A 105,765-nucleotide genomic window follows, 5' to 3' on the forward strand; every position below is an offset into this window, starting at 1 on the left:
ACATTAAAAAAATTTTTTTGAAAAATAGACTTTGCAGTATACCTGTAATTCAATTTGGGGAACTCTGGAGAGCATCTCAATCTCCCTGTAAAAGAGCTAAAATTGTAATGAGAAGCCAACATAACCATGGAACAGAAGTGATATCATGTTAAGCTGCTGTGGACAAAGAAAAATGATCAGGTTTCAAATATGAGGCCCAAACCAAATGTTTCAAGGGCTGACCTAAATTGCAAAGATTAATTTACATAAAGGCTACTCTGTGGCCTGCTCAGGCGGAGAAGGTACAAGGATTTATTCAGTGATTTTCCCAAGTACTGCTGGAGAGATGTGCTAGGATGTGTATGTGTATGTGTATATATATCTCCTTGACAATCAAAAGTAAACTTTCAGGCATCCTAGCTGTTTAATGATTTAGAAGTACTACTCCTTTCTTGAGTTTGGTGTGGTTAGGTCCCACTTAAGCCTAGTCCTAAACTTTGTTGAATGTGAACAGGAATAGCACCAATGGCTAAAAATTGTATTATCACTGTGATTTTAATTCTTAATAGTAATGAGATTTTTTTTCCCCACGTTTTTATTTATTTTTTGGGGACAGAGAGAGACAGAGCATGAACGGGGGAGGGGCAGAGAGAGAGGGAGACACAGAATCCGAAACAGGCTCCAGGCTCCGAGCTATCAGCCCAGAGCCTGACGCGGGGCTCGAACTCACAGACCGCGAGATCGTGACCTGGCTGAAGTCGGACGCCTAACCGACTGCGCCACCCAGGTGCCCCTAATGAGATTTTTTTTAAATGGCTGAGAGTCTGAATATACAAATGGACAATGACCAGACCATATATGCCAATAGAACTCTGACTCAAACCCCTGCAGCAACCAGTCTTAGAAACCAAATAACAACCTCTGCGGCAATAGACCCCGAATGGTCAAGACTTGGTCAGTAACTGCCAGTTTCCCTAATGTTTGTCCCTATTTCCAATTAAGAACCAACCAGAGAAAACCAAGTATGCTTTCCAAACCAATCACATTGGATGCCCTCGAGATTCCAGCTAGCTTGCTTCCCTCTCCCCCATGCCAACAACCTCCAATCAGAGCACACCTGAAGTCTTCCCCTTTTTTCACTGTATAGCTTTCCCCCCTCTCTTGCCTTTGAGTCTCTACCAAATGCGTGTGATGGTGACTGACTCCTTTGCTATATATGTAAGCTCTGAATAAATACCCTTTGCTTGTTCTTATTTGGATTGTTTTCATTTATTTCCACATGGCTAAACCATATTTTTAATTTTTACACACAAATGAATCAAAATGACAGAACAGTACAGTAGATGTTTTCCCTGGCAGCTAGAGGGCAACATCTAATAACTTATGATACCAACCCCCACGGCAGTCCCTAAAGTAACTGCTGTTGTGGCAAGGAGATCAGAAACACAAATTATAAAATTTATATTTTTTTATTTATATTCTTTTTGATAATAATTACCTTTCCTTTTTATGACATTACATATCTATATTAGATAACAACTATATATCCGTATCACGTTTAACTGGAAAACAGCGTTGTTTTTCTATTTCTTAACAGTTCATGATTTTTCGAAGAAGGAATATAATTAGTTTAATACTAGGCAATTTATTAACTTATCCAAGATAACTACCATCTGGACTTGCTGGTTTAGATTTATTATAATTATCAATATATTCCATTACATTACTTTGCTTCTTGCACAGACTGATGAGATCATTCAATTTTTAACTCTTCCCCAGTTAAAGTTTTAAACTCTAATATTGCTCTAGGCTATTGTAGTTTTTACAAACAGAGGATATAGTTGACACTTGAACAACATGGGGGCTAGGGAAACCAACCCCTTGCACAGTTGAAAATCCATGCATATCTTCTGACCACCCCCCCACCAAACTTAACTCCTAATAGCCTACTGTTGGTCAGAAGCCTAACCAAAAATATCAAAAGTCAGACAACACGTATTTTGTATGTTCTATGTATTATATAATGTATTCTTACAATAAAGTAAGCTAGGGAGAAAGTATTAAAATCCTAAGAAAGAAAATACACTGGGGTGCCTGTGTGGCTCAGTTAAGCATCTGACTTCGGCTCAGGTCATGATCTCCTGGTTCGGCTCAGGTCATGATCTCCTGGTTCATGGGTTCGAGCCCGCATATGACTCTGTGCTGACAGCTCAGAGCCTGGAGCCTGCTTCAGATTCTGTGTCTCCTTCTCTCTCTGCCCCTCCCCCACTCACACTCTATCTCTGTCTCTCTCTCAAAAATAAACATTAAAAAAAGAAAGAAAATACACTGACAGTACTCTACTGTATCGAAAGAAATCTACATACCTACATATAAGTAGACCCAGTCAGCTTAAATCCATGTTGTTGAAGGGTCAACTGTACTTGAAAGTTGCTTAGAGAGTAGATCTTAAATGTTCTCATCACAGAAAAAATGTTAACTATGTGATGGGATGAAGATGTTAGCTAATATGATGGTGGTGATCATTGTGCAATATAAAAGTGTATCAAATGTTGTACACCTTAAATATGCACAATGCTTTATGTCAATATCTCAAGCTGGAAAAAAGGGAATATTACTTTTCTTCTTTTATTTTAATATTAGTACAATGTCTTGAATATATATTTCCCTCTTTTAAAAATTTTTTAAATATTTATTTTTGAGAGAGAGAGAGAGACAGAGTGTGAGCAAGAGAGGAGCAGAGAGAGAGGGAGACACAGAATCCGAAGCAGACTCCAGGCTCTGAGCTGTCAGCACAGAGCCTGATGTGGGGCTGGAACTCACGAACCAGGAGATCATGACCTGAGCCAAAGTCAGACTGTGCCACCCAGGCGCCCCAATGTATTTCCCTCTTTTGGTACCAACGCAAAAATATCTCGGCTGCCCTACTGCATAAAAATGTGAACATCATGTTGTTTGCTTTCTGCATGTGTAGTTTTTTACCACTTAATTCTAAAATGATGCATATTTCACCTCCAAAGGCCAATATCTTCTACCCCTAAACGCCTAATGTGTGTATACACACACATTTTAATTCAGCAAATGATTATCATATGGTTCATTATCATACCATGTGACAATCATTATTAATACAGCAATTAATGTTTGCTCCATCATCTATCATGCACAAGACATTCTGCTAAAGGAGGTGGAGGGGTGAGTAAAACAGTTCTACTCTTAAGGAACTGTTGCTAATGGTAGAAAACTACAAGAATTTAATACAAATTAAGACATGCCAGAAACACTACAACAAAGGTATAAATAAACACTAGATTCAAAGAAGGTAAAACTTTCATCTTGTTAGAGAGATCGTTGAAAATGACTGGTGGAAAGAAACTCAGGATTAGCTGGATTTGATGGGATTTGGTATAGCAAGGGAGAGGGGAAGTGGGAAAAAGCAGAGGGGAAATTTAGGAAACCGTAAGGAGTCTAGTTTGGCTGGAACAAAGTGTATAGAGTGGAATAGTGAGAGAGATTGCTAGAAAGTTAGGACCATTAGGAGATCCTGAGTTCAGCTACATTTTTAATAGGAAGCAACATAATTGGAGCCACATTTCAGTACAAATTACCTGGCAATGGCTATTTAGGACAGATTTAGATGGGGAGGAAGTAAAAGCAAAGAGACCTGTTAGGACGCATTTACAGAAAGTAGGTAAGCTGTGATTAGGACCTGAACCAAGCAAGCTCCACCTTCCCGCAGAAATGAGAATACCAGAGGGAAATAATTGGTAGCACACCACTGTTCAAACCAGGACTCACCATCATGGCTCTACTGCTCCTTCCACTCCTCTGGCTCCACTGTCCATGATGAGGGAGCCAGGAGGGCAGAGCCATTGGGCAAGTAAGTACAGACGGCCAAGGCAAAGACCCAGGTACTAACAAGGTGTTCTAAGTCATCCCATAAAACAGTGCACTCTTGCAATCCAGCTAAAATATTTTAATTAGCAACTCTGAGTAATAACTATTACCTAAATTTATTATACATGCATTTTTAAAGTTAAGTCAAGGAACATTTCCCCTATCTGGCAATGTCACATTACATCAACGTGAAATACATAAAAGTGAAATGAACTTTTTCAAAGGAGACCCAAAATCACCATAAATGAGTCTTTGGTGCCCCCTTGTGGAATGTTTAGTGTGAGCTTTGAAGTAAGTTACCTTCCACACAGAAACAGTAGTGGGTTATTTCCATCTTTTAAGACATTTAAAGTACTTTCTATATAGGCTACATTATTTTTAAGAGACACAACTTAAAGTAAGGCCATATAGGGGTGCCTAAGTGGTTCAGTCAGTTAAGCGTCCGACTTGATTCCAGCTCAGATCGTGATCTCACTGTTCACGGGTTGGAGCCCACATCAGGCTGTTCACTGAAGGTGCAGAGCCTGCTTGGGATTCTCTCTCTGCCTCTCTCTCTCTCTCTCTCTCTGCCCCTCCCCTGCGTGCATGCACTCTTTGTCACTCAAAAATAAACAAACATTAAAAAGTAACTTGAGGGGCGCCTGGGTGGCGCAGTCGGTTAAGTGTCCGACTTCAGCCAGGTCACGATCTCGCGGTCCGTGAGTTCGAGCCCCGCGTCAGGCTCTGGGCTGATGGCTCAGAGCCTGGAGCCTGTTTCGGATTCTGTGTCTCCCTCTCTCTCTGCCCCTCCCCCGTTCATGCTCTGTCTCTCTCTGTCCCAAAAATAAATAAACGTTGAAAAAAAAAAATTAAAAAAAAAAAAAAAGTAACTTGAACTAAGGCCATATAAATAACCTAATTCAAACAAGAAACATAAAAGATCATATGTTGAAAATGTTCAGTACATTTTTGTCCTAAATTTACCATTTGTGTGTGTGTGTGTGTGTGAATCATAAATTAAGAAAAAGTAATGGAAAAACTTAGCTTTATACGGGGCTAGGTAAGTACCAAAACTGTTTTCTCAATAGCACTTCTACCCTCAACTTTATTTATTAAAGTATTTAAATAGCTGGAATAATTCTTAACATCCATATTTATGCCCATACAAATGTTAGTGCAAAATGATCAGATAACTCTTAAAATGTTGTTTCTCCTTATATCACTTACCATAAGTTTCTGACCATTTGTTTTCCAAACCAGGGGATCAGAAATAAGAAAGTCCTCTCTTTACTGGAAATAGGTAGAAGCCAAAAAGAAAAATAATATTCCTGTCCATTGGCTAACAACGCTGTCGAGGGGGCAGACCATTGTGGGAAAAGATTGTTTCCTATCCTAAATCAGTAGAAGGTAAAGTATTTGTTGGTTTTCCCCAGATTTAACATGCATTTTTCCCTTATGTCCTTATTAAGCAGAAAAAAAATTAAAAATAAAGTGCCATTTTTAATCATCTATCTTGTTTTGCAATCTTTTGGGGAACACAGAATAGACCTATCAATAATTATTTGGTGAAATTTTGTTACTTTCACTCAATAATCAAAATGTGTAAGAATGTAGTAATTACTGGAATGTGTTAATACTTATTTTCATGCCTTGTGTCTTTAGGTTGCAAAGACCTTAGACTGGAACAGTAGCCTTTCTCTGGAACTGAGTTCTCAGATAATAGTATATTCACGTGGTTCATTTAGTTTTCCAAATTATAAAGTTGCAAGGAACTACCAAGATAAGGAACTACTTCATTCAGGCAGAGTTGTTTTTAAATTAGAATTTTTCCCCCAACATGCCAATAGACTTTTCTCTCTTTTTAAGCTTATTTATTAGTAAATAAATATTTATTATTTTATATAGAGAGGGAGAGAGAGAATTCCAAGCAGGTTCAGCGCTGCCAGAGCAGAGCCCAATATGTGGCTTGAACTCATGAACCATGAGATCATGACCTGAGCTGAAACCAAGAGCCAGGCACTTAACCGACTGAGCCACCGAGGTGCCACTAGATGTTTCTTTAATGGCAAAACAATCTTCCTTTTAAGACATGGTAATTATATGCATATTGAATTTATCACCGGGATCCTGCAAAGAGTTTTGTCACGTAAAAGTGACAGACTCCCTCTGGTGGAATCTCCACTTGTTGCCTGTGTGATCTTAGATTATTCAACCTACTTCTTGGTTTACCTGATATATATAAAAACATAAGATAATAACTGCCTTACAGAGTCACTGTGAAGAGTAAATGAATTAACACATGTAAGGGATTTAGAACCGTCCCTATACGTAGTAAATGCTCAATTTAGGATTGAATTTTTTTTTCCAAGCAGACATCTTTTACAAGCAAGTTAGAGGTTGACTTTATAGTTTCATTCAGCATAATGCTAATGATATCAAGATCATATATTCTATCCTCATAAATGGTATCTTGTCTTATTCTATTCATATGTAGCCAAATGTGTAGCTATACAAATTAGTACAACACTTTTAAAGAGTTTCAACAGTGATTTCATCGTACACCATTTATTTTCATTTCTCTCACTTATAGATAGAAGAAATGGGTTCAGAACCAATAAGTGACTTGCAGAAGGGCACAGCTAGTAAGTAGTCCAGGATATCCACTCAGGCTTTTTGACTCCTAACCTAGCACTCCTATTACATTGTAAGAAAAGTAGCTTCAAAAAATGAGTAAACCAAACAAATCCACTGATTACATGTTTGAAGCTACTTAAGAAATCATTTAGATCCCACTTTTTTGTATAATGAAGCATTAATCACTAAGGTCAAATATTAAGAGATTACCAGATCATTAGGATAGAGTTGTAATGATTTGCTCGATAAAAGTTACGAGTGGCACTAAAAAAAATCTACTCGTTCAATAAATATTTATGGAGCACCTTCTACTTGCCTGGCACTAGGCAAGGTCCTAGGGCTGTAATAGTATTTAAATCAAACATGATATAGTCCAGGTCTTCACAGAGTTTATAATCTGATGCAGAAAGAAAATTAAACAAATAGTTTGAATAAAGTAATCTAAGTACCATCCTATACACAGGAAGTACAGGATGCTATGGCAGACACCGTAGGGTAACTGCTCCAGTGGGTTACTGTGATACCTAATAATTTACAATAATTAGGGTGGTGGTGATTATTTTTTGGATAGTTAGAGCCTTTGTTTAATAAAGTTATTCAGGAATACTACATGATTTTCTTCCACTTAACCTACCCTTTAACCTCATTACAAATATAAAACCTACCAATAAAAAGCTTATCTTTTGAATTCCTACCCTGATCTTTTTTTTCTTAAGAATTGTTATTACAAGATCATTAAAATATGTGGTACTAAGCCCTTACACTATTTTCCTCATAACTACTTGACCATGATACTCAAATCCCAATTGAAACCAGAGATATAAAAAAATGTGAAACTTCATTGCTAACAGTACCTGTAGTAGACAAAAATACATGTAGATTATTGATTTCTAAAACTAAATGTGGTAAAATCTGTGTTTTCAAAAGCAGAGTAAGATAAAATATTACACTTCAATAGACTGGGCAGCCACAAGACCACAAAGGTGATCCCATGGAGAGGGCAATGTAATTGCAACACATAAGACAACTACAAAGTGCTTCCTAATGGACAGGAACTAGGATTCCAGATTCTTACACTGCACTACTTACAATTTCAAGGATAAAGAGGCAAAAGAAATGCTTATCCTTCCTTTTTCATTTTCTGTGATATAATAAAAATCAGTAAGATATGGGGAAATAAGCTTTTAAAATTATATAGAATAGAAAATCTTGCATTTCAGCTTTTAAAAACATATCATAAAATTGGAACTGTGTTTTTTAAGGCTTAAGAAGTCACTTCTGAAAAAAAAAGGGGGGGGGGGATGGGGGGTTACTTCTGGAATGGCATTTAAGCTAGGAAGAAATCCAGAGCATAAAATAGCAAAAATGTTCATATGACAGAAGATATGATTCGATCTGAGCCACAGAAAGAGAGGTCAAAGACAGATTAAATCAGAGTCATCTTTTATTAAAAGAATCAAGACTGGGAATAAGTTTCCTAAACACAAAGAAAATTCAATGAGGTGAATTAAATGATGTTAATAAGTATATTGATCCTGATGTGGAAGATATCTCAGGAAATTACATAGACACTGAAAACTAAACTTGATTCACATCAGTCAGAAAATGTGATATAAAATTCATGGACTGTGTAACTTATTAAAGACAAGTGACAATTTACTTATATTTAGCCTCCAAACATTCTTTGTGGAATTAGAAGGGTTATAGATGAAATTTAATATTTAGAAGTTAATTTTTTTAGTGAGTTAAACAAATTAAAATGTAGAACAGATTTTTGCAAATATCTCTCTTTCTAATTCACACTTTAAAATCGCCTTATTAAAATAATGCGTAAGAAGAGCTCCATTTTACATCTCTGTGTAGAGTGTGTACACAGACATATACACACATCAGTTACCTAAAGACAAAGAAACTGTGACACTATACTCAAATTTTCCCCTCGTTTTAGTAATTTGTTCAACAACAGAACTTACCTCTTTCTTGTTGCTATTCTACAAATGGAACATCCCACCTCAAACCATTTTTGGAAAGAGGTACATTATAAACAATTTAGTAAATCTGATTATTAAAAAAACCCAATCTTGTCCAACTAGTCTGAATTTGTCACAATACTAATACCCAGCCTAGATAAAACAAGTGGAATCTGTGATCATAGTTCTGGAATTTTTACGTTTATTTTTATTTACTTGGAGAGATAGAGAGCAAGCAGGGGAGGGACAGAGACAGGGAGACAGAATCCCAGGCAGGATCCATGCTGTCAAGCTCAGGGCCCGATGTGGGGCTTAAACTCACGACCCGAACTGTGAGATCATGACCTAAGCCAAAGTCAAGAGTTGGACACTTAACAGACTGAGCTACCCAAGCACCCTTATGGTTCTGGAATTTTAGAAAATACTTATGTGAGATGCATGACTTTACTAAGATTCTCATTGTGAATAATCACATGTCTAGTAATTTACTTTTCATGTCTTCTTAGAAATCAATATGAAGTAAATTTTCTTTAACCAGAAGTCTGCTCAAATATGACACTAAATTGAAAGATGGAAATTATTGAGTGAATTCAATAGAACTTCTGAAAACGTTTTATTTATATTTCATTTCAGATACTCATTTTCCAAATCTATAAGGCCATCTGTCTCAAGTTCAAAATTTGTAATATTATTTGGAAAACTATTTTTAAAAAGTGATCGAAGAACATTTCAACACATGGTGATGAAATGCACAATTTTTAAAGGTTACATGAAACAGTTAAATACATACATAAGATAACATTAAAAATTCTTTATTTAAAAACACTGTTATTAAAATGGGTAAATATGACACAGTAAAACACTTTAAAGAAAACAGACATGGATTATGATATATACAAAATAGGAAATAAATCATCATCTGTCATTAATGGGAAAATTTGCATACTTTCAAAATATTCATAATTTTAAGTCAGACAAAACGTTGTTTAGAGGGAATGCTTCTTTTATATTTAAAGTCTCTTTAAAGGCGTTTTAAATTCCGCTTACTCTGGGCACTTCCTGGAAGAGCATCTTTTCTATTTCTTGGCTTTGCTGCTCCTCTGCTACATTCTTCAGACCCATGATAAGCACACAAACATAACACACAAAAGTCAAAACCACAGGCTGTGCGGCTACAGAGTCCCCTTTTCTTATATGGCTGGTACTTAGCAGGGGATTGGCACCTCGGGCAAGGTTTTAATGCTTCATCAATAAAAAGTGTTTTGGCAACCTGCAGTGAAAACATACACACTAAATCTTCCAGTTTCATATAGAGAAACACTTTATGTCAAACTCTGAGTATTTATTTCTAATAATTTATGATAAATACTCACCTTAACATATTCTTCCTGTTTACTACTTAAGTGAGTAACAGAAGAGCTTGCTATAGGTGTCAAAACTTCTCCCCAAGGAGAACGTGTTGAAACTTGTTCTTTCTGAAAACCTGGTATCCTAGCCTGAGCTTGTACAGATCTTAAAGCTGATCGATTTGAAAGATGGAGCCTAGTGGCAGCGTCCTCAACATTTAATAGAGCCCCCTGCGGCAAAAGATGAGAGGGGTCAATACGGTAATATCAAAAGTTCCAGAACAGTTTTCTGATGCACATGTATTTAAATGTTGAAAGTGGTTTCACACTAAATTCCACAAGAATTTTCTCCCTAAGCTTTCCCTTTTGGAAAATTTTTTCTCTCTCATCTAACATTTAAATGTCAAAGAAGTATAAATGAACAAAATTAAAACAATAAATGTTAGCTTTAAGTTTGCAAGATTGGTTATTTTTCTCTTTAAGGCATGGGTTGGCAAACTTTTCCTGAAAAGGGCCAGATGGTATATATTTTACATTTTGCAGGCCAGATAGTCACAGCTACTCAACTGCCATTTTAGCAAAAACAGCTGTAGAGATATGTAAATGAAAGAGCAAGGCTATGTTCCAATGCAACTGACTTTAAAAGCAGAAGTGACAGACAGGATTTGGCCCACAGACTGGCGTTTGCCAACCCTTGTTTTAAGGCAAGGTTTAAGAAGAGGTGAATCTTTTTCAAGTTTGCCACGGGATATCATGGAATTCTCTGAAGGTTTCTTACCTTAGCCACACATCAGAAAAATAATGGGCGTGGTTAGACCATGAAATCCCATTGGCTTGGCTAGTTTTTACATGTAAATACTGGAGTCATTTTTACACTTACATTTTAAACAAGGAGGAAAAAAGGTACCTCTTATCTGAACCGGATTTCCATATTACTTCAATATTCAGCCAAGAAATATTTTCAGTAAGCCTTCTATTTTGTGAAGGTTGATAACTGGCATTCTTAACCAATTATCAAAATACAATGTGAAGCTCCTCGTGTGTCTAACTAAAATTGTGTTTCTTCTCCCTTAATTGTCTCCCTTTCTCACAATTGGCTCCTAACAGTGAGAAGAGTGAAAATATGAGACATTATAGTAGGACAAGTATAGGAAATAAGGTTAGCTGATCATGAAAAATTCCGTGATTAAGTTTAACAACATATACATAAGTGTGAAGGATAAATATTCATCTTCTGAAATTAAAATGAATACAACTGAACTTTTTCAAGGACTCGATGCATCTCTTTATAGTACATTTGTATAAATAATTTGCAGCCTAGGCCACAAGCACACAACACTGGAGCACACCAAAATTCTGACAAATTTTGATGCAGTTGGTAAACACAGTGTGCATAAATTAAAAAAAATGAGAGAGATACATTGTTGAAACACATTTCAGCCACAGATTAAACATTCATTTATTTAATAAATATTTCTAGAACTCCTAAAGGTACCAAGTGAATAAAACAGTGTAACTCCTGTCCTCCTCGAGTTAAAATGTGTGCTGCCATCTCGGAACAAAAGGAGGCAAAGCAGTAAACAAAGGCACATGTTTGTGAATGCCAAAATTTTTCAAACATAGTCACATCATGTTGCCAGAAAATATTTAAATGTGAGAGTGAAGTCACCATGTGGTTGTTCATTTCCATGATTATAAAAGAACAGTGAGGAATACAGTAAACTAAGAAATGCGATGGAAAAGGTGTGGTATCCCAATTCTTATGCTCATTCTTATGGCTGCAAAGCAAAGAGATAGAATTGTGATCTTAATACACACAGCTGGTGTGTGCCTTCCAATTTTCACACATAAGGAGCTTTCAGAGATATTACACAAGTATGAGGAAAACCATTAAACAACTTTGTTTTACAATGTTTCTTTTTGGGTTAACGATACACATTAGGATAGCTCAAGTGGAAAGCAACTAGTCCATATCAGAACAGGAGTGCAAAGTGCACCGGGAAGAATGTTTCTAGGGACAAGAAGGAACAGGAAGAATACCTGATTTGTTTGGACTTACACAGAGGAGATTTCCAGTTCTGGTGGATAATAGGAGATGAATCAGGGATCTGTATAGAGAAACACTAAGCAAAACAAAAGAAAGAAACTGGGCAATTATTAACTCTGGAAAAAAAAAGTTATATAGGAAAAAAGGTGTATTCATAGTGTACTGCATGTTACAGCTGTCAATAACTCATAATAATCTCGACACATTCTTCATAATGTCAGCACCTAATTCTGACCAACTCCCACATGATGGTGTGGTTACAATGGTGAGACAGGAGAAAGGAATTCAGAGAGACAGGTGGGTGGGTAGGTAGGGGTAGTGGCGGTGAGAAGTTAGAGAACAAACACTCTCTCTAAAAAGTCAAGAAATAGCAGTAAAGGTGTGCTATTTAGAAATGTGGAGGTAAATCTCAGGAGGAACAACTGAAGAGTTGGAGGTAAGTGACTTGGGCACAAGAATCAAGAGTGAGAAGGGATAGGCAGGAGAATGTGTTTTGACCTAAGCTTCACAGTCCAATTGGACTTTTTAGACCACGTACTTGTTTTACTCTGAAAAAAAAATTAAAAAGCAAACGAAAATAAGAAAAAAGTTCAAGTAAGGAAAAAAAAAGTATAGTCTTTGAGAAACACAGTTAGAAAAGAAAAGTGGTGGCCAGGATATAAAGACAGAATATTTTATCTAGAATTACCTGAAGTGTTGCAAAACACAAGCAGGTTTCTTTCCCTGTAGGATGTACAATGTAAATGGAGCTAACAGGTTAATATTATTAGGTGTTTGCTTAAAAACTGTTTTTTTAAGTAGGTCCTCAGCATATAGAGCAGCACTCTAATAAGATAAGAAGAAGGCAATTAATAATTTCACTATTATAAGCTCCCAGGATCAGAAGGCAGCAGTAAGTAGCCAGGGGCTGTGAATAAGTTGTAAGGCAATATCATAGGTAAGAAAGTAAAACTTTTCTTCAAAGTCAAATAGAAAGTCAATGTTTAAGTTAACCCAGTCCCTAGTATTTCATTGCTATGAGAAACCCACCAATCTGTGTCTAGGTGTTTATATCTGTTTGTACCATGCTTCATCTCAAGTATTGTGTTTTGTCAAATTAGAGATTTACATTATTTACGTTACCTAATGAAATAATAATTTATTAAATACTTTTTACTAGAACAAGAATAAGAGCATGAACTCACAGTTTCTTTCAGTAATGATGGGTAGGAAAAGGTTAAAAGTTGTGTATATAATACATATGGGTGCCAGAGTCATCAGATGCATTACATAAAGTTGTGTCCACAGGAAAAATTAGTCAGCTTCTACAGGACTTTTTCTGTACCCTCAAAGCTGGTCCTCAAATCTTCAAGAAAATACAAGCTTATGATACTTTACCAGTCCTAATCTGCCATGCTGACTCACCTCCAGGCCTTCCTGGATGCTAAACTCTCAGCTGAAACACTCTTCCCTGTCTTCACCTGGCTAACCACTCATTGGTCCTTCAGGTCTCAGTTGAGTTGCACTTTTTCTGAAAAGCCTTCTGTTGATTCTCAAGCATCAAATACTCCGTTTAAATGTTCCAACAGAGGGGCGCCTGGGTGGCTCAGTCAGTTGGGCGTAGGACTTCTGCTCAGGTCATGATTTCATGGTTCATGGGTTTGAGCCCCTCGTCGGGCTCTGTGCTGACAGCTCAGAGCCTGGAGCCTGCTTCGGATTCTGTGTCTCCCTCTCTCTGCCCCTCCCCTGCTCGTGCTTTGTCTCTCAAAAATAAATAAGCGTTAAAAAAAAAAAAGTTTTTTTAATGTTCCAATAGAACTAATTCTGGCCTTCCTCTAACACACCCGTATTGTAATCACCTGTTTACTTGTAACACCCACAGGGCATCAGCTCCAAGAGAGCAGAGATCATTTCAAAAAGGTTCACAATTGTAATCTGGGCAATTGGCACAATAATAGCCACTCAAAAGGCTAAATAGAAAATGCTATAAGGATATCTAATTATGAATAAGACCCAACATAGCACCGGTATTCAAACACTGCACACACACCCAAACAACATAATCCCACAAGACGCTCTTGATGTTAGGTTATCTACTCCACTTATGGACTGGAAGGAAATGGAGTTGGGGAAAAGTAAAACATTAATGAGTGAATGTTTGGTAAATGGAAAAAGTTAAAAGATAGCAGGAAAACCAAATTAGGCTGTCCAGCAATATGAGATTATTATTTTCACAAATCCATTTGAGAAAAGTATTATATACGTTACCTCAGAATCTGTTTTCAGTTGTGAGATGTAAAATTTCCTCCTCCGATTTGCGTTTTTATCTTGAACAATAATTTCACGCCAATTTCTGCTTACTTTCCAAACACTATAACATAAAGGTCAGTTTTATATTGTATATATTCCACAAAATTAACTTTTTTTTTTTTTGCCAATGGCAATAAGAAAAACTTAAAGATTCTGGACAATAAATTTAAACCTAAATATTTACATTAAAAATATGATTTGATCTACATTGTTGTTTCATATTATTTCACCATATGAAAGAATTCCTATTAAAACATTAAATATATGCCAGCATTATATCAATAAATTATCTTATAAATGGTTAACAGAAAAACATAGTTTCGTATAAGACCAATATGAGCCCACTGAGAGACTGATTAAGAGGATTTAACTTCAAATGTGACCCAACAATAAAAAAATTAGAACACAACATGCAGAAAATGATTATCATCTATACAGTCCAAGAGGTTTTTTTTATCTGTTTCTCCTATTAAATCTATAGGAGGAAATCTACCATTGTTGATTAAACTTAGCAAATCTATCATTGTTGATTAAACAAACATAAGAACTATCAATAATTCATTAGAAGTAGTAGATGCCAAATGACGATTATTATGATGGCTAGCACTCCAAAGTTCCTATTTTATAAACCAAAGTTTATGAAAATGAAGCAGCTAAAGAAAAAAACCCTCAACGTACATCCAGTGATTGCCTATTTGTCAATAACTTTGGCTATACTAATTATTAAAGAAAAATAATCTTTCAAGTGTTACTCTGCTCTTTTTTTACTACTCTAACCTAAATCACTCAAAGGGAGTAAGACCAGACAGCTAAAAAAAAAAAAAAAAAAGTCCCTTGTTGTTACAGAGGTAATAAGTACTTGAGTTGTTAAGCTGGCGTACTTCCCAGCTGTCATGGCCACTTCAGTTGCCTTGCCTCTCCCCAAGCCAATACATGGGTCTTATATCAGATTAAGGAGAGAGAAAGGCAGATAGACCCCTATTAATGGGGAAGAAATGAACTATATAATTGGATATTTGCCCGTTATTTCAACTGACCATAATCTCTCACATTACCAAGAATAAACACTACTAACATTATACATGCATTCTACAGTACAAATACTATAAATCTGAAGGGGTGGGGAGAAGAGGTAATTATTAAAATATGATTGAATATCAACTACTCCCACAAATGAGCACCCAAAAGTATTACTCAATTTTTAACTGGTCTATATCCAAATACTCCAGCATATAAAAATAAAATTCCTGTATTTCAGCCATCCCTTTGATTTTATTAAACAACTATCCCATTTGAACATTTTTTTAAAGGCACATACATACAGGTGCACTAATCTGTTTATTATCCTACTTGCGTTACACCAAGTACGTTCCTGACCAAGTCTATTTAGAAAGGCCTTAAACCTTAATGTGAGTTTGTGGGACACTGTTGGATTAGAAATCAGAGGGCTCAGTTATAGACCTAGATATATTCCTATGTCCTTGAATGACTGCTGGCAGATCACTTAACTTCTCTGGAACTCAGTTTCCTCATCTGAAAAATATGTGACTAGACTAGATGTTTAATGACTAGACTTCCATCTATGAAATTCTATGATTTTCTATAATAGCCTACAATTAATTTGTGGAGGAAAGGTGAAGAAGGGTTCAAATAGAGGTAGTGGCCATAAAAACAGCAAGGATTCTATGAACCAAACTTTTGATATATCCCTATGGAAAAACAAGTTTACAAACTCTCCCACATGTCCTCCCCCAACTGCCACTTGCAGAAGTCCTGTTCCACAAGGCTTCCCTCCTTCCGGCCATGGCATTCCCAAGGGTCTCGTCTTCTGATAGTCCTGCAGCTCCCCAAAATTACCAGTATGAACACAGTCTCACTTTAGTCTTTGTAACCCTAGTTCCCACCCTTAATAATCCTAAATGTCTGTTTCTCTTTAATTATGTAGCAGCATTTAACATACTGAAATTTCTGTTAGCACAAATTCTTGTTTCTAATTCCTTGAAATTTTCAAAAGCAATTACCTTCCATGGCACTGTTGGCAATGAAAATGAACTAATCCGTATTCCCTTGGTCTCTACAAAAACTAAGCCCTAAAATGAGAGCTAACCGTCATTTTGTATTCTAGAACTTAGATTCAATAACTAAATGGTATCCTTTGTATGTTGCCCTTTCTTAGTCAACATGACATTTTACACTATTTCTGACCCAGTGTCCTAACATTAATCCAATTTGCAATCTGAAAACAGGATGTGGACTATTAAATCATCAAATAACTTTCATGGAATAAAGCTTGCCAGTCTTGAAAATTTAAAGTTCGACTTTTAGAAACTCTCTTCCCAAATGACAGTGCCATGAACCTTACCCAGAAGACTATATTGACGCATCTGAAACAGGATTTAAAAAAATTTTTTAATGTTTATTTATTTTTGAGACAGAGAGAGACAGAGCATGAAAGGGGGAGGGTCAGAGAGAGGGAGACACAGAATCTAAAGCAGACTCCAGGCTCTGAGCTGTCAGCACAGAGCCTGACACGGGGCTCAAACTCACAGACTGTGAGATCATGACCTGAGCCGAAGCCAGATGCTTAACCGACTGAGCCACCCAGGCGTCCCTGAAATAGGATTTTAAACAGAAGGAACCTATGTTACTAAGCTCTAGTAATATAGTAACTTTAGGGAAGTTCACTAAACCACCTTTGATAAAGTGTGAGACAACCAAAGAGAGAGATAATAAAACAAATAAAAAACAGGACAACTGTTCAACTCATAGAAAAGCTTTCCAATTAAAAAGAGTGATAAGAAGGAAGTTTTATTTCAGAAAAAAAAAATTATTTCTTACCTGAATAGGCTTTCTGCAGTCAAGGAATCTAAAACCATAGCAAGAATATGCTTTAAATTTCTATATTTTAATTCTGTTAAGACGTCCAGTTTCTCTATACCCATTTTCTTGCCAATCAGTCCTGTAAGTACACACTGTAGCACGGCTATTTGCCCCCCATCCCTTTCTTCTAAGAATTCATGTGCACCATTCTGCTGGAATCTTTTTCTTTTGTTTCTCATGAAGAGCTCGTGCACTAACTGCAAGGCTGGGGTCTTTGATAAATTCTTAAAGCTTAACATCTTAGTGTCACTGCTCAGCTGACTCTCTGAGTGGTCTGAGGCAGCTGCTGGTGTTGTTTTAGAGTCAGAGTGGTCAGTCTGCTTTTCCCCTTCTGTCTCAGATTGTGAGCCATGCTCCTCCAGGGTGGACAATCTTCTCAGCCTTCTAAGATGCCTTGACTTTTTTATGGTGCTCCCCACCCTGACAGTTCCCTTATGTTTCTGAAGTTCTTGAAAAGAACCCTCCTGGTCAGAGAGGGAATCTTCTGATTTTTCCAAGCAAAGTGAGTTAAAACCACTGTCTTCAGGTGTTGAAATATTGCCCCTCACTTTAGTTGAAGGGGAGAGCCTTTGACTTGCATTAAATTTAATGTTTGCTACAAGATTACTTATTGGAGTCACACGTATGTCCTCATCTGTCCCACAAGTTGTTCCACTAACAGAGGAGCCCAGAGGTTTGGGATATGTATTCTCATCATTAACAAACAGACTGCTATCACTAAGGTCATATGTGATAGAGTCTCTAAAACTATTGCCCTGAATCGGAGATAGACATTCAACTTCAAACAGGCTACAGTCATCTTTGGAATCATCAACCGTGGAAGTCTTCTGTTGAGAAAAATTAAGTCTCAATTTTTGACTGCTAGAGGTTGCTTCTTCTGTCTTCAAAGTACTAGTAACTAAAGGACTAAAACTGTTTTGCCGTGGAAGACCTGAAACATGGCTTGGAATATTTTTTTCTAAGTTGAGGACTTGGTTCATACTACTTTCTAGAGAACTATTTTGTGATTCAAAGTCCCCTGTTAGAAGAGAGAAAGATATGTCCAACCTTCTGCGCTGCAAAAATTTTTTCCCACTGAGTTTAGGAGTTTCACAAAGTTCGGGGCTTTTCTCCTTTTCCTTCCTAGAAAAGACACCTCTCTTTTTTTGAGTTGGAGATTCTAAAGGATGAGTCAAGCCCAGATCTGAAGTTTCAGGATGTTCATGGATTAATGGTGGGCCTTTTCCTTTCTTTCCAAATAATTCTTTACCTGTATTCTCATCGTTGCAAGGCTGTAACAACTCATTGTAGCCACTGTCTTGAAATGAAGATGTGGAACAGTAGCTTCTGAAGCTGGAATATGTGAAATTGACAGGAGAGTCCACCTCATTTTCTGCTCCAGGGCAAGTCTGACCTAAATGTCTCTCTGACATCTTCAAAAGCTCTGTTTCTACAGAGGAAAACAAATGTTATTCTTCCTTTGAAATGAGGAGTTTGGCAGCTTACACCAAAATACATTTGTTAGGACTATAGATAATAATAGAAAATGCTATGGCAATAAAAAAAAGTTACTTTAAAAAACAAATCTACTCTAATATATACTCAAGTGTATCTTACTTAAGCCAACTTTTAACATCCTAAAAACCAAAACTTTTGGGTTATACATATTCACGGATTACTTGATAAGCTTAGTCTAAGCACCACGCACAAATATTTTCTTGAACTACACTTGAGAAAAAAAATCTGACGGCATCATTTTTAGATAACCTCATGATATTAACAGCATTGATGTGCATAATTATAGTTTTAATATTTTAGCTATTTCTCTTGGCCTGTATCTAGTCAGTTGGATATTTCCCTTCAAAATTCTGGGTTATAAGTAAAGCTGCTTAAGCAAACTATATGCTAATTTTTAAACACGTCTCTGGAAAGGTGTCAAATGAGTGCTGTCACTAGATTTAACTGCAATTTGGCTAAGCAACTCCAGGATAATGTTATTCATACTTGTAACATAGGCCTGTCACAGAAATCCAGTCCCCATGACTGCTCTCAACGTCTGAATTTCCAGACTCACTACTTTGAAAAGACTTCCTGGCTTATTGATAAATTACTAATACATTCTTCTTGAGCTAACTAAAATGAACCAGTGCCACAAAGACATAGGGCCATTACAAACTTGGCATGTTATGCTTATTCATGTGTCATTTTGTAAATATTTTGAGACATAACATCCACTTGCAGGCCTGATTTCACAGATAACAGACAACTATTTATGGGAAATGCACCCTTTATAATATTCTTGAAATTGCAAGGACAGAATTCAAGTAAATTACTTAATAAGTTACTCAGTAATTATATTTGTAAGAAACAACACAAGGAAATACTCTATTCCTTAATACTCTATTCCTTTTTAAACAGTATTATCACATCCCTTCTTTTTATAAACTCAAATCTTAACCCAGAGGGCACTAAGGGAAGAAAATCATCACAGTTTCTGGTATTTTTCCAGATTATTCAAAGGACACTAAGAAAACTGTCATTCTTTTAAAGTTTTCTCGAGACCAAATGCATGGGTTTTCTCTATTAAAAGATCCTAGGAAGAAAAATTTTAGTTGACTACAATGGGAAAGGAATATATTTATGCCTAGGTTACACCAGTTAAGTATACAAGTGAATGAGTTCTTAAAAACAACAAATCACTACTCCAACCACAAAACAAAACAGTTTCTTTATGGTAAAATGATCACTGGAAGATTATTACTGGGCAAAGTATCTATGTGTTTTTCAACCTTTTAAACTTACATTCAATTTTGGTAAATTTGATACATGTTCTCTTCCCATCTAGATCCCCTCAGATCATGAGAATGGCTGCTATCTTCTGTACGTGCTTACCAGCCAAGATCATCAAACTTTGCTTTCTATAATTTGTATTATATTTTCAAACAAAATATTAAGTTAATGACATATAATGAGCTACCAAATTACACCTCTACCCATGAATATTTCCCCCTGAGAATCATTCTATTAAGTTAAAATTAGGTCGCAAAATCCTTCTAAAAAGAGCAAATGTAACAATTCGACGTCACCACTAGGTGTCTCACAGTGCTAGAATCTGGGAAACCGAGGCAAATTGTTAGAAACAAAATGGGGATGCAGATATAATCCTCTCCCCCCACCAACCATAGGCCACTTGATACAAACACACACACACACACACACACACACACACACACACACACACATATATAAATCTAATTTCTTCTGTTCATCTATACATTCGAAGTTGCCTCCAATGTGCTTTTTTTCTCTGCTGTCATCATGCTCATCTTTCCATTTTCCCAAGATGTTGGTCTTAAGCAAAACTTGGCTATTCAAAACTTAATTTTTAAATCTTTTAAACAGACATGCAGAATTATGAAATTCCCATTGACATATTTAATTTTACCGACTCAACAGTTCACTGATTAATCAAATGAGCCTCCTTAATACTCATGTTTAAAAAATTGTTAAAGCTCATTTATTTATTTTGAGAGAGAGAAAGTGAGAGAGAGAGAGAGAGAGAGAGAGAGAGAGAGAGAGAGAAAGTGAGCCGTCAGGGAACGGGCAGAGAGAGGGAGGGAGAGAATCCCAAGTAGGTTCTGTGCTGTCAGCACAGAGCCCAATGCAGGGCTCGATCTCATGACGATCCGTGAGATTATGACCTGAGCCAAAGTCAAGAGTCAGAATCTTAACCAACTGAGCCACGGAGGCACCCTCTTTGAATGTTGAGAACATTTATCTCTACAGTGCTCTCAAGAAAGAAAAAATTGGCAAGGATGGGGAGAAAAGGGAACCTTCATGAACTGTTGGTGGGAATGCAAATTGGTTCAGGTACTATGGAAAACAGTATGGAGGTTCCTTAAAAATTAAAGATAGAACTATCAAACGATCTAGTAATTCCGCTTCTGGATATTTATCCAAAGAAAATGAAAACACTAATTTGAAAAGATGTATGCACCCCATGCTCATTGCAGCATTATTTACAATAGCCAAGATATGGAAGCAACCTAAGCGTCCATCAATAGATGAACTAATAAAAATAAGGTACATATATGCAATAAAATATTACTCTGCCATAAAAAAAAAACTCTTGCCATTTGTGACAACATGGAAGGACTCATAGGGTATTACGCTAAGAAGAATGAGTCAGACAAAAACAAATACCATATGATTTCACTTATATGTGGAATCTAAGAAACAAAACAAATTAACAAACAAAACAGAAACAGACTCATAGAGAACAAACTTGTGGTTGCCAGAGGCGATGAGGGTAGGGGGTGGTCTAAATACGTGAAGGGGATTAAGAGGTACAAACTTCTACAGCGACATGCAGAAGAATGAACCTGGACCACTTTCTTACACCATACACAAAAATAAACTCAAAATGGATGAAAGACCTAAATGTAAGACAGGAAGCCATCAAAATCCTCCAGGAGAAAGCAGGCAAAAACCTCTTTGATCTTGGTGGCAGCAACTTCTTACTCAACATGTTTCCGGAGGCAAGGGAAACAAAAGCGAAATTTATTTTGATGGGACCTCATCAAAATAAAAACCTTCTGCACAGCAAAGGAAACAATCAACAAAACCAAAAGGCAACCGACAGAATGGGAGAAGATATTTGCAAATGATATGTCAGAGAAAGGGTTAGTATCCAAAATCTATAAAGAACTTATCAAACTCAACACCCAAAAAACAAATAATCCAGTGAAGAAATAGGCAAAAGACTCGAATAGACACTTCTCCAAAGAAGACATCCAGATCGGTAACCGACACATGAAAAAATGCTCAACATCACTCATCATCAGGGAAATACAAATCAAAACCACAATGAAATATCACCTTACACTTGTCAGAATGGCTAACATTAACAACTCAGGCAACAACAGATGTTGGCGAGGATGCAGAGAAAGAGGATCTCTTTTGCATTGTTGGTGGCAATGCAAGCTGGTGCAGCCACTCTGTCAAACAGTATGGAGGTTCCTCAAAAAACCAAAAATAGAACTACCCTACGAGCCAGCAGTTGCACTACTAGGCATTTATCCGTGGGATACAGGTGTGCTGTTTCCAAGGGACACATACACCCCCATGTTTATAGCAGCACTATCAACAATAGCTAAAGTATGGAAAGAGCCCAAATGCCCACTGATGGGTGAATGGATAAAGATGTGGTATACATATACAATGGAGTACTACTCGGCAATCAAAAAGAATGAAATCTTGCCATTTGCAACTACGTGGATGGAACTGGAGGGTATTATGCTAAGCGAAATTAGTCAGAGAAAGACAAAAATCATGACTTCACTCATATGAGGACTTGAAGAGACAACACATGAACATAAAGGAAGGGAAACAAAAATAATATAAAAACAGGGAGGGGGACAAAACAGAAGAGACTCATAAATATGGAGAACGAACTGAGGGTTACTGGAGGGGTTGTGGGAGGGGGATGGGCTAAATGGGTAAGAGGCACTAAGGAATCTACTCCTGAAATCATTGTTGCACTATATGCTAACCAATTTGGATGTAAATTTTAAAAAATAAAAAAAAAATTAAAAAAAAAGAGGTACAAACTTCTAGTTGTAAAATAAGTCATGGGACTGTAATATATGCCATAGGGAATATAGTGAATAATGCTGCAGCAACTGTTTATAATGACAGATAATAAATGGACCTATCAAGGTGATCACTTTGTAATATATAAAAATATAGAATCATTGTGTTGTACACCTGACACTAATATTGTATGTCAATTATAATTCAATTGTTAAGAACACTTGTTAGAGAATGAAATACTACTTAACTATATAAAAAACGAATTTTCTTCATTTGTTAAATTGGAAAATCTTACCATCAGTAAATCTTGAGCTCTTAGATGTCAGTTATGAGGGCTTCCAAACAAGAAAATCTTTCACTCTGCCTTTAAAATTCATGCCAAAGTAATACCACTTAAAGAGAAACGTGCAGCAGCACGTGGCTGCTAAAATCGTAAAGGTACATAAAGCACACGCTGCAGGGATTATTTCTAACATATGAAAAGGCCTAAATCACTTAGAATTTCCTCCAGCTTTCCAAATAATAGTAATTTCAATATCCTGGTTTTCTCCAGCTAGTCTCGGAACTGAGGAATCTTCCCCAAATCGGGTTTTTGAAAATGCAGTGTAAGCCGCAGCGCTGTCATTGACTTCCCCAAGGTGCTATCGGCGGGTGGGTGGTTAACGGTCTCACCAGGGCGTCCTTTGGCCCGGCTCCTCCCTCCCCGACCTTCCCAAGGCCAGGCTGGCGGCGGCCCGGGGTCGCCTCGGTTCCGCCGCCACGGCTCAGGGCCCAGAACGCCACCGAGAGGCCGAGGGCGGGTGGGCGTCACCAGGAGCGGAGCGAGCGGGCAAGAGGCCGGCTTCGGGGCCCCTCTCTAGTCCCAGCACCTAGAAAGCAAAGTGGGCCCCGGGCCGGCGGACGACCAGAGGCCCGCTAGCGGGCACACACCTGGGCCCCCCACTCCCGCCCACCTGGAGACCGAGGCGCGCCCGCACCGACCGGGCCGCGGGGCCAGGCGGGAGGGGAGACAGGCAGCCGCCGCTGGGTGCGTCAGGCAGGAGCCGCCGCCTCGCCCCCAGGGATGCCCGGCTATGGCAACCCCCACGCCACGTTCGCGTGGGGCCGCCGAGATTCCCTCCTTCAGTTTGAACTGCCCGCCCTGAGTAACCGCTACGCGCCGCCGCGCCGCCCCGCCTCGCCCCGCGCCGCCCCTTCCTCCAGCTCCGCGACGCCCCCGCCGGCCGCCCGGCGATCCGCAGGCTCAGGTCCGGCTTCTCCCAGAGGAGTCTTCCTTTTCCCACCCTTCCACCCCCACCACAAGCGCAGCCGGGCTTTCTAACTTCATGGTCTCTGTCTCTCCCCATTCTCACTTTGGGAAGCATTGTGTATCCAAGCTACTAGGTCCTGCAGTGAGATGCCAATAAAAATAATGTAGGTGAGCGTTTGCTTGACAATGTTTCCGAGATAATCAGGTATAAAAAGCAGGTTACAAAGCAAATGACACCTTTTAGAAGTATGGATACACACAGGATATAAATATACACAGGATGAGGTCGGAACGGTATGACTTTACAGTATCTCTACACGGGATTATGCTTGATTATGCTAGACGGATGTTTTATATTACTCATTGGGCACCTATTCTATGCCAGGCTCCATCCTTCTGCTCTTGGCAGCTTCATACTAGTCTCCTTTATCTGGCTGTTTTTCCCTCTGCCTTTTCCCTACATGAGGCATCCTACCTCAGCATTTTATTGGGGGGGGGGGGGGCTTTACCATTATGTGCTTACATAATTCTCATGCAGAGTTTCACCCATTACTTTTAAGCCAGTAATAGCAGCTACCACCACTCTCCTCCAACTGGACATTTCTGTATCTGGATGCCCTTTAGCCATCCCAAATGGAACATATCCAAAGTCAAACTCACTAACACCTATTAAGCTCTGCTCTATGTGCCAAGCACTGGGCTAGGTACTGGGAAAGCAAAGATGAGTACACCACAGTTACTGGCCTTAAGGGGTTCACAAGTGCTGTAAGGGAGGAACAGTAGTAGTACTAAGGAAAGAGGACCAACTAACCCTAAGGAAGAAGAGGGGGTGGAACTAACTTTATAAAGACCATGACTTTGGGATGGATTTTGAAGCACAAGTGGCAATTTAAAAGTCAGACAACAGGTGATTGCAATCTCAAAACAAAATGTACAAGAGCAGGAAAATTGAAACAGTTGGGAAAACTATAGTTTGTTATAGCTAGAAACTAAGACTTATTTGAGGAAAGACCGAAGAAAATTCTTGAGAAGGGGAAGAAGCCAAGTCATGGAGAATTTTGGATGCATTTAAGAGAAGTTTATCCTCTAGGCCATGCAGAGCATTTTAGAAAGATCACTCCCACGGCAGAGTGGAGAACAGAAGGAAAAGAAGTGAGGGTGGTTGCAAGGAGACCACTTAGGAAGCTACTACATTACTCTGGAAGCCAGTGGGGCTGAAGAACCTGAATTCAGCATATTCAGTCAGCAGAATCAACTGCATGGGGTGGGGGGAGCACAGAGAACAGGTTTGGAAGAAAATAAATTGAATTTAGTATGTGGTTAGGGGACCTCGGTGGCTTAGTTGGTTAAGCATCCGACTTCAGCTCCGGTCATGATTTCACAGTTCATGGGTTTGAGCCTTGTGTCGGGCTCTGTGCCAATAGCTCAGAGCCTGGAGCCTGCTTCGAATTCTGTGTCTCCCCCTCTCTCTGCCCCTCCCCTGTTTGCACTCTGTCTCTCTCTCTCAAAAATAAACATTAAAAAAAATTTAGTATGAGGTTGTTAAGTTTGAGGTACCTGTAGGACTTAAGATAAGGAATTGATGAATTACATATGCTTCAAGATAGCACCTCTCTGAAGCTGCCCCCATACACCCAGGTAGAGTGAATAGTGCTCTCTCTAGCTCTTCAAACAAATCTCTATGACAGCCATTTTGCCTTTCTCCACACAACATTTGCAATCCTCTGCTGAATTTTCTCCATGTAGTTTATCACCTTCTAAAATACCATATTATTTACTTATCTTGTTTAATGTCTGCTCCCCACTCCTACTTTAATGTAAACAGGGCAGGGAATCTTGCCTATGGTTTTAAAAAATTCACACAGTCCCAAACACCATTTAAACGCTGCCCTTTTCTTTCTCTAGTTAATTTATTTTTTTCAGATATTACAACTGAAGAGCAGAAAAGTATATAACTCCCTTCTATCATTCAAAGAATAATCTTTACCTCCCCCCCCCACCAAAAGTGCAAAAAGGAACCGAGTTACATGTAGCTTGTCCTGACTTTACTCACATACCCCAAATATAAGTCACTCACATTTTCCTATTCTTTACCCACCACAGTCCTTGACCTTTTTGTTTCCCTTTCTGGATTGGATGTCATCCCATTTCTTACCTCAGTAGTCTAAACCCATCTATTTCCCACAAGATCTAATTCTTCTTTTGGGGACCATCCAGCAAAACATAATGAAAGACTTTTCCAATCACCAAGACATTCAAACTATGCAGGTATATTTAAAAGAATACGATCAAAGAAAATGAAAAACAGAGATTCAGGAGGAATATAGCAACTTGCATCTTCATAACCATATTACAAGGAGTTAAAAGCACTAGTATCCGAGATAACAAGACATCCACCCTCATTGGGAGAAGGCAGTACAGCGGTATCTGGCGCATATTAAGTGCTCAAGAAAAGTTAGCTGTTACCAATGATAATAGGTTCCACTGACCACGCTCCCTACTGATCCTAAAACTATCAGTTCCTGCTAATTGGAAAAGGGGTGTTGGAGTGAGAACTAGCATCTACATGGACTCTTGTTGAAATTCTGGATTTCCTTGACATCACTTGTAATTAATCTACCCTTCCATAGGGTCCCAAGACCCATTTGTGTTCTACATGTGTTGATCCATTCTGATCTCCATAGACTGTGTTATGTGCCAGCATCATCTTGATACCTCAACTGGAGAGTCAGAATCCAGGAAAGTTTGCAATGATTTGTTAAACTTTCTGGATCAATCCATTATCTTTCTCTTATGATAACAATAGTTTTATTTAATAATTCTTGTAGTAAAGCCTATTTTGACTGTTGTATTGAATTACCTTCTTCTCTTTGGTTGAGAGGAGGGATATTTTGTAAGAGAGCTAATGGTCAAAATATTTATGCTGTATGTCAGCCTGTCGGTGAAGGAAGAAGCAGGAAAATCCATTGTTTTCCTGGGAAATTAAAAAACTGGCAGCCAGGAAGACTAGGAATATGAAGTAGTTGTATCCCCTATGCTGGTCTGTAGAGGTGTAACCAGTTGGAACTCCTCAAAGCAAAAGGTGAAGCTCAAAGTTCTCAAGTTGCTGGATGGAAGACTGGAAAGCAGTATATTCTGCTTAATAACAAATCAAAGACAAAATAAATCAAAGATATTAACCTGTTTCTCTGCTGAACTATAATCGTTATTAACAACTGATCATCCCCTAGATTTTAGTTACTTCATTTTCTTCCTCCTTCTGATATAAAACGTCTGCTATGAAAGAAGCAAACGAATGTAAATGTTGTGAACCAAACTGATATTAATCCCATGATATTTTGATCTCTCGAAAAACACACCTCCACTGAGCAGATCGTCTGTTTCATCTAGGGAGGAATACATGAGATGGAAGGAAGGTCAGTAAATAGTTACTGCTACCAATATCCCTTAGTTTTAGGTAGAATTAGTTGGTGTAGCTGCCCTCATACCCACCTTTGCTTTAAAATGAGTAACAGGAGTGGGTCATGACAAAAGCCTATGAAAGTTTCGAAAAGCAAAAATGAAATTATGCGAAAGATAGGGGGCAGCTGCTTCACTGGTCCAGCACAGGTATCAATCCACTGGAAAAAACGTAATTTGAAAAGTGTTTTTCTGACATATCGGACAAAGGGCTAGTATCTAAAATCTATAAAGAGCTCACCAAACTCCACACCCAAAAAACAAATAACCCAGTGAAGAAATGGGCAGAAAACATGAATAGACCCTTCTCTAAAGAAGACATTCAGATGGCCAACAGGCACATGAAAAGATGTTCAGCGTCGCTCCTTATCAGGGAAATACAAATCAAAACCACACTCAGGTATCACCTCACGCCAGTCAGAGTGGCCAAAATGAACAAATCAGGAGACTATAGATGCTGGAGAGGATGTGGAGAAACGGGAACCCTCTTGCACTGTTGGTGGGAATGCAAATTGGTGCAGCCGCTCTGGAAAGCAGTGTGGAGGTTCCTCAGAAAATTAAAAATAGACCTACCCTATGACCCAGCAATAGCACTGCTAGGAATTTATCCAAGGGATACAGGAGCACTGATGCATAGGGCCACTTGTACCCCAATGTTCATAGCAGCACTCTCAACAATAGCCAAATTATGGAAAGAGCCTAAATGTCTATCCACTGATGAATGGATAAAGAAATTGTGGTTTATATACACAATGGAATATTACGTGGCAATGAGAAAAAATGAAATATGGCCTTTTGTAGCAACGTGGATGGAACTGGAGAGTGTGATGCTAAGTGAAATAAGCCATACAGAGAAAGACAGATACCATATGGTTTCACTCTTATGTGGATCCTGAGAAACTTAACAGGAACCCATGGGGGAGGGGAAGGAAAAAAAAAAAAAAGAGGTTAGAATGGGAGAGAGCCAAAGCATAAGAGACTGTTAAAAACTGAGAACAAACTGAGGGTTGATGGGGGGTGGGAGGGAGGAGAGGGTGGGTGATGGGTATTGAGGAGGGCACCTTTTGGGATGAGCACTGGGTGTTGTATGGAAACCAATTTGTCAATAAATTTCAGAAAAAAAAATATTAAAAAAAAAATTAAAAAAATAAAAAATAAAAAAAATAAATATGCAACTAGAAAAAAAAAAAAAGTGTTTTTCTACGTGAAAATCAGTGATGGGAGTTGTTGCCGTTGTGTACCTCTGAGTAACGGCTAACCTAGGATTCCAGGGGCACTTGGCACCTTCTTTTAACCCTCAGCCCTCCTGGAAAAGTGTTACTTTCTACTGACTTCCTTAGAGAAACAGACTTCCTCCGATTTGAGGAACTATTGGAATGCTTTGCTTTCCTTAAAAACGAAATAAACTGGGGCGAAACAAGAAAGCCGCAGAAACTAACACAAAAGTTCAAGCTTTGCCGCCTGTATGCAATCCGGGTTCTCGGCCGCGCCTGGGGCGGAAGGGGCGGAGACTCCATGTATCATATGCCAGCGCCGGAAGTTGGTTGAGACACAGCGACGAGCCGTAATCTGGTTAAAGCGCGGAGTGCGAAGCTTCGCCGCGTTACGTGCGTAGGGAATTGGCTGGTTGGAATTAAGAGGTGGGTATTTGGGTTGAAACTGGAAAGACCCTCAAGGTTAAAAAGGTCCGGTATGGAAATCGGGAGAAGCTGGAGATTGAGGAGTGAATGGTGTTAGTACTTTGGTTTCGTTCAGTTTAGTTTGGCTTTTGGGAGTTACTCTTCTTAACTTCTGTTCGCATGTTTTCTTATTGAGGGTTATAGTTTTTTGCTTTCTGCTAAAGTTTGGAAAAACAGGACTTGTGTTAAGTGGAACGCGAGCTTTGCAGTCAGATCCCAGTGTCCCTGCCTCTTAGTAGCTGAATAATCCTGCGCAAATTAACTTACAAGGCTGGGTTTCTTCATCTGAAAAGTAAGGGCAGTACCTCCTAGGATTGTTGTAAAGATTATAATGAAATAACGTGTAAAATGTTATCGTGTCCGGTTTGGGGGTAAGCGCGCAATCCATTGTGTTTTTGTTTCGTCCTTTAGCTCTACCTATACAGTTTGAAAAAGTACAGGTTAGGAATTGGGACTTTTTTAGATTTCCCTGAGAAAAAATGAGGTATGGTTGGATTTGCAAGGAGCCCCTTTGAGATATTCAATATTTGAGTCTGTGATTTGATTTCAGACTATCAATGGATACTCAGAAGGACGTTCAACCCCCAAAGCAGCAGCCAATGATATATATCTGCGGAGGTAAGGGCACTTAGATACATAAAGTGGGAGTGTTTTACTTCAGTTTTGAAATAATTACATTACACTTAGTCTTAAACGAGTCTTTAAAGTTACAAAGCAGAACACCAGCAACCCTAAAAAAACCTCTCATTAAGAGCTCATTTACTCACCAAGAAAAAGTGCAGCGCCCACTATTTTTTCTTTCCTCCTTAATATGTTGGTTGTTAAATAACAAAAGTTCAACTGAGTACATTTTAAAGATGTGATAGGCTTTATTAATCCATTCATGAATCTGGCAGCATCCTGTCTAGCAAGTAGATGAGAACTCCAAAGGGTTACAGAAAAGGAAAGGTTTGTAAAGGTAGAGAGGAGTGGAAAAATGAAAATTATTAGCGAACAATCCTGTGTTTAAGGTAAGGTCACCCTTCTAAGAGGAATGGAAAAATCAGTAAATTTCCTAGCGCTGACAAGGAAATTCCCATATTGACTGGTCAAAGGTTGCGTTTCTGCAGGGCTGAAACTGCAGTTAGGTTAGGTGTTAGGTCTTGGTTTACTGATTTGGGGCCTCAACCCAAGTGAGGCCATTTGGGGCCTGTAGTTTTCTTTTTAACATGGCCACAGCACCATACTCTTGAGATTGAGTACATTTTAGTGCTTTGGGTGAAAAATACAGTTAAGATAATTTGCTTGTCTGTAATATTTTTCCTCTAGACATTGAATAAACATGCTTTCTTTTTTAGAATGTCACACGGAAAATGAAATAAAATCCAGGGATCCAATCAGATGCAGAGAATGTGGATACAGAATAATGTACAAGAAAAGGACTAAAAGATGTATCCTTTTAACTTGTTAAATATGAAGTAGATGGAAGTGAAGAATAATGCTTGGGTTGCTAGTCAAAGACTAATTTCTGGTAAATGGTAATAGTTTTTGGTCTACTTACCAAAAAAAAAAAAAAAAGCATGATTAGGATTTTCATAATCATTTTTATTTTCATAATAATTAATTCAGATGCATATACTAAATATATACTAGATTTTGGATCTCATAAGTCTATTTTTCAGGCTTCTATATTTAACTTATTTTACTTATACTCATTTTTGAGTTTGAGTTCATGGACAAACTATACAAAGAGAAATACAAATACTATATATGAATGCTACCTTATGGAAAAAGCAAGGCTTACAAATTGGCCATAAGACTGAGAGTACATTGTTATGTGGTAACTACAAATACAATATTTTTTAAACCAGTAAGTTACCTTGCCAGCATTGCTTTAGTGTTTTTTGGTGCATTGATCTTTTGTATCATGGAAAGGGGACTAATGAAAATTGAAATCTTTTTTTGTAGTTCTTTTCTAGTTGTTATAGTAAATAGTGAGTCCGTTCTTTTGTGTATTTTATTTTATTAAAGTCATTTATTTAATCTCTACACCCAACGTGGGCCTTGAACTCACAACCTGAGATTAAGCATCACATGCTGTTCCAACTTAACCAGTTAGGCACCCCCCCTTTTTTTTAAGTTTATTTATTTAATCTATCTTTTTTGCATTTTAGATCACATAACTAGCAAATAGAAAGTGACTTTGAAGTGTTAATCTTTCACATAATTTTTAAATATGTGTTTTGTCCTTAACTCAGTTTAATACAGTGGTGGTTTTTGATGCTCGATGAAACATGGAATTTAGAAGATTATCTTCATTTGGACTTGGACTTGCTGTTAATGTTGTATAGCTTTTGATGAGTGTATTTATCTTTATGAATACAACTACATACACATGATTTCGTTTTAAAATTCATCTTGTATTTAGGCATCTATTAATAATGTCTATAAGGAAAAATTCTTTGTTCAATTACATTATTTATAATTTCCTTTTTTTTTAATGTTTATTTTTGAGAGAGTACGAGCAAGGGAGGGGCAGAGAGAGGGAGACAGCATATCTGAAGCAGGTTCTTGGATCTGTGCACTGACAGCAGCAAGCCTGATGTGGGTCTCAAACTCAAGAACCGTGAGATCATGACCTGAGCCCAAGTGGGACACTCAACTGTTTCAGCCACCTGGGCACCCCTAATTCTCTTTTATTGTATGTGTAATCTGACACATAGGGAAAGTTAAAAGTGCTTCCCTAAATCACACTTTTAATCAAGACCTAGAATCTTGTAGGGGCCTTGTTGAGAATGAAGTTTACCAGGGCCCTGTGAAGGTCTGATTAAGTAAGTTCCTTGGAAACTACTGTTTTACATCAAATTTGTAAACCCTCCAGCATCATTTTGTATTAAGTATACCAGTGTACTTACTGTCACACACATAATGCATGCATTATTTTGAGTTATATTTTTCATTTGTTACTTGGTATAGGCCTTCTGATAAAATGCTTAACTATTTTTTAAATCTTGGGTGAGGGAAAAGAAACTTCAATGGTTGTTTCTGTAAGGCAAAGTCAACCCTAAGTAAAGTGGATGAGGCAGACTATTAAGGCAGGTGTAGTTTCCGAGGTGCAGTCATTAAGGTAAAAAATTCTGCTTTCAGGATATTAAAAAAGGGACTAGTTTACACTGAACTGTGGTTGGATGTTTAAAACTTTTGCCTTGATCTTAGGGATATGGATACTCAGATACTCCATCTGTTCCAGGATTCCATCATTATGGAATGCCCTCTGATATTCATTTCAAAGAGTAGATAGATACATTCCATCTTCACTAATAGCTATGTGTGTCTCTGAAATTCAAAATATTCACCATGCCATTTAAAAAAAAAAACCTGTGTTTCTACCACCGTCTTTGAATATTAAGTTCTGTAAATTTATTATGTGCTATACAAAGTACTACCATGCTGAAATTTTTAGAGTGCTTCCTAGGTCTAGGTTTTCTTTAGCCATGACTTTCATAATTTTGTAATTCTGCTATGTTCCTTGACCTTGTCTCTTTTAGATAAAAGAGTCCCAATAAATATGATATGACAGTCCCCTAAAAAACTCCCAACACTTTGGATAATGTTGCTGTTAACTGTTTTTTATTTCATCCTAGGTATTTTACATATTGTTAGTTTAATTGAATATTGTTAGCTTGTTAATTAGACAGTGGTTTAATGGAAAAAGTATTACCACTGGAATCCAAGACCAACATTTCAATCAGTCACCTCTTTGTGTCCCTTTCATCTATAAAAATGGAAGTAATTTTACCTCTTGCCTTTTTAAGGAAAAAAAAAAAGATAAAAGATATATAATTGCTTTAAAAGATTCTTTTGAATAGTGATGTATAAATATAAAAATCAGTAAATCTGAGCTTAAAGTTGACATATAACTTGTTCCCTACTTAAACTGATTACCAATGACTATGGATATGTATGTTCATGAAAAATGCATGGAAACAGGTTCAAATCCAGCCTTGCTACTCAGTGACTGGCCAGTTCATTTAACTTCAGCTTCATTGTCAAAATGGAGGAATTTATGATGGTCAGTACAGTGCTTTGAGATTCTGAAGTTACCTTCAGAGATCGAAGTTATGAAAAATTTAAAAATAGTAGATGAAATCAGAAATGGCCACTCTTAATAAAATACATAAGGTATGAAAATGTAAACTGAGAAGATGTAAAAATGAGTTGGCTCTTCACATATACAAATCCATGGGCATTTCCACCCCTCCTAGAACAGTTCTGTGTAGAAAATTGGTCAAGGGGGACTGGCTCCTTGAGCAGAGGGCTGGAGGATGAGAAGGAACCTGACATAGCAAGACAAGAGGAAGGAGTATCCCTGAAATTGAGGAAATAGCCAGTATAATGGCTCAGGGGTTGAAAGTAAGCTTGCCTTGTTCACACTTCAGAATGAAGCCCTTGTGATACACACTTTGAGGTAGGCAGGGAGGCCTGCTCACTTACGGTCTCGTGATGGGAGTCAGCAGGAGAGTGACACGGATTAAGACTTACTTGAGCTGTTCTGTAAGAATGAACAATGTAGGAATGGGTGATGGATGGGCAAGCCAGTTAAGGGCCACATGTAAATAGTTCAGGATAATAATGATGGCTGAGCCAGGGTGGTAGCTGTGGAGGGAAGTAAGAAGTACTTGGTTGTAACATAACATTTTGAAGTTGAGGTTAATGAGACTTATTGGTTAGTACTTAAGAGCTTAGTAAACAGTATGGACTTGGTAAAAGGCTTTGGGTTCAGATATCCACAGTGTCCTTTATTGACTGTCCGTGTGACTTCACCAGGATTCGCTTTCCTCATTTGTAGGATAGGCATGAAATAATAGCACCTATTTCAGAGGTTAGTTGCAAAATAAAATCCATAAAAGCTTTTACCGTAACAAATGTTAACTATTACCACCATTACTGTCTAAGTATTACTGTTTTCCACAAAGGTGATTTTGTTAGTTTTAGGATTAGTCTCCCAGCTACGGGCCTTGCTGTCTCCATACTCTTGAGATTGCTCTTTCTGAAATACAGATTTCATGGCGCTGTCCTGCTGAAAATCCTCAGTAGCTCTCCATTTTGATAAAGTCAAAACTATTGGGAATGGTATATTTGGTTCTTGATAATATGACTCCTTTTCTATCTCTGTCACAAGTTCAGCCCACTTAAACCACTTAATCTTTTGGTTCTAAGGAGATCTCTGCAGTTCCTTAAGCAGGTAACAGGACTTCTTTCTTATCTGTCCTTTCCCATGCTTTTCCCCCTGCGTTGAAATGATCTTTTCTGGTGTTCTTCACCAGCATCAGAATTTTGAAGGATTGTTTTATAGTCCACTAGTTTCCAATATCGTTGAGAAGTCCAAAACCATTCTTCTATCTAATTCTTTGTGTATGATGCCTTTTCTTTCTGGAAAATTAGAGTTTTCCTTGCCAGTGTATCGAAATTTTATAATATGTGCCTTGGTATGGGGCTCTTTTCCACTGTTCTGGTCACTTGGGTGGGTACTTTCAACCTGGAAAGTAAAGCTCTTCAATTCCGGGAAATTTTCTTGAATTGTTTTAGTAACTTCCTGCCCTTGATATTTTCTTCTCTCTAGGTCTTTTTTTAAAAAATCTAATATTAGACTACATTGACCTGACTTTCTCATCTTTCCTTTTCCTTTGTTTCTTTGCTCTTTAAAAGGTGCCTTCAATTTTTCTTTCTTTCTTTTTTTTTTAAAGTAAGCTCTACACACAACATGGGGCCTCAATTCATGACCCCAAAATCAAGAGTCACACGCTCCACTAACAGCCAGCCAGGCACCCCTCAATTTTAGTTTCTAATCCATTTATTGGGATTTTCATTTCTGGTATAATTTTAATTTCTACAAGTTTATTAGTTTTTCTTCAAAAATATATTTGAATATATATACATTCAAAGAAAAATTAAAGTACATATCCATCCTTGTTTCTTGGATGCAAAGTCTTAACTCCATGAAGATGATAGTGATCATTTTCTTTTGCCTACATAGTCTATTCCAGTCATGTTACTTTTTATCCTACTTGTTTATTCAGCATAAATGTATATACATAATTATAACCAGAAGAAAACAGTGAAAAGAAAATTACAGGGCATGTGGAATTACAACCATTTCACCGAATATTTAAAGGATTTCTCCCATGCTGGAAGTTAGAATAGCCAGTGTTTTAAACCTAGGACATAGTTTTGAGTGAAGTTTGTTGGCTGGAATGAGGTGTGAAATGATTATGCATGGAATGGGGCATGTGATGACGTTCCCCATGACAATTTAATAAAGCTTACTAAGGATTATGCTAAAGTTTGAATCTGTCTATAAATATTCAAATTTAACATTCTCTAGCACCGGCAATGGAAATAATAATAAATGTATTGTTAATCATGTTTTTAGCAGAGTTTTTACCACTACTGGTGCCTGCTAAAGGACTGTAGATTTAATTTAAGTGCAGAGAGGAGGGCGAATTGCATTAATGAATTCCTGTTATGTGCCAGGCACTAATCTGAAATTATAAAGTGAAATATATTTCCCCACAAATGATATTTATTGTTTTATTCATTTGGATTGTATTGTGCCTTATTTGCTCTTGTATCCTGGTGCCCAGTACAGTGTCTGACTCATAACCAGCGCTCAGAAAATGTTGAGCACCTGCAAAGGAAGGCAGAATCTTTGATTTACTCTTTTGTGTAAAGGGGAAGGGCTAAATCTGGATTGCCTTGTAGATATCCTGAACATTTAATTATATTTCTAAAATTGAAATGGAATGGTTATCAATTTACAGTTCTTGGTAGTTTTAACTATCCAGAACTGTAACGGCGTTTTAACGCCATCAAAAACGAATGCAAAACAGGAAGGGAACCCTCTCACTTGGACTCTTAATTTCTCCCTAATGATCTGTGCCGGCAAAGCTGGGCGCGGAGGCCAATCAGTGCGGCAGATCGAGGGCCAGCCAATCATTCGCAGAGGCCCTAGTCCCGCCCCCGGCGCTCAGCCTCTGGCCTTTGGATGCCCAGGCGGGGCGACACTCCCCCCATCTCGGCACCTGCGGTGAATTGTGTAGCGGTCTCGTCCTTCCACAACGCTGGGTCTGAGAGCCAGGTGAGTACCCGCCGGCCAGGAGTAAATTACATCTCCCCATCGTAGTTCCCTCAGGGAGCTGGGGTTAAAGGCGGACCCCAAGAAGCAAATGTACGGTCGGACTCGACTGAGGGAGCGAGTTATGGGATGAACAAACGGGCTTTAGTTTCCTGCAGCTGACGGTGGCCGATGTTGGGACGGGGGTTGCTGGGGTCCGCCGGCGGCGACCAGAGCTGGGGAATGGGGAGCAACCTCAGTGTCCTCAAGGACCCGTTGACCTTTGGGTTGGCCGTAGAGCTGAGGGTTCCCGGCCTGTCCCTGACCAGCCTCCCCCGCCCCTCGGCGTTCGCGCTGTACACAAACCGTTGCTATGGCTGAGGAAGCCATTTCCTTTCGGTCTCCGCCTGCAGGGGGCGCTCGGCCCTGTGGTTTCTGGAAAGAAGGTGCCCAGGTGGAAGAAAACCGGTTTTCTTGTTGCGCATCACACTTTGGACTGGAGGTTATTTCTGCCCGCTGATTAGGGAATATGGGAAATGGATGTGGATCAGGATGATGATGAAGAGATTAAATCCAACTAGGACCGAGGTTTTTCCTAATCAAATTCCAAACAGATTTGGAAAGGTTCAAATGAGAGCGAATATTGTATGACTTCCTCTTTGGAACTTGAGAATTAACATTTAGTAAGATGTGCATGGTGCCGGAAAACAACCCAAACAAACATGGTAGTTTTCAAAAAGGATTTTCAGGGAAATGTTAAAACTGTGCAGAATGAAATTCATTTGCTTAGGTAAGAGATGGCTCTGTTATTTCAAATGCTTTTCACTGTGATTTCTTCAAATCGTGAAATTTCAGGGGTTGCAAAATAAATTCAATTTGAGATCATGTATTTTAATCCTGTTGGATGTTTTTTTTAAAGATTTTTTTTTCAACGTTTATTTATTTTTGGGACAGAGAGAGGCAGAGCATGAACGGGGGAGGGGCAGAGAGAGAGGGAGACACAGAATCGGAAACAGGCTCCAGGCTCTGAGCCATCAGCCCAGAGCCTGACGCGGGGCTCGAACTCACGGACCGCGAGATTGTGACCTGGCTGAAGTCGGGCGCTTAACCGACTGCGCCACCCAGGCGCCCCAATCCTGTTGGATGTTTTTAAGTTTCTCCCATGAAAGATCCTTCAACTCTTTGGAAAGATTCTACTAATGCAACCCATTCTATTCTGGGCAGCGGCAATCATTTAAAAGTTCTTCATGTTGCTCTCCAGTAACTTCTACCCTTAAGGCTGTCCTTGTGATGGGACATATTCATCATCCTGGGCCTTGCCAGTATAGTGTGCAAACCATAATCTCAGTTCTCAGTTGGATTTCATCCAAGAGCTGATGAACTGTCAATCCCTTTTCTATGCCCAAGTCAAAGCCAGCAGGAACATGGAGAACCAGAAGCACCTCTCTTTCTGCAGAGGTCTGATGTAGGACCAGAATCCCAGAGGGCAGGCATGCTGGAGGAAATACTCCTGGTGAATTAGACCCATTGCTACTTAATTGTTTTAAAATTTATAAACCAATATGTTTTACTGCAGTGTTTTTAAACAATTTTGACAATGACTCATGATAAGAAATTTATTTGCAACATGTGCATGTATTTCCACACATTTGTCATTTGTATAGGCATGAAATAAAAGTTTTTACAAGACAAGTATTTACTTTAATGGTATGTGAAGTAGTCAGATATTTTTGTTGCTGCTCTGTTCTGTCTCATTATAAGACAGTGCTAATCGCAACTCACTAAATTGATTTCAGGGGTTGCCACCTGCAGATGAAAAGCCTGGGTGTGATGCTAAGTATGTAGGCTCTGCAGTTGCCAACTGAGATTCAAATCCCCAGTTCACTATTTAGTAGTTACATGACTTCGAGCAGGTTACTTAAAATACCAACTTCCTTATCTGTAAAATAGTAATTAATTCCCCTCTCGAGAGTGGTTTTGAAGATTATGTGAGATAATCCATGGCATACAGTAACTTAGATCCCTAAGTGTTAACTGTTATTACAGCGCTTTACTTAAAATAAAACCTACCTGTTACAGTAGTTAAAAGATTAAATGAGGTAATGTATGTAAAGTTCTTAGGGTGGTGCCCAGCACTCATTTAGAACTGTGTATTTTTTGCTGTTATTATTATCATCATAATTAGCAGCAGTATCCTTAAAGTGAAACTGTCCAAGGCCCCCATTCCCATTTCAGCTCAGCATTTCTTTTTTTTTTTTTAATTTTTTTTTAATGTTTATTTTTTTTTGAGAGAGAGAGAGAGTATGAGCAGGGGAGGGGCAGAGAGGGAGACGCAGAATCCAAAGCAGGTTCCAGGCTCCGAGCTGTCAGCACAGAGCCCGACGCGGGGCTCGAACTCATGAACCATGAGATCATGACCTAAGCTGAAGTTGGACACTTAACCAACTGAGCCAGCCAGGTGCCCCTCAGCAAGTGTTTCTTAAAGGTCTAAGGCACTACTTATGTTAGTCCTGAATATATGATGATGAATAAAATAAGATCTCACAGTCTAGAAGGGAAGACAAAAATACATAATTAAAATACATGCCATGAGAAAGGTATGGGCACACTGCCATTAGAACACAGATCTGGGAGCTGTTCGTTGATGTGACTGGGCAGCAGGGAATGTAAAGGCAGGGAATGACTTAACTGTTGTTGTCATGGAGAGAGAGTTTAAAATGAGCAGCCTTCCTTCTTAGAAAAAACACAGCTCCTTTTCCATAGACTTGAAAAATTAATGTTACAGAAATGCCTAGATGGTTACTACTATCCAAATTAAATCTTACTATGTATATACTTCATAACTTTTTTCTGTGCTACATTTCAGCCATGACTACCAAAGATTATCCATCATTGTGGGGTTTTGGAACAACAAAAACATTTAAAATTCCCGTTGAACATTTGGATTTCAAGTATATTGAAAAATGTTCAGATGTTAAACACTTGGAAAAAATTCTTTGTGTGCTCAGGTAAGCATTCAAAAACCATTTTATGTTTCAGTATGCCAATTATATTGTGCCTTCTGAAAGTTGAAACTCTCAGAAATATTGCAGAAATTTTTCAAACATTGATGTTGGTTTTTTTGTTTTGTTTTGTTTTTCCCCCAAGTTAGGTTCCAAAATCATTGTTTTGATCCAGTGGTTAGTTTGGAGGGTTCTGGCTAGGTCTACTTCCAGCATGCCATTTAGGCTCATTAGTATTCAAGAGGATGTTTTTCTTGCTTCCTCCACGTTTTCTAGGAGAAGGTAAAGTAGCCGTGGGAGTAGCCATTAGGAGATAAGGTTAGCTCACCAGCCTACCAGTTGATAAAGTTCTTTGGTTCTCTCCCCCTCCATACTATCTGCCAACAAAGATGCCAACTTACTGTGAGCTGGTCACAAGGAGAGGATGACGGGAAGATCAGGAAGTAGGACCAGAAGGCAGGGGATCTGGGCCTTCTCCGGGGGAGGACCCCGTGGTGGGGATTGTTAGACTTTAATATACATCAGATATGGTTGTTAAAAATGCAAATTTGAGGGGCGCCTGGGTGGCGCAGTCGGTTAAGCGTCCGACTTCAGCCAGGTCACCATCTCGCGGTCCGTGAGTTCGAGCCCCGCGTCAGGCTCTGGGCTGATGGCTCGGAGCCTGGAGCCTGTTTCCGATTCTGTGTCTCCCTCTCTCTCTGCCCCTCCCCCATTCATGCTCTGTCTCTCTCTGTCCCAAAAATAAATAAAAAACGTTGAAAAAAAAATTAAAAAAAAAAATGCAAATTTGAAGGTCCCATTCCCAGAGATCCTGCCTCAGGAAATCTGGAGTGGGGCCCAGGAACATATGTTTTTAAACAAGTGCCTGGCTGATTGACATGCAGGTGGTCAAGGGAGCCCATTCCAAGAAACACTGCCCTGTGGCATACCAATCTGTGCCACCTATTTTGGATGTCATGGGGGTTTTCCTTTCCTTCCTAATATTGCAGAAGCACTTGTGGAGCAGGAATTACTCCTTTTGAGCACATCAGTAGTATTGCTTTTGCTTGGTGGCAGTTCTGTATTTTTCCCTTGTGACCCCCTTCCTCATCACTGTGTCCTCTCCTTTTTTTTCTCTGTTAACACCTTCAGCCTCCTGTCCTCCCTAAGCATCCCTGCTTATGCCCAGGCAGAGTAGATGTCATAACCTCATCATTTCTGAAATGGAACGATGAAAGATATCATATTTTTCCTTTTTTTCTCAGCAGTGTATGCACCTTTTCATTTATGTTCAGTCAAGGACTGATAAAGCAAATGAGAAGGTTGCACGATGGAAGAGTTTAAAAGCCACGTTATATTGGTTCTAAGAAATTCTGTGAATGGCTTAATTAAATTACATTGCATTGGTTTGGAACTTATTTTAAAAATTTTAATTTGAAAGTGGGATTTTTTTTCTCAATTTTTCTAAAAATTTAAAAGTAAACAGGCTTACAAGAGAAATGGAAAGGATTGATTTTCTTTAAACAGCCATGAACAGAGTTTTCCATTTAACTCTCTAGGAGTGACTTCTGTTCCTGGAATGGTTGGTTAGAGATGTGTTGTTCTGAACCCTTCCTTCGCCATTTTCTTCCTATCCCTTTGGGGGAAAAAATTGAGCTACAAACTCCTCCTTGGAAGGGAAATCCAGTCTCACTGTGTGCCTATCTCTAATATTGAATTTCCATTTGTAAGTTAAAATTATCTTATGTAACAAAGTGAACGCATGTTACAGAGGAGAGAAAATGTTACTCAACTTTCAAAGTGTGTGATGGAAACTGGTGTCTTTGGGGCTCCATTTTTTCCTTCACAGCTTCACTCCATAGAGTAACGTAAAAATGGAGGTTGTGCTGGTTGAGGAAGGGGAGTGGGGAGCCCACACTCCGGCCCTCATCCCTGTGCAGGGGCTGCCCTGGAGATCTCCACAGAACCCCTCTGCTCCACAGAGCCCAGCCTGTAAACCACCAGACTACATGATCTCTAAATAAAGTGGTAACTCCAAAGTCTGAATTTTTTTTAAAGGTCTGGTGAGGAAGGATATTATCCTGAACTTACGGAATTTTGTGAAAAGCGCCTTAAAGGCTTGGCTCCTGAAAGTAGAGCTTTGAGGAAAGATAAGCCCGCAGCAACAGCATCCAGCTTTACAGCAGAAGAATGGGAAAAAATTGACGGTGATATAAAGGTATAGAGTGACCCCGGTTTTTGTGGGTTTTGTGACATTGTCACATTAAATATATGTCCACTTCACTTTTCCAAAATCGTAGACTTCTTTCCTTTTTTGTCAGTGAAGGGCTTTTAGTGGCAATCACTTACGTAGTATTGGTTGCTTCTCATACGCAGGAGAATATTGTGAATGTGTATGTTTGTGTCTGTACATCCACGTGTGTATTTTGTTTTATTTTATATATTTTTTGATGTTTATTTATTTTTGAGAGAGAGGGAAAAACAGAGCACAAGTGGGGAGGGGCAGAGAGAGAGGGAAACACAGAACCTGAAGCAGGCTTCAGGCTCTGAACTGTCAGCACAAAGCCCGATGCGGGGCTCGAACTCTCGAAGCAGGAGATCATGCCCTAAGCCGAAGTCCGACACTTAACTGACTGAGCCATCCAGGTGCCCCACGTGTGTATTTTAAATGACTGAACAAAATTCTATCCTATCAAAGAAAAATAATTCACTCAGCTTCTGTAAATAGAGCTCTACAAACATGTTGATTTATAATTTCTTTTGTACCGTCCTGGTTATTTCCTCAGGATAAATTATTAGTATTCAAGCTGCTTGATCAAAGGATTTGAATAATTCTAAGACTGTTGAGACACATTTGCGTATTCTCAGAAAAGTTGTGCCTTTTTGCCAATAGTATATAAGAATGCCCGTTTAAGGCATTCTTCACGGGGGCCCTTGGGTGGGTCAGTCGGTTAAGTGTCTGACTTTAGCTCAGGTCATGATCTCGTGTTCCGTGAGCTCGAGCCCTGCTTTGGGCTCTGTGCTGACAGCTCAGAGCCTGGAGCTGCTTTGGATTCTGTGTCTCCTTCTCTCTCTGCCCCTCCCCTGCTTACTCTCTTGTGCACACGCTCTGTCCCTCTCTCTCTCTCAAAAATAAATAAACATTAAAAAAAATTAAGGTATTCTTCACTGGATACTGTAATCATTTTTTAATCAATTAAATAATTGAAAACATGATAAGGATGTATTTGATTACTAGCAACATTAAATTTTTTTATCAGTTGAATTTCTTCTTTTGTTAATAGCTATATCTTTAGTGATTTAGCTTTATTGAGGTATAATTTACATTCAATAAAAAATAGCAATGGTCTACATTTCACTGAGTTTTGACACATGTATATGCTATAAAACATTTCTATTAGCCTAAAAAGTTTTCTTGTGCCCCTGTGTAGTCAGTGCTGACTCCACACCCTGGTCCCTGGTAACCGCTGATCTGCTTTCTGTCATACGGATTTGTCTTTTCTAGACTTTCCTATAAATGTAGCCATACAGTATGTGTGGTCTTTTGTGTCTTCTGTCATTTGGCATCATGCTTTTGAGATGTGTCTACGTTGTTGCATGTTCACAGTTGGTTTCTTTTAATCGCTGAGTAGTATTGAATTGTGTGGGTATCTCACAGTTCGTTTATCCACTTTCCGGTTGAGCAAAATGTTTTCCAAAGTGGCATTCCTGCCAGCAGTGTATAAAAGTTCCTGTTGCTGGGGTGCCTGGGTGGCTGGCTCAGTTGGTTAAGCGTCTGCCTTCAGCTCAGGTCATGATTTCATGGTTCGTGAGTTGAAGCCCTGCATCAGGCTCCATGGTAACAGCTCAGAGCCTGGAGCCTGCTTCGGATTCTGTGTGTGTCTCTCTCTGTTCCTCCCCCACTCATGCTGTCTCTCTCTGTCTCTCGATAATAAATAATCGTTAACAACAGAAAAGTTCCTGTTGCTCTGCATCCTGGTTGGCAGTTTGTAATGCCAGTTTTGTTAATTTTAGCTATTTTATTAAGTATGCCGTGGTGTTTCATTGTGGTTTTAATTTCCATTTTAATGACTGACTTTCCTGAGTGTCTTTTCTTGTGCTTATTTGCCATCCATACGTCTTCTTTTGTGAAAAGTCTTGAAATCCTTTGCCCATTAAAAAAAAAAATTGAATTATTTGTGTTCTTATTGAGTTGTAACACGCGTATCTTTCATTAGATACACCTTTTGCAGGTATTTTCTATATCCTGTGGATTCCCTTTTCATTTTTTTAATAGTGTCTTTGGAAGAGCAAAGGTTTTTAATTTGATAAAATCAATTTTTCTTTTACAGTCTGTACTTTGTGTCCTATTTAGGAAGTCTTTGTCTAATAATCCCAGATCCCCAAGTTCCTTCATATGATTCTTCTAGAAAGTTTCTAGCTTTAACTTTTAAATTTAGTTCTAGGATCAGTTATCATTTTTGGATACACACATACAATATAGGTATTCAAGGTTTCAAGCACCATTTAATGAAAGATTATCCTTTCCCCATGGAACACCTTGGTAGCATTGTCAAAAATGAATTGACCGTGTATGTACGGGTCTATTTCTGGACTCTTTCTATTCTCTTTCATTAATCTAAATGTCTCTCTTTACTCCAGTACCTCATTCTCTTGATTGTAGTAAGGCTTATATTAAGTCTTAAAATTGGATAGTACAAGTCCTCCAACTTTGTTCTCTTTTTTCATCATTGTTTTAGCTCTTATGGGTCCTTTGCTTGCCAGTTACTACAAAATAACTTGCTTGTCTTTGGGTTGGGATTGTGGTGAATTTATGGATAAATTTTGGAATAATTGACATCTTAACAATATTGAAATTCTCTGATCCATGAACGTCATATGTTTTCTGTTCATTTAAGTCTTCTTTAAAGTTTTGTCCCAGTATCTTGTAGTTTTTTTTAGTGTGTAGTTCTTGCATATTTTTTAAATTTATTCCTAAGTATATAATATACTTTATGCTATTGTAAAAGTTAATGTTTTTTATTTTTAAAAATTTTTTAAGTTTTATTTATTTATTTTGAGAGAGAGAGAGAGAGCATGCGTGTGGGAGGGGCAGAGAGACAGGGAGAGAAAGAATCCCAAGCAAGCTCTGCTTTGTTAGTGCAGAGCTTGATGAGGGGCTTAACTCACAAACTGTAGGATCATGACTTGAGCTGAAATCAAGAGAAGTATGCCTAACTGATTGAGCCACCCAGGCACCCCAAAGTTAATGTTTTTTAATTTCAATTTTTTTGCTTATTCTAAGTCACTCTAGTTATGAAATTTTATGTATGTACTATGTATTTATTTTTGGTGTGATAAAATACATATCACACAAAATTTACCATCTTAGCCATTTTTAAGTGTAAATTAGTGTTATATTCACATTGTTATATTCAGACATGAAAAAAATTTTTTTAATTTTTTTAAAGTTTATTTATTTTGAGAGAGAGAGTGTGAGCGTGAGTGGGGAGGGGCAGGGAGAGAGGGAGACAGAGAATCCCAAGCAGGCTCCATGCTGTCAGCACAGAGCCCGACACGGGGCTCAATCTCACAAACTGTGGGATCATGACCTGAGCTGAAACCAAGAATCACACGCTTAACTGACTAAGCCATTCCAGGTGCCCATTATATTCAGAGATTTTTGAGTATACAGTTCAGTAGTGTTATATTCATCTTGTATAATCAATCTTCAGAACTTTATTTTATAAACCTGAAGCTCTATACCCATTAAACAACAGTTCTCCAGTTCCCCGTGCCTTCAGCCCCTGGCAAACACCATTCTACTTTCTGTTTCATAAGTTTGACTAATGTAGATGCCTCATATCAGTGGAATTTTAATTTCATTTTTATTTGTCCATTGCAAGTTTATAGTTTATGGTCTTCTTATATTGACTTTGCATCTTGCAATCTTGTTACATTTACAAATTAGTTCTAGTAACTTTTTTTTAGATTCATTGGAATTTTTTATATTTAGGATCATGTTATCCACAAATACTAAAAGGTCTCCTTTGGCTTTTCCAGAATGGCTGCCTTTTATTTCTTTTACTTTCATTATTGCACAGGCTTGGCTCTCTAGTACAATGTTGAATAGAAATGGTAAGAGCAAATATCCTTGTCTTGCTCACAATATTAGGGAGATTATCATTCAGCTTTTTCTTCACCATTAAGTATAATGTTGCCTTTAGATTTTATGATGTGACCCTTTATAATGCTGAGGAGGGTCCCTTCTATTCCTTATTTGATGAGAATTTTTATCATGAATAGTTATAGAAGTTTATAAATTCTTTTCCTGCATTGAGAGGAAAATAAGATTTTCTTTGTAGCCTGTTAATAAGGTATATTATGTGCACTCTTTTCAAATGTTATACCAGTCTAGCACTCGGGGATAAATTCTACTTGGTCATGATGTGTCTTTTTTATATATTGCTGGATTTCATTTGCTAAAATTTTTTGAAGTATATTTGTGTCTGCAGTCATGAGAGTTCCTGGTCTGTAGTTTTCTTGTAATGTTGTTGTCTGGTATTGGTAACATGGTAATGGTGGCTTTTTAGAATGAGTTGGGACGTGTTCTCTCTTCTTGAATTTTCTAGGAAAGTTTGTGTGTAATTGCTGTTATTTCTTCCTTAAATATTTTCCAGAATTCACCATTGATACCATCTAGGTCTCAAGTTTTCTTTATAAGCAAGATTTTGACTATGAATTAAATTTCTTGAACAGATATACAGTGCTATTCAGGTCATCTTTAGTGTTGTCACTCTGTCTGGCTCCCTCTTCTTGGCTGTTTTGCACCCCGTATCTCTGCAGTCTTTGCCTCCCTGAAGCCTGCACTCTGTTCCTCTGAATTCAATGAGACCGCAGGGCTGTTTGGGTTGCCCTTCCCTATGTTGTAGCCTGGAAATTACAGGCAGTAAATTGGGACAGATGCAAGACTTACCTCATTTGTTTCCTTTCTTTCAGGGATCATTGTCCTGTGCTACCTATTGTCCAGTGTCTGAAAATCATTGTTTCATATATTTTATCTGGTTTTCTAGAGTTAAGCAAGAGGGTGAATCCAGTCCCTGATACTCTATCAGGGCCAGGAGGAGATATCCCTTTATTGATTTTTCTATTGCTGTGTTTCTTACTAATTTGTAAGAGATCTGTCGTATATAGTCTAAATTTTCTTTCAATTTGTCATTAGTCTTTTAAATCTTGTGTGTGGTGTTCTTCATGTTTATTCATTAAAAACATTTTATGTAATCACTCTTCTTGGTTTTATCCTTTATTATCTTTTCTTGCATTTATATTTAGGAAAACTTCCTCTCCACCAGATACATATTTGCTGTGTTTCCTCAGAGTTCTTTGTGGTTTCCTTTTGCTGAAGAGATAACTTCCTAAAATGGATTCTGGAGAAATAGTTCTTTGTTGTTTTACTTTATTTATTCAGCATATTTTACTGGGTTGGATAATATATTTGAAGACAATTTTGAGGAATATGTATTCTCTAACCCAGGAAACTACATTTTTAAAAACTTTCTCATTTTGCCATTTTATTGACTTGAAATTGAAAATCTGGTAATTAATCTACGAGTTAAAATAGTAGTTTATGTCCAGAGTTCTTTGGCTTTATCTTCCAGGGAAAAACAGCTTAGTTTTAGTTGCAGAATCTGCTTTTTCCCAACCGTGTGTTCTTTCTCAGTCACTTCTTGATTTTGTCTCCTCATCTCCCTTTCCTTCATGCTTTTCCCTGCCACTTCTCCCTCTCTGTGCTGCTGCCCCCTGCCCCCCTTCTCTCTTTCTTTCTTCCTTTGTAATTCCTCCTCTTCCTTTTCACCTTTCTTCCCTTACTGTTTTTCTGTTTCTTCTTCTGTTTCATCTGCCTGCCTCCTTTTTGTCTCCCTGCCTCCTGACGCAGATAATATAGTTTATCACTATATCAACCATGTCGAATTTAATATGGTTTGACATATATTAGACCCTCACTATATAGCTGCTGAATAATAATAATAGAATTTCACAGATAACAAAGAAACCTCTCAATTTCTGCCTAGAACCTGTAACAATTCAGTTTAATAGACATTATTACGAACCTGTTATGTGCCAGGCACTGTGCTAGGTTCATACATCACGAAGGTGAGACGAAGGCATAGGTTCTGCCTCCAAAGGAATTTACAGAATGTGAGAGAGACGAACAATACATGGATGATTTTAAATCTCTGTGCTAATACATGGAGGAGGAGCATTTTGAGTCCAACCAGGAAGTTCAGGAAAAGCTTGTTTGAAGGGATGAGAGTAAGCTTGCAAGATAATGAAAGTAGGAAGGGCAGCACCATGTGAATGTGTGTAACAATCCTGAACTGTACACTTAAAAATGGTTAAGGTGATACATTTTGCTTTGTGTATTTTACCACAATTTAAAGGAAGAGTAGATTGGGGCGCCTAAGTGGCTCAGTTGGTTAAGGGTCCAACTCTTGATTTTGGCTCATGGCATGATCTCACAGTTGGTGAGTTCAAGCCCCACCTAGGGCTTTCTGCTGATGGCGCAGAGCATGCTTGGTATTCTCTATCTCCCTCTGCCCTCCCCTACTCATGCTCTCTGTCCTTAAAATAAATAAACATTAAAAAAAATAAAATAGCAGAAGAACATTACAGATAGAATGGCATGACCAAATAGTCCCCCCAAAAATGAACACTTAAGAAACTATGATGATGTATAGTCCTTTCTAACACCTGGTTAATTACTTCAAACTGTATGTTCATCTTTCTTCTCCCTCTTCTCAGAGTTGGGTATCAGAAATTAAAAATGAAGAAAATAAAATATACTTTCATGAAACTGAAACATTTCCAGTGGTGGAAGATAATTTGCCTCCAGTTCGTGGTTCAAACAGCCGTCTTCATGTTAGTAAGGTAGGCCATTTTGGTGTGGGGGGTGGGTGGGTGGGGGGGGGAGACGATTGTTGTTTATTGAGGGCGCTAGCTCAGTTTAATCAGAGTAACCACAGTGTGATGTCCTCTGAGAGTTGGGGGTTATCCTTCAGCTGGCCGTGTGCTATTGCCTTCTTGAGTTGGCTGTGTTTCATCACCTGGTGATCAAAATGAAATGCCATTTCCCTTTGAAGACTTGCATCTTGAGCTTACCACCTTTCTTCATTTTTCATTTGTTATGCCATGATCTTATGTGCTCATAAGATCTAATTCAGTGTGTGAGCATTTCAGGGAATAATTTTATCTGTCCAGTAGAAGCATAGAGGAAATAATTTGTAACATAATTAACTATGGACTTAAAGTACTCAAGCAGTTATATATGTCATTCCTCTGTTTATTGCATATTTTTCCCCCTTATTTCCCCAGCCCCTTGTGATGATTTTTCTGTGGTTGATCCCTATTTTGTTCTGTAGACCTGTCCTTTTTAACCCATGGGTTTCATAGAGAAAAAACCTGTTGGAGTTCTAGGTCCATTTATATATATTTTTTAATGTTTATGTATTTATTTTGAGAGAGAGAGAGCAAGAGAGAGGGTGAGTGGAGGAGATGGAGAGAGAGAGAGAATCCCATACAGAGCCCAGCAGCACAGGGCCTGACACAGGGCTTGATCTCACTAACTGTGAGATCATGACCTGAGCCGAAATCCAGAGTCAGATGCTTAACCAACTGAGCCACCTATGTGCCCCCGGGTCCATTTATACTTAACTTCAGGTTACAACTGAGCTTCTGAGCATCCACCTGACTCGGATATTATAGAATCTAAGCCATTGTCTCACAGGCATTGGGAGTCTCTGGGCTCTTACATGGATCACACATTCCATTCCCTCTCCCCCCAATTTTTTCTTTTATTCCTATCATTTGTGGAAGATTAGCTACCCAGATCTCTTCATTCTGGATTAACTCGTTATTGTTATTCTCATTTCTTCTTTGAATACTCAATTTTATTTAAAAAACATCCATAGCTCTTCATCACACAGCTCTCTGATAATTAACTTTCCTGCATCTTTTTACTCCCCATTAAGAATAACTCATGTAGGGGCGCCTGGGTGGCGCAGTCGGTTGGGCGTCTGACTTCAGCCAGGTCACGATCTCGCGGTCCGGGCGTTCGAGCCCCGCGTCAGGCTCTGGGCTGATGGCTCAGAGCCTGGAGCCTGTTTCCGATTCTGTGTCTCCCTCTCTCTCTGCCCCCTCCCCCGTTCATGCTCTGTCTCTCTCTGTCCCCCAAAAAATAAATGTTGAAAAAAAAAATTAAAAAAAAAAAAAGAATAACTCATGTAACCAAGGTACACAGTAATATTGTAAGGATGCCACTGTCTGTAATCAAATTTGTTTTTATTGGACACCCATTTTGTGCTAAGTCTGTGCTGTAAAAATGTAACAGGAGGTTATATAGTTCAGTGTGGTATTGTGATTATGAAAGTATGATCCGTGGATCCTGGGTGTCTCAGAGATCCTTCCAGAGGGTCTAGAAAGTCAATGCTATTTTATTTATTTATTTTTTTTTAATTTTTTTTTTCAACGTTTTTTATTTATTTTTGGGACAGAGAGAGACAGAGCATGAACGGGGGAGGGGCAGAGAGAGAGGGAGACACAGAATCGGAAACAGGCTCCAGGCTCTGAGCCATCAGCCCAGAGCCCGACGCGGGGCTCGAACTCACGGACCGCGAGATCGTGACCTGGCTGAAGTCGGACGCTTAACCGACTGCGCCACCCAGGCGCCCCAAGTCAATGCTATTTTAAAAAATAATGCTAATTCTTTGTCTTTTTCTCTGTGTTGACATTTGCAGCAGGTACAGCTGCTGGTGTCTTAGCACAAATCAAGGCAGTGAGTGGGACCAAACTATACTAGTAGTTACTTTTCTCCACTGCTACCCATTTACAGTAAACATTCCAATTTAACTTAAAAATGTCTTCTATGAAACAAGAAGACTTCTTTATTTTGTTAAATCTTGAGTCTTGAGGACTTATCTTTTTACTATGCTGTGTGACAAAATATGAAGTATTCAAAAAAAATGCTTCAAGAGCCGCCAAGGTGGCTCAGTCAGTTAAACATCGACTCTTGATCTTGGCTCAGGTCATGATCTCATGGTTTAGAGGATCGAACCCCGTGCATTGGGCTCTGTGCTAACAGCATGGAGCCTGCTTGGAATGTTCTCTCTCTCTCTCTCTCTCTCTCTCCCTCTCTCCCCAACCCTCACCATGTCAAAATAAATAAATAAACTTAAAACACACACACAAAAAAACGAAAAGCACTTCATGGTGAAGAGAAATCTAGGTTATTTTGAGATTTGTAGGTTGAGTTCAGTTTGCCAGCTTAAGTAACCACTTTTTCCTGGAATAGTTGTTTTTTTTTTTTTTAATGTTTATTGATTTTTGAGACAGAGAGAGACAGAGCATGAACGGGGGAGGGGCAGAGAGAGGGAGACACAGAATCCGAAACAGGCTCCAGGCTCTGAGCTGTCAGCACAGGTCCTGACGTGGGGCTCGAACTCACGGAGTGCGAGATCATGACCTGAGCGAAGTCGGACGCTTAACCGACTGAGCCACCCAGGCGCCCCATGAACAGTTTTTAACTTGAAAGAGTGATTGACAGACAAATTGTGGTTATTCAGACTTGGGTGTTTAACAGACACTGTATTGAAAATGAATCAAGTGGGAGTGTCACTTTAAGGAAAAGAGCTGACAGTGGTTTTTGCTAGTGATAAAATCTGAGCTTTCAAGTGCAGCTTAGAGTATTTCAGAATCTTATATGGCTCTTAAATACTTGTGACAAAAAAATGTCTCCTTAAGGGGATACTTAAAGACTTTTCTGATGAGCTCCATGCAGATATTAACAGATACGATTTTTATTTTTATTTGTTTACTTTTTAAATGTTTATTTTGGGGGGGGGGGGGGACAGAGGATCCAAAATGGGCTGTGCACTGACAGCAGGGAGCCCAGCGCTGGTTTCAAATTCACCAACAGTGAATCATGACCTGAGCCGAAGTGGGACTCTCAACCGACTGAGCCACCCAAGTGCCCCAAGATTTTTAAACTGTATAATGAAATGTAGGAATATTTGGAAGATCTGCATAACTCCAAGTGACCGATGCCCAATGTTACAAAATTGTGCATAGGTAAATGACCCATTCAAAGTGGTTTCAGATTGTGACTAACTTTTAAGAAACCATTTAAGAAACCGTTGAGCATTATGGCTATTGTTCGCTTTCCTCTCTTTCCCTTCTGGTGCGTGTAGGGGGCATGTGACCGAGGTTGGGCTGCTGAATGGCAGGGAGCTAGTGCCTGCTTAGGGATGGGCACCTGACCCAAGCTAGCCAATCCTGAATCCTTCCCTGGGATTTCTCTAACTGAAGTTAGAGAGGAGTCATTCTCCTTTTCCTTCCTTCCTTCCTTCCTTCCTTCCTTCCTTTCTTTTTTTCTTTTTATAAAGACTTTAATTTTTTAATTTTAATTTTAGAGAGAGATAGAGCATGTGATTGGGAGAAAGAGGGAAAGGGGCAAAAGGAGAGAGAGAATCCCAAGCAGGCTCCATGCTCGGCGCAGACCCCAACTCGGGGCTCAATCCCATGACTCTGGGATCAGGACCTGAACCAATCAAGAGTCGGGTGCTCAACCGACTGAGCCACCCAGGTGCCCTCTCCTTTTCCTTTCTGATTGGGAGTCCCGTGAGTTTATAATCCCACACTGCTTGTGCCCACTATGCCTGCTACGTGGAAAAAGAAGAGCCAGCGGGGAACAGGAAATCAGTAGGCAGAAAGAAACAGGGACTGGGGACAAGGGGAGAGTGGAAGAGCTGGAGAGGGTATCAGAATCTTTTATCTAGCAATACTGCTGCCTCTTCATCAGTTTGGTTACATAAGCCAATAGTTTATTTTTTTAATAGAATTAGTCCCAGTTGGGAATCTGTCATTGGAAACAAAACTATTCTAATGCACCAAAGTAGTTAATCTTATTTCTCCAGTGCCTAGGTTTTAAAAGACTGAATGATAGTTCATTACTTTTTTGTTACAAGAAAATCACTAAAAATGAAATTTCACACATGTAAGTTTTTAAATTTTATATATGTACTTAAAGTCCTGTAGATCGCTTCCAGAATTAACTACCAATTTAAAATCCTTTTTTTAACATACTGTATGTTATAGTTACAATACTGGAGTTGTTATAACTTCATGGGTACCTATTTTTCTTAATTGGTATATCTTAATCCAATACTTCACATTGTGTTTATCATAAAATCTGCTAATCCTATGTTAAATATGTCTCATAAAATATTTTATTCTTTCAGGAAAAATATTCTAATAGTAGACCAACTAAAAGGAAAATCCCAAGGGATTATGCAGAATGGGATAAGTATGTTTTATATTTCTTTATACAAAACTTGTCACTGAAAAATTCTCTATCATAGAATATTGTAGTAATCTCTTAATTATTATAAATCTGAACTACCAAGTTACTTTGGCAGAGTACTAAGAGTATCTGGTCTAAGCACTTTTGATCTTCATTTTTCACTGAATAAATATCTATAGCATCCTTTTGTTTATAAAAGCAACCAAAAATAGGTAATCCTATGCCCACTGAAAAGAAAAAGGAGCAAAAATTTTAAATAGATAAATTAATTATAATTTTAATGACAAAGTTCTGAACAGTTTCGGTCTGATTAACATGTATATCCTCTTCCCTCTCTCTCTGCTCCTCCTCTGGTTGCACTCTGTCTCTCTCTCTCAAAAATAAATAAACGTTAAAAACAAAACAAAACAAAAAAACCCCATGTAGATCCTCAATGAGTTGCATGGTTTCTAAGAGTGAAACAGGTAATTTGTGGCATAAACCTATTACGCATTTTCAGAATATGTCTCTAAAGGCACAGTGGTACAACTATAAGAATATCAATAATATATTTTATTTTCTTAGAATGTACATTTTTTCAGTTTTTTTCCTTTCATTTAAGATTTGACGTGGAAAAAGAATGTTCAAAAATTGACGAAGATTACAAAGAAAAAGCCGTAATAAACAACAAGTCACATTTGTCTAAAATTGAGACGAGAATAGACACAGCAGGTAATTGGGGAAAAATAAGAATAATTTAGTAGTCTTTACAGTTTACATTTTAAAAATTATAGTAAAAACTATTAGGTCTAGAAGGTCTAGAAGACCTTCTTTTTAAGCAGTACAGATTTCCATTAAAAGTTCGTGGATTTTCTCCTAGAGTTGACCACCTCTAACAAATTCAGTTCCATCCTTTAACTACCTAATTTTATGAGTAATAGTTATACTGAGGTTTAGTAAGACTCACAAATATAAGTATAAAACTATGTTTTTACTATAATTTTTCACTTTTTTTCAAATCCTCTTTTTCTCCAGATACCTCATTTTTTTTTCCTTTTACCTCAAAATAAAAAGATATAGCAGTTTGTTTTCATTTGAAGTCCATAGGTGTATAGCTCCTTTAAAGTGAAGTAAAACCAATAATAGAAAAAATCTAAACACTCACAAATTGTGATGATTTAAAGAAACATTTCCTAAACTTAAGAAACCTTCTATTTCCTTTTATTTCCTTCACAATTTACTGCTTCTGTTGAAGTAAGCATTCTTGGATTTAAATTTTTTAAAAATTCTATTCAATTATGTATTTTTTTATTTATAGCAGATATCATTTATTTCTAGGTCTGACTGAGAAAGAAAAGACTTCTCTTGCTACTCGTGAAAAGGAAAAAGGAAATGAAGCTTTCAACTCAGGAGATTATGAGGAGGCTGTGATGTATTATACTAGGTGAGCAGATTTTTCTGTGATTTATGTTGCTTTTTTTTTTTTTTTTTTTTTAAGTAGGCTCCAAGCCCAACATGGGGCTTGAACTCATGACCCTGAGATCAGGAGTCACATGCTCTACCAACTGAGCCAGCCAGGAACCCTTTGTAGTGGTTTAAACTTCCCATTAAAAAAAAAAAAAAAGATAATGTTTCTATTTAATTGTTGAAATGATATAAATAAAAAGTCTTTCAGAATCATTTAAGATATTATACTTATGATTTATCATAAATTTCCTTGTGTTTGGTTTGTTTTTTAAATACTTTTTCTCAACCCTTTAAGCTCCCCACCCCACCCCCAGTTTTGACAGAGGTCCTAACTTTCCTATTTGACAGAGAAAATAGAAGGCATCTGAATGGAACTCGACAGAAAGTCCATATAGCATAGAGGTTAAGAATTCAGGTTCCGTAGTCATACTGCCTAGATTTAATCATGACACTTATGATACTACCTCCCACCACAGGGTCTTTGCATATGCTGGGTCTCTGTGTAAAATATTCTTTCCTTTTCTCATTATCCAGTTAATTCTAACTTACCTTCAGATCTCATCCCATGCTTTACTTCTTTGGGGGAAGTCTTCCTTTACCTCCCAGACAAGGTTAAATCTTTACCCTACTCCACTCCTCCCCACCCTTGACCCCCAATTTATACGCTCTTGTAGCAGTCTTGCCTCTCCTTTTTTTTTTTTAATTTTTTTTTGACGTTTATTTGTTTTTGAGACAGAGAGAGGCAGAGCATGAACAGGGGAGAGGCAGAAAGAGAGGGAGACACAGAATCTGAAACAGGCTCCAGGCTCTGAGCGGTCATCACAGAGCCCGACGTGGGGCTCGAACTCACGGACCGTGAGATCATGACCTGACCCGAAGTCGGACGCTTAACCAACCAAGCCACCCAGGCGCCCCCAATCTTGCCTCTCCTTTGTGGTACTTATTGGAGGTATAATTTAAGTTCGTGCGATTTGATAGTAAGTAGACTGTAAGCTCTGTCAGAGCATAGTGCCCTTGTCAGTTTTTTTATACCTTTGTATCCCCAGTGTCCAACAAAGTTCTTGATTCATAGTAGATGTTCAATAAATACTTATATGAGCTTTTGAAGCTCTTATAGTCCATGAAAAGTAGACTAATTTCCTAAAACATTGTTACAAACTAATTGTGCTTATAGAATCCCTTACACCATCTTAGAAATAAACTCTCTACAAACTTTTATCCACCTTTGAAAAGAAGATTTTCTTTTTCAATGTTGTGTCTCTAAAGCATTTTATCTCCTCTGATTAGGTGGACATACAAGGTATGTTCTTTTATTCAGTATAGTCTTCCCCTTTCAGATAGATGGACATCAATACTGATGTTGTTCTCTTTTTGTAGATTTCCACCAGTGGAGTATCTTAGTCTATTATAGGGAACAAAATTTTTCTTGTCTTCTTTTAAGAAATCATAGAGGGAGGGGCACCTGGGTGGCTCAGTCAGTTAAGCGTCCAACTTCAGCTCCGGTCATGATCTCACAGCCCGTGAGTTTAAGCCCCGTTGGGCCTTGTGCTGACAGCTCGGACCCTGGAGCCTGCTTCAGATTCTGTGTCTCCTTCTCTCTCTCGGCCCCTCCCCTTTGTACTCTGTCTCTCTGTCTCTCTCAAAAATAAACATTAAGAAAAAAATTTAAAAAAAAAGAAATCAAAGAGGGAAAAAGTAAAGCGGCATGGCATAATGGCTAAAGGAACTCAGACTGCCACTTTCTGACGTCGGGCAGATTCCTCACCTCTCTTGCCTCAGTTTTCTCAGTGTGATGACGCTGGTGTAGTGCCTACTTTGGAGCAGCTGCGAGGACTAAATAAAGCAACATACTGAAAGGCAGGATAACACGGTGGTAACAATAGCAGGTGCTGGAGTAGACTGGGTTTGAGTCCTGATTCTCATTTACTAACTTGTGGCCTTGGGCATGTTACTTAGCCTTTCTGTTACATCATTTTTTTTCATCCGTAAAGTAGGAAGAGCAGTAATATGTCTTTCGTGGATTGTAGTGAGAATTAAAGGAGCTTAGTGTTGAGTGCCCGGCACGTGGGAAGTGCTCAGTGTCAGGTACTTGTATTAGTTATTCTTACTTGTATTTTCTGTGTTTGGTCTCTACCCAACCATGTCATTGCTTTATAATTATCTTTAATGATCTTAGTAAATTGCTAGTTTTTCTGGCTCTTCCATTTTCATCTTCTATTCTTCTGGATTTAGAAAACTCAATGCACCAATACCCTTATCTTTCCTATACTTCGGAATACATTATTTCACAGCATTCCAAATCAACTTTTTAAACAGCAACCAAGTAGGTTGTAAGTTCCTTCTCTCATCAGTTATTTTGCATTCATACTCTTAACACAACAAAATGTGCTCGTAAAGTCTGTATTCCTCAGTTACTACTACTCTCCTGTTTTTCTTCAGTTAAACTTCTCAGATTAAATTATGAGCATTGCCTTAGAATTAAATCTTTTAGATTATAAGCTAAACTCCTGTTTTTAGATTATAAACTAAACTCAACATAATAGCTTAATAAAGGGTATTAGTTGTGATTGATTGCTCCATTTTTTTTGTACTAGGAAATTGTTTCTAAGAGGTCAAAATATGTATTTGATGTTAACTAAACTGGTTTTTTTAGGAGATCTATGGGCGTTTAGGTTACCATGTCACTTGTAAAGCCAGAGCCAACCTTAAAAACTGCTTAACTGGATATTTAAGCATCTGTGTAAATAGTGATTCAGTATGTTTACAGAGCTGTATTTTATTGCTTTTGATCCTGTAGGCTGTATTAGCTTGCTAGGACTGCCATAACAAAGTGCCACAGACTGAGGGGCTCAAACAGAAATGTATTTTCTCACCATCCTGGAGGCTACAAATCTGATCAAAGTGTCAGGAGGGCTGGCGTCTTCTGGGCCCCTGTTCTGGCTTGTAGGTGACTGTCTTCTCTCTGTGTCTTCAAGTGGTCTTTCCTCGGCATGTGTCTGTGTTCTAATCTCTTCTTATAAGGACACCAGTCATATTGGACGAAGGTACACCATCATGACCTCATTTTGACTTCATCACCTCTGTAAAGACAACGTCCAAATATAGTTATGTTCTGAGCTACTGGGGATGAGGACTTCAGCATGAGTTTTGGGGACACAATGCCACCCATGGCATGGGCTATGATTGTTCTCTTTACAACTTTACCTGAGTTTCTCTATCTTCATATGTTTTCCTCTGGTCAACTTGTTGCCAATAAGTGTCTCTCTTGTAGGAGTATATCAGTGCTTCCCAATGTAGTGGCCTATAACAATCGTGCTCAAGCAGAACTCAAGCTACAGAACTGGAACAGTGCTTTTCAGGATTGTGAAAAGGTGTTGGAGTTAGAACCTGGAAACTTAAAGGGTAAAAACTATTCATAGAGTGCTTTAAATTTACATCAGGATTTGTTGGACCATTTGTACACACTGTAATTATACTAAGAATATTTCAAATACACTCTAATTTCTATATGTGAATCATCATCTTCATAAAGTGACTTTTAACTTCAAGTTTAACTTAGAATTTGAATTCCTGGTTATTTGTATTGAAGTAGTTAATAATGCCAGGGGTGTGAGTTTGGTAGGAGCAGAGAGAGAGGGAGGGAGACACAGAATCTGAATCAGACTCCAGGCTCTGAGCTCAAACTCACAAACCATGAGATCATGACCTGAGCCGAAGTGGGATGCTTAACCAAGTGAGCTACCCAGGCTCCCCTGTCTTTTTTTTAAATCTTCTATTTAATGTTTATTTGTTTTGACAGAGAGAGAGAGAAAATGAATGAGCGGGGGAGGGGCAGTGAGAGAGGGGGACAGAGGATCTGAAGCGGACTCTGTGCTGACAGCAGAGAGCCTAATGTGGGGCTTGAACTCACGAACCATGAGATCATGACCTGAGCAGAAGTCGGATGCTTAACCGACTAAGCCACCCAGGTGTCCCAATATTTGCCTTCTTGTTACTTACTTATCAAACTATCTTTTTATCCAAAAAATATCTAAGTGTAATTTAATACAGATTTTCTAACATTTATTAATATAATAAGCCCACACCAGAGCTCTAGAACCTTCTACCAGTGGCTTTGTTGGCATTTCCACTTATATGTCCATAGACATTTTAAATGTGTCCAAAACCAACTATATGTTTTCACCAACACCAGCACTCTGTTCTGATTTCCTGTCTCTGTGACTGCACAACTTTGCCATGGTCTAAGTCCAAGGTATACAAGTCAGACTTTGCTTTCCTTTTCTGTTATCAAGAAGCAATCACTCCACAAGGGAGTAGCATAATTTACAATAGACTCTATTTCTTTAAAAAAAATTTTTTTTAATGTTTATTTTATTTTTGAGAGAGAGAGAGACAGAGTGTGAGCAGGGGAGGGGCTGAGAGAGAGGGTGACACAGAATCTGAAGCAGGCTCCAGGCTGCGAGCTGTCAGCACAGAGCCCGATGCGGGAGTCAAACTTATGAACCATGAGATCATGACTTGAGCCGAGTCAGACGTTTAACCGACTGAGCCATCCAGGCACCCGGACTCTATTTCTTTAAGTGTTTATGTATTTGAGTAAATATAAACACTTAATTTTTTTCACATGGAATGTAATCTTTTGTGACTGTGAACATGGGTATGCAGAAACCAGAGGTTCATGGCTCATTCTTTTTTTTTTTTAATATTATTTATTGTCAGGTTAGCTAACATACAGTGTATACAGTGTGCTCTTGGCTTCGGGAGTAGATTCCCATGATTCATCGCTTACATACAACACGCAGTGCTCATCCCAAGTACCCTCCTTAATGCCTATCACCCATTTTCCCCTCTCTCCTCCCCCTACCTCATCAACCCTCAGTTTGTTCTCTGTATTTAAGAGTCTCTTATGGTTTGATTGATGGCTCATTTTAAGACTGGAAGCAAATTGGTCAAATTTACATTTTAAAATAGCATATTAAAATATATCAGATATAAAATTCTCACTTTTCAAAATTTCTAAGCCTGATTCTTCTCAAAATAATAACTATACAAAGTTCTCTCATTATACCTGGATAATGATGGGGCTATAAAGGCATTCATTATCAGTTTTAAATAGTTACCAAATTAGGGGCACCTGAGTGACTGTTGGGTAAGTGGCCGACGTCAACTCAGGTTATGATCTTGTGGTTTGTGAGTTTGAGCCCTGCGTCCGGCTCTGTGCTGACAGCTTAGAGCTGGGAGCCTGCTTCAGATCCTGTGTCTCCCTCTCTCTCTGCCCCTCCTCTGCTAGCTCTCTCTCTCTCTCTCTCTCTCTCTCTCAAAAACAAATAAACATTAAAAAAAGAAAAGAAAAATATGTTCTAACCATGCTAGTGTACATTAAAAGATATAACTTTTTCTCTGTAAATTTTCAGCTCTTCTGCGCCGTGCCACTACATATAAACATCAAAACAAGCTCCAGGAAGCTATAGAAGATTTGAATAAAGTACTGAATGTTGAACCTGATAATGAGTTGGCCAAAGTAAGTACAGAAAGTGATTCCTCACCTAATTCTATTATTTCTGTATTTATGTTAAAATGATATCAGTCTTGCTGGATGAATGATGTTGAGAATTAGGTCACAGCTTTAAAAACTAGGTATATCCCAAACACCCTAAAGTGTTAATATCTATTTGAAGTGGAAGAAAGCAGGCTTTTAAATTGTCCAAAACTATAAGCCTACTTCTGAAGGATAAATATTTATTTATTGATTTAGATATATAACATTGTATAAGGTGTACATATGTTGATTAGATACATTTATGTATTGCAATATGATCACCACCTTAGCTTTAGCTAAGACCTCTGTCATATCACATAATTATTTCTCTTTTGTGGTAAGAACAATTAAGATCTAATCTCTTAGCAGCTTTGAAGTTTAGGATACAGTATTGCTGACTGTAATCTCTATACTATGCATTAGCTCTCCAGAACTTATTTATCTACTCATTGCAAGTTTGTACCCTTAAACAACATCTCCCCAGTGTCCTTACCCCACCAGCCCCTGGTTAAAACCATTTTACTTTCTGTTTTTATGAATTTGGCTTTTGCAGATTTCACATATAAGTGATATCATACAATGGGGATATTTAATTTTTCTCTTTCCTGCAGTGTTGTAAGCAATGCTTTTCTCTGAGCCAATCTCAATTTATCATGCAGAGTGGTATGGAAGTTTCCTAGGTAGGATTAGGCATGTGCTCCATGGCCATAGAAGAGTGCATGGTAAGCATAGCACCACTGACAGTGTTTGCTGCCTGACTGAGCAGACTGATTCATATATGCACTCTGGGCTCTGTTTTGAGGCCTAAAGAGTAGAGGTAAGTGTTGAGAACAGTGAGGGGTCTGAGATTTTACCCTTCTTGCAAATTAACAAGCTAGCCTAGCAGAAGAAGCAAGACTTCTGGGTTAGACACAAAGTATTGTGTTATTCACACTATAGCAAACTGATGAGCTTCAAGTTCACGTCAGTTGCCCTGGCCCCCAAGTGCCCCAGGGAGGTGCAGAGTGGCCCAGATAGATGCTGCACACTCAGCAAGTTTATATCACAGCCAAGGAATCCCAAATTTAGGAATCCCCCATCTTTTATAGTGGAATACAAGCAAACCTATCCAAAATTCTGTTCCAGAGGGAAACATCTTTATTATACTGGAGAGCAAATATACCTCTCTCTTTTCTGAAGGGAAATACTCTCTGTTTTCCAAAGCTGTTCTCAGTACAAACATCCTCAAAAAGATAGTCCGGAACAAAGGTCATTTATTGCCTCTGCTCACAACAGATTTAGAAATATGAGAAACCCATGGAGAAACTTTCATCAGTAAGTTGTCGCTGTTTCCACATGCACCTTTTGGGTTATCTGTCTCACTCTCTCAGTAGCAGTTAATGTCCCTGGTGGATTTATCAAGTCAGCATTTCCGTGGATTAGGTTCAGGGCCCAGCTGAAAAAAATACGTCTTTTTCCCATAGTATTTCCATTTTATGGTGGTATATTTATTGAAAAGTTTGTATGACAATATTCTTAAAAATTTTTTTCTTGTTTATTTATTTTGAGAGAGAGAAGGAAGGTGCATGTGAGTGGGAAAAGCAGAGAGAGAGAGAGGAAGAAAGAATCCTAAGCAGGCTCCATACTGTCAGCACAGAGCCCAACACGGGGTTCAATCCCACGAACTGTGAGATCACAACCTGAGCTGAAATCAAGAGTCAGACACTCAACCAACTGAGCCACCCAGATGCCCCTCTCTAAAAAAAATTTTTAAACAAGCAGAACCACCTTTAATGTCACTACCCAATATAATTTCATATTTACATATTAACTTTCAAGACTTAACCATTTATATTTTAACTATATGCAAAGATTAACTCAAAATGGATCATATACCTCAGTGTAAAACCTAGAATATAAGAGTTCTGGAAGGAAACATAGGATAAAATTCATAAAAGAAAAAGTTGGTAAATTGGACTTCATTAAAATTTAAAACTTTTGCTCTCTGAAAGACATCATCAGAAGAAAAAACAGGACAAACCACAGACTAAGGAAAAAAAATATTTTCAAATTGTATATCCAACAAAGGACTTGCATCACGAATATACACATGGTCCCCAACGTACAATGTTTTGACTTACAATTTTTTGATTTCCTAATGGTGCCAAAGTGATATGTATTCAGTACAAACTGTACTTTGAATTTTGAATTTTGATTTTTTTCCGAGCTAGCGATACGCTGGGCAGGGGCAGTGAGTGGCAGCTCCCAGTCAGCCATGTGGTCACATAGGGAAAGCGAGACACAACTGTTCTGTGCCCATACAGCCACTGTGTCTCTCACTTTCAGTATTCAGTAAATTACATGAGGTATTCATCACTTTATTATAAAATAGGCTTTGTGCTGGAGGATTTTGCCCAACCATAGGGTAATATCAGTGTTCTGAGCACGTTTAAGGTGGGCTAGGCTAATAAGCTACAATGTTTGGTAAGTTAGGGGTATTAAATGCATTTTCAATTTACGATGGGCTTATTAGGACATAACCCCATTATAAGTTGAGGAAGAACTGTTAAGTTCTTCTCAAAACTCAATAACAAAGAAGCAAACAAGCAAATAATGCAGAATGATCTCTTTAATAAAGAGAAAAACAGGCAGTTATCATTAACTCCTCAAACTGAGAAGACTGAATTTAAACACGATGAGAAAACTGACCCTGGCACTGTCTTTGTGATGAATAAAAACATTTCAACTCCTTATAGTTGTGCTATCCATTTAAGTGAATGATCCTGCAGGAAGTCAATTCTGGGTCTTGTGGATGGACAACCTGGGGACATGTTTAAACCTTTGACCACATCCCAGGAAATTGAATTCCTTACTTTCACAGATCATGGTCCAGTAGAAATGAATAAGGCTTATTAGCATTCTTGTGCCATGATGATGAGCATTCAAAGATGAATGTGTGGTCAGTTTGGTCAGAGCTCCAGAGGTTTCTGTAATCTCTGGAGCCTTCTGCTATGATGCAGTTCTGGATAAGAGACGTGATAAGTGCATGCCAACAAAAGAGAACCTGTGTTCCTTCACAGAAGATGCTCGTGTTTTAATTTATAAACATCTTCCATTTGAAACTCTGGAAGTGGAAACAAAAATGACATTAGAGATATTTCAACACAGCAAGTATAAAATGGATTTCATAGAAGAGCAGTCATCTCAGAACCCTGAGAGAATAGTCAAGCTACACAGATTGGTCACTTCATTGATGTGAGTGAGGGTCCTTTTAGTCCAAGAACAAGTATTTGTTTCCATTAGGAAGTGTCAGCAGTTCACAATCTTCAAACCACCCAGTTGAGTCTTGTATGAAGAATCCAGGGTCTGTCTTTACCTATACACTTAAGAGCACATGTTACAATATGGGATAAGCCATTGGAAAGATCTTGGAAAATGCTAACTGAAGCTCAAACTAAACCTACAGAGGAAAATGTACCAACCTAGCAACTTCCTAAAATATAAATATGTATGGTAAATTAAAATAAATATTTTCCTGTGAAAAAAATAAACTTAAAATCATATACCTACTGTACGATCTAACCATTCCACTCCTATGTATTTACCCAAGAAAAATGCAAGCATATGTCAATACAAAGATTTATGCACAGATGTTCATAATGGCTTTTTATTGCCAAAAATTAACAGCCTAAACATATTTCAATAGGTGAATGGATAAATTGTTATATCCATACCATAGACTACTACTCACAATAAAAAGGAATGAACTGATACAGATATACAACAGTGTGGGTGAATTTCAAAATAATTATGCTGAGTAAAAAACAAAGTACATATAGTATGATTCTATTTATATAAAATCCTAGAAAATAGAAACTAACCTATCATGACAAAAAGAAAAGCTGATACAGGGGAGAGCCAAAAAGGAGATAGTTGAAGGAAGCAGGAAGAAACTTGGGAATGATGGATGTATTTATTATGGTCAAAAGCTATCAACATGTGCATTTGAAGTATACAGTTTGTCAGCTATACCTCTGTAAGCTGTTAAAAATTGGGGGAAGGGAGGGAAGAAAAATATTTTGATATATGTGTATTTTTCATTCTAATTGGCATAGAACATGTAGAACTTTTAACATTACTTCAAAAAAAATGAGTCATGTGAAGAAATGGGCAGAAAACATGAATAGACACTTCTCTAAAGAAGACATCCGGATAGCCAACAGGCACATGAAAAGATGCTCAACGTCGCTCCTTATCAGGGAAATACAAATCAAAACCACACTCAGATATCACCTCACGCCAGTCAGAGTGGCCAAAATGAACAATTCAGGAGACTATAGATGCTGGAGAGAAGGTGGAGAAACGGGAACCCTCTTGCACTGTTGGTGGGAATGCAAATTGGTGCAGCCACTCTGGAAAGCAGTGTGGAGGTTCCTCAGAAAATTAAAAATAGACCTACCCTATGACCCAGCGATAGCACTGCTAGGAATTTACCCAAGGGATACAGGAGTACTGATGCATAGGGGCACTTGTACCCCAATGTTTATAGCAGCACTCTCAACAATAGCCAAATTACGGAAAGAGCCTAAATGTCCATCAACTGATGAATGGATAAAGAAATTGTAGTTTATATACACAATGGAGTACTACGTGGCAATGAGAAAGAACGAAATATGGCCCTTTTTAGCAACGTGGATGGAACTGGAGAGTGTGATGCTAAATGAAATAATCCATACAGAGAAAGACAGATACCATATGTTTTCACTCTTATGTGAATCCTGAGAAACTTAACAGAAACCCATGGAGGAGGGGAAGAAAAAAAAAAACAAGAGGTTAGAGTGGGAGAGAGCCAAAGCATAAGAGACTCTTAAAAACTGAGAACAAACTGAGGGTTGATGGGGGGTGGGAGGGAGGGAAGGGTGGGTGATGGGTATTGAGGAGGGCACCTTTTGGGATGAGCACTGGGTGTTGTATGGAAACCAATTTGACAATAAATTTCATATATTGAAAAAAAATGAGTCATGATTTTGTTTGTATAAAACTGTGTCTCACTGTGTATACATACATGTAAAAATATATCTAGAAATGTCAGAATGTCAGTGTTATCAGAGTGGTAGGATTTTAGGTGGTTTCTTTCTTTTTCATGCTCATTATGCTTTAAGTTTTTAACCATGGACATGTATGATTATAATCAGACAAACCAATGAAGTTGTTTGAAAAAGGAAAGAAAGGTCACCATAAAAAGTGTTATCTTTGATATCTTTATTCACTTTTTTTTTATTTTTTATTTTTGAGACAGAGAGATACAGAGCATGAACAGGGGAGGGGCAGAGAGAGAGAGGGAGACACAGAATGTGAAGCAGGCTCCAGGCTCCGAGCCATCAGCCCAGAGCCCAACGCGGGGCTCGAACTTACGGACCTTGATTGAGATCGTGACCTGAGCTGAAGTCGGACGCTTAACCGACTGAGCCACCCAGGCGCCCCATCTTTATTCACTTTTTAATATCTTCATATTCCTACCTGACAGGATGGTTATGTTTTTAATTAGAGGAAGAAATTTTCTTTAACATGGTGGTTATGTTGCAGAAGACCTTGTTGGAGGTTGAAAGAGATCTGAAAAATTCTCAACCTGCACCTAAGACTGAAACCAAAGGGAAGAGAATGGTAATCCAGGAAGTAGAAAACTCAGAGGATGAAGGTGGAAAGGACAGCAGAAGAAAACATGAAGACAACAGCGGAGATAAGAGTAAAACATCTTTTCTCTTTTGGTTATGCAAAAACCTCCCTTTTTATATGATGAGCTGGCTCAAATTTTCTCTTTCTATCAAAATTCTTAGTCTACCAAACTCTAGCTTTACCTTATAAATTCACAAGCAAGTTTTTTCTTTATGTTTTTCCTAATATAATCTTCCAAACCCATTTTTCTTCTTAACCTGGTACACTTCTCTGGTGTTCAATTCCTGATTATCATGGTATACTGATAATACCAGTAATATTATCATATTATCCATGTACCAGCCATTTGCAAGTTAACCTTAACCTTTACCTTTCTCCTAGATGATTGTTCCGTATATATCTACTTGGTTGTAAACAAAATATGTTGCCTTCACAGGAGTATAGGACAAAGATGAATGCATTGTTGGGAAATTGCTACACGTGCCTCTCAAAATTTTTTTATATATGCAAAAGAAATAGGCATAATTTCACCTCTGATATAACTTTTTTAAAAGAATCTAGACTAGGTAAACTTTTATCTTCATAATACAAAATAATGATAGTTACATCAGCTTTAAGGGGGAAGATCCACCTACTCCCTTGTGGGGGGGTGGGGGGGGTGGGCGGCTCTACCCCCTTCTGAGAGTAGCCTCCCACCCCCCACCCCAGCATTCAAAGGGAAAGCAACAGTTTTGAAAATCATTCATGGACAGAACTCAACTTGGCAAGTAACTGACAGAATATTTTAATTTTGAAAGAGAAATATAAAATGTTCATTCAACTTAAAAAATTAAAGAGGTAAACATTGTTATTTTTTCAGTGACAGAAATATAACGTAAGATATATAGCTCAAGACAATATATGATCAGTGAAGACAGGGTAAAGACAAAGGGACCGAAAAAAAAGGAGGAAGAGAAAAAAGGAAACAGACTAAGAGCACCAGGGAGATAGGAAAAGAAGAGAGGGCATCAAAGGATTAAAAAAAAAGAAAAAAAGGAGACATTAAATAGTTTTTCAAGGATTGAGACTCACCTTTCAGCCACTTTAAATAAATTCTGGCAGCAAATATTGTTCTACAGGTTTATATTCATCTAAAGGTGTCAAGCCAAGCGTCTTAAAATTAAAGGAGATCATTTAAAATCTTACATGGGGGGCCCCTGGGTGGCTCGGTCAATTAAGTGCCCAACTCTTGATTTCGGCTCAGGTCATGATCTCATGGTTCATGGTTTCGAGCCCTGTGTGGGGCTCTGGGCTTGCGGTGCAGCACCTGCTTGGGAGTCTCTCTCTCCTTTTCTTTCTGCCCCTCCCCATCTCATGCTCATTCACACTCTCTCTCAAAAATGAATAAATATTTAAAAACTCTTTTAAAAAATTTACATATAGTGAAAATGGAGTTGTTTGGTATGCAGTTCCAACATGTATATAATTTCATGTGACAGCCACCACCATCAGGATACAGAACGATTCCATCACACCAAAGACTCCTTGCTCTCCTTTTAGCCAAATTCTCCCCTCACCTCAAACCTTGGTAACCTATGATCTGTCATAATTTCTTCAAAAGTTTTTTTGGGGGGACAATACTATTTCTCCTTTCCCACAGGGACTGTTATGCCACAATTGTTAGACCACTTAGTATTGTCCCACAAGTCCTTGAGGCTTTTTTCTTTTTTTTTTTTTCTTACGATTGAAAAGTTTCTATTGATCTATATTCAAGTTCACTGATTTTTTTCTTCTTTGATCCCAAATCTACTGTTGCTCCCATTCAGTGAATTTTAAATTTTGGTTATTGTGGTTTTCCACTCTAAAATTTCCATTTCTTAAAAATCTTACATTTCTCTGCAAAGTTTTTAAGTCTTTCTGTCCATTTTGGGAGAGTTTGGCTTTATTTCTTGGACATGGTTATAATAGTCACTAAAAGTCTTTGAGTATTAACATCTGTGTTATCTGGGGTTTGGCATTACTTAATTGTCTTTTCCCCTTGCCAAATGTTAATATTTTCTCTCTTCCTCATTTGTTAAGTAATTGTGTACTGTATACTAGCAATTTTAAATATTATGTGGTTTTCAGTCTTGTTTAAATCTTATGGAGAATTTTTTTAAAGCAGTTAATCTGATTAGGTTAGGGTAACAGTTTTCCTACCCAACTTCTGTGGAATATGGGTTTTTTTTTAAGTTTATGTATTTATTTTGAGAGAGACAGAGACAGCACAGTGGGGGAAGGGCTGGGGGGGTGGGGTGGGGAGAGAGAATCCCAAGCAGGCTCTGTGTTGCCAATGCAGAGCCCGATGTGGGGCTTGAACTCACAAAACTGTGAGATCGTGACCTGAGTCAAAACCAAGAGTCAGACACTTAACCAACCGAGCCACCCAGGCATTCCTGTGGAATATGGTTCTAATGTCAGTTTAGTTTCAAGACCTTTGCAATGCTATTTGGATCTGTCCCACCTGTACACAACTCTGTGACTAGCTGGGGTCTGGGCAGTGGTCTTCCCCTGTGATTCCGGTCTCAAAATTTTCAGAATGACGTTTAGGGTCACATGCATATAGATCACCTGGAGGGTGCGTCCAGTCCATATACAATTCTTTGCAATTGTTTTCTTGAGTTCCTTTCTCTCTGTGATTCTTCTCTACTCTTTCTGGTTTCCAATGGTTTTCCTTCCCGTTCCTCTAGCCAGAAAGCCAGACTTTTAATTTCCCCATTCTACCGCACACTTCCCATGACTGTGTGCCTCCAGGACTAAGCAGCAACAGGACAGAGAAGAAAAGCAATGGGGAAGAATGCTTGGGACACAGCTTCTCTGACCAGAGATAAGAGTTTAGGTACCTACTTGGCTGCTGCTGCCTCTGCAGCTGCTGCCTCTGCAGCTGCTGCAGGATTGGCTGGGGGCTGGGATTGGATAGAAAGGAAAAAAGAAAAAACCAGGTTTTCCCCAACTCTCTCTCATAGGTGCCAGCTAACTTGTTGCTTTAGATAAACTAAATAGAGGGCTTCTCCTGAAGCTCTTTCTCCCCACACCCAGTGCAGCAGTTCTGGGTTTTAGATGGCCTTTGACCCAGGTTAGGAGATATCAGAGGAAAGAAAAAACAGAAACTCACTGCTGGTTTGGTGGTATTTCAGGTTCTAGTTCCTTTTCCCAACTGGGCTGCTACCATTTACTTTTCGGTGTCCTCGTGTGCCTGCTGCATCAATTCTGTTTCAGATTTTTAGTTATATTCAGTGGGAGAGATGGGTGGAGTGTGTTTACTCCATGTTGACAGGAGCTGCCTTTCTCATTGCTAGTTTTTTTTTTTTTTTGAAAGATTAACACATTTGAAGAACTATGAAAGTGTTTTATATAGATTATTTTATTTAATTCTCAAGAAAGCTATAATGCAGACTTTCATAGATTAGGCAATGGAAGCCTAGACAGTTGTAGTTATTTGCCGCATATGCACTGGCTGTAAGTCACGTGGCTAGGATATGGCCCTAAATCTGTGTGACTCCAAAGTCTATCTCATAAAAGTGGTTACTGGATGCCAACTAAGAAAGTATACGTTCTATACTCTATGAAGTCCAGACTGAACATCACCAGGCTACACTGTCAAAGAAACAGATGTAATTTGGTGTTTATCTCCCTTGTGCTCACTGACTCTTATCAGAGGCTGAACCTATGTTGAGGAACAAGTGAGTTAAAAACCAATGTGATCATTTTTTTTTTAATTTTTTTTTTCAACGTTTATTTATTTTTGGGACAGAGAGAGACAGAGCATGAACGGGGGGAGGGGCAGAGAGAGAGGGAGACACAGAATCGGAAACAGGCTCCAGGCTCTGAGCCATCAGCCCAGAGCCTGACGCGGGGCTTGAACTCATGGACCGCGAGATTGTGACCTGGCTGAAGTCGGACGCTTAACCGACTGCGCCACCCAGGCACCCCAATGTGATCATTTTTGATTAAAGGAGCATAAGAACTGAGTAGACATTTTTCCAAAGAAGATACTCACATGGCCAGTGGATACAGAAAAGGGTGCTCAACATCAGTCATCAGGAAAATGCAAATCAAAGCCATAATGAGATGTCACCCCAAATGTGTTTGAATTGCTGTCATCAGAGAGATAAGAAATAACAAATGTGGGCAAGGATGTGGAGAAAAGGGATCACTTGCTGACTGCTGGTGGGAATATAAACTAATGGAGCCACTATGAAAAACAGTATGGAGGTTCCTCAAAAGATTAAAACTACCATATGGTCCAGTTATCCTATTTCTGGGTATATGTTCAAAAGAAATGAAATCACTATCTTAAAGAGGTATCTGTACCCTTTTGTTCTTTTCAGCATTATTCCCAATAGCCAAGACATGGAAACAACCTAAGTGTCCTTCAGCAGATAAGTGGATAAAGTAAATGTAAGACACACACTCACACACACTAGAATATTTTTAGGCCACAAAAAAAAAGAAAAAAAAAAAAAAAGAAGGAATTCCTGCCATGTGCAAAAACATAGGTGGACCTTTAGGAGATTATGCCAAGTGAAATAAGTCAGAGAAAGGCAAATACCGTATGGTCTCACTTCTGTGTGGAATGTAAAAAAAAGCCAAATTTGGAGAAATAGAGAGTAGAACAGTGGTTGCCAGGAGTGGGGGCATGGGGGATAAGTTGGTTAGAGTGAAAACTTCCAGTTGTAAGATGAATAAGTTTTGGGGAGCTAATTTACAGCATGGTGACTATAGTTAAAAATGTGGTATTATATACTTGAAAGTTGCTAAGAAAGTATATTTTAAATGTTCTCACTACAAAAAAAAGTTATGTAAAGTGATGGATGTTTTAAGTAACCTTACTATGGTAATCATTTTGCAATATACGTATATACATATTTATATGTGTATATATGTGTGCATGTATATGTATATATATAAAATCATCACGTTGTACACTTTAAACTTACACAAGGAATGTTATATGTCAATTATATGTCAATAAAGCTGGGGGAGGGAGAGATACTAAACAGCCCTCCTCACAAATAAACATAAACAGGGAAGGGCTAATCATTAAACAATGAGTAATATTCTATGATTAGTAATCTGAGTTAGGATTGTTATGTAATATCATTTAATAGGTTCATAAGATGTTTCTCTCTGAGTTAGGTGGTTATCCCTAACATTAGAACTACAGAGAAGCAATATTCTCATTCAGATTTCCAAGCAGCTAGAGCTTTTAAGGGAACCATATCTGATCTTGTCATTCGTGCCCCTCAATAATTATTTTGTAGATAAGCGAATACTTAAAAATATGTGAGATTCCGAAAACAAAAATGTCTTGAGAGGAATGTAAATGTTAAGACCAGTTAGTTCCCTTTTATCAGGAAAGCAAATCCATAGGTGGAATAAATGGCTAGAAGCACAGAGGTAGTCCTTTTAAGATGAAATAAAATCAATGGGGCTATCTTATGCTCACCTTACCGAGTTCCATTGTTAGAGGTCCTGGAGCCTTGGACAAGACAGGAGAAATCGAAGTCACTTCTAGGAAATAATGTGAAAGCCCAGAGGGGTGTTATTAGGATGGAATCCTTGCATGTGTTTCCCCATATCACCACATTCCGAGAAAGAATTCCTAGTCATTATGGGGTATGATGCAGGGAGCCCTGAAGGCCATGAAAAAATGCAGCATTTAGTGTTGTTTAACCTCGGCTGATAATGTTGCTCCCTTGCGAGCACCACTTGCGTTGGCCAGGCCCAGTTCATCCCGACTGAGGTATAACATAACCAGTGGATTTAACTTAATAGCTGACAGTTATTGAGCACCTACTCTGTATCAGGTACTGAGACAAGACAAATGATAGGTTTCCTTCACCTGCCCTTCCAAGGACCAGTATGAAGAAATATCTATATGTCAGGCTGATTAGGTCTGGGGATTTGAGTTTCTGGGCTTTCTTGGGAACTCCCCATCTATTTGTGTTTTCTCTCCCTACTGGAGAGCATTTAGATGTGACCATCATCATACAACTAGCTGTCAGAGGCTTTAGTATTTATTTTGTCTTTTTACAGAGTCTGTGAAGCAATCAGAGGAAATTAAGCATCTAGCCCCTCTTTAGTGCTGTTGCTTATTCCCCACTTAAAAATGAAATATAAGAAAATTAGATAGTAACTCACAGAAGAATAAAATACAGTTATTTCTCTTGTCCTGGAGTCAGTGGGATCAGGAAGGTGGAAGGGTAGAGATTTCAAAGAGTTAATAGACAAAATCATGAAAAGAAAGGTAAATGATGTTGACTGTAAAAGTGAAAAACCTGTATAAGTCAGATGTTATAAAAAAATTAAAATACAAATGACAAACTAAGAAAAATGACAAGCAGTTGATAACCTTATAATATGAAGAGCTTTTAAAAAACAATAATCAAATGTTAAAATAGCCCAGTACTGAAATGAACAAAGTGTATGAACAGATAAATCACCAATGGATAAATTAAGTGATCAACAAATTTTGTATTGCTAATAAAAAAGGGAAAAGATTCCTTTTCTCTCCCATCAAATTGGCCAACATGGGGGTTTAAAAAAAAAAAAAAAGTATCCTCTGACTCATCAAGGGTAAAGTGAAATAAGCATTCCTTTTTTTAAATTGAGATAGGATACATATATCATGAAATTCATCCTTTTCAAGTTCAGTGGATTTTAATATATTCACAAGGTTGTGCAACCATCAACACAGTCTAATTCTGGAACATTTTTTTATCATCACAAAAAGAAATGTCATACCCATTAACAGTCACTTCCATCACCCCTCCCCTGACAACCACTATTTTCTGTCTCTGTGGATTTGCCTGTGCTGAATATCTCATATAAATGGAATCATACAATATGTGGTGTTTTATGTCTGGCTCCTTTTACTTAGCATAATAGTTTCAAGGTCCATCCATGTTGCAGCATGTGTCAGTACTTTATTCCTTTTTATGGACAAATATTCTATTGCATGGATAATACTACACTTTATCTGTTGATGTACATTTGGGCTGTTTCCACTTTTTTGTCTATTATGAATAATGTGGCTATGCAAGTTTTGTGTTTATGCATGTGTTTTTAATTTTAATAACTAGGAGTAGAATGCTGGGTTACACGGCAACTCAGTGTTTAGCTTCTCTAGGAACTGCCAGACTATTTTCCAATGTGGCTATACCATTTTATAGTCCCACCAATATATGAGGATTTTAATTCCTCCACATCCTTGAAACACTTGTTACAGTTTACTTTTTTGATTATAACCATCATAATGGGTGTGAAGTGGTAACTCCTTATGGTTTTGATTTGCATTTTTCTAATGACTTACTATGTTAACCAATCTTACGTGTTTATTATTATTTGTTTAGCTTCTTTGGAGGAATGTTTATCAAGTTCTTTGCCCATTTAAAAATTAGATTGTCTCTTTATAGTTGCATTATAAGTGCACTTTATATAGTCTGGATACTAGACCCTTGCACACAGTTTCTCCCATTCTGTGGGTTGTCTTTTTACTATCTTAATAATACCCTTTTATGCACAAAAGTTGTTAATTTTGATGAAGTTCAATTTATTTTCTCTTTTGTTGCCTGTGCCTTTGATGTCATATATAAAAATCCTTTGCCAAATCCAAGGTCATATAGATTTAGCTTTATGTTCTCTTCTAAGAATTTTATGGTTTTAGCTCTTATATTTAGATTACTAACTTATTTTGATTGATTGATGTAGGAAGGGGTCCAACTTAGCTTTTTTTTTCCCCCTCAGCATGTGGAAATGCATTGTCTGAACACCATTTGTCAGATTATTCTTTCCCCATTGAATGGACTTGGACACTCTTGTCAAAAATCAACTGGCCATAGATAAATATGGGTTTGCAGACTCTCAGTTCTATTCTGTTGGTCTAGATGTCTATCCTTATGTCAGTACCACACTGTTTTGATTACTGGAACTTTTAGTAAGTTTTGAAATCCGAAGTGTGAGTCCTTTGATTTTGTTCTTTTTCAAGATTGTTTTGATTATCCTGGACTCCTGTAAATTCCATATGAATTTGAGGATCAGCTTTTCCATTTCTGCAAAAAAGCCTGTAAGAATTTGTTAGGAATTATGCCAGATCTGTAGATAACTTTGCGTACCTTAAAATTAAGTCATCCTATCGGTAATGAAGAGATGCCTTTCCATTTGTTGGTTTTCTTCCAGCAATGATTTGTAGTTTTCAGCGTACAGGTCTTTCACCTCCTTGGTTAAATGTATTCCTAAATTTTATTTGTATGACGCTATTGTAAACGGGACTGTTGTTGTAATTGTCAGATTGTTCATTGCTAGTATATCTTATACCCTGAAATTGCTGAATTTGCTTTTTAGTATGTGTGTGTGTGTGCGTGTGTGTTATACACACACAAATATATATAAACACACACATACAAACACATATGCATAATATAAAATATATATAATAATATATAACAATTATGTCATCTGTTAATAAATGGTTTTACTTTTTCCCTTCCAATATGGATGCTTATTTTATTTTATTTTATTTTTTAATTTATTTTATTTTTTTCTTGCCTAATTGATCAGGCTACAATTTCCAGTATAATGTTGAGTAGCTGCAGTGAAAATAGTATCCTTGTCTTGTTCCTGATCTTCAGGGGAAAACTTTTAGGACTCTACCATTGAATATGATGTTGACTGAGTTTTTCATAATTATACTTTATCAGATTGAGAAATTTCATTTCTGTTCCTAGTTTTCTGAGTGGTTTTCTTTTTTTTTTTTTTTTTGAGTCATGAGAAGGTGTTGGATTTTGTAAAATGCTTTTTGTTTTTATTTATTTTTATTTTTTTAAGTAGGCTTCACACCCAGCGTGTGGAGCCCAACACAGGGCTTGAACTCATGACCCTGAGATCAAGACCTTAGCTAAGAACAAGAGTCAGATGCTTAACCAACTGAGCTACCCAAGCGCCCCAGGTGTCCCTGTAAAACACTTTCTCAATGTTAGTTGTGGTCATGTGGTTTTTCCCCTTATTCTATTCATGTGTGGTGTGTATATTGATTTTGTACTGTTGAACTACTTCCTGAGAGAAATCCCACTTGGTCATGGTGTATAATCCTTGTATAGGCTGTTGGATTCGGTTTGCTATTTTTGTTGAGGAGTTTTGCATCTACCAACTACCCAAACTTTTGAAGGCTACTGAAGTAAGTCCTTGTGGCTTTAGATCTAATGGTTCTCTATAGGCCTTATATAGTTGACACTGCTGGCCATCCATTCCTTTGATATTTGTTACTGTTGAGTCCTTTCTCCCTGAAATACTCTTTCTTGGTTTCTGAGGCAGTACTCCCTCCTGGGTTTTCTCTCATTTCTATATACTTCTCCATCCCATTGGAGGTTTTTCTTCTGATCATCCTTTAAGTATTAGTATTTTTTAAGAATCCTTCAGAAGATCTGAGTGACCTCATCCATACCCAAACTTCAATGATCCTGTTTATATCAGCAACTCCCAAGCTAATTAGGACTTATCTGAAGAGTCAAGATAAGGCCACTCCTCTGAGCTACTTTTGGAGCCACCTCCTGAACAACTCCTCTGGAATGTCCCACAGTTCAGTACCGCCAGAACTCACAGGTCTTTCATGTTTGGGCCTCTGCTTACCTTTGTAGAGACTAACAAAGCTGTTCAAAGACATTTCAATCTTAAGGGAAGAGGTATGACTTTCAGTTCATTTCCCTGGAATCCCATAATCCAGTTATGCTGATTTCTAGCTCTTTTGCTCCAGGACATTCTTTAGCTTTTTCCTTGTGTCTTTGTTGCCCCATTTGTAAAGTGGGGATGATAATACTTGGTTTGAGGATTAATGATTATGTAAAGATATTGACCCGTATTAAGTTCCAAATAAACTGCAGCTATTTAGTAATAGACAGACTTGAGGGGATAATGTACAAGGTAATAGAAAATAGTACTAAATTGTCTTGTTTCTGCTGACACTGATCTATGCTTTTATCTGGTTTTATGCTGGGAGGGGACTTGAGCAGCAGATACCAGATGACGAACACTGGAGCCTTGCTCTAATAATCTTACTGGGTCCAATCTCAGGATTTATTGCTATAACAAGATCTTTTTATTGTGTTCATAATGAAGCCAGTTTTGGTTATTACACTTGTATGTGTGTTTTTATACTCAGCGCTTGCCTTAAGGTGAGCATCCACTGATTTTCATTTAAATATTTGTGGTTTTCTTTTTCCTTTCGTTGTTTTTAACGTTTATTTTTGAGAGAGAGAGAGACTTTGAGCGGGCGCACACACAAGCTCAAGCAGGGGAGGGGGAGAGAAAGAGGATCCAAAGTGGGCTCTGAAATCTTTCAATTAAGATCAAAGGAATTTACGTTTGCATAAGCATTGTAATGGGAAATTTATTGTTTTGAAGGCTCCCTTTAAAAACTTGGTACCTATTTTAGATCACTTCTTTGCTAAATTCATTTTTAAATGATTTAATCACTTGGATTTTATTTCACTTTCGCATTATCTTTTTCTCCTAGTCCTTTAACGTAAGAAAATGGTACTCTGACGTTGGGTGCAATTAATTATTGTATTCAATGTTTAGTAACTTCATTCGTAAATTGTAAATGGGAGAAGGGTACACATATTTTGTAAGTTGTAGCTCGCCACGTATGCTTTGACATAGGGAATGACTTTGGACAGCGGTTCCGCCTCGAACCCGTCGGCGTTTAACGAGTTAACTACGGGGCGGCTTCCACGCACTGCCGGGAGGACCGGGCCAGGCGGTCAGCCCCGGAGCCGACCTGCCCCTGGAAGTGCCGGGAACCGCGCCTCCACGCCCGCGGGGGCGGTGCCCGCCGGGCCTTTCCCGCGACCCGCCCCCTCGGGCGCTGCGCCGTGCGTCTGCGCAGACACCCCCGCGGCAGCCGCGGTAGGTAGTTTCTCCTGATGATGCAAACACTCACTTCCCGCATCAACTTCCCACAGAGGGCGCGGAGCCGGCGGGAGCTAGGAGCGCCGCGGAGCCGTGCGCCATGGGCAACATCCAGAAGAAGCTGACCGGCAAGAGCGAGGGTGGCAAGCGGTCGGAGAGGGGCGCGCCGCGGCGGGGTCGGTCGCCAGGGGCCGGCGCGGACAAGCGGGGCCGACCGCGTGCTTCGGCGGCGGCGGCGGAGGGCGGCGCCAGCCGGCACCCTGGCGGCGGGCGGGGCGCGGGAGACCCCACCGCCGCGCCCCCGTCCCCCGCCGCCCCTCTCGGCCCCGCTAGCCTGAAGAGCCAGGGCAACGAGCTGTTCAGAAGCGGGCAGTTCCCCGAGGCGACCCTCAAGTACTCGGCGGCGATCGCGCAGCTGGAGCCTGCAGGTAGGCGAGCAGCGCCCGCGCCTCCCCTAGGGCTGCGGCTCACGGGACCTGCCGGGCCGCCGCCCGGTGACAGGCGCTCGCGTGCGTGCGTTCCTTCATGCGGAACAGACCCAGGGCGGGGTGGCACCGACCTGGGCGGGCAGCACCGTGGAATGCGTAGTGTGTGCGCGGGCAGGCCACTGCGGGCACGGGCCGCTCCCGGGGCGCCGCATTATGGGCGGCCTGCAGGACTGCAGTGTCCCTGGAGACCTCAGTCGTCTTGTGATGGTGAACTGTGACTGCGCTAATGGATTTTAACCGTGTTTAATTAAATGTGATTTTAGGAAGTGGAAGCGCAGATGATCTAAGTATCTTATATTCAAATAGAGCAGCGTGTTACCTAAAAGAAGGAAACTGCAGCGGCTGCATTCAAGATTGTACCAGGTAAACTGCCCATTTTCAGGTTTCTCAAGAGAGTTTTACCATTCCAGTGTGATGAATGCAGTATTTAATTGCTTACTAAATTTTTGCATGAGTCTGATTTCTTAAGACACTTTTTAAAGACATGTTAATTGAATTATACATGGAAGTCATAAATTCTTCTCTTTCATAAACTTCTTCTAACTGAAGACAGTTAACAGAAGACTGCAAACTTTTTTCATTTCTACAGCCACCACCTTAATTCACGCTCTTTTCATATCCTAGACTACTGGACGAGCCTTCCATCTAACCTCTCTGCTGCCTCCAATCCACTGTAGTGTCAGAACAACTTTTCTTGAAGCATTATTTTGTGTTTCAAATAGGCATTCAGTGGCTCAGTATGGTGTTCCAGATAATTATAGGGTCCTTTTTTACCACGTTGCCCCCTGAACAAGCTTTCTGCTCTCATTTGGTCCACTGTCTGTAATGCCCTCAGCACATCTTTGCTTCTGAAATCCCTGCTCAACTAACCCCTCCCTCTTCTTTGCCTTCCTGGTCACTTGCATGGCTATAACCCTTGCACTGTCACTCTCACACCTGTGGGTACTTGTGTCATCCACTACATTGGATATTGAGCTCTGTGAGGACCAGAACCATATTTTACATACAGCTTTGCATCCTTCAAGCACTGTGGTCACCCATGTTACTCAACAAGTTACATACTGAAATTGGTGAATATATTTACATGAATAAAAAGTACTGTTTTCTTCCACTATCAAGGAATAAACCTGCTTCAGGAGCCCTTTGGAAAGAAGCTACTATTAAGTATCTAGCAAATAAATCGTATGTCCTGGATTGATGTTCACAGTCCTGGTTTACTCTTGTGTGGTAAAATTATTACTGTCACCCTTTTTCACTCTCAAAAGTCCTAGTTTGAACAATAATTTATGTGGATAACCTTCCAAGAAGATGAACCGTTTAGGGGCGCCTGGGTGGCGCAGTTAGGCGGCCGACTTCAGCTCAGGTCACGATCTCGCTGTCCGTGAGTTTGAGCCCCTCGTCGGGCTCTGTGCTGACAGCTCAGAGCCCGGAGCCTGTTTCAGATTCTGTGTCTCCCTCTCTCTCTCTGACCCTCCCCCATTCATGCTCTGTCTCTCTCTGTCTCAAAGATAAATAAGTGTTAAAAAAAAAAAAAAAAAGATGAACAGTTAATTGTTTTTCATTGATAGTATCAGTATATTGATATGGGTAAAAACTTACAATATCTGTGCCTGAATTTTTTTAAAAAAGTGTTGAGGGGCTTGGATTTCTTTTTCCCAATTTTATGTATTTAAAAGTAAATACTGTATATGTTCACTCGGGCCTGACTGTAGACCCCATCCACTGTTGTGCTAGCTCACACTAATTAATTGTTGTATTTTTAGAATTTTGTGAGCTGGTTGAAGTCAAATTGGTAGCTTGAAATCTACCAATTTGTTTGGAATACTAATACTGTGAAAATTGGCAAATCCCACATATCTGGGGTTTTCTCCCTAGGAGGAGAGCTGGTTGTTAAACATTCACCACTGCCCATAACCAACAAGACCATGTGAATTTGTGGAATATCAAGCACATTGTGATTTGCAGCTATGAACCTTGTAGCTCAAGTGTCTGTTGCTAATACCTTTCAGACTGGTCTTAGGTCTTCCTGCAGTAAGCAAGTTCAGGACTTTAATTAAAACTTGAGACCCCTAGGGGTGCCTGGGTGACTCAGTTAAGTGTCTGACTTTCGGCTCAGGTCATGATCTCATGGTTCGAACATCAAGTCCTGAGTTGGGCTCTGCACTGACAGCATGGAGCCTGCTTGGGCTTCTGTCCCCCTCCTCCCCAACTGACGCTGTGTGTGTGTCTTTGTCTCTCAAAAACTAAACTGTAAAAAAACAAAAACTTGAGACCCCTATAGTTAGGGCCACTGCAAAACAAATGGACTCACTTTATCCTTAAGTGAGATGGTTTAAGGTGGCAGACATAAAATTTGTTGTGTTTCAGTGTCGATCTGGGAGGAAGTCAACGATGGGATTCCAGCCATGGTGTCTAGGGAGGCTAGAATGGAGGTTTGTCTTGAAGAAGAGCAGGAGATGGCCTTCTGGGGAGGGAAGTGGCAGTGGTTTATTTAAGATGTCCTTAGATAAGAGCTGTGTTGTAGGCCAAGGAATCCTGCTCTGCTGGTCAGTGCTGACCTCCGTAGAGGCCGACCTACTTCGGTGTTTTCTTGATACCTGGTTTATGAGTCCCAACATAAGGGGTATGAGATAATTTTACGCCAGAGCAGTGAGTCTCAAACTCGTTTTAATGCCAGAGAAACCATGATTGGCTTTTGCGAACATGTTGAAATCAATGTATTTAAATCTGTGTGAACTAGGAATCATTTAGTAGCAGAAATAGGACTGTATTTTCTTTTCATCTCAAGAAGATTGCATACATTTCATTGGAAGCCTATTTAGTTTTTCACTTAATCGTCTGCTCTTGGGAGAGTTGTTTTTTCTGCCATGAGCCCTTATTACAAGGCAAGTGGTAGCTGTAGTCAAACATTGAAAAAGAAAAACTCACGGGAGCAAACTTTAAAATAAGGAGCAGAGGGGATCCTGTGAATTAGCTTTCGTAGATTGACCTATGATCTATACCTTTGTATGCATTTTGGGAAGAAAATGTTTGATTTTATGTGTCTGAATTCCTGGGGCCTGTTCTGAAGCACTTGCTCTAAGGTTTGTCCCGGGGTGTGCTGGGAGAATCACTACTGGGAGTATAAGGGGTATTGGGAGAGCTCGGGGAGCTCTGGGCCCTGCCCGTCTCCTGGCCACAGTATCTCCATGTTTCTTTTAGACTTCCAGGTGAGCCATGAAACAGGGTTATGATGCCTAAGCTGAAGTTTAAAACCATTATCCTAGAAATTACCTTTGTCGTCTGTTCTCAGGATTCTTTATCACCTAAAAAAAAGTCTTCACTTTTCCCATCTGCCAGAGAACTTTTTTGGGTTCTCTAAACTATACCAAAATATCTTTCAGTGACTTTCCATCAAGGGTATTTTGACAGGCTCAATAAAAATGAATGTTGCCTGATAATTCTTCGCTTTTGCTCCTCTGCTGCTCTCTGCCAGGCTTCAAATTAGAAGACTCTGTAGGGCCTTAAAAGTGTTAATTTGAATAGTTAAATTTTTGTAAGCTCTGGTTTAAAAATTCTCTGTGTTTTTATGAATGAATGCCTTTTTTTTTTTCTTAGCAGAATTTCCATTTATAAGCTCGTATTCATTTTCAGGCTTGTGGTTAAAGAGAAAAAACCTTGCATTTACTAGGTTGGGAGTGCTAAAAGTTAAATGCATCATCTCACGCAGTGTTACATTCCACGCCTACCTCAAATCCATCTTGAGTGGCTAAATAGCACCTTGGGCATTGGAAGTCTGTGGTGAAATGGGGTAGTTGTGGGGAAATGAGGTAGTTGTGTAAGTATTACACGTATTTACAATCCCTCTTCATGCCATTAATATCCCCGAAGCGTGAAACTAAGCTAGATTTAAGGCAGTGGTACTAGTGATAGATCCTGATGCTCAGAGATCTGTTTTCTAGTGTTTAAAAGCTTTTACTTGATCTTAATTTCTAAGATAACTTTTGGAGTGGCTCAGTCGGTTAAGCATCCGACTCAAGTCATGATCTCACGGTTTGTGAGTTCGAGCCCTGCGTTGGGCTCTGTGTAGATACCTCAGAGCCTGGAGCTTGCTTCAGATTCCGTGGCTCCCTCTCTGCCCCCTCTCCCGATTGTGCTCTCTCAAAAATAAATAAATGTTAGAAGAAATTTTTTTAAGTTAAATAAAATAAAGTAACTTTTACTGTTTACAAAAGTAATACGTATGTGTTACAGAAAAAAATTTTAAAACCCAGTACAGTACGAAGGAGATCATTAAAATAACCCATAATCCTAACACCTGGGTGGAACAAAATGTGTTATTTTTTAAAGAACTGAAGCTAATTAATGACAGCCTCTATGGTACACAGCCCGGGAATGCACCCACACGTGCAGTTGAGTATGACGTGGAGAATTGTGAAGGAGTCCCAGTGGCAGATGACTCCAGTGAAGTTCCTTTATTTATAGTGTTTTTGCACTGTTTTGTGGTAGAAAGAGCATTGGTTCAATCAGGTGTTTGCTGAAGTGCTTCCTCTGGCCCAGGCATTGATCTCCACACTGGGAATATAGTGGTGCTTAGGACAGGCAGTGTCCTTGCTTTCCTGAAGCTTAAATTCAAAAGAACTGACATGTGGGCAGATGGCCCCATGTCTCTCCATCCCCTCACCTGCAGAATGAACGTGGGACTGTTTACCCTGCAGGCTTGTGAGAATGTCTACAGTGACCAGCACACGGTAGATGTCCTGTCAGAGCTTGCTCTTTGCCAGGTCACTGTAGACAGGAATAGACAGTAGATCCCCAAGACTGCTGGAGAAAAAGTAAAGCAGCCCTCACTCGTGCTTTCCCTGCAGCTGATCTATAAGCTGCATGGAACAGAAGAGTTAACCAGAAGAGCAGACCTGCCGTCCCCAGTGTGGACAGTCTGGTGCAGCAGATGCTCACTCATGGGTTATATAGAAAGTGGGCTCTTCCGAGGATCTGTGCACACCATACTTTACAATTTTAGTTAAGTTTGTTAAAACTAAGTATGATAGTTTTCATTCATAAATTCAATGTTTTGATTGTATGTTCTAGTGATGTTAGAAATACTTCGTAGCCTAAAAAGTGCAAGATGAAAATTCATGATTTATAAGGAATTCTCATATACTTCCTTGATTCCCTCCAGTTTATTTTTTAAGCCCTTTGGCAGCAAGTAAATCATAATAAACTGTATGAAGTTCAGAGCTGATTTTCAAAATGTATTGCAAGCTTCTGTGGTTCTGTGCTAAGGTGCCTTGTTAAACACATAGGTGTAGATAAAAATTTTCCTTTTAATCCATCAGTAAGTAACAAGAATCTTTTGAAAGCCTACTTTGTACCTGGTGCTACGGTTGGCTCTGTTAGGGCACAGGGAGGGGCGTTGGAGGGGGTGAGACACATTGCCTGCTGCCAGGGAGCGCAGGCTCAGTGGGGGAAAGAGTAAATGCCAGAGTGCTTTGGAACTGTTTGAAATGAGGTATGCAAGTTTGATTGCTCTTCTACTCTGAGTTTGCCTTTCTAGTATGTTCCTAGGTCCCCAATATGGACTGGCAGATACATCAAAATATTTCTGAGAGTCCGGTACCGTAGTGTACGTTCAGTTAGTATAAGTTAAAAAGTAATTTTCAGAACAAGTGACATGTAATATTTTTGTCTTTAGGGCTCTGGAACTTCATCCATTCTCCATCAAACCTCTTCTTCGACGAGCAATGGCCTATGAAACTTTAGAGCAGTATCAGAAAGCTTATGTGGATTATAAAACGGTGTTGCAAATGGACTGCACAATCCAGCTAGCGAATGACAGTATTAACAGGTAACCTAACCCGAAGCAGTGACTGAGGTCTAGTTGTTTTACAATGGAGCTACATTCTTCTCTTCCCCACCTGCAAGAACTACCAAAGTGTAGACTGTTCTATTATTTACTTTGCATGAATGATCGCCTTCTCTCATTCCCATCAAAACCAAACAGTTCTTTCTCTATAACTTAACTTCTAACTGTCCTGCAGTACATTTTGAGTTGTCCTCTGACACCTTTGTATTTGTTTCCTGGTCCATTTATTACTGTTCAGTAATTATGGTTTTTTTTAACTTAGGGTACAGATCTTTGCTGTTCTGAGTGCACAGCATTTAATTTCAGTATTTATAAATATCTGTGGAGTTAGGAAGTGTTTTCAGTGATGTTGTAAATCAGTACTAATGATAGGACAGGATCCAAAAATGTAGTGAAAACTGCCATGTTGAATCTTCTTCTCCTACAGGGTTTGCACATGCTCATTGGCACCACATCTGTCAGTGGAAACATATCTGTTGTTTCTCCTCAGGAGAACGGATGTCTTCATGAGCCTGCTAGATATTTGGTTATATGCCCTTTAAATAGACACTCATCTAGGATGAGTATTAACTTACAATGGTGAAATAGCAAAGAATTTGGATCTAATTTATCTTATGACCTATTTACCCCCTGAGTGAGCATGGGAAGGTAAGAATTTCCAGACTTCAAATGGCTTTCAGGTGAAATTTGAAAATTACTAGTTGGGCAATATTTCTAATTATGTATAATATTTTCTGATTCCATTTGTCCAAAGTATAATCATGTGCGTTATGCTGTGCCCCGTGTTGGTCTAGTGTACCATGTCCCTCACCCCCCCACCACCTAAAGAGACAAAATGGGGAAAAATAATATAGTCTCTGTATTTAAGCAAACCAGAATATAGTTAGATGAAAAAACACAAGACAGGTTATCTCCAACTGTGAAAAATGGTTAGGAAGGTAGGGGTTAACAGGCCAGGCCACCTTTGTGTAGACTTCAGTTGTTGGAGAGAGAGTGCCTGAGGTGGTCTTTGAAGAGCACTGATGGGACATGAGGAGACCTTGAGCAAAATTTTAGGAAATCAGAGTGGCATGTTTTGGATTAATTCATTTTATAAAATCATGCCTTACCTTCCTACATTATTTCACCACACTTTGGAGAAAACTGTCGGAAAGATCTGTATGTAGAGCCAATGGCCATCTTCTGGAACGTTCACTCTCTGGTCACGTGGAACCTGTCTAAAAAGGATATATACTGTTTATTGGATCTAGAGTGGGGCTAGCTGGAACCTTGGGCATTCACAGACTCTTTGATCTTGATCTTGTAAAATCAGGCAGCATCACGTGGGAGCTCTCCAGCCATTTGCCCTGTGGCACAGCTGCCTTGCCAAAGTGTCATCTACTGCCACATATATGCTTGAAGGTACTTTTCTTCTTTTTTGTCTAGTTAATTCCTTCCTGTCTCTCAGGAGAGGGTCTGCTTCCTCTAGGAAATGACTTTCACAGATACACCCACCTCCTGCCTCACCATACATGTATTTCAGGCTCTCTTCCCAGTGACCCCAGAACACTGTGCCTTTTATTACACAGCTTCCATATTATTTGTAAATTTTCTGTCCCTCTCTTTTTGTAAAATTATTTTTCTCTCATTCTCCTGGAAGTTCTGTGAGGTTAGGAATTGTGTTTTATCCATCTCTGTAGTTGAAGTACCTCATACAGTAAATATCCTCAGTAAAATGTGTTGAATGAAGTCATTCCCTAACAGTGTAATTCACTCCTGTGCTCTGCTTTGAATTTGCCTGTCCTCCTCTGTCTGGTCATATCCAAGGTAGTTGGGGAAAATAGAATCCTCTCATGGTTAGAGGTTCTTGTGAAACAAAGTTGGGAAGGCCCCTGAAGTAGCTGACAGAGAGGAAAGGCCTGTTGAAAGGTATTTTAGGAAATAACAGTTCACAGTGATAGGCTGGAAGGTCTGAAGGGAGAAATCTATATCTGACAGGCTGTAATTACATTTCTGAACCTGCTGCACTATATAGTTTTTAAAAGTGAAGTACAATTCACAGAAGGGAAAACTGTTTTAAAATATACGATTGAGTGGCCTTTTAGCACATTCACATGTTGTATAACCACCACCTCGCTCTAGTTCCAAAACATTTATCGTCCCAAAAGGAAATTCTGTTCCCATTAAGCAATCACTCATTTTCCCTTATCCCAGCCCCTGGAAACCACTAATCTGCTTTCTGTCTATGGACTTCCCTATTCTGGGTAGTCCCTATAAGTGGAGTCCTAGAGGAGGTACCTTTTGTGTTTGGCTTCTTTCACCTACACAGTGTTCTCAGGGTTCATTCTTGTTGTGGTATATGTGAGTGCTTCATTTCTTCTTATAGCTGAATAATCCATCATATGGATATATATCATTTTGTTCATTCATTCATCAGATGGTGGACATTTGGGTTGTTTGCGTCTTTGAGCTGTTGTGAACAGCCTGCTTTGAACATTTTGTGCACAGGGTTTTGTTTATATACCTGTTTTTGGTTCCTCTTGGTGTATACTCAGGAGTGGAATTGCTGGGTCCTATGGGAATTCTATGTTTAAACTTTTTGAGGATTGTGTTATACTTTTTATATGTCCTCATGAAGGTCCTTTTATATAGATTGACTTGTAAGTTTTTTTTAATTGGTTCTTACTGATGTTTTATAAGAAGGTGACGAGGATTTTTTTTGCTGCATTTCTTCTATAAAATATCAATTTTTAAAATTTCACTGTTCCTTTTCATGAATCCCATATTTATGCTTTTCCATGTGAGCAACAACAGCTTTTTTTTTTTTTTTCCCAGTTTAAACATCTGCTTATTTTGTTTCTGTCTTCCATTAACCATATTCCTCTCTTCCTCTCCAGGAATCTTATATGTTAAATTTCCCTGCATATACTTATTTACTCCCTGGCAACACATCATCTCTTTTCAGCTGCTTCTTCCTTCCTCTCTGCTGGTAATACAAGTTTTGCTTGAAAATTCTTTTTTCTAAAGCTTTTCTTTTTTTTTTTCTGCATTTGTGGGTGGTTTTACATTATTTTTCAAAAAAAAATTTTTTTTCACTAAAATATGTGAGTTGGTTAGCATAACCAATTTCAGCATAACTGAAATTTCAGTTTAAAAAACTGGGGAAAAAGTATGTGCATTGTATTTGTGTCTAGATAAATAAGAACTATTCGCACAAAAAGTACTATTGAGTTAACTAACTTGAATGCATTCTCCTAATTACCAGTAAACCTTCTCAGTCTTGGGGCACACCTTTTTTTTTTTAATTTTTTAAAAATGTTTGTTTATCTTTGAAAGAGAGAGGGAGAGAGACAGTGTGAGCTGGGGAGGGTCAGACACACACACACACACACACACACACACAGAATCTAAAGAGAGAGGGAGAGAGACAGTGTGAGCTGGGGAGGGTCACACACACACACACACACACACACACACACAGAATCTAAAGCAGGCTCCAGGCTCTTAGGTGTCAGCACAGAGCCCGATGCGGGGCTTGAACTCACAAACTGTGAGATCATGACCTGAACTAAAGTCAGACGCCCAGCCGACTGAGCCACCCAAGTGCCCCGGGGCATACCTTTTGGAACCAGTTTCATTTCAAATGCATGATTCAATTTTGTTTTAAGTCTAAATATATTTTGTGTGTTTAAAATGATGACACAGTGATAATCGGAGATGTTAATCTGAACCTTTTGATGGTCATGAGTAAATGTCAGTAATACAAGGGCCCTTGTAGTAGACTCCAGTATCTTGTCCCTTCATCATTATGTGTTTGAAAACGTAGTTAATGGATAATTTTAGAGGCAAAAAAAATACAAGTTAAGAGTATCTTAGCAATATGGAAATGTTTTAAGAAAAAACAGCATTCCACGTTACAGCTTGTCCTCATCACTTTTGGCAGCTAGTCTTGAACACCTGTCTTTGGTGTATGGTTTGGGCATAGAAATTCTGAAGTGCTTTTGGTTATTCTCCAGAGTAATACATTATCAATTTAGTAATTACATTAAATGTTATGCAAGACGTTTCTTTTAGGCCTTCTAAATTTTGCTTTTATTTTTCACTTTTTCAAAAAAATACAGTTTTATTGCATATACATTAAAAATATTTTTTGAACCAGTTAGAAAGGCCTTCACTTTTTTCTTCTACAAAAAGGATCTAAAGTTAACATAGTTTTTGGCAACTTTTAAAAGTCCTTCTAAAGGCCATTTAAAGGTCTGTGGACAGCAGACAGCTTAAGACTGTTTTCTACAGGGAAGTACACAAATGCAATGTTTGTAAATCTTACTCTTGATTTGAGCTTCATGGATATAAAAAACAAATGGCATGGTTAATCAAGAAAATTCATTTTCTTTTTAGGATAACAAGAATTTTAATGAATCTGGATGGACCAAGCTGGCGGGAGAAGCTGTCACCCATTCCTGCTGTGCCCACTTCCACGCATTTACGAGCTTGGCAGCCTGCTACAGAGACACCCCCAGACCAAGTGGGAGACTCCTGTAGCCATTCCCAGCCTGGCATCACAGGTAGGGGAGGCCTACAATCCTTTCTTGTGCAGGTTGTCTTGAGCTGTGTGTATATCTTCTCGGTAAAGCAGAAGGAGAAGGACATGAACTCAGGCATCAGACCCAGGTTTAAGTTAAGACCCTGTTCTCCCTCTAACTAGTCTTAAGTTGTTTCATGCATCCAGTGTCCTAGTGTGTATGAAAGGAGGAAATGTAACTATCTCATGGAGTTCTTAGGAATAAATGGAGATGTGCATACAAAATAATAAAGGTTAAGTTAGCATAATTATTAAATTTTTTTTTTTCAACGTTTATTTATTTTTGGGACAGAGAGAGACAGAGCATGAACGGGGGAGGGGCAGAGAGAGAGAGAGGGAGACACAGAATCGGAAGCAGGCTCCAGGCTCTGAGCCATCAGCCCAGAGCCCGACGCGGGGCTCGAACTCACGGACCGCAAGATCGTGACCTGGCTGAAGTCGGACACTTAACCGACTGCGCCACCCAGGCGCCCCTAGCATAATTATTAATAAGAAAAAGAAATAGCATTAGTTTACTACTATGCCTATATGTGGCAGGGCTAAAATAATAAGATTGGTGTGTTTGAAATAATAAAGTAAAATCCTACAATGTAAATATGTAGCAGGTATTTTCTTCTGCCTTATATCATAGTTGTTAACATATCTGCATTCCCTTAGTACCTACCTCATCACGTTGTACAGTGTTTAATAAGTGTTGACTTCACTCTTGCTTTCTGCGTAAAGCCATTGAGGCCCCATTTCTCCTGCCTGCTTAGGAAATCTATGTATATCTCCTTGAGCCTCATCTTGCAGACACCCTGAGATTCCTGAGTCATGATGTTCCAGTGGCTTCTCTTAGACCCTCACCCTCTTCATTGACTAGAAAGAAGATGCAGGGAACATCTGCTGAGGCTTTAAGATTATTTATTTATTGAAATGCTTATTTATTTATTTTGAGAGAGAGGGAGAAAGAGCGTGCGCACGTGTGCCAGCAGGGGAGGGGCAGAGAAAGAGGGAGAGAGAGAATCCCAAGCAGACTTGGGGTGAGATTGTGACCTGAGCCAAAATCAAGAGTCGGAAGCCTAACTGGCTGAGCCACCCAGGTGCCCCAGGGCTTTATGATTATTTAGCAGTCCTTGGAAAATCATGGGGCTCTCTGGTTTTCTAGAGTTTGCCATTAGAGCCTCGCACAAAGCATTTGGTCAGGGTCAGTAAAGGGTAGCTGTTTGTTAACAGAGTGAATATACTAACTGTACCGTAGATATGGGATAGCTAATTATAAGCACAAGTATAATCATTTCTTTCTGTTCATTTTTATGTGATTATTATAATAGATACCGAAGGTTTAAAAACACTGGGGGAGGAAAAGCTTAAGGAAAGTTTTTCAGCAAGTTATATAAGCCCTAAAACAGAGTAATACTCTGTTTATGTTTTAGGGCTTATATATACTACATTTATGGGGAGTGTCATTGGCCCCATTGTATGAAATCTTTTGAAACATGACACATTAGAAATACTCTGTGATTGGGATGCCTGGGTGGCTCAGTCGGGTGAGCGTCTGACTCTCGGTTTTGGCTCAGGTCGTGATCTCAGGTTTCAGCAGTTCAGGCCCTGTGTCGGGCTCTGTGCTGATGGTGCAGAGCCTGCTTGGGATTCTCTCCTTCCTTTTTCTCTGGCCCTTCCCTGCTCATTCTGTCTCTCTCTAAATAAATAAATAAACTTAAAAAAAATTTTTTTTAATATTCTGTGATTTAAAGTAAAAGATGAGAAGTTACTACTTCATGCCATTGTGCAGGGGACAAATAAGATTATTGTTAATATTCCAAGTTTATGTTACAAGTTCAGTGTATTAAGATTTTTAGATTATAAAATTTAAAGATATTTTAAATTTTAATTTATGGATTTTTATATCAGGTGACTCCATTGGGTAATTTACACAGATTTAAAACTTTAGATATTCATACTTTATGTGTGTTAAAAAACTTTGATTGCAAGTAACAGAAAATCTATTGACAGGTTGTAAGGAATGGTTTTGGCTCATGGAACTGAAAGGGCTCAGGCAGGCCCTAAAACGAGGCACAGCTCATCAGGGCTCAAGTTCTGATGGAAAATAATAGAACTGCAGCAGTTTTAGGCTTCATGTGTGCACTTAAGAATGTCTAAAGGGAGAGAGACGCCATTGCTTTGGGTGGCATTAATTTAACAATGAGAAAATATGTTACACCTAAAACCCTAGCTTTTTTATCCTGTTCCTTTCTTGGCCCAGAATCTAATGGTAGTTACTCTAATGGGTCATGTGTCCATTCCTGAGCCAGTCCCTATGATGAAGGAATGCCATGCCTGGATTGGCTTAGGCCTGAGTTCTTGATCAGTGGAGTCAGCTTCCCCTGAACACCTGGGGTTAATAGGAGAGGGGTGATAGCTGAATGAATATCAAGGCACTCTTAGGAAGGGGAAATGGATCCTAAACAGAGAGTCAGCCATGATCACTGCATGATAACAGGTAATGGTAATAGTTGGGACTCTCTCTTTGAAGATAACAGAAAACCCAACCCTTTATGGCTTAAGCAATAAAGGTTATTTACTGGCTCGTACCATGGAAAAGTCCGCAAGTAATGTAGCTGCAGGGATGGTTGGATTCAGGATTCGGAGATTCTTATTTAGCTCTCTATCTTGACCTCTCTCTTGCTCTTTTCAGCCCATTTTTAGACACAGACTCTCTCCCCTTGTATCATCGGATGGCAGAATAGCTCCTCCTTTCCTCCTCATTTTCCACTGGAAAGAGCCAAGAATTTTCAGAAGCTGCCACAGAAATCTTAAGTGTATCTTATTGGCTCTCATAGGCCCATCCCTGACCAATTAGATTATTGTGGCTAAAGAAATAATATGTGCTGATTAGTAAAAAAATAAAGATTACTCCAAATGGTAGGGCTAGGGTACGGTTTGCTTTACCTAAACTACAGGACAGAGGGTGGAGGAGGTGTGATTTTCCAAGGAAATGTGGGGCCAGATGTCTGCCTCAGGCATGAACAGGTTTGTTTGTTCATTTTTCATGAAATAGTTTTCCCACCAAACACTGTAGATGTTTGTATCTTCAGCAGAGGACATACCAATATGGATAAAATAATATAATTACTTATATTTTATTTTCTAATTTGAAAAAATATTGTAATAATTGTGTAATTTTTATTTACAGCCAATTTGTCTTTTTAATTTGTATACCAAGTTTTGTTCCATGTAGACTTCAGCTCTGCATGGTATGTGTGGTCAGGTTAATTTGCAATAGAATATCTACTTACAGATGTACTGAAGATTTTGTAGAGGTGCTTATATGAATCCTTCCTCTTTTTTTTTTTTTTTCCCCTTGGGGGGTGTCCCATAGATGAAAAAATGTTTAAAACCCTTAAAGAAGAAGGAAATCAATGTGTAAAGGACAAAAACTATAAAGATGCCCTTAGTAAATACATTGAATGCTTAAAGATTAACAACAAGGAATGTGCCATTTATACAAACAGGCAAGTTCTTTGTAACTTTATGTATTTCTTACGTTCATTTTTTTTTATTAAAATATACAGACAAATTAATTGCCGAATTTTTTTCCCATCATTTTGAGAATTTATATAGCATATTGTCCTAGGTGAGTATTCTTTAAAGAGATGGGGCCATAGAAGTTCCAGAGAGATGGAAAGCATGAGGCGGGCTGGGCGTCTGGTTGGTCTGCGACACAGGTTCCGCAGGCCGTCCTCGCCGCCCTGACGTTGCTGCACTGTCCCGTCTTGGCCGTTTGGACCCACTGTGGCTTAGTCAGGTCTGCACATCATCCTCCGTGTAGGAGCAGGAGTCACTTCCCTTTCAAACTAGTTCTTAAGTGTCCTTTTTCTCTTGAAGTCCTAAGAGAGGGGACCAGCATCCTTCAGTGCATAGCAAGAATAGGCAGATTGTTCTGGAAAGCTGTTTAGAGGCCATCTATACCACATAATGGTAAAAGATCGCTCTAGAAATCTGGTGATTGGGGAATTTTAGGAGTAAGTAGAGTCTGGGGTGATGAGGAAGAAGGCGTAGTTCCTAAAGAGCAGGGACTCCCAGCACAAGATTTCCTAGCTATTTCAGATGAATTCTTTTTAATTTAACTTCTCACTGCTTTGTTTTTGTACATGTTTTCCTCTATTGGCAACCATTTTGCTAAAAATTTTGTCATTAACTCCAACAGGTAGTTTTCTACTCTTCTTCTGTTCAGCCTCTGCGGTTCTGGGCATTAATGGCCACTCAGTTTTCCCTGGAAACCGCCTCTCCTCTTGGCATCAGTGCAGACACTCACTTGCCTGGCTCTTTTCTTCCTCTATGGGCCTTTCTTTCCCAGCCGTTCTCGCGGTTCTGAAGGTGTAGGTCCCTTTTTCACTCTGCATACTCTCTGAGCCATTGCATCCTCCCTTCAGTTCCGTTACCTTTCAGTTGTGTCCCCCCCAAATCTCTGTGTGGGCTCCAGACCTAAGCACTCCGCTCCTCTCTGCCTTCCTGACCGATGTCTCCCTCTCCTAGTGTGTCTGCAAGCTCGGATGTCCTACTTCTAAATTCCTCTTGGGGGAGCCTTTCTCTCCGCCCTCCCCTTCACCCATGTCCCATCACCACTGTCTCCTCCGAGATGTCTGCTACCCCCTCCACAGCACAGACTTGTTCCCTCTCGTCTCATTCTCTGAATTGCAGCACGACTAATCTTCCTAAAACATGGTGAACATGTTAGTCCCTATTTGAGAACCCATTGGTGGACTTGCTGGAAGCTCAGGATAAAGCTCAGGCTCCTTGCTCTTCCCCATCTGGCCTGACCGCCCTTCTACCTCATCCCTGCATCCAGCCAGCCATATGGCGCTTAGTTCATCAAGAGTACCTTGCTCTCTGTCTTTCACTGTGAGACTCTGCCGTTGCTGGGCCATTGGCCACCCTCTCCCCTCCTGCATCTTAACTCTCAGCCCAGTGCCTTCACACTGGACAATTCTCATCTCCCACTCTGGGCTTCAACTTAAATGTAACTTCTGGGAAGTCTTCCCTGATTACTCTTGCCTTTGCCTCAGCCTCACCAGATCTGGTAAGATTCTCAGCTGTGTGTTCCCAGAGCATCCTGTTCAGATTTTATTATGTTTGCTTATTTTAATTGTCTCTTCCACTTAGACTATAGCCTTCTTGAGGGGCCTGAGCTGTACTTGTTTGCAGTTGTATCCCCAGTGCCATAATTAGGTATATTGCAAGAAAATGCCATAATTAGAGTAAAATGTTAGGCTTCAATGAGACAGCCAACAGACTTATTGAGCTATGTTCTGATTGTTATTAACTATCTAAATTTATAGTGTTGTCTTTGCATTTCATAATACGTATTTGCTTTCATAATTACATTCTACCAGAGCTCTGTGTTACTTGAAGCTGTGCCAATTTGAAGAGGCAAAGCAGGATTGTGATCGGGCACTTGAGATAGATAACAGGAATGTAAAAGCGTGCTACAGACGAGCTCTGGCTCATAAAGGACTCAAGGTGAGGAAATCTTCATTTTAATAAGTAAATTTCAGCTCTGAAAACAATATGTGGTTTTTATGAACATGAATCTTGGGAGTGAGATTATCCTGGGATTTAATCCTGGTTCTATGCTAACCAATCCTGAAAGCTTAGAATAGGCCTCAGATTTCCCCTACCTTTAATGTGGAGCTAGATATTTTCTAAGATTGCTTCCAGCTCAAAAATTATTATTTTATTTCCGGATTTTCCGAGGACTTTTGTTAGTTAATGATAGATCCATTTTATGGAACAGGAAGGTTTGTTACTGAATCACTGAAGGCAACCACTGGATTCCTCCACCAAAGGATTGAGGTGTCTGTGAGGTGGGAGGAAGGCATCAGAACGGAAGCTTGGTTCACCAAGTAAAAGTTGGTAGAGACATCAGAGATTGGTGATTTGGGCCTTAAACTGGCTGCTTTAGAGTGGCATTCTTCTCTAAGAAAACCACACCATTATTTGCAAAGAAAGTATTGTATAATTACACTTTTCTTTAGGCTGATTCTTCTGCATGGAAAACTTGAATGAATGTACATATTTGTAGAAAGTAATGTCACAAAGAAAAGTCAGAACATACCGGGCTATGGCATTTCTTGAAATTGTTATTTCTTAAAAATCAACTTGATTAGGGTCTAATACAATGAAATTCACACATTGTAAGCTTTCACATCTTTTAATTTTTTTCTCTTTAGAGGTTTTTTTAAATTGAGATACAACTGACAACTAACATTGTATTAGTTTCAGGTATACAGCCTAATGATTTGATTTGCACAATGATCACCAGTAAGTCTAGTTAGCAGCCCATCAGCACACATAGTTGAAATTTTTTTTCTTGTGATGAGAACTTTCAAGATCTATGCTTGTAGCAACTTTCAAATATGCAATACAATATTATTAATTGTATCACCATGCTGTGCATTATATCCAATGAGTTCTTTCTTTCTTAACTGGAAGTTTGTGCCTTTTGACCCATTTCACCTACTCCCCAGCCCTTGTCTTGCCTCTGACAACCACCAGTTTGTTGTGTCTGTAAATTCAGTTCTGTTTTTGGTCTTGTTTTCTAAATTTCACGTACAAGTGCAGTCATAAGGTAATTGCCTTTCTCTGTCTTACCTCACTTTTAGCATATGCCCTCAGGATCCATCCATGTTGTTGCAAATGGTAGGATTTCCTTCTTTTGTACGACTGTAAATAGACCACATTTTTTCTATCTGTTCATTCATTGATGGACACTTAGGTTGTTTCCATGTCCTGGCTGTTGTAAATATTGCTGCCGTTAACACAGGAGTGCAGAGGTCTTGCAGATTTCATGTTTTCATTTCCTTCAGATAAATACCTAGAGGTGGAATTGCTGGATCATATGGTAGTCTTATTTTAGTTTCTTGAGGAGCCTCCATACTGTTTTCTATAATGGCTATATCAGTTTCCATTCCCACCCACAGCGCACGAGGGTTTCCTTTTCTCCACATCCTCACCAGCACTTGTTATCTCTTATCTTTTGGGTGATTGCTGTTCTGACAAGAGTGATACCTCATTGTGCGTTTGATTTCTATCTCCCTGCTGGTTAGTGATGTGGAGCATTTTTTCATATACCTGTTGGCCATCTGTATGTCTTCTTTGGAAAAATGTCTGTTTAGTTCCTCTGCTCATTTTTTAATCAGATTATTTTTTCGATATTGAGTTCTGTGAATTGTTTGTGTACTTTGGATAACTGCTTATTAGATACAGGATTTGCAGATATTTTCTCCCACTTGGTGGTTTCCATTTTGTTGATGGTTTCCTTCACCGTGCAGAAGCTTGATGTAGTCCACTTGTTTATTGTTGCTTTTGTTACCTTTGCTTTTGGCATCAAATCCAAAACCCAAGACCAGCATCAAGGAGCTTACCACCTATGTTTTCTTCTAGAAGTTTATGGTTTCAAGTCTTATGTTCAAGTTTGGTCCATCTTTTTTTTGTTGATATTTGTATGTAGTGTAAAGACAGTGGTTCAGTTTTCTCAACAGCATTTATTGAAGACTGTCCTTTCCCTAGTGAGAATTCTTGGCCCCTTTGTCATAAATTAGTTGACCATTTATGCATGGCTTTTTATTTCTGAGCTCTCTGTTCTGTCTTATTCATCTCTGTGTCTGTTTTTATGCCAATACCATACTATTTTAATTACTGTAGTTTTGTAATGTAGTTTTATTTTTTCATTTTTAAAATTTATTTTTGAGAGAGAGAGACAGAGACAGAGCATGAGCAGGGGAAGAGCAGAGAGAGAGGGAGACACAGAATCCAAACCATGCTCCAGGCTCTGAACTGTCACCACAGAGCCCGATGTGGAGCTCAAACTCCTGAACTGCGAGATCATGACCTGAGCCGAAGTTGGATGCTTAACCAACTGAGCCACGCAGGCACCTCTGTAATGTTTAAAATCAGGAAGTGTGATGCTTCCAGCTTTTTGTTCCTTTTCAAGATTGCTTTGGCTATTCGGGGTGTTATGTGGTTCATATAGTGAGTTTTAGGATTGTTTATTCTATTTCTGTGGAAAATGCCATTGGAATTTTGAATAGGGATTGCATTGAATCTATAGATTGCTTTGGGTAGGGTAAACATTTTAAAGGTATTATTTTTTCTCATCCATGAGCATGGAAAGTCTTGCCATTTATTTCTGTCTTCTTCAGTTTGGTTCATCAGCGTGTTATAGCTTTCAATGTGCAAAGCTTTCACCTTCTTGGTTAAATTTATTCCTAGGTATTTTATTCTTTTTGATGCAATTATAAGTAGAATTGTTTTCTTAATTTGGTCATTGACTTTTGAATAATGTAAATTCTCATGTAGCCATCACTCCAGTCAAGGTAAATATTACTTTCATCTCTCTAGGAAATTCCCTATGCCCATTTTTCTTTATTTCCCTTATTCTGCCCCCACTCCCAGGCAGCCATCCATCTAGTTTCTATCACTGTAGATTAGTTTTGCTTCTTTTTGACAGTAATATAAACATAGTCCTATAGAATTTACTGTTTGGCTTTTTTTTTTTTTTTTTTTTTTTTTTTTTTGCTCAGCATAGCATCTGAGAGTTAATCTGTACTATGTGAATATTAGGAATTGTTTCTTTTTTAAATTTTTAAAATGTTTTTTATTTATTTTTGAGAGAGAGCGAGACAGAGCGTGAGTGGGGGAGGAGCAGAGAGAGAGGGAGACACAGAATCTGACGCAGGGTCTAGACTCCGAGCCACCAGCACAGAGCCGATGTGGGGATCGAACTCATGAACCTTGAGATCATGACCTGAGCCAAAGTCTGATGCCCAAACGACTGAGCCACCCAGGCGCCCCAGGAATTGTTCTTTTTTATTGCTAATTTTTATTACTGATTATACCACAACTTTTTTTTTTAACATATTCACCAGTTAGTTACATTCAGCTGTTTCTAGTTTGGGGCTATTAATATAGCTGCTATGATATTTCCCCACCCACATGTTATGAACTTGTTCATGAATTGGTACAGAAAGAGACCAGCTGTGAGTAGGAGTGGGGATGGAGAGAGATGGTCAGATCATGAAAGGCCCGGGGGTCATGCTGTGGTGACTAGGCTTGATCCTGAAGGTGGTGGGAACCCCTAAAGGCTATGTGGTCAAGGAGGGCACAATGGGTCAGATTTGCCAGCAGTGTGGAAGGTGGATCACTGGGGACCCAGCACGGGGTAGGGAGATTGGTTAGAAGCTACCAGGTCAGCTGCCTGAAGGAAGGTAATGGCAGAGGGAAGAGAGAAGGCCTATTAGTTTGCCAGGGCTGCCATAACAAAGTACCCACATCACGGGTTAAACAACAGAACTGTATTTTGTTAGAGTTCTTACGGTTCTTAATCTTGAGGTTAAGGCGTCAGCAGGGATGGCTCCTTCTGAGGGCTGTGAAGGAAGGATGTGTTCTAGCCCCTCTCCTGGGCTTGCGGTTGGCTGTCTTTTCCCTGTATCTTCACGTTGTCTTCTGTCTGTATATGTCTGTCTTCCACTTTCCTCTTTTTTTAAGGACACCAGTCATATTGGATAGGACCCACCCTAATGATCTCACGTTAACTTGATTACTTCTTTAAAGAACCTATCCCCAGGGGTGCCTGGGTGGCTCAGTCGGTTGAGCGTACAACTCTCGATTTCAGCTCAGGTCATGGTTCCCGGGGTCATGGGATTGAGCCCTACGTCATGCTCTGCACTGACAGCGTGAAGCCTGCTTAGGATTCTCTCTCTCCCCCCTCTGCCCCTCCCCCGCTTACACTCGCTTGCTCGCTCTCTAAAAAATGAAAACCTGTCTCCAAATTACATTCTGAAGTGTACATTCTAAAGTGCTATGGGTTAAGACTTCAGCATAGGAATTTTTAGGAGGGGAACACAGCCCGTAACAGAGAGATTAACTGAAGGTTGTTTGAAGGTAAAGTCGACAGGACCTACTGAGCAGATGGACAGAGGAAGGAACAAAGGTGGTACCTCCAGGGTTACTGGCTTGGGTAGCTGAGTGGTGCAGTGCAATAATGGAGGGTATTCAGGAGGAGGGAGAGGCTTGAGTAGGGAGGGGGATAGTTAGGTTTGACGTTACTGAGTTTGAGGTAATTCTTTTAGTTCCTGCCCATCACTGACGGGGAAATACTAAAAATATATTCTGTAAAACCTGGGTTTTGTTGGGAGAGGGCGGTCATGTTTTTCTACAGTGCAGCATATGAGCTGTGCTCGTTGCGCCCTGAGGAGTCAGGACTTTCTGCATCGCACATGCACTGAGGTTGCCACACGGAGGCTGTGCTGTGACCTCCAGACCATTGGAGCCACGCAGCTGCCTGCCCTCCCTGTCGCCCCTCCCAGTTTGTTATAAAGGATGCAGATGAACAGCCGGGTAAAGAAGTGCGTCGGCCCAGGTCCAGAAGGGTCCTGAGCACGGGAACTCCCGTCTCCATGGAGCTGGGGTGCGCCACCTTCCCTGCAGGTTTGTGCCACGGTGCGCACGTGACCTGACCGCCCCCCCCACCCGACTCCTGCTTTTTTTGTTAGCAACACGCTCATTTATAAACCTCACGTATAGATTCCTTAGATGGTATGTGGCACCATGAATTAAGAGAGGCTTCTTCAAAACTCCCTCAGCTTTCTCTGAGCTTGATGAATTCAGGTACGTGAGGGTAGGTGTGTGTGATGACTCACGAGTGTATGCATGTCCAGACTGTTAGAGCAGGTTTACTCCATGCTGGTTGCCTGACTCTTGGAACTTGTCTTCCTGACACAATGTGAGAGGTGTACCTAATGAAAGACTTTTTATACTCCTTTGGAATGCATTCTAGAAATTGTACTCTGCAGAAAGATGATCCCAAATTTGAGTAATCCAACCCACTAGATTATGAGGCCGGCAGTTTGTTTTTCTGGTTTGATTCCTTGCAGTTTTGTTTATATGTCCTGTAGTTTGAGTTATGTGCCAAGCGAATTTAGTTTCAGTATCTTCAAAAGCGACAACTGCTTACAAAACGCACTAGAAGTCATGCCTGGATCCACTTCCTTGGCGTGTCTGGGAGGGGCTGGCACAGAGGCTCACGAGAAGCAGGTGCCCTGCCTGTAGTTAGTAGCACGCGCACACACACGCCAGTTTTAAAAATCACGGGGCTTTCACTTAGAATTCCTTTTTCCCCAAGTTTTTGTTTAAATTTCAGTTCACATACAACGCAATACTAGTTTCAGGTGTAGAATTTAGTGATACAGCGCTTAGTGTAACACCTGGCGCTCATCACAGTAAGCGCCTAGATCCTTGATCCCCAACACCCAGTTCACCTATACCCCCCTCCACCTCCCCACTGGCGACCATCAGTTTGTTCTCCAGAGTTAAGAGTCTTCCTTGGTTTGCCTCCTACCCCACCCCGTGTTCATTTGTTCGAATTCCACATGTGAATGAAATCATATGGTATTTGTCTTAGAATTTCTTTCTTTAATCGAGTGCCACTTACGTACGTGCTAGACTGTGGGAGCGGAGTGGTAAATAAGACATTGTGCTTGCATTAAGGAATTTGCAGCCAATTAATTGGGTATGCTAGAAGGCCAAAAATATCAAAAAGTAACATAACTCTTATTACAGTTTAAGTGCATCTATTAATATATATATTATCACAAGCACATGTGATTATACTTTTTTTTTTAAGGCCTAATGGTATAATTAGTAACTTTGAACGTCTTCTTTTTTGCCAGAGCCATACTTTTCTCTTCGTGTATGCTCTGCTCTTCCCTCCCGCGTGGCTGTTTGTGTTCAGGTCCCGCGTGGCTGTTTGTCTTCAGGTCCTGTGTTCTCTGACAACTGTGTCAAAAGACGACTCCTTTGGGGCGCCTGGGTGGCTCGGTCAGTTGAAGGTCCGACTTCGGCTCAGGTCATGATCTCACAGTCTGTGAGTTCGAGCCCTGCGTTGGGCTCTGTGCTGACAGCTCAGAGCCTGGAGCCTGTTTCAGATTCTGTGTCTCCGTCTCTCTCTGCCCCTCCCCTGTTCATGCTCTATTTCTCTCTGTCTCAAAAATAAATAAACGTTAAAAAAAAAATTAAAACAAAGACTCCTTCCTCCTCGTTAGTATCATCGGAAACCTTGGTTTTCTTACTTGCATTAGTGATAGTCCATACTTATTTGTTTACTTTTTTATATTGTTTCCCTTCATAAGACACAAACTTCCATAAGGGCCAGGGCCAGGCTGCGTGACCATTTTTGGGATCTGGCCCGCGGGCCCTTGTCTTCCAGTGTCTCCACTTTTCTGGCTCTTTTTCTCTTTACATTTGCTCGCCTCTGTTTTAACTCTTATCGAAGTGTATTTCCTATTTTCTTAGGTCTCCTTCAACCAGACAGATTGCTCTTTATGCATAGATTTTTCTCGAATGGGTTGAAAAACCATACATACTGACTCCGTGACTGGTGGACTTTCATTTCCAAGGCTGTAGCTCACAAATCTGTTTTCAGGCTTCTCGCTAGGATTCCACAACTGTATTCCCGTTCACTTTCTGGTCATTGCTGCCTCGATCATCCCAAGAATTATCTCTCTCTGTGCCTCAGTTCCCTGACCTTTTAAATGGGGACAGAAATTAGTATGTACAGGGCTGCTGTGAGAGTAGACTAATACTTTCAAAATGCTGAGAATGGTCAGAGTTAGCAGGAACTACCTCAGCTTGCCCTGCTGCCCCACTTGCTTGCCTTTCGGTATGGTTCCTAGCATGAACACTTAGGATGGAAATACGGTGTCATTTGGGTTTTCTGTAGCTAGTTCCAGCTGTACTGTTGTGACACAATGGTATGTGATTTGTTCCTAATAGTTTATAATGTACTATCGTTTGTAAACAATTTACCTTTTTTAATGAAATTGAGCAGATTTAAGTTTATCTGTTTAAACAAATCACTTTTGCTGCAGTGTCCTGCTGGACAGAGGGAGAAGGGATGTGGCATCACAGCTGGTCCCCCAGGAACGTCACGTAACCACAAGCTTAGCTTCCCGTGCCCCAGCCTCCAGAGCAGGCCGTTATTGGTAGGTCATGAATACTTAGGGAGGTTATACATCATTGCAATTCTTTGCCTCCTCACAGAATTAACTTTGGCTTAATCAGAACATTGGTGTAGTCTGTAATTCTAGAATATGGCCTGTCACATCAGACTGGTTTTGTGGCCTCTGTCTCAGCTACCACATTCTGCTGTGCGTTTAGATGCCTTTTCTTTGCCCTCAACCTCTCCCAGCGTATTGTCTGACTCGATGGAAGAATAAATGTCGACGCTAGCCTATTTGAACAGTATACAACTTTGAAGGGTTTTTTTATGGTACAGGATACGACGTGACAGCTGACATTTGTATCACCCTTTATGAAAGTTCAAACCGCTCGTATTACTACTTCATTTATGCTTGGTACAGCTTTGTGAAAACTCGAGTAGGAAAGTTTTGTTATCCTTAAAGATGAGAAAACTGAAACTCAAGAGGTTAAATAAGTAGGATTTTGTTCTTTCTTTTTTTTTTTTTTTTTAAGTTTATTTTGGTGGGGGCGGGAAAGACAGAGGCAGAGAGACTGAATCCCAAACAGGGTCCACACTGTCAGCACAGAGCCTGACTTGGGCTCAGACTCATGAACCGTGAGATTGTGACCTGAGCCAAAATCGAGATTCGGACGCTTAACCCACAGCCACCCAGGCGCCCTGTTCCAGTTTTTTAGGTAGGTACTAACATGAGGCTGTTCGTTCATTTCGCAGACAGCAAACGCCTCCTGTACATCCAGGACTGATGGTTGTGATACACAAGTGAACTGGAGTCTAAGAACTCCAGATTCTGTGCTCGCTTTTATGGGTTTTAATATTTCAGTCCGAGACTACTTTGTGGGCCTGACTTTGTAATCTGGGCACTACAGGGAGCCCACCGCACACATTCTGTGCCACTCCGCCCCTCAGTCTCACTCCTGCTTGGGTTAATCTGTGCCTCTTCTTTTGTCATAAAAATTATTTTCTCTGCCTTTCTACTTTCAGGATTATCAGAAAAGCTTAAACGATCTCAATAAAGTTCTTCTGCTGGATTCAAGTATTATTGAGGCAAAGATGGAACTGGAAGAGGTAACCAGACTCCTTAAGGATAATGCTTCATTCAACAAAGAAAAAGAGAGAAGGAAAATTGAAATTCAAGAGGTATTTATATTTGATTAACTTTGAAAGTACTCTTTGGGGATTTCGTAGATGCTAAAATCCTATTTCTCTGAGTTCTACAAAAAAAAAAAAAAATTATTTTCTTTTTACTTGGATGTCCAGTAAAGGCATTTTAACCAGTTATAAAGACAAAACTTTCCTTTGCTGTAATTAGCCACTGTAGATCCCAGCTTGTGTCCATCGAGGGTACTGGGAGTCTGCATTCTTGAGGTTTCTCCTTTCTCTCCCCCAGCCACCCCCACCTGGCCTATAGTTTGCATTGTTTCTGCTCCAGATTGCTCTGGAAGCCTATTTGCTTCAGGGTACACCTGGAGAATCCTGACAGGACTCATTCAGTGTCAGTGGCCCTGCCAGCCATACCCCATAGGGATTTTTTTGATTGATTGAGACCTTTTTAGCACTCTGAAACAAGACTGGCCTAATTGGAGATTTTGGAGTATCCCAGAATCAAACTCCGTGTCTTGCGCTCTAGCTTTTTCGTTTGGCATCCGTGAAGAATGTCAGCTCATGAATTCCTGTGTCCTTGTGGATGCTAACATCATATCCCATTTATCATACATTTCCGCTAAGAGTAAGAGGCGAATATGTGAGAGAAACTAGAAGTATTTTCCAAGGAGGGAAGAAAAAATATTTTAAGTTCATGTCTCTGTTAAATGTGAGGAAATATTTGTCACGAAAAAGAGGTAAAGTTGTTATAGGTCTTCTTTCTTAGAAAACTAAACCTCATGATCATATTTTCAGTGTCAAAAATTTTTTAAACTTAAAAACATACTTTCATGAATGGATACTTAACACTTCCTAAAAAGAGTAGGTTTTCCTATTCATTATAAAGTATACACTTTTTTCACTTAGAATTTGACTAAAATAGAGTCTACCAGTGTTTTTCAGTTCTTTCCCATTTTAATAATTTGTGCAGTGGCTGTTGTGTCACAGTATAATTTTTTTTTCCTCATGAAGGTGAACGAAGGCCATGAAGAAGAGCCTGAAAGGACCTCTGAGGAGGTGTCCAATGACTGCTTTGCCACCAGGAAGGAGGACACAACCAATGGGCCACCAGCATACTGTGAAACACTCCCGATCACCAGGCCTACCAATGCCTATGAATTTGGTCAGGTTATAAATGCCATCAGCACGAGGAATGATAAAGAGGCCTGTGCACACCTTTTAGCCGTCACTGAACCGAAAGATTTGCCAGTGTTGTTGAGTAACAAACTTGAAGGGGATACATTCCTCCTCCTCATTCAGTCTCTGAAAAATAATCTTATTGGGAAAGATCCTTCTTTGGTGTATCAGCATCTTTTCTATCTAAGTAAAGCAGAAAGGTTCAAGGTAAGTGGTGAAACATAGATACTGATTTTTGTTTTAGGGTATCTGTAACTTTAAAATGTTCATTTTTAAATGAAGCTAATACAGTTTTTCTCCTTCTTCCAGATGATGTTGACACTAATTAGCAAGGGCCAAAAGGAGCAAATTGAACAGCTCTTTGATGACCTCTCAGACACACCAAACAAACATTATACTTTAGAAGATGTACAGGCCCTAAGAAGGAAGTATGAGCTTTAAATGAAGGCTATTGTTAGATTTCTTCCATGCATGTATGAGTTCCAGTAGTGCTAATGGGATGGTATTGTAATAGCATTGCATGGATAAAACCTGGTTTCGAAAAGATCCTTTGGTTTGGACTGTAAAATATTTTATGTATTTTTATATAGAGAACATGTATATTCTACGATATGCTTTTATTAGTTGTAAATATTTTCCTACGTACCAGAGCTAACATCTTTATATTTAATAAGTATATTTGGAACTTGTTCAAGTACATTTTAATTTCTATTCTAAATTTTCTTTTAATAACTCGTTAAAAATTTGAGTTCCATTCCTTTGGGCCATAAAGGATTCCTCTTAAGTTTGATAGAAGTGTATTTCTTTAAAAGTGAAAATCATTAACAGTGATTATTATATCACCTTTATTTCCTGCTATGATATATATATAAATACTATTTTATACTACTTCTGGATTACAATCCGCTAAGGTAAAATGTAACACTTAAATCTTACAATATGAAATGATTATTAAATAAATTATTAACTTAGAGCTATAAGAGAACTTCTTTTCTCACGTGGAAACATTGCCTAATTAAAGAACAAAAATTGGCAAAAATTTCTACTACTTACTACTTTTTACTAGATTTTAAAGTGCGGTTTCCCAAACAACTGTATAAAAGCAGACTAAGCCTGCATTGTCCCCTCCACATTTTCCCCAACGTTTAGATGTTGTCTTCACCCTTTTTTCCCGCCCCCCCCCCCATATATTCCCTCAACGGAAAAGTGAAGTCTTACTAAAATCTCCTTTGTTAACTGGGTCAAAGTAAAGGTATTTCTTACAATAAAACATTCAGGTCTCTATCAATGTACTGTCATTTATTGCTATAGTTTTTATCAAGTTCTTTTTCTGGAGCATTCTTTCTTGAGAAGTGAGTATCACAGGTGAGTATCACTTTCATTATTTGCATATTCTTTAATCTTTTGGAATTAATAGAATTTTAAAAAATCATTGGGGGTAAATGGTATCTTTCAAACTGACATTTTTCTTTTTAACTCTTTGTTCATTAATGAAAAGCTGATTCTCCTTTTTTAATGTTAGTAAACTTTACAGTAGAGACATAAAAAGGAAACTCTTTTGTTGACAGTTACGTACCCAGCACCTAGCTGCACGGGGCTGTGTGGCAGTGGTCACCTCTCCTTCAGAGGAGGTGGAAAGCTGTGAGTGCCCAGCGGTGCCAGTTGTGTGGGTCATGGCTGGAGAAACCCGTTTCTGTCCAGTGACAGCCAGGGTACTGAAGTGGGAACTTCATGACTGAGGGGAGGGAAGACAAGGTGAAGGAACTGTAGACAGGAATATCAAAGAGCATTAAAAGAATGCAGTTCCTCAAGACTTCAGCAGGAAGTCTGCCCATATGCCTCTGGGAGTATCCCACTCAAAGACCTCCCCACCAGATTGCCCCACTGGGTCCACAAGCCTCCCCAAAGCCCTGAGTTAAATTCACGCCACCTCTCACTATGTGCTGGATCCCCGTGCGTGCTCCTGAGCGGGGCAGTGAGAGCAGGCCCGGTGATGAGAGTTTTCTCAGAAAAATGGACCAAGAGTCTGTGGGCAAGGGAGAAATCACACACTAGAGCTGTGGAGCTATAGCACCACCTTCTGGAAAACAAAAGGTTCCAGCAGCTAGACTTGAGTTACAAGAAAAGATGGAAAAGTTTAAGAATTCTGCCACTAGAGGGCGCAAGAAGAGTGGAGCAGGTTCACCCATTCAAAGGCTGAGGACACCTCTGACGTAGTGACACCAGTGATAGTACCTCATCTGACGGCAACCGGTGAAGACTCGGGAGGCGTCTGTTACTTCAGATGTGAAAATAGCCATGCAAACGTACAAGGAACATGAAAAAATATTTCACCCTCCAAGAGACACCAATAATTCAACGACTACACACAAAGACATAGGATGTTGCAGATCTAGCTGATAAAGAATTCAGGATAGCTGTTTTGAAGAACACGACAAGCTACAAGAAAACTCAATGATATTAGGAAGGAAAACATGAAATCAACAGAGAAATTACAAAAAAGAACCAAATTCTGGAGTTGAAGAATTGAGTGAATGAGATGAAGACTACTATAGCAAGCCTCTGTAGAATAGAGCAATTGGAAGACAGAATAAATGACTTAGAGAATACAAATTCTCAAATGATGCAGAAGACCAAAGGGAGAAGGGGGCAGAAAATGTAGTTTGAAAAATAATTGAAAATTCCCCAAACCTGGGGGAAAGGACTTGAACATCCAAAGTCACAGAGCTCACATAGATCACCATAGTATCTCAATGTGGAAACACCTCCCAGACATGATACAAGGAAACCACCAAAAATCAATCCTAAAGACGGCTGGGGGAGTGTAACTTACAAAGGAAGCCCCATTAGGCTGTCCACGTATTTCTCAGTGGCGAAACCCTAGAATGACATTCAAAGTCTCAAAAGATAAAAACTTTCAGCCAGAGTTACACTTCAGCGATGAAGGAGAAAGACTTGCCCAACATCCGAAGCTGGAAAAATTTATCACCACTAGGTCTACCCTGCAGAAATGCTGAGAGGAGTTCCTCAAGCTGAAATAAAAAGATTCTAATCAGTGACATAAAACCATCTATACACTGGTAAAAGTGAAAAATACTCAAATTTAGAAAACTCTAATTCTATAAAATGGCATATTAGCCACAACTATAGTATACCATCTTAAAGAATTAGAATTTTCTGAATTTGAGTACGTTTCACCTTTTCTTTTAGGAAAAGAGTATTAAAAATAACTTGCTACTATAATTTGCTGACAGTACACAATATAAAAAGAAATCTGATGTCAGAAAATATATATAAGAGTAAAAGATGAATAGACCCTTTATAGACAAATGAAGATAAGTTGCTATCAGCATAAAATGGACTCTTCCATGTATGAAATGTTCTATGTAAACCTCATGTTAAAAAATTTAGATTCACAAAAGATAAAGGGGAAACCATATATACTACTGTGGAAAATCAATTTACAGAGTTGAAACAAATGGAGAGGGGAACAGAAGGGAGGAAAGAACTGGGGAAAAGGAACAATGGAAATATAGAACAGGAAGGCAACCAGGAAGATGGCAGTTGTAAATCCCTACATATCAATAATTACTCTAAATGTAAATTGAATTCACCAATCAA

At 39.2% G+C, this 105,765-nt stretch overlaps 3 protein-coding genes, 1 non-coding gene and 1 pseudogene across 7 annotated transcripts; 3 read left to right on the top strand and 2 right to left on the bottom strand.

Annotated features, from left to right (window-relative positions):
* Positions 1-9,304: 9,304 nt before the first annotated feature.
* On the bottom strand, positions 9,305-23,938 carry FBXO43 (F-box protein 43). The gene is given in 8 exon segments (XM_047841967.1): positions 9,305-9,729; positions 9,833-10,036; positions 14,100-14,202; positions 16,980-18,450; positions 22,888-22,916; positions 22,918-22,956; positions 23,159-23,448; positions 23,546-23,938. Coding segments are annotated over 8 exon segments (2,778 nt in total). The 3' UTR covers positions 9,305-9,480.
* Positions 23,939-28,814: 4,876 nt separating this feature from the next.
* POLR2K (RNA polymerase II, I and III subunit K) lies at positions 28,815-31,447 on the top strand. Its single transcript, XM_047842250.1, has 4 exons — positions 28,815-28,940; positions 29,530-29,597; positions 30,317-30,409; positions 31,227-31,447. The coding sequence occupies exons 2-4, from the start codon at positions 29,537-29,539 to the stop codon at positions 31,247-31,249; spliced, it is 177 nt and encodes a 58-aa protein (XP_047698206.1). The 5' UTR covers positions 28,815-28,940; positions 29,530-29,536; the 3' UTR covers positions 31,250-31,447.
* An 82-nt stretch (positions 31,448-31,529) lies between these two features.
* On the top strand, positions 31,530-103,428 carry SPAG1 (sperm associated antigen 1). Of its 4 annotated transcripts, XM_047842247.1 has the most exons (21): positions 31,530-36,096; positions 36,486-36,862; positions 38,939-39,080; positions 41,112-41,271; positions 47,835-47,960; positions 52,325-52,389; positions 52,988-53,097; positions 53,704-53,809; positions 57,104-57,234; positions 59,247-59,353; positions 64,937-65,096; positions 76,006-76,380; positions 76,704-76,803; positions 82,115-82,267; positions 86,663-86,829; positions 90,208-90,340; positions 92,222-92,348; positions 99,755-99,868; positions 100,849-101,004; positions 101,980-102,351; positions 102,454-103,428. In XM_047842247.1, the coding sequence occupies exons 2-21, from the start codon at positions 36,826-36,828 to the stop codon at positions 102,583-102,585; spliced, it is 2,973 nt and encodes a 990-aa protein (XP_047698203.1). In that variant the 5' UTR covers positions 31,530-36,096; positions 36,486-36,825; the 3' UTR covers positions 102,586-103,428. The 4 variants fall into 4 exon arrangements, with proteins under 4 accessions (XP_047698203.1, XP_047698201.1, XP_047698204.1 ...); XM_047842245.1 differs by having other exon boundaries at positions 31,530-36,862; XM_047842248.1 differs by lacking the exon at positions 36,486-36,862.
* On the bottom strand, positions 53,873-53,945 carry TRNAR-CCU (transfer RNA arginine (anticodon CCU)). Its single transcript has one exon. It is a non-coding gene; the product is annotated as a tRNA-Arg (tRNA).
* LOC125156321 (39S ribosomal protein L39, mitochondrial-like) lies at positions 61,835-62,945 on the top strand (annotated as a pseudogene).
* Positions 103,429-105,765: the final 2,337 nt, after the last annotated feature.

Source organism: Prionailurus viverrinus, chromosome F2 (genome assembly GCF_022837055.1).
Source record: "Prionailurus viverrinus isolate Anna chromosome F2, UM_Priviv_1.0, whole genome shotgun sequence".
NCBI lineage: Eukaryota > Metazoa > Chordata > Mammalia > Carnivora > Felidae > Prionailurus > Prionailurus viverrinus.

Coding starts and splice junctions, on each gene's coding strand:
- POLR2K (XM_047842250.1), top strand. CDS start 29,537: ATGGATACTCAGAAGGACGTTCAACCCCCAAAGCAGCAGCCAATGATA. Junction 29,598..30,316: donor AATGATATATATCTGCGGAG/GTAAGGGCACTT, acceptor TTTCTTTTTTAG/AATGTCACACGGAAAATGAA. Junction 30,410..31,226: donor CAAGAAAAGGACTAAAAGAT/GTATCCTTTTAA, acceptor AGTTTAATACAG/TGGTGGTTTTTGATGCTCGA.
- SPAG1 (XM_047842245.1), top strand. CDS start 36,826: ATGTTAAAACTGTGCAGAATGAAATTCATTTGCTTAG. Junction 57,235..59,246: donor AGAACCTGGAAACTTAAAGG/GTAAAAACTATT, acceptor GTAAATTTTCAG/CTCTTCTGCGCCGTGCCACT. Junction 76,804..82,114: donor TGCATTCAAGATTGTACCAG/GTAAACTGCCCA, acceptor TTTTGTCTTTAG/GGCTCTGGAACTTCATCCAT.